Source organism: Sceloporus occidentalis, unplaced genomic scaffold, assembly GCF_023333645.1.
Source record: "Sceloporus occidentalis isolate IW3139 unplaced genomic scaffold, rSceOcc1.0.p SCAF_3, whole genome shotgun sequence".
NCBI lineage: Eukaryota > Metazoa > Chordata > Lepidosauria > Squamata > Phrynosomatidae > Sceloporus > Sceloporus occidentalis.
In genome coordinates, this window is record NW_028316983.1 from 1436975 (window position 1) to 1558870 (window position 121896).

At 45.9% G+C, this 121896-nt stretch overlaps 2 protein-coding genes across 5 annotated transcripts; both read left to right on the top strand.

Annotated features, from left to right (window-relative positions):
* Positions 1 to 34279: 34279 nt before the first annotated feature.
* LOC149315408 (protease inhibitor-like) lies at positions 34280 to 37932 on the top strand. The gene is made up of 3 exons (XM_089513415.1): positions 34280 to 34376; positions 35411 to 35578; positions 37476 to 37932. The coding sequence occupies exons 1-3, from the start codon at positions 34337 to 34339 to the stop codon at positions 37493 to 37495; spliced, it is 228 nt and encodes a 75-aa protein (XP_089369541.1). The 5' UTR covers positions 34280 to 34336; the 3' UTR covers positions 37496 to 37932.
* Positions 37933 to 53734: 15802 nt separating this feature from the next.
* Positions 53735 to 121393, top strand: LOC149315409 (papilin-like). Of its 4 annotated transcripts, XR_016280361.1 has the most exons (14): positions 53735 to 53813; positions 53974 to 54117; positions 58633 to 58800; positions 60218 to 60385; positions 61048 to 61215; positions 62191 to 62358; positions 63387 to 63554; positions 66803 to 66970; positions 68880 to 69047; positions 71525 to 71692; positions 72694 to 72825; positions 75713 to 76233; positions 97893 to 98068; positions 120973 to 121393. XR_016280361.1 is itself a non-coding variant. In XM_089513414.1 (12 exons), the coding sequence occupies exons 1-12, from the start codon at positions 53798 to 53800 to the stop codon at positions 75724 to 75726; spliced, it is 1650 nt and encodes a 549-aa protein (XP_089369540.1). In that variant the 5' UTR covers positions 53735 to 53797; the 3' UTR covers positions 75727 to 77132. The 4 variants fall into 4 exon arrangements, 1 of the variants encoding a protein (XP_089369540.1); XR_016280360.1 differs by lacking the exons at positions 97893 to 98068; positions 120973 to 121393 and adding an exon at positions 82217 to 82588; XR_016280362.1 differs by lacking the exons at positions 72694 to 72825; positions 97893 to 98068; positions 120973 to 121393 and adding an exon at positions 82217 to 82588.
* Positions 121394 to 121896: the final 503 nt, after the last annotated feature.

A 121896-nucleotide genomic window follows, 5' to 3' on the forward strand; every position in this document is an offset into this window, starting at 1 on the left:
AACTCCAGGAAGACATGGAGGGGGTCCAGGGCACGTTGGCCCAGATATTGGACATACTGAAGGGGGACACAGGTGCCAGAGGCGCAGGAGCCGGGGCTGGGACAGCTCCCCCCTGCAGCTCAAGCAGCCCCAGTGCCGGGGGCGGCAGGGCCCCCACAACCAGCTCCCCCACCGGCCAGGCCGGCACCGGATCGAGCACAAGAGCCACAGGCCAGGAAGCTGTGCGTCAAGTATGATGTGGACCCACAGACCCTGCCCTACTTCTTGTCGCAGGTAGCGGACCACATGGAGGAGTGGGGTCCCACGTTTCCCAATGAGACAGCCAAGGTCAAATGTGTAGCCAGACACCTCAAGGGAGAGGCGGCGAATTGGCTAGTGCAGCTGTACGATTGCCAGGCCGCTGAGCTGAGAAGTCTACCAGACTTTATGAGGGCTCTCAGAGCCAGATTTGAAGACCTTTTTAGAGCCAGCATAGCTCTAACCAGTTTGAAAGCACTGGATCAAGGATCCAGGTCCGTGTCGAAGTATGCTATGGAGTTCCGTCGATTGGTGGCACAGGTGCCAGATTGCACAGAGGGGATGAAGATCCAATATTTTAAAGAGGGGCTGCGCCCAGAAATAGTACGGTGGGCACTCACGAAAGGCAACCCCCCCACTGCCCTAGAGTGGATTCGTCTGGCTGGGGAGGCGGAGGCCATCCAGCACGAAGTCAAGATGCTGACTCAGAGAAGGCAAAAGGAGGCGAAAGGAAACAAGCCAGCCGGGCAAAAGGCCAGAGGGCAGCAGAGTGACACACCCGAGAGCGAGCGGGAACGCCGGCGAAGGCTGGGCTTATGCTTGGGATGCGGCTGCAAAGGACACCTAATTGCAGCCTGCCCAGAGCAGAGCCAAGAAAAGAAACCCAGCCCCTTCCAAGCTCCACCGGCGACGGCTTCCAAAGGAGGGAAGAGCAAAGCTGAGAAAAAACCCTCAGGAGAACGGAGCCTGCAAGCAGCGGGGGATTTTTAGATTGTAAGCCTGAGGGCAGGGAACCGTCTGACTAAAAAAAATTTATGTACAGCGCTGTGTAAATTTACAGCGCTTTATAAATAAAGGTTAATAATAATAAAGTGGAGGGGGAAGTTTGGACTGACAGCGACAGCTCGGGATCCAAAGAGCCGGCTTTAAACTACCTGAGCCTGCCTTAGAAAGCGGCAAAAGGCAGGCTGCGGGACCGGATGGCCGCAAACCTATGGTGAGTGGGGGTATCCCCCTGTTTGAATTAACTGTGACTTTAATGGTGGGCCCAGGCCGTAAGGCCATGGAACTGACCGCTGCCATAGACTCGAGGTGCACACAGTGCTTAATTAACCCTACAGTTGTACAGACTTTGGGCATAAAAACCCAGCCTTTGAGGGACCCTATACCTTTCTTTCAAATGGATGGGACTGTGATGGGAGGGCAAACGTCAGGAAAAAGGACTGTCCCAGTTTGGCTGGGAATAACTGACCATTGGGAAAAAATCCAACTAATAGTGGGGCCCACATACCGCTACCATGTGATGCTGGGAATTGATTGGCTGCACCATCATAACCCCACTACCAACTGGAGACTGAGACAACTCATATTTGATTATCCCATTTGCAGGGAACACGAGCTGGAGGCGTCTGTGGGGGTCCCTCCTTTACTCAAGCCCATGGTAATCCCAAAACCTCAGCCGGCAGATGCAGCAGTCCACTTAGAGCCTGGGCACGAGGGGCAGACCCCATGGGAGGTGGGGAACAGCAACCAGGATGAAACTGGTACTTTTCCCCCTTGTTACCAAGTCCTTAAAGAAGTGTTGAGTCCAAAGAGAGTGATGTCTTGCCACCACACAGGGAAATGGACTGTGCCATTGAGATAGAGCCAGGGGCGCCCCTCCCTAAACCGAAACTCTACTCGATGACCCCAAGGGAATTAACCACTCTGAAAGAGTTTGTTGAAAAGAACCTGGCTAGAGGGTTCATTAGACCGTCTACCTCCACTTTTGCCACACCTGTCTCTTTCTGAGAGAAGAAAGACGGCTCCCTTCGCCTGGTCACAGACTACAGGAACCTGAATGGGATTTGTAGTACCAACAAATACCCCTTGCCTTTAATGAAGGACATGCTGGGCTGGCTGGTCACCAGCAAGATATTCACCAAACTAGACAAGGGATGCCTATTACCGGGTGCGAATCAAGGAAGGGGACAAATATAAGACTGCATTTAATTGCCCTTTGGGGGCATTTGAATACTTAGTTCTCCCCTTTGGTTTAGCGGGAGCGCCTGGCATTTTCATGAGGCTTGTCCATGAGGTTTTACATGATCTATTGTTTGGTGGGGTCCTAGTCTATTTGGATGATGTACTGATATACTCCTCTGACTTGGATAGTCACGTTAAACTGGTGAGGGAAGTGCTGAAGCGGTTGTTAAAGAACCAGCTCTATGTGAAATTATCCAAATGCCACTTCCACACTGACCGGCTAGATTTTTGGGGATACAGAGTGTCTAATCAGGGAATTGAAATGGACCCCACCAAGGTACAGACTGTGTTGGATTGGGCGCCTCCCAAAACCAGAAAACAAGTACAAAAGTTTTTAGGATTTGCAAATTTTTACAGGCAATTTATCCCAGAGTTTGCTAGAATTGCCTTGCCAATAACGGACCTGCTTAAGACTAAAACACTGGAAACGAAAGGGATGGGGGCAGGTGCCAAAGAAAGAAAACAGCCTAAGCCTTCTACACCCATTCTCTGGTCAGACAAATGTCAGGAGGCTTTTGATCAACTGAAGTGCCTGTTCAGCACTGAACCCATTTTGTTGCATCCAGATCCTGATAAGCCATTTGTGGTTCAAGTTGATGCCAGTGACTATGCCATGGGGGCTGTTTTGTTGCAAAAAGACAACAATGGATTGCTAAGGCCCTGTGCTTACCTTTCCAGGAGATTCCAAAAGGGGGAGGTAGGGTGGCCCTGCTGGGAAAAAGAGGCCTATGCCATTAAGCATGCACTAGACAGCTAGAGACAATTTTTGGAAGGGGCATCCCACCAGTTTGAGGTGTGGACAGACCATCGTAATCTGGAGGCCCTACAAGCTCCTCGAAAACTCACCCCCAAGCAAAGGCGGTGGGCCAAAGACTTCTACAAATGCAAGTTTAAATTAAAGTTCTTTCCGGGCCGACAAAATATTTTGGCTGATGCTTTGTCTAGACTGCCCCAGCACATGGGGAAGGAGACTGTCCCCCTTGAGACTATGTTCACACCTGAACAGTTGGGCCTAGCTGTGGTGACACGCAGTCAGGCTAAGAAGGAGGGAGACAAGTCTCCTACAGAATTAGACATGGTGTTGTTGAGGATAAAGCAAGCTTCTGAAACTGATGAGTGGTTGATTAATGATAAAGGCCGATTGGCCCGGAATGCCCAAGGGCTTTGGGTAAAGGACTCTATGATCTATGTTCCAGCTTCAATGAGGGAAGAGATATTAAAACTGTGTCATGACTCCAGGGCTGCTGGGCATTGGGGATATTTAAAGACTTAATAATAATTAATAATAATTTGTTTTATTTATATACCGCTATTCCAAAGATCATAGCGGTGAACAGCAAGTAAGCTAATTAGCAAGTAAGCTAATTTGCCCCCAACAGTCTGGGTACTCATTTTAGCGACCTCGGAAGGATGCAAGCCTGAAGTCGAGCTTGGGCCCTTTTGCTGGTCTTGAACTCACAACCTTGTGGTTTTGAGTAAATGGCTGCAGTACAGGCATTTAACCACTGCGCCACCAGGGCTCCTTGGCATAAATTGCGTAAAGCCTACTGGTGGGATGGAGTGTGTGCAGATGTTGATGCTTATGTTAAGAGCTGTGCCACATGTGCTAGGGCTAAACCTGTAATGGGTAAGCCCAGAGGACTGCTTCCCCCTTTGCCCACGCCCGAGGCACCTTGGAAGCACATTGCCATGGATTTTATTACAGACTTGCCAGAAAGCAAAGGGAGAAACACCATTTGGGTAGTGGTCGATTTGTTTTCCAAGCAGGCCCACTACATAGCCTGCAAAGGGATGCCCACTGCTTCCAAATTGGCTGACCTTTTTATTATGCATATATACAAGTTCCACGGTCTCCCGGATAGAATTGTGACAGATAGAAGGACAACCTTCACTTCTAAGTTTTGGCGAGTGTTGCAGAAAAAATTGGGGGTGCAGTTGGCACTGAGCACGGCTTATCATCCTGAATCTGATGGTCAATGTGAAAAGACTAATAACATGGCTTTGGAAAGGTACCTCCGATGTTATACCAACTACCTTCAGGACGACTGGTATGACTTGCTTCCACATGCTGAGGTGGCTTTTAATAGTGCCATTCATCGCAGTACTGGACAGTCCCCTTTCCAGATTAACTATGGTTTTGAACCTGAGACTCTTCCAGTCCTGCCTGTGGACTCCTCTGACCCTGTTTCTGTGACCCAATGGGCTGACAAGATTAAAGGAGCTTGGCCTAAGATCACCAAAGCTCTGGAGGAGGCCAAGGGACAGTACAAGAAGTCTGCAGACTGGAAAAGGTCTGCTGGTTGAGACATTAAGCCTGGGGACATGGTTTATCTGTCTACAAAAAATTTAAAGACTAGACATCCGTCCAAGAAACTGGGACCTAAATTTATTGGCCCTTTTCCTGTCAAGAGGCTTGTCAATGATGTGACTGCTGAACTGTGCCTCCCCAAATCTTATAGACATCTACACCCCGTTTTTCATTTCAGGTTGCTGAAGCCGGACTGGAGCACGGGCCAATGGAGGAGAGCCGACTCCCCGCCACTTCCAATGATGATTGATGGACAACAGCATTTTGAAGTTTCGAAGATTTTGGACTCGAGGGTTCATAGGGACAAGCTTCAATACCTGATCCATTGGAAACACTTTCCTTTGGATCATGATGAGTGGGTGTCAGTGGCACATGTTAACGCGCCTGATTTGGTGGCTCGTTTTCATTCTCTGTACCCTGACAAACCTTCTGTTTCTTCTTTGGGATAATGCATTTCTTTTCTGTGGGTGTGAGATCCAGCAACTTCCACCAGAAATCCACAATGACAACTTGCTCCAAAGAAGTGAAGTTTATTGGAAATACAGGCAGATGTGACCAGACAGACGTTTAAGAAGAATCTAACAAGCCAAGCCTCAAGCACTTAGTTAAAACACACATTTCTCCCCACCTTTTTTCCTGTAGGCACTTGCACCCCCCTCTATGCCTGAGAAGCAGACTCCCTGGCCTTGAAGGCACTCACAGATGTCTATGCCTTATCACCGCATACCATTCCCAGGCAGCAATCTACAGCAACTACTAGTAACCAGCAAACCCTTCCCCCCAACTTCTAACAGCAGACAGAACTACAACTTAAAGCAATTATTAAAGCAAAATGAGCAGTGACAATAGGAACTGTGAATATTGATTAGTAATTGACTTTGGAGTTCTGACAGTGGGGGGGGGTCTTTTCTAGGGGGGCAGACTGTTAGAATCCTGAAGTATTCTGCCAGATGTATTCTAACTGTGGATGATGGGGGGATGGGTTGTGCTTTGCATAGCTTGTAGAGATGGTGATATGTAGTACTAGGTTGGACCAGGTGTGAGTTATCTAGTGTCCTTGAGAGGCTGGCCTGCAGAGACTTGGAATGCAGTTTCGTTTCTCAGGGGATAGGGATGGAGGACGGGAACTAGTGCTGGGAAGGAGGGGTCCTACTGCGTGGGCTTTTGCTGGGGCTGGAGTGCTTTGGCTTAGGGGGACTTATGCATTGCTTTTGCTGGGAAGGGTCAGTCTCAGCTTAGAAGCTGGGTGATGAGACATGGCTGATCTTGGAACCTTCAATAAAGTTCTGTTGTTTCATTAAACAAGCTGACTGGTTGATTGTCCAGGATTCCTGTCCCACACACTGACACCTTCACATGTATTTTGACATTCCTTTAAAGTCTTAAAATTGTTCTCATTTCCTTCACAGCCGTGGTAATAGAATTTCTCACACATCTTGGAAGCCGGGTTGTAGTAGAAACGGGTCAGGAGAGCAAAGCACGATCCAGGATCTAGAGGATACTGGCAAACATCTGTGGGGCAAAAAAAGAGTTGGCCTGATCAGACCCAGCATCTCTTTCATTAGAGAACTTTACAGAACATAGAATCATAGAGTTGGAAGGGACCCCAAGGGCCACCCAGTCCAACCCCATTCTGCCATGCAGGAACTCACCATCGAAGCATCCCTGACAGATGGCCATCCAGCCGTTGCTTAAAGACTAGAAGACAAAGCAATGGATGCAAGCTACAGGAAAAGAGATTCCACCTTAACATTAAGGGGAACTTCCTGAGAATAAAGGGCTCGGAATGTATAGAAGTCTCCTTCTTTGGAGGCCTTTAAGCAGAGGCTGGATGGCCATCTGTCAATGGGGATGCTTTGATTGAGAGTTCCTGCATGGCTGAAGGGGGTTGGACTGGATCAACGCCCTTTTTGGGGTCTCTTCCAACTCTAGGATTCTATGAACTTTCTATCATTATTTGTGGTTTTAATTAATATGTCCTCTCTTGGAAATGCTAGGTCTTCCAATGCAACTCTGCCAGAAGGTGGCCATAGATTCATGCTGGAGGACCTAGAGATTTCAAGACTTAACTGGTTCTGTAGGCATTTGTATGTCCTCAAGCATGATTATGTGGTCAACCTCTGCCAGATGTTGGCTGCAGCGTTGTGCTGGAAGTCCTAGCGATTACCAGAAAGGTGTTCTCTCAAGTAAAAAAAAAATAGTGTTTGTTAATTTGTGGTTCTTCCACTTTCATAGGGGTCCTGTGTCCCTAAGCCCAGTGAATGCAGAGGGCCCACTGTACCTACAAACATGTTTGCAAAGTTAACTGTAGCCATGGACAAAAGGACTTTGTAGCACAGAGCTGAGGGTCCCCAGCACAGTCCCTTCTATGTAACCCCCCCCCCTTGCAAGCAGGAGATCTGGGTTGGGGGCTGGCAAATGTAAGGGTCCAACTCATGTAAGTTGTTACAGGATGGAACTTCTGACTGCTGGTTTGCTGTCACCAAAGTCTTTGCAGGACCAGTCCTGAGATGCCAAAAGTCCTGGAAGGATCAAGATTAAGTCAACAGACATAGCTGTCTCTACTCATGAAGGGCAGCCGGAAGTACAGCCATTTAAGGGCTGCATTGGCCTCTCAACCCTTGCCAGAGCAACACAGGAGTTTATCGCATTGCTAAAAAACCTGACTTACCTTTGCTGTGTTGAAGTTTAATTCAGAATAAAGTCGAGAAATGTAAGGTGCTGCACTCAGGGCAGGAAAATGAAATGCATAGATATAGGATGGGGGACACCTGGCTTAAGAAGACTTAAATGTGCAAAAGGGATCTAGGAGTCCTAGTAGACCACAAGTTGAACATGAGTCAACAGCTAAAACAGCTAAAAAGGCCAATGTGATTCATCAATAGAAGTATAGTGTCTAGATCAAGGGAAGTAATAGTGCCATTCTATGTCAGGGATGATGGGAGTTGTAGCTCTTCACCTCTGGCTCGAACTCACCACCTTGTTACGCACCGGCGCTGACCAGTTTTGGCCAGTGGTTAAAGCTTTGCTCTAAAGCAGCAGAGTTACAGAGAATAGGCTGAAGACCCTGACAAACTCTCCAAGCCTTCTCACTCTTGCTTCCACAGAAGTCTTCCCACTTCTTCAGGATCCAGCTGGCTCTTGTATCTTCACCCAAGACACCAGACAACTCAGTAGTCTTATATCAAAGATCTACTTTATTCTCCTATATACAAATACTAATGCCCTCACAAATCACAATCTCCAAACTACTCACAAAACTCCACAACTACCCACAAAATACATTGGCAAACATAGCAATTATTATAGCCATTGTTAATCACCACCCACTAGTCAGTTTCCACCCAGTGGGCGTGTACACTCATTTTGATTGGCTCTCATAGTTCAACCCATACTTAAGGATTTCATCATTTCACCTTGTACAATTAATGATTCTCAGGTGTTTCCAATTATACATTCTACATTTCTGTCCTTGGCATTCAGGACTGCTAAATTACATTAGCTTTTACACCTGTGTGGCTTCTTAATTGCTTTTGCTTGGTCACTGTGACTCTCACATACATGTTTTATTTCTTCTACTGTATATCCCATGTTGCATTTTCCTTAACATTCTATTCTGGACACAATTCAAAAAGGATGTGGACAAATTAGAGCATGTTCAAAGGAGGGCAATTAAAATGGTGAAGGGTCTGGAGACCATGAAGCCCTATGAGGAATGACTTTGGGAGCTGGAGATGTTTAGCCTGGAGAAGAGAAGGTTAAGAGGTGATATGATAGCCCTGTTCAAATATTTAAAGGGATGTCATATTGAGGAGGGAGCAAGCTTGTTTTCTGCTGCTCCAGAGACTAGGACCCCGAGCAATGGATGCAAACTGCAGGAAAAAAGATTCCACCTCAACATTAGGAGGAACTTCCTGACAGCAAGGGCTGTCCGACAGTGGAACACACTCCTTCCTCGAAGTGTAGTGGACTCTCCTTCCTTGGAGGTCTTCAAGCAGAGGCTGGATGGCCATCTATCGGGGATGCTTTGATTGTGATTTCCTGCATGGCAGGGGGTTGGACTGGATGGCGCTTGGGGTCTCTTCCAACTCTACGATTCTATGATTCTGTCCAGAAAATCCCCTAGGTTAATGAAAGCATCTCACCGTAGACAGGAGTAAGGCAGCTTTTCCCACATCCCCAACTGCAACACTTCTTGGGCCAAAGGCATGCAGAATCCTCAGCACAGCTGGCAATGCAGGTTGTCACTTTATCTGGAGGAGGTGTTGGGCACATCCCTGGTCTCTCTGCAGCACAGAACAAACCCAAATGTTGTGAGACAGTGGTATCTGGGCACGATAGTGGGGCATGGGGCACTCACCTATCTATTGCCCTTCCTAGAAAACCTTTCATGTTGGGATGTCCCAAGCTTCCATCTGCTGCCATGCTGCACAACCCTTTGGCTTGATGCCAGGCTCTTGCTGGCTCTTGCATGTCCCCAGGTGCCTCCTTCCCATGAAAGTTACTCCTAGGGGCATCAGTAGGGTGCAGAAGGTTCAGACCTCATTGGACGACATAGGCTGTGCCTGCTTCAGCAGTTCTGTGGCCTCTCAGGAGGCTCAGCAGCCCATTCTCCAGGTGGCAGAGTCTTTGGACATGGAGGAAGATCAAGAGACAGTGGCTACCTTCAGTCAGCATCGATCTGAAAGGGAGTGCTTACAAAAGTCGTGGAGACTTTATCAGAAACACGCTGGCAATAAGACGCACACACCCCAAAACCTGCAGCACGCTCATATAAGCAGCTGCAGGATGCCTGCCTAGTTGCCAGTGATTATCTGACTTTCTTGGGGAAAGTACTCCGTCTCTGGCTCCCATTGCTCTTTGGACTGAAACCTTGCTTCTTGGACCACTGACCCGTCTTGATCATCTGGAACCCTTGACCTTTGGACGGCCTTATTGACCTGCCTATCTGATACCCTGGACCTCAGACTTCTTGACCAACCTTTTCGTAATACCTTTTGTGATTCTGGACTTAGAATCAGAGACATTGTCTATTGCTTTGCTTTGGCTCTGCCAGCCAGTAATTTGTTTGTTTGGGAACTGAGCTGGTCTTATCAGCCATTTGGCCACTTTCTTGGGCATGGAGCTACTGGCCAGCCAGGAAAGGGAGGTGCAGGCAGCAGCAGTGATGCCATGGACTCTTCCTCTCCCTGCTGTCATTATTCCCTTTCCCAGTCTGTTGTTTGCCAGACAGCATCAACAAGTCCTTGCAGCCATGGATGCTCACCCCTTCTTCTCCACTTCTGTGGCTCTTTCAGGTGAGGGAGGCAAGACAGAGAAGAAGAAGGTGCAGGTGCACAGCCTTCTGGCTTCTCCGCTGCCCTGGTTCTCTCTACTAAGGACCAAAGGCACTGGAGAGCCCTGCCCTCCCTTCCATCCCCTCCTGTTGCCCCGCTTGCCCCGTGGCAGCCCTTTTCAGGCACCCACACCGGGTGACACCGACCCTAGTAATGCCACTGCCTCCGGGTGCCATCTCTCATTGGGTTGCAGCAGAGACCGCTTGAGTTTCCTAGGAACTGGTCCGTCCCTCCTCTCTCCTCTTAACCACTATCCCACTTCTCCCACAGTGTCCCATCATTTTACAACCCTCTGGATTGTTTTGCATGCAGTAGGAGCTGCAGTTGCTCATAGCCAGAAGCAAACAGGCCTCCAACCCTAGACCTCTTCACTGCCTTTTCTAAGTAGTCTTGGGTCTGCCATCTGTCAAACCTCCATGGTCCAGTTATTACCACTGTATTTCCCCCCAAAGGGTTGAAAACTGAATTTTCTGCAATGTCGATAAACCCTGAGAAAAAAGATTTCTGGACCGAAGAGAATCCTTCCAACTGGGATCTATTCTGCACAATACAATAGCTGCCAAACTGTGAATAGTCTCCAAAAACTGCAGCTTTCCAAAACAGTTGCAACAAGAAGAGATTTGCCGTTGCTTCTTTGAGAAGGACATCGATGAAGAATTACTCTTCTATGAACACAACCTCAGGAGAGCAATGGAGAGTTGGAAGAAGGAAGGCTGACCAGGCTTCTCCATGAAGCACAGTCTTGTCCAGGGAACCTTGCCTTGGCAGGGATGGGAGATGGAGAAGCTCCCCAGCGGCATGGCAGGGGCATCACTTACCCTTGAAAGAAGCCATGGGCATGATGTCACAGAAAGCCAAGAGACCCACAAGGAGGCGGATGAGGATGCCAGAGGGTTTCATGGCAAGGCAGAGCTGAATGGTGCTCCAACACTATTGGACTCCTTTATAACCCATCCCAGGAAAGGTTAGACCCTTGCCTCCCACGGCAAAGTCTGAATAAGTAAACAATAATAGATGCAAAGACGCGCAAGTGGCCTTGTTGTTGGGTCTGGGCCTCTACGTAAATGCTTAATATTCCAACCCAGCAGCAAACAAGAAATAATGGAGCCACTTCCAGACTGAGCAGGAAAAGAATAGACAACTGGGAAGGGAGCCAACACTCCTGGCCTCTGACAAAAAGAGAAGCTGCACCAAGTGACGCCAGGTGAGACCATTTCGCAATATATTTGCCCACTGCCACATTGACACAAACAAGTGTGGAAGTGGGCACCCTGAGAGAAGGATGTCTTTGCAAAAGTAGAAACTGAGGCACTGCCCTTGGATGCCTCTGAATGGACAGAGTCCACTGTTGGGTTTTATGTCCTGCATTGTGATGGCCCTTCAGGTCTCTTCCAACCCTATGATCCTATGATTCTACAGACGGGCGACTGCCCCTAACCTCAATGGGGCATGCACCTTGAATATGTGCAAATTTTGGAACTCAACCGGGGGGGGGGGGGTCTGGAACTGATCCCTTGTGAATTCCAAGGGGTGGTTGTATATGACTGTAATTGGGTTTATTGGAACTGTCCTGTATTCCAGACACATGCCCAGAAGAGCTGGGATCCTGTTAGCAACTGGTGTGTGTGCAGCCAGATGGGTAACTTGGGCTGGAACCACACAACTCCCTTCTTGCAACAGCTCCTGTTTCCAGGCACCATTCAAAGTGCTGGATTTTACCTACAATGCCCTCCGCTGCTCAAGTCCAGGTTATCTCTCCTGTTTTGAGGTCTGCTAAGGAAGCCCTTCTCTCTGTCCCATTGGCATCAAAGCCTGGCAGAATGGGATTGGACTGGACTGGGAGCCTCTTCCAAGGATTCTACGATTCTGTGACTTCGAATACTGTGCAGAATTCAAAGATGTCCTCACAGGATGGAGGTTTGCTTGATGAATCCTGAATGGTTTTATACGCTGTTTACTGCTAAACACCTGGATCCCAACAGTGATGCATGATCTGGCTCTCAGCCTAGGGCTTACTATTGTTGCTTCCTATTTATGCAGAGAGCTCCAGATGTTCTTGAATGGAGGGTCAACTTTCCAAGGAAAACCTGTGCCCACAGACTCCCTGAATAATGCCAGTTCCTGGACAGTGAGATTAAATTTACACCTAAGAGAGAATTTCACCATTTCCAGTGAAATACATCCAGGATTTCAGGAGGCTTGGCTGGCTGTACTGTGTTAATGCTTCAGAAGCTGTGGCATTGCAGTCTTTGGTTTGTTTGCAAGTACATTGTAGGACCTCTCCATTGACGCCCCCTTGTCGTGGGGGAGAGGCTTGCACACCCTAATGATGTTGTGAGCTATGCTGGCGGTGGTATAATAGCCACCGGAAGAGCCTCCCATGCCAGACAGGTCACAACCAAAGGGTCTGACCAAGAGCGCCAAAGGGCAGGATGGGCTCTCTAGCCTTATGGCAACCATCCTAGGAGAAGGAAAACTCTAATCCCAAACCCGGGCAGATGGTGCTCATCTAACCCTGTAAGGCCAACCATCGAAGAGAAGGAAACTCTAATCAAACCTACGACCCGAGGACCTCGCTGCCACCGTCCATGCTTGTCAAGGCCTCAGCAGTCGAACCTCTGGTTTAAAGGGTGAGGCCAGTTCTGTGCACGCTGCGCTCCACCAGAAAAATCCATTGCACGGGCTCCAAGGATACATCCAACCTCCGAAAAAGCCCTGTAGCGATAGGCAAGGGATGAAACGGCAGGTGTAAAAATGCACTGGAAGCCGCAGACCCAACCCTGCATGCAGGTGCTTCAGGACTTTGGTCGCTTGAGACTGACTGGGGATGACAGTCTTGTTTGGCAGCATCCTGAATGACCAAGCAGCGTTTTTTAAGGAGAGCACTGCTTGCTCCATATGGAGAGGGGCCTAGAAAAGGTGGCCTAAAGAAAGCTCTGTCAGCGCAACTGCTGGGGTCCAACAACCACTGTCAGCAACTCAGTCCTGGGGTTAAATCAGACCTTTGTAACAGAGCTAGCAATTTTAGAAGCTGAAGCGTGGCTCCAAAGTCAATTGAGATAACAGCAACTGGATGTCTTCCAGGAACTGAAGCAATGCAGGAACCTCCGGGGACACTCAGCAAAGCGATGCAAGACTTCTTCTGATAAACCACCAGAGAAACAAAGTCCCTGAAGTGCTCTTTATTCACAGTGCTATAATACAAATACAGATCTCCAAAACTCCAAACCATACCAAACCAACTCCTATTACAAACCCACAAGCTATCCCTTGCAACCCCTGGGTTTATATAGTCTCCAGACCATGTGGTCTCCCAAACCCAGTGAGTTCAGGTGTGTAACCACGTCATGTGTCTCCTGTGCAATCCAGACACATGGTTTCATCATCCATGGCTACGTGCACCTAGACACTGAAGTGTCCTTGAGCCAATGAGCATCAGCTGTGTAAATTTACAGCGCTTTATAAATAAAAGTTAATAAATAATAAATAATAATAATCAACCTTGTCCTTCTTCTGAATGCTCATGGCCAAACACACACACATCAAGCGTTTCCCTGTGTGCTGTGTTTTAACCCTTCAAATCCCTGACAAACTCATCCCCAACAACCCGGTTGGCTAGCCGTGGCCAACGGGCATCTTCTGATGCGGTCAAACAAAGACAAAGAGACAAAGGCACACACCAGCATCCAAAGGTGCAAATAGACTAACACTTGCATGCTGGAACATCAGAACCATGCAAGATTCTGCAGACAGTGGACGTCCTGAGCGTCGTTCTGCTCTAATAGCCCATGAACTGTCACGACTTAACATCGACATCGCTGCTCTTAGTGAAGTTCGTCTCCACGAGAAAGGCAGCCTTAAAGAACACGGTGCTGGCTACACACTCTATTGGTCTGGCAAACCCAAAACTGAAAAACATCTTTCAGGTGTAGGCTTCATGATCAAAAACTCCATTGCCTCCAAACTCGAAACCTTGCCAACAGGACACTCTGATCGCATTATCTCCTTATGCCTCCCACATGTTGTTCTCTTCAGTATATATGCCCCAACTATGCAAGCCGACCCTGCGGAGAAAGACAAATTCTACTCAGACTTACGTCACCTTATACAGAAAGCCCCTGCAGAAGACAAAATCATTATCCTTGGTGACTTCAATGCTAGAGTAGGAAAGAACTTTGAAGCTTGGAAAGGTGTTTTAGGCAAGCATGGTGTTGGAAACTGTAATGATAACGGACATCTCCTGCTAGAATTTTGTGCAGAACAGCAGCTGACTATTACAAACACCATCTTTCAGCAGAAAGATAGCCTGAAGACAACCTGGATGCACCCCAGATCCAAACACTGGCACCTCATTGACTATATCCTAGTGCGCCATAGGAATATCCGCAATGTCCGTCATACGCGAGTGATGCCCAGTGCAGAATGTCAAACAGATCATCACCTCTTAAGATGTAAACTAAATCTTCATTTTAAGTTTAAACCTAAGAGGGGTGGCATCCTAAAGAGGAGACTCCAAGTCAACAGTCTTCAACAAGCTGCCACGAGAGACAACTTTCAGGCAAATTTGCAAACAAAACTTGAAGACCACCCTATAGACTCTTCTCCTACAGCGCTTTGGCAACATATCAAAAACAGCATCCTGCAATCTGCAGAAGCATCCTTAGGATTCTCCCTCAAGAAAAACCAAGACTGGTTTGATGAAAACAACCAAGAGATCCAAGAGCTGCTGGCAAAGAAGAGAACTGCTCACCAGGCACACCTCGCCCAGCCATCCTGCCATGCCAAAAAAGCAGCCTTTTGCCTCGCATGTAGTCAACTCCAACAAAAACTCAGAGACATTCAGAACAAGTGGTGGATCAACTTAGCAGAAAAGACACAACATTGTGCAGATCTGGGTGATTCCAGAGGATTTTATGAAGCTCTCAAAGCAGTGTTTGGATCTACATATCAGGTCCAAAGCTCCCTATACAGTACAGATGGTCAAACACTAATCACAGATAAAGCTTCCATTCTGAACCGATGGGCTGAACATTTCCAAAGCCTCTTCAGTGTCAACTGAGTAGTCTAAGACTCAGCTATTCGACATATGACATAACAACTGATGAAGAAGGAATTGGACACAGCTCCCACTTTGGAAGAAACTGTTAAGGCCATACAGCAGATGAAAAATGGCAAGGCTGCCGGGATTGATGGAATTCCACCTGAAGCTTGGAAACATGGAGGTCATGCACTCCATGCTAAACTCCACAAACTCCTTGTGAGTTGCTGGGAAAAAGGCGAACTCCCATCAGATCTCCAAGACACAGTCATCATCATCACCCTGTACAAGAAAAAAGGAACAAAATCAGATTGCTCAAACGATCAAGGTATAACACTGCTCTCCATTGCTGGAAAAATCCTTGCAAGGGTACTGCTGAACAGATTAGTTCCTGCTATTGCAGAAGAACTTCTCCCTGAAAGCCAATGTGGCTTTAGAGCTAATAGGAGCACTACAGGCATGGTATTTGCCCTTAAACAACTGCAAGAGAAATGTAGAGAGCAGAACAAAGGACTCTATGTAACATTTGTCGACCGCACCAAAGCCTTCGACACTGTGAGTAGAAAAGGTCTGTGGCAGATCCTGGAACGACTAGGATGCCCCCCCAAATTCCTCAAAATGATCATCCTGCTACATGAAGGCCAGCAAGGTCAAGTCAGATATGGCGATGCTCTCTCGGAGCCCTTTCTAATAATAAACAGTGTGAAACAAGGTTGTGTTCTCGCTCCAACCTTATTTACAATCTTCTTCAGCATGATGCTCCAAAGGGCTATGGCAGATCTCAAAGAAGAAGATGGCATTTATATACGCTACCGTACTGATGGTAGCCTTTTTAACTTAAGCCGCCTGAGGGCCCGCATTAAGACCCTAAACTATCTAGTCCAGGGGTAGGCAACCTTTTTGAGTCGGGGGCCGGGTTGCTGTCCCTCAGACAACTGGGGGGCCGAAGCCGGAGGGTGGAGCTTCCACCCTCTGGGGGCGTAGCCTCCATCCTCCAGGGGCGGAGCCACACATGGGGGTGGAGCTTCCACCCTCTGGGGCGGAGCCACATGCCAGGGCGGAGCTTCCACTATCCGGGGGCGGAGCCACATGTCAGGGGCGGAGTTTCCACCCTCCAGGGGCGGAGCCGCATAATATTTGCAAGAAGCTACTAGGGCCGGCAATGCCATAACACAGGAAAAACGCATGCACACTGTCTCAACCCACAAAAGAGCAAGCAAGTCCATGTGGGGGGATTTTACAAAGAGAATACCAAAGGATAACAACAACAATAATAAGAGCAATATTTGCAAGAATGGAAGTCCATCCAGCAGTTCACCTACCTGGGAAGCATCATCTCCTCAGACGCCAAGATTGATAAAGAGATCAATCACAGACTAGCAAAGGCATATAGTGCATTCGGAAAGCTTCACAAAAGAGTCTGGAGTAACAAACACTTGAGGTGAAGCACAAAAATCGGTGTGTATAGAGCCATTGTACTGTCTATGCTCCTCTATGGGTCTGAAACATGGGTCACCTATCGCCAACACCTCCGACTCCTTGAAAGCTTTCATCAGCGCTGTTTATGCACAATTCTAAACATACACTGGACTGACTATGTGACGAATGTTGCTGTCCTTGAGCAAGCAGGGATCACTAGCATTAAGGCCATGCTATTGAGGACGCAGCTGCGCTGGGCAGGACATGTTTCTAGGATGAAGGACCATCGCCTCCCCAAAATAGTATTCTACGGTGAACTCGCCACGGGTCAAGAGCGTAAGAGGGGCGCCCCAAAGAAGAGATACAAGGACTCCCTGAAACAACATCTCAGGCTTGGCCAGATAGATCACCAACAATGGTCCTCCCTGGCCTCGCATCGGGAGGCATGGAGACGCACTATCCATGACGCTGCAGCCTTCTTCGAAAGCTCACGCTGAACGAGCCTCGAAGAGAAACAACAACGCAGAAAGAACCACAACCCAGAAACATCACCCAAGGAGACCTTTCGCTGTGCTTTCTGCAACCGGACCTGTTTGTCCCGGATTGGCCTTTTTAGGCACCAACGCACTTGTACAAAGCACGGGATCATGAGTCCTTCCTGAATCATCGTTCACAAAGCAAAGCCAGAGAGAGAGAGAGAGACATTGTAGGAAAAATGTACCAACTTTGTTGTTTGTGTAAAATTTGAGTCCGTACTATTTGACCGTCCTCTTTCAGAAAATAAAAATCAGATTAGGTTAGTTATTACAATATTGTTTGCTTCTAACAATAGGTACAAAAATAGTCCCACTTTGGCTGAAGCCAAATTCTAATTTTCCACTTGACTTGGAAGGAAAAATAAGTCCGAAGTCTCTCTTGTGCCAATTTAATGCTATGGCACCGTCGCTTATCTAGGTCTTAACACCAATTCCGGAGTGATGGATCCACTAAACCTTTCATGTCAGAAGCGGAGAGGAGCCAAGGAGGATCAATAAAGTTCAGGAAGCTTGAAGAGTTAGAAAAAACAAGACATCCGTTAAATAATTGAGGTTGTCTTTCAATAAGTTAAACCACACATTCAGGCTTTGGGCAATTCCTTCACGGTGGTTTCAGCATCGTTCCTCTTTTTCCTCTCTAGGTTTAGATCCATCTTTTCATTTAATTTTATATTCATCCAACCCAGTCTTCTTCACCATTGCCTAGAATCGCATTGGCCTTTTTAGCTGCCGCATCACACTGTGGACTCATGTTCAACTTGTGGTCTACTTGGACTCATAGATCCCTTTCAGACGGATAAGTCTCCTTAAGCCAGGTGTCCCCCATTCTATATCTTGGCATTTTGTTTTTTCTACCTAAGTGCAGTATCTTACATTTCTCCCTACTGAAGCTCATTCTGTTAGTTTTGGCCCAGCTTTTTAATTCTATTAAGGTTTCTGATCTATTAAGGTTTAGTAATTGGCCACATATTGAGAAGCCCACTGGCAAAGCAAGAGAGCACCCTCACCCTCCATCTCATGTTCCTCAGCATCAGGTATCAAATTCATTGGGTATTCCTGCATGGCAGGGGGTTGGACTGGATGACCCTCATGGTCTCTTCCAGCTCTAGGATCCTATGGAAGTAGCCATCAAAACTAGAAGCCATTTATAGCCTCATTTAAGCCCCCCTTTAAAGCCATCATTACATGTAAACCATCATTACATCACCTGGCAGTGAGTTCCATACTTTAACTCTGTTGCTGTTGGCCTGTTACAGACTGCCAAAATAAAGCTGCTTCGGGTCTCTTTGGAGGTATGCTATTTAAATGATGCATGGGTCCTAAGAGTCCGGAGGTCGCGCCAAAGCTACACTCCATTCCTAAGCACTGAAGTGCAGCTTTAGTGCAGCTTCCGGATTCTTAGGGTGCATGCATCATTTAAATAGCATACCTCCAAAGAGACCCGAAGCAGCTTTATTTTGGCAGTCTGTAACAGGCCGTTATGTGCCTTCGACTTGTTTCCAACTTACGGAGACCCATGAGCAGAAGACCTTCAGGAACTGGAAGAGTTAATAAGGAAGGTCAGAGATGAAAGAGCAAAGGCAGATCTGATGTTGAATGTAAAGAAAACAAAAATAATGACCACAGAAGAAATACACAAATTCAATCTAGACAATGAGAAAATGGAAATAGTTAAAGTATTCCCATCTCTAGGATGAAACATTGACCAGAATGGAGACTGCAGTCAAGAAATAAGAAGAAGTCTAGGAATGGGAAGGGCAGCTATGAAAGAACTGGACAAGATGCTGAAGAGCAAAGAGCAGTAAAGTCAGAATGGTCCAGGGCATTGTATTCTCCATCATCCCCATGAACGGATGTGAGAGCTGGACAGTGAAGGAAGCAGACAGAAAGAAAACCAACTCATTGGAAATATGAGGCTGGAGAAGAGGATTTAGGATGATCCCATGGACAGCCAAGAAGACAAACCAATGGGTTCTTGAACCAATCAGACCAGGGCTCTCCTTGGAAGCAAAGATGGTCAAGTTGTACTTTGGCCTCATCATGAGAAGGCAGGGATCACTAGGAAAAACAATAAGGCTAGGAAAGGTGGAAGAGAGACCAGATGGAGAGACCCAAGCTGGGGGTCCTTATGGGCAAGGGCTTATTGCAGGATCTGGGCAAGAATGCAGCAGAGGAGAGGGAGCCTTGGAGATGTCTCAGCCACAGAGGAGCCATGAGTCGGAAGGGACTGTCTCCAGGACAGCTAACAACAACAAAGAGGTTTTGTTGCCAAGGTTTGTTCAGAGGAAGCTTACCATTGCCTTCTCCTGAGGTTAAGAGTGATTGTATCAGAGAAGCAGGATACAAATTATTATTATTATTATTATTATTATTATTATTATTACCATGTGGCTTGTCCAAGGTCAGCCAATGGGTTTCATGAGTCAGACGCTGGTCTCCAGAGTCCAACACTCAAAGCCCTCCGTCACGCTGGATAACTCTGTGCCATTTCCTTTCATGAGTCCAGAGTTTCCCATTTCTCAGCATCAGCGGATGTGAACCTTCTTCCTATGCTAAAATTATTAGAGAGAGAGAGAGAGAGAGAGAGAGAGAGAGAGATGAACTACTCTTTATCGGTTTCCTTCAGATGATGCATAATTGTATACATCTCTGCCATGTCTCCCCTTGTTGTTGTTGTTGTTGTTGGTGGTGGTGTGTGCCTTCGAATCATTTCCGACTGATGGTGATCCCAAGGTGACGCTATTCTCATGGGGTTTTCTTGTCAAGATTTGTTCAGAAGGGATTTGCCCTTGCCTTCCTCTGAGGCTGAGAGAGTGTGACTTGTCCAAAGGGTCTCCAGAGCTGAGCTGAGAATCAAACTCCAGCCTCCAGAGTCATAATCCAACATGGAAACCACTAGGCCACACTGCCTCCCCTAATTCAGCCTTATTCGAAGCTAAAACTTCTCAAACAAACTCCCTCCATTTCTGTTCTTTCCCTCTCTTTAGGCCCATAAAAAATAACCTCTCCTCAGTTAATGCTCTTTCATGAGTATCTTTTGAAATTCCAGGGTCAAAGCAGACATTAAGGCGAAATAATGTCTTCCATTTGAGTAATGTATGTCCCCCTCTCAGTGGGGTTTCCTCAGATTTGTGTTTCAGCAATCAGGTTTGAATATTAAAAATGCAATTACTTTCTAAGAACCAAGCACAGCAAAGCACGCTAAATGCATGTCACGTAAGTCAGGAAAAGCACATGCCATGACAAACAGATGCCTTTGACCACTGGGGGGAGCACTTCGTTTAATGACTTTCTGAATGCCTGATTTGTCTTGATCCCATAATCAGCTTCTCCCAGGTCACTCCTGTCCACAAATGTATTGACTCTTTCAAATAAGTGCAAGACTAGGACCTACCTTTCCAGATGCTTTGTCAGTTCCACCAATTTACCTAAAACAGGCATTATGTTAATTGGCATTTATTGCGAGGATCTCTCCCTCTGTTCTTTCAAAAACTGGGGTGATGTTGCCAACTTTCCACTCTTCTGGAACAGAGACCAGTTTTCTGCGGAGGATATGTTGCATACTTTTGCTGGAAGATCAAGACGTTCAAATATGAGTTTTGCAAGGAGTTTTGGATGGATTCCATCTGAACCAAGCAATTAATTGCGTATGAATTTATCCATTAGTTCTGGAACTTCATTTCTGAAAAATGACTGTTTCCCGAAAATAGCAAGCCATGCCAATTTAAAACATGAGTGTACAAAATGCTTTTGGTTATGACACCGATGGTTAACAAGTCCTCTTTCTTTGTCACGACAACGTGACAAACCTTTTTATAATACAAGGTATGCGTCTTAAGCTTAGGCATGCATTTTATTTAGTTAATTTTAATTATGATTTTGTAATCGTATGAAATCTTGGATATTTTGTTTGCAATGGTATTTGGCTCCAAGCAATAAACACCCTTCTTCTATAGAAAACAATTTTTGCCACTCTTCACTGAAACAATTCTAGGGTTGTGTATGAAAATTTGAACAGAAATATACATACAATGCCATTTTGGAGAACAAAAAACGACCCGCAGCCAATAGCCATGATAAAATACAACAACGAATGAGAAGCAGATGAAGTGGAAATGCACCTCTGCTTCCAGGTCTTTGTGACACAGACAAAGTGTTCTGTGCCTACAACCAGATTCCTATCGATCGCACAAAACATCCCAATGACTCTGTGATACTCGGCACAATGCAGATCCCAGAACAATGGGAGACACTTCAATGCTCCGGGGCAGTCTGTGGGACAAGGGTTTCGGAAGGAATAATTCTGGTTGCCCCTTTCTTTCCCCTTCTTCCCAGATCAGGAAGAATTGAGCTCTGGAACGTGCTACAAATCCCATCTTAAACATTAGAGGTACCCTCCATAGTCAGAATGAAGACTGAAGCCCTGAAATCAGAAGAGGATTAGGAATGGGAAGGGCAGCTAGGAAAGAAGTAGACAAGTTGCTGAACTGTAAAGATCATAGAATAATCCTAGAGTTGGAAGAGACCCCAAAAAGAGCCACCCAGTCCAGCCCCATTCTGCCATGCAGGAACTCTCAATCAAAGCATCCCCATTGACAGATGGCCATCCAGCCTCGGTTTAAAGGCCTCCATGGAAGGAAACTCCTCTATTCCCTGAAAGATTGTGCTCCACTATTGAACGGCTCTTACTGTCCCAAGGTTCCTCCTAATGTTACTATTATTATTATTATTATTATTATTAACCTTTATTTATAAAGCGCTGTAAATTTAGACAGCGCTGTACATACAATCTTTTAAATTGGACGGTTCCCTGCCCTCAGGCTTACAATCTAAAGAGACACGACATAAAAGGAGAAGGGAAAGGTGGTGGGGCTAGTAGGCTAATACATAAAAATACATAGCAGTACAGGAAATGGTTCGATAAAACAGGCACCAAAAGAACATCAAATAGCAAGCGACAATTACGCAATGCCTGGGAAGGCTTCTCTGAACAGGATGGTCTTCAGCTCCGTTTTGAAGCTGGTTAAAGAAGTGATAAGGGCTCTTGTGTCTCGCGGGGGAAGAAGGTTCCAGGAGTGAGGGGCAGCGAGTGAAAAGGGGCGAATCCGAAATGGGGCAGAGGAAATCTGTTATAATGTTGAGGTAGAATCCCTTTCCCTGCAGTTGCTCCATGTTCCAGTCTCTGGAGCAGCAGAAAACAAGCTTGCTCCATCCTCAAGATGACATCCCTCCAAATATTTAAGCAGGGCTTTCATATCGCCCCATAACCTTCTCTTCTCCAGGCTAAACATACCCAGCTCCCTAAGGCGTTCCTCATAAGGCATGATAGTTTCCAGACTCGTCGCCATTTTAGTTGCCCTCCTTTGGACACATGGCTCCAGCTTCTCAGCCTCCTTTTTGAATTTTGTTGCCCAGAACTGGACACAGGATTATTCCAAGTGAGGCCTGACCAAAGCAGAATAGAGTGGTGCTATGACTTACCTTGATCTATTTGATTGGGGAAGCTCTGAAAGGCACAAAATCATTTTTCAGGGAGGAATGATCTTCTGCCGTCATGCTTTGGACAAATCATGAGACAATGTAAGTCACTGGAAAAGATGATAATGCTTGGTAAAGTGAAAGGCGGGAGGGAAAGAGTGAGTTTGCACTAAGGTGGAGAAAGATCATCAAGGAAGCCATGGTTGCTGGCCTGAGTCTGAAGGATTTGGACAGTTGGTGACCAAGGATCTCAGTGGTCTCTCATTCAGTGGGCAGCCATAATATGCTAAAGCTGACTTGATAGCAATGAACACGAACAAGAAGAAGTGAACTAGAAAGCTGGGCTAAAGCTAACAAAATGAAATTCAACACAGAGAAATGTAAGGTACTGCACTTAGGGCAGAAATATGAAATGCACAGATATAGGATTATGGGGGACACATGGCTGAATGAAACTACGTGTGAAAGGGATCTGGGAGTCCAAGTAGACCACAAGTTGAACATGAATCAACAGTGCGATGCGGCAGCTAAAAAGGCCAATGCGATTTTAGGCTGCATCAACAAAAGTATAGTGTCTAGATCAAGGGAAGTAATAGTGCCACTGTATTCTGCTCTGGTCAGGTCCCACCTGGAATAATATTGTGTCCAGTTCTGGGCACCACAATTCAAAAAGGACATTGAGAAACTGGAGCCATGTGTCCAAAGGAGGGCAACTAAAATGGTGAAAGGTCTGGAAGCCTTGCTTTATGAGGAATGACTCAGGGAGCTGGGGATGTTTAGCCTGGAGAAGAGAAGGTTAAGAGGTGATATGATAGCCCTGTTTAAATATTTGAAAGGATGTCACATTGAGGAGGGAGCAAGCTTGTTCTCTGCTGCTCCAGAGAACAGGACCCGGAACAATGGATGCAAGCTACAGGAAAAGAGATTCCACCTCAACATTAGGAGGAACTTCCTGAGAGTAAGGGCTGTTCGACAGTGGAACACACTCCTTCCTCAGAGATTATAGTGGAGTCTCTTTCCTTGGAGGTCTTTAAGCAGAGGCTAGATGGCCATCTATTTGGGATGCTTTGATTGTGATTTCCTGCATGGCAGAAGGGGGTTGGACTGGATCAGGGCCCGTACGGTCTCTTCCAACTCTATGATTCTATGATTCTATGAATCCTGGATTCTTTTTAGAAGCCAAAATGCCCAAACTGAAGCTATTGTATAGTGGTCCCTTAGTGTCCATTGGGGTTTGGTTCCAGGACCCACCCCACACAGCCATGGATACCAAGTCTCACTATAATACAGTGGGGTGGTAAAATGGTATCCCTTTTATAAAATGGCAAAACCAAGGCTTGCTTTTGGGAAATACCTGGGTAATTTTCAAGCCATGGATGGTTGAATCCATGGATGCAGAATCCATTGATATTGAGGACTGACTGTACATATCACAAGATGACAAGACTCACTGGAAGAGATGATAATGTTTAGCCTGGAGAAGAGAAGGTTAAGAGTTGACAGATAGCCCTGTTTAAATATCTGAAGCAATGTCATATTGAGGATGGAGCAAACTTCTTCTCTGCAGCTCCAGAGAATAGGATCCGGAGCAATGGCTTCAAACTACAGGAAAAGAGATTCCACCTCAATGTTAGAAAGAACTTCTTGAGAGTAAGGGCTGTTTGACAGTGGAACACACTCCTTCCTTGGAGATTGTGGTGGAGTCTTCTTCCTTAGAGGTCTTTAAACAGAGGCTGGATGGCCATCTGTCAACGCAGATGCCTTGATTGAGATTTCCTAAATGGCAGAAGGGGGTTGGCCTGGCTGCCCTTTGGAGTCCCTTCCAACTCTATCATTCTGTAATTCATGAAGAGAAAGTTAAGGGGCTATACAGATGGGTGGCATGCAGCCACCCCTTTTTGCCCCGGACCGGTGCCATGGCAACTCCATGCAGTGGCACCAATCTGGTCCCTGAAGGGAGCAAAAAGAACCTGCGAAAAGCGGCTTCTTTTTAGCTCCCTGAATGAGGTGTCATAGGCAGTGCGCCGGAGACACTGCGCTGGAGGTGCATCATCATGGCGTGTGCCGTCTAGAACAGTATGCACCAAAATGGCGCCCAGGCAGTGTCATTAGGGCTTGGAGGGTGTGGACACTCAGCCCTCACCCCACCCACTGGCTGGCACAAAGTGCTGATCTGTATAGCCCCTATGAGATGACATGACAGCCATGTCTAAACATTTGAAAGGGTGTCATATTGAGGAGGGAGCAAGCTTGTTTTCTGTTGCTCCAGGGAATAGGACCCAAAACAATGGATGCAAGCTATAGGAAAAATAGATTCCACCCAAACATTAGGAGGCACTTCCTGACAGCAAGGGCTGTTTGACAGTGGAACACACTCCTTCCTTGGAGTTTGGTGGAGTCTCCTTCCTTGGAAGTCTTTAAACAGAGGCTGGATGGGCACCTATCAGCTGGGCTTTGATGGTGTCTTCATTCGTTGTAGAAGGGGGTTGGACTGGGTAGTCCTTGTGGTCTCTTCCAGCTCTAAGGTCCTATGAAAGTGTAAGGATCTTGTTAGGTCCCTCTATAACGGCTAGCTGTGTTTGGAGATCTTCTGGGGCAGCCCTGAAGGCTCTCCCTTCTGCCTGGGAGCTGAGTACACCCCAAGGAACACCTCCCCATTCATCTGCATGACTCTTGATGGCCGTCTGCTGCTTTGCATGGGACAGTTTGTCTCACAGCTGTGTACCTGTCCTCTCAGGAACACTGCAGTGCCTCTCCATGTTCTCCATTGTTTAGGGCTGGGTCAGGCTTCCTTCAGGAAAGTCACCTCCTGTCCTGGTGAGGTCCGGGTATAATAGGCTGCTTCTTCTGGCTGAAATGCAGACAGGGCTCCATCCTGGCTGCACCATGGGCCCTTCCATCTTTGTCCTCCTTCTTGGGGGGATTGCTGTGCTCTGTTCCCAAATGCTTTGGGCATCTGCCAACCTTGATACAGGTGAGTGACATCTCTCTTTCCTTGGACTTTCTTCTTCTCTTCAAAGCAGGCAGTCTCCCACAGAATCCAGGCATGCGTCTGGTACATGGCCTTCCTCCATTCCCATTAGCCATCCCTTTCACCCCTCTTTCTATCCTTTGCCACCTGTCCACCTTCTTCTACGTTGGTCAAGGATTGGAAAAGAACCTTCCCTATTGTTCCTTTTGGGCCAGACAAAGGGTTTTCCAACACTTTGGTGGGAAGGATAATGAAGAAGAGAAACGATTGAGCAGTTTACTCCTTATATTCATACGTTTTTTGGTTTTCTCTCTCTCTCTCTATTCTTTGTCCTTAGATATCTGCAGCCTTCTTCCAGTGAGCGGCCCTTGCCTGGCCTTGTTTATTCGCTGGTATTACAACCCCTGGGCCAGAAGATGCCTCACCTTCACCTATGGCGGCTGCGGAGGCAACGCAAACAACTTCAAGAGCCAGGCGGAGTGCGAACGCAGATGCATCTACCCACGTAAGACCCAGGCCTTCAGTTTCCATCCCTTTTCAGGGCAAGATTGGGTGAAACACCTTGGTCTTTGGTCTTGTTGTCTGCCTTCAAGTCAAAGCAACCCTAAGGCAAACCCATTGTGGGGCTTTCTGAGGCTGAGAGTTTGCGATTTGGCCAAGGTCACTCAGTGGGTTTCTGTGGAGAATCGACCCCTGGTCTCCAAAGTCATGGTCCAATGCTCAAACCACTACACCGCATGGGCTTAGTTTCCTTGGTGACATTTGTTCAGCCAGAGTTTGCCTTCCTCTGAGGCTGAGAGACTGTGACTTGTCCAAGATCACCCAGTGCAAAAGTCATTCATTCCCAATTAACTCTGCTTGGAATGGAATGGAAAGGGAAGGGAAGGGAAGGGAAGGGAAGGGAAGGGAAGGGAAGGGAAGGGAACCTTCCACTTCCCATTAGGCTCAGGCAAAGGCAAACTGCTGCATCCACTCCTGACTTGTGTGTTCTTCCTCATTAATAACTTTTGCTGTCTTGACCACACTGTAATATTGGTTGGTTACACGTGTCCAGGTTTTGATATGAGAACTCTTGGAGGGCAAGCTGTTCCAACCTCATTGAAGGGCTTGACCTGTAGTGTCTGGTCTTTGTGTTTCAGTCCTGGAGCCAGTGCCAGATCCAAGGCCAGGAGCAGTCAAGCCTGGCACATGTCCCATCCTGAGTCAGAGCAACAGCACAATGTGTGGCGAGTTCTGCTCCACCGACGCCAGCTGCCCCGGGAATGAGAGATGTTGTGAAACCAGCTGCGGGCATCAATGTCAACTCCCAATAGGAGGTAAGATGACCAATTGGAGCGTGTCCAAATAAAGGCTACCAAAATGGTGAAGGGCCTGGAAACTGTGCCCTATGAGGAAAGACTTAGGAAGCTGGGTATGTTTAGCTTGGCAAAGAGAAGATTAAGAGGTGATATGATAGGCCTGTTTAAATATTTGAAGGGACGTCTTTCTGCTGCTCCAGAGACTAGAACATGGAGCAATGGATTCAAACTACAGGAAAGGAGATTGCACCTCAACATTAGCAGGAACTCTCTGACAATAAGAGCTGTTTGAAAATGGAGGACACTTCCTTGGAGTGTATTGGAGTCTCCTTCTTTGGAGGTTTTTAAGCAGAGGCTGGGTGGCCATCTGTCAGGGATGCTTTGATTGAGAGTTCCTGCATGGCAGAATGGGGTTGGACTGGATCAGGGCCCTTCTTGGGGTCTCTTCCAACTCCATCATTCTAATTAAGGAGGCAGGGGCAGTTTCCTTTCTTGGCCTTGTTGGCTTGCTGGCATGACATGCTGAGATGCTAATATATCAAAGAAAAATGTAGATGCTTTGAGTTCATATTTTCAAAAGGAAGAAGTTCTCAGAATCCTAGAATCCTAGAGTTGGAAGAGACCCCAAAAAGGGCCATCCAGTCCAACTCCATTCTGCCATGCAGGAACTCTCCATCAAAGCATCTCCAACAGATGGCTGTCCAGCTTCCATTTAAAGACCTCTAAAGAAGGAGACTCCACTGCTCTCCAAGGGAGCAACTTCCACTGTTGAACTGCTCTTGCTGTTAGGAAGTTTTTTGTGGGTTTTTTGGACTCTGTGGCCATGTTCTAGAAGAGTTCGTTGCTGCCGTTTCACCAGCATCTGTGGCTGGCATCTTCAGAGACTGATGGCATGGAAGCGAGGAAGTGATTGACATGTTAATCTGCGTATTGTTCTGTTGTTGAATGGCAAGGCCTCAAGGGGTCTATTTACTTAATGATCCCTTGTCTGCTGGGAATCCTCCTTCACCTTGAGTGGTTTCCATTTGCATTTGCTAAGTCCTGATTTTGGTGTTTTTCAGGACTGGGAGCCAAGCTTTGTTCGCTTTCAGGGTTCCTTCTTTCCTGTCCAAGCTGTCCAAGTGTTTGTGGATTGCAATGGTTTCCCTGTGCATTCTGACATGATAGCTGTTGGCATGGTCCAGAATTTCAGTGTTTTTGAACAGCATTTTGCACCCAGCATTTTATGTTGTTGTTATTCATACTCAAGCACCTTGAAGACAAAGGAGGGGTGTGTAATGTCACTTCATACGTAGTGAAGAAAGGAGAATAGGATAATTTAATAAGAATACAACTAGAGAGTATGTGGGAAATTTTCTTTTTCTGTTTTCCCCATCTTTTTTCTTTTCTTTTCTTCTTTGCTTTGTGTCTTTTTCTCTTTTTTCTCTCTTAATTTTTCCTAGCCTTTTTCTCTTTTCTTAGTTTCCGATATGTATAACATTTATGTTTACATGTGCTTTAATCAAACATTGAATAAGACATTATATGATTGTAATGTTGCTTCATGCCAGAACCTGTGTCATTGCACAGATAAGGATAGCAACTGCATGCTGTGGCCCTGATCCGGCAGTTTGCCGCTCCAAAAAGAAGAAGCAAAATGCCATTTTTTTAGAACAGCAAAAAGCTGCCCTCACCGCCGCTTTTCGGCGTTTCTTAGGTGAGCGCATCTAAATGCCATACCAAAGAAATGTCGTGATGCCACCTGCCATACAGTCAGGCAGGAGGCGTGACGCCAGCATTGGGGTGAGATCGCCATGCCCAACTCCACCATGATGATGGCATTTTATGACATGCTATTTAGCCCTTGGTCTACTTTTTGGAAATTAAACTTTAAAAAAATTTTTCAAGCTGTGGGTGGTTGAATCCTTGCATAAAGAATCCGTGGATATGGAGGGACAACTGTATTTATATGGTAGAATTACTGACAGGGACCACAAGGGCCACCTAATCCAACCTTCTTCTGCCCGGCAGGAATGGACCACTTGGACTCCTGAAAGATGCCAATCCAGCCTCTGTTTCAAAGAAGGAGAGTCCACCAACTTCTGAGGTCTACTCTTTTGTACTCTGCCTTTACCCCAAAATGGGACTCAAGTTTAGAGTCAAATGAATCATAGAATCCTAGAGTTGGAAGAGACCCCAAGGGCCCTGATCCAGTCCAACCCCCTTCTGCCATGCAGGAACTCTCAGTGAAAGCATCCCTGACAGATGGCCATCCAGCCTCTGTTTAAAGACCTCCAAAGAGAGAGACTCAACCAAAATCTCTGAGGAAGTATGTTCCTATGTCAAAAAGCTCTCACTGTCAGGAAATTGGAGCTTGGATCCATTGTTCCTGGTCCTGTTCTCTGGAGCAGCAGAAAACAAGCTTGCTCTCTTCTCAACATGACATCCCTTCAGATATTTAAACAGTGGGTCTAGTCTAGGTGGGATTAACCCATAGGATCCAGGCCCCTGATATTTGGTGTGTCACATCATTTCCCAAAGATTAGATTAGAAAAAACATTAGGAAGAACTTCCTGATGGTAAGCGTTCTTTGACAGTGGAAGATGCTGCTTCCTTGGAGAGTGATGGAGTCTCCTCCTTTGGAGGTTTCCCAACAGAGGCTGGATGGATGGCCATCTCTGGAGGGTGCCTGGGTTGTGTCATGGCAGAAGCAGGTTGGACTGGATGCCCTTGAGGGCTCTCCAACTCTTGGAGGTTTATCAGACTCAAAGTTTTGGACCCTCAATTGCGCTAAGGAATTGTAAAGAACGTTGCGAAATGACTGTTTTGCGCGATGTCTTACCACATTGCTTGCTTTTCCGTCATTCCCCCGTAATGTTATGTTAGCACTACAATTGCGCAAAAGTTGCGATTTGCGTAATGCGAAACCATGCATAGCGGAACTTTTTACTACACCAGCGCCTTCCTTTTGTCTTTCACATTTCGCATCAACATATTTGTGCATGCTCCTTGGAGGTTTTGGTGGCATCTTGACCTTTGTGCTTCCAGGGGGGAGAGGGGAAAGGGGAGAAGCCCCTTCCAGTTTCCTGTTTCATGCAGGGCAGAAGAATGGGGCTGGAATGGATGACCCCTAGGGGCTCCTTCAATTCCTAGCATCCGCGGTGTTCATGCAGGGCAGAGGAATGGAGCTGGAATGGATGAGCCTCAGGGGCCCCTTACATTTGCAGCCTCCTCGGTGTTCATGCAGGGCAGAGGAATGGGGCTGGAATGGATGACCCTTAGGGGTCCCTTAAATTTGCAGCCTCCTCGGTGTTCATGCAGGGCAGAGGAATGGGGCTGGAATGGATGACCCTCAGGGGTCCCTTAAATTTGCAGCCTCCTAGGTGTTCTTGCAGGGCAGAGGAATGGGGCTGGAATGGATGACCCTTAGGGGTCCCTTAAATTTGCAGCCTCCTAGGTGTTCTTGCAGGGCAGAGGAATGGGGCTGGAATGGATGACCCTTAGGGGTCCCTTAAATTTGCAGCCTCCTAGGTGTTCTTGCAGGGCAGAGGAATGGGGCTGGAATGGATGACCCTTAGGGGTCCCTTAAATTTGCAGCCTCCTAGGTGTTCTTGCAGGGCAGAGGAATGGGGCTGGAATGGATGACCCTTAGGGGTCCCTTAAATTTGCAGCCTCCTAGGTGTTCTTGCAGGGCAGAGGAATGGGGCTGGAATGGATGACCCTTAGGGGTCCCTTAAATTTGCAGCCTCCTAGGTGTTCTTGCAGGGCAGAGGAATGGGGCTGGAATGGATGACCCTTAGGGGTCCCTTAAATTTGCAGCCTCCTAGGTGTTCTTGCAGGGCAGAGGAATGGGGCTGGAATGGATGACCCTTAGGGGTCCCTTAAATTTGCAGCCTCCTAGGTGTTCTTGCAGGGCAGAGGAATGGGGCTGGAATGGATGACCCTTAGGGGTCCCTTAAATTTGCAGCCTCCTAGGTGTTCTTGCAGGGCAGAGGAATGGGGCTGGAATGGATGACCCTTAGGGGTCCCTTAAATTTGCAGCCTCCTAGGTGTTCATGCAGGGCAGAGGAATGGGGCTGGAATGGATGACCCTTAGGGGTCCCTTAAATTTGCAGCCTCCTAGGTGTTCATGCAGGAAAGAGCGACACCCCCCCCCCCCGGGGTTGTCCTGAAAAAGGAAGGCCACCAGAAGGGAATCGGGTGAAAAAGCAGCCCAGCATCATGGGAACTTTGCAATCAGTAACATTTGCGTTGGGTTGTGTTGCTGACTACCACACCAAACCATTTTGCAATGCATTCGCAAGGGTAGCTGGAGACAAAGGCCTGACTTCCCTTTTTTCCCGTAATGTCCAAAAAGGGGAGGAATGACGCTAAAAGTACGGGAGCGTTGTGCAATGGGCTCCCATCGAAATGAATGGCGTCTGGAAGAACATCGCGCTTTCATGTTATTGCGCAACGTTCGTGACGCTAACATTGCGCGATAGGCAGGAAAAATCGCCAAAAACTCGCATCTGATAAACTCCTTTTGTGGTGGAAATTCCTTGTTGAAGTAGAAAGCTGTAGAAAGATGGAGTCACCTTCGTCAGCCAGAGAGATAGTTTTTAAAATGAGGCCTGAAAATTAGAGCAAAGGAGTCAAAAGAGCATCATGACCCGTAAGAAGCTGGCACCAACAGAATTAGACATAATAAACCCAATTTAAGGTAAGGATACATTGTTGACATTCAGAAGCAAGGTTAGAAGGAAGCTACTAAATTCCTAAAGGAAGGAGTAAGGCGTGATGATGCAGTTTTAATGTATGCATGTATTTCTGTTCTGACTGTAAGAATTCTGTATGTTTAAATTGTAATTAGCCAATCAGGTGTATGGAAGAAGCTTCTTTGTCTTCAATAATATCCAAAGAGCCATTTTGTCTTGTTCGGGGTCTCAGCTTTTTGGAACTTGAATCCCACTGAGTTCAATGTTTTCCTTTGTCGACAATTGGAAATAAACTTGTGGATTTTCAATCTATAGGTCCTCTTGTCAATCATTGCTATGCCAGGCCTAGATCTTTCCGTTTCCTGAAATTTCTGTTACGCTTGGATTCTAGGATTCCAGTTGGTCATTCATGTCATCAGCAGAATGGCCTTCAGCCTTCTTCCCACTCTTCTCCTTTTCTTCTCCTTCTTCTCCCTCCCCAGTGATCCCTGGATATTGCCCAAAGGAACGGAGGGGCCTCCACTTTGCCCGCCCCTGCTTGCCCACGTGTGCCACGGACTGGGACTGTGGATGGGGCAGCCGGATACCCAGGAAGAAGTGCTGCAGATACAGATGCCGGCAGACGTGCCGAGAGGCCGAGGAAGGTGGGACCCTCCAGAGACACAATGGTGCCCATGGGGAGAACGATGACTATCTTTATTTATGTCCCAACACGGTCAAGAAGTAAATATAAGCAATGTTATATTGCTAGTCTTATGTGTCTTCAAGTCGTTTCTGAGACTTATGGAGAGCCTAACATGAACCTATCATGGGGTTTTCTGGGCAATATTTGTTCATTTGCCTTTGCCTTCCTCTGAGGCTGAGAGAGTGTGACTTGGCCAAGGTCCCCCAATGGGTTTCCATGGCTGAGTGGGGATTCAAACTATGGTCCCCAGAATCCTAGTCCAGTGCTTCAAACCACTGCACTGCTTTGGGTCTTGAGAAGGTAGATAGAGATATATTATAAACAAATTATTATAAAATTATAAGAAGAAGAACAAATCTGCCTCCTGCCTTCGCCAGATTATTACATGAAGAGTCCTCCACCGCTTGGCTCTCAGGCTCAGTGCTATACAATTCGGAGATTTGTAGTTCTGTGAGATATTTAGCCTTCTCTGTCACAGAGCTCTGTTGCCACAACAAACTACAAATCCCAGGATTCCTTAGGATGAAGCCATGGCAGTTAAAGCAATGCGAAACTGCATTATTTATGCAGTGCAGATGCTTCCTAGGATCGGAAGAGCAGCTATGAAGGAACTAGACAACATCTTGAAGTGCAAAATTTTTTTTGCTGAATACTAAAGTTGGGATTGAGGACCTCCTCCATAGCCCTCAATATCCCTTTTTTTAACTGTCATGGCTCCATCCCATGGAGCATACGCTTTCGTAGACTTGGTCCACTTAGACATAGGCTACTGCCACGCTGCAGAACTAATGCAGTTTGACATTGCTTTAAGTGTCATGGCTCCATCTTGTGCAATCCTAGGATCTGTAGTTTGTTGTGACACTGGAGCTCTCTGACAGATAAAGCTAAGTATCTCACCCAAAATACAAATTCCAGATGTCCATAGCATGGGGCCATGGCTGCTAAAGCAGTGTCAAACTGCATTGTTTCTGCAGTGCAGCTGCAGCCCAAGAGGCAGAATTGGGCTCAGAACCACTGTGGTACCAGGCATGAAACAAACCCTTCCTCCTCCTTGTCTTCTCCCTTTCAGAGCACCCGGGTGTGTGCCCGCAAAGGCCAGTTGTGCAGACCTTTGCCCCTTGCAACGACAGCTGCAGCGACGACAGAGACTGTCCTCTCTCCCAGAAGTGCTGCTTCACCGGCTGCAGCTTAGGCTGCCTGGACTCAGGTACTGGCAGAGCATCCCTTCGCAGCACAGCTTCAACCCAGCGCCAACCCTGGAGGCTAACAATTTCGGGTCTAGAATCATGGGTCTGGAGTCTGGGTCTAATCTGCATCAATAGAAGTATGTATTTATTGGTGAAGTCAAAGGCTTTCATGGCCAGCATCCATAGTTTTTTGGGTTTTCAGGCTCTGTGGCCATGTTCTGGAAGAGTTTATTCCTGATGTTTCGCTGGCAACTTTAGAGAATGCTGGCATGGATTCAGAGAATGCTGGCTGGCGTGAGGGGTGTGTGTGTGTGTGTGTGTGTGTACCGTGTGACCCTGGGTTGGGAAGAATGATTTCCATACAGATCTGGATCATACGCAGATCTGGAACAAGGAGCTCACAATTATATATATACACCCACATTTCCAGGCAAGCATTCTCTGAAGATGCCAAAGCCACAGATGCTGGCGAAACGTCAGGAACAAACTTCTAGAACATGGCCACACTGCCTGAAAAACCCACCAAAAACCTATTTATTTATTTACTTATTTACTTAATTTCTGTGTCACCTTTCTCCCAGAAAGGGACCCAAGATAAAACATCTAAAAACAAAACTTCACAATAAAAATGTAAACAATTTAAATTCTCTATTTAAGAGATCATAACATTCACATTAAACATATCAAGTATACAGAGTTCATCTACTTCCTCTGATGCATGGAGGGAACTGAGCATAAGCTTTAGTAGAATCGGTCTCCTTCCTCAGATGCATGGACTGAACTGGTGCCCAGAAAGATCCTCTTGCATCTGAGGAAGCAGACCAAGTCTACGAAAGGTCATGCTACAATATTTTTCACACCGTTACTCTTGGAGGTTTTTAAGGAGATGCTCTTGCCCTGAGCTTCCTCTGCTTTCCCCGGAGGACTGGAGAGGCTGACCTCTTCCCAGCCGCAAGTGACCTGGCCACTCACGGGGGTCCCTTCTCCCTCCTTGACCAGTCCGCAGCCTCCAGTGCCAGCTGCCGCCGGAGAAGGGGCCGTGCCGAGGGAGGATCCGGCGCTACTTCTACAGCCCTTCGCACAAGAGGTGCCTGCGGTTCTTCTATGGCGGCTGCCGGGGAAACAGCAACAACTTCAAGTCCATGAAGGAATGTGAGAAGGTCTGCGGGGAAATCAGTCCAGGTAAGGAGCACCTTCCTTCTATTGGAGGCCTTTGAAAGAGAAAGAGGCAAATGCATCAAGTCCAGGCCTGGCAAGTCATTTCAAGTATGAATTAGAGACGCTTTTGTTTATGGAAGCCTTATCAGATTACATCCCGATATCTCTGACAGTTTGGATTAAGTCTCTATCACTTTGCCATCGTTTATCGTTTTAGATAAATTTGGATGAATTGTTCATTTTAAAAAATTTGTGCTTTGTGATTTTAGATTGTATGCCGCAGGCGGCAGCAAGAGTTACCTTGCTTTTGGTGATTATGCAAAGCACTGTGCCAAATTAATAGCATTAAATAAATACATAAATATGTATATATTTTCCTCTTTATTGTTTTAATAGTTTTAAAATATATCCAGACAATAAAAAAACATAAGACAACAACAGCGACAACAAAAATATCGGGAAAACAATCTTAGACGAACAGTTAAACTTAATGCATTCTACAGCTTTGGTTTTCTCTTACAACTATTCATTTATTTTATTGATAGACTTCCTGTATCTTCAGACACCCATAGCAATAATAATAATAATAATAATAATAATAATAATAAGGTATATCTACAGACACCAATAAGAATAAGAATAAGGTATATCCTGTATCTTCAGACACCAATAATAATAATAATAATAATAATAATAATAATAATAATAATACAGGTAAGGCTCCTGAAAACCAAGCAAGCTCAGAGATTTCCAGGATTAGTCCCACGAGGCAAAGATACAGGTAGAAAACATTACACTGGGATAATTAAAAACAACATCGACAACAAAAAAGAAAGCCCACATTTTTGGAGAGGATCTCAGAAACTGGCAAGGTGTTAAGTGTGTAGATTTTGATTGTGAGTGTGTAGATTTTTCACAAGAATCATTTTGAACAAACCGTTCTTACAACAAAAGCATTAAAATGTCTTCTGGCACCTTATAGATGAACCCTTTTATTCCTCCAGGGTCTTTTTCCCCCTTCCTTCCATCTCCTCACCGGTTTCTCTCTCTCCGCACAGAGATCTGCAAGCAGCCAAAGGAAACTGGCCAGTGCCTGCCTTACTCAGAGTTCTTCTACTACAACTCAACTACCGGTTCCTGCGACAAGTTTCTTCACTGCGGTTGCAAAAAGAACGACAACCGTTTTGTCACCCAACTGGAATGCCTGGTGGCCTGCGGAAACATAAGTAAGAGCTAAGAAAGTCTTTACTTTCAAGTACTGGCTTGCTTTGAGAAGGGAGAGTGCAAGGAGCAGAGTTACACAGCACTCTAGACAACTGCACTGTTGGCATCAAGTGCTCCTGGTTGCATGCCAGGTCATTTTGTGTCTGTGGGGGTTGTTACCCTAAAAAATTGGTCCCCAGGTTTTGGTCTTCCAGGTGTTTTGGACTTCAGCTTCCAGAATTCTTGATGGTTGGCCAAATTGGCTTGAGGTTTTGGGTGTCAAAGGCCTGGAGAATTAAATAGAATAGAACAGAATCATAGAGTTGGAAGAGACCGCAAGGGCCACACAGTCCACCCCCTTCTGCCATGCAGGAACTCTCAATCAAAGCATCCCCATTGACAGATGGCCATCCAGCCTCTGCTTAAAGACCTCCAAGGAAGGAGATCCACCAAAATCTCCAAGGAAGGAGTTTGTTCCAACGTCGAACAGCTTTTACTGTCAGGAAGTTCCTCCTAATATTTAGGTGGAACCTCTTTTCCTGGAGCTTGCATCCATTGCTCCGGGTCTTAGTCTCTGGAGCAGCAGAAAACAAGCTTGCTCCATCCTCAATGTGACGTTTGGGAACCATGGCCCTAAAAGTTGGGAGGCACTTGGGGGTCTCCACCAACAGCCTCAGCGTCCCTTTAGAAGTTGGCGAAATTATGAGCTCAAAAGAAGGCATTTGAGAGGAAGGTAACTCTGGGGATCTTCTCACCTGTGTATACCAGTATTAATAGTGGAGATGGTCCTGTTTCACTGAATAGGAAGGTTTTATTTAGAAATGTGATCAACGTCCGACAGACACTGACCATAGAACTGCACTGGAGGAGCTACAAAGGCTTAGTAGAATATTCTCTCTAGGAATCTCTAGGGCAACTATTAGTTAAAGTTGATCATAGAGTTGCACTGGCGGACCTAGATATTCCTAGAGAGAACATATTAATCAAATCCATGAATAATCAGATCCGCAAATATCAAAGCCGCAAATATGGAGGGACGAGTGTATTATTATTAAGATTTATTTATGAAGCGCTGTCGGTATACACAGCGCTGTACATACAATCAATTTAAATAAAATGAAATGAAATAATGACCTGCCAGTGGTGTACACTCTACAAAGAACAATGGAGATTAATACACATATTAAATTAGTTGTAAGAGTAGGAACCAAGAAAACATGATCAGATTGCACTTGTGGGCTGTGTAGTGAGACAGAGACCCTGGTCCATTGAACAGAGTCTTAATCGGAAACAATTGTATGTGGAAGGTGGCCATATGTGGGGTAGATGTTCACATCTTGTTTTGCGCCCTCGAAGGGCTACTTAGCATTCCCACATGATGTAACAAAGACTTTGATGGGTTTCCTGTGGAACTGACAAAAGAGCCAATATCAGTTGATAGTTTAAACTTTGGATTAATAAAGCAGTGATTGGATGTGAGACAACTTTGAGATAGTTGAACAGGAAAGGAGGGTAGGAACACGGCAAGGGTTAGGTAGGTGATGCGATCTTACTCGCCTTTGTGCAATGGGACTCCTTTTGTCTCCAGTGCAAGATGAGATGTGAAAAGCCTGGGGGAGGATGGAGTGATCAGCAAACCCATTCTGCATTTGTGGTTGTATTATCTAGGTCTTCCACATGTCCAAGTGCCAGTGCGCCTTTCCCATGTGAAATGTCTCAGTTTGCACAGCTCATTGTGACCTCTCCAAACTTGCTGACGCTAGACATCCAATATGGACCCCACATCCAGCTGAGGGGTGCTGGCTATGCTAACAGTGGCTGCATCTGCACTGCAGAAAAAATCCAGTTTGCAGTTCAGATAGGCCCAGTATATGGGTATGTTCTCTGACTGGGTTCTTTGCCCTTCTTTTCTTTCCACAGCAAAGTCCCACGATTACTGAGACACCCGCTAACACTGTTGTGAGACTGGAGAATCCTCCCACCCAACGCTATAACTCCTGGAGCGGACGGACACCAATGAAGCACCAAATCCCTTCTTGCTCTGTGGCCCCAAATTCCTTCAGACTTTGGGAGGGCTGCTGAGATGCTCTACTCCAGGAGTAGGCAACCCTTTTGAGCCGGGGGCCGGGTTGCTGTCCCTCAGACAACTGGGGGGCCGAAGCCAAAAAATAAATAATTAAATAATTTCTTTAAAATTAAATAAATAAATAAGCCGGGACAAATGTAGGACAAAATTTTCAAATGGAGGGCACTTTTTAAATAAAAAATGGAGGACATGCGAAAAAAATTGCCGATTTTATAAAAAATGTTAAGATAAATGCATGTTTCTGAGGCTTCTATAGACAATTGCCCCCCCATGCCCCTCACGCGAGATGCCAAAGGCCCCAGCGGCAATTGCCAGCAGGACCGGGCTGGGGCCAGTCCCAAGGCCTCGCCGGGCCGCATCCGGCCCTCGGGCCGCAGGTTGCCTATCCCTGCTCTACTCACTATGAAATAAAGATGTATGTTCACCAGCCCCTTCTTCCCCTGGTCCCTGAACCAAACATTTGCACACTTTGTCACAGGTTTCTCATAGAATCCTAGAGTTAGAAGAGACCCTAAGAGCCATCCAGTCCAACCCCCTTCTGCCATGCAGGAACTCTCAATCAAAACATTCCCATTGACAGATGGCCATCCAGCCTCTGTTTAAAGATCTCCAGAAGAAGGAGATTGAGGGCCTACAGTTACATTTGTGTAACGATTAGAATTGAATGGAACTGAGCTCACCTGAAGAATGTATGCACATTAAACAAGAGATTCGCACACACACATTTATTTATTTATTATATTTACTTCCAGGATTTATATCTCACCTTTCTCCCACATAAACTTTAGTTTTCTGGGCACTGCATGGCATACTTTTTGGTGCACAAAAGTGTGGCTACACATGTATAACAGCCAGGTCTGCGTGACAAGAGACGTGATGTTCTGTGACCACAAAAAGATCCTTATCAGCTGCACATACTATTCTAACACCGCTTGTGACGTTGTTGGTTGCACTGTTGTCAGATCAAAGCCACATACGAAACAATGAGGGGTTCTTTCAGAGTCTGGGCAAAATCAGGGTGGAAATTCCTGCAAGCCGAGACATTCTGGTCATCAGAGTTGGGGGAAAACAGTCCTCCTTATTTTTATTTCCCTGCATGGAAGTAGAAGCAGGTGTGTAACAGAGACCACAGTAAAGGATGCAAAACCCTGGAAGATATCACTTTCCAGGTTTTCCGCACATCTTTTTATACCCATGTTGAGTAAGATAACCTGCCCTTTGGCTAAACTAACCCACTTCCAACATTATTAAACCACAAAGTTGCAAATCTAGTCACCAACGCAATCCCACCTCAAAGCAAAAACATATTTGCTTGTATGTCTCACTGAACCAGGTGAAATACCAAATTAGGAGGAGAAGACCTGAGTAGATTAGAAAGCTGGGCCAAAGCTAACAAAATGATTTTCAGCATGGAGAAATGTAAACTACTGCACTTAGGTAGAAAAAATGAAATGCACAGATATAGGATTATGGGGGACACCTGGCTGAACAAGAGACTTTTCCATGTGAAAGGGATCTGGGAGTCCTAGTAGACCACAAGTTGAACATGAGTCAACAGTGTGATGCGACAGCTAACAAGGCCAATGCAATTTTAGCCTGCGTCAACAGAAGTATAGTGTCTAGATCAAGGGAAGTAATAGTGCCAATAGTGAGGCTTTGGTCAGGCCTCACCTGGAATAATCCTGTGTCCAGTTCTGGGCAGAACAATTCAAAAAGGATGTTCAGAAACTGGAGCCATGTGTCCAAAGGATGGTTGCCAAAATGGTGGAAGGCCTGGAAACCATAAGGCCCTATGAGGAGAAACTTAGGGCACTGGAGGTGTTTAGCCTGGAGAAGAGAAGGTTAAGAGGTGATATGATAGCCCTGTTTAAATATTTGAAGGGATGCCATACTGAGGAGGGAGCAAGCTTGTTTTCTGCTGCTCCCGAGAACAGGACCCAAAACAATGGATGCAAGCTCCAGGAAAAGAGATTCCAGCTCAACATTAGGAGGAACTGCCTGATAATAAGGGCTGTTTGACAGTGGAACACACTCCCTCAATTTAGAGTGATGGAGTCTCCTTTTCTGGAGGCTGTTTTTAAGCACAGGCTGGATGGCCATCTGTTAATGGGAATGCTTTGATTGAGAGTTCCTGCATGACAGAAGAAGGGGTTGGACTGGATGGCCCTTCTTGGGGTCTCTTCCAACTCTAGGATTCTATGATTCTAAGCTAAAAGTGCCGAAGAGTAGAAGAGAGATTCACTTGTAATCCAAGCCTTTTTGGAACTCATCTGGAATTGATTCTCTGATGGACCATTTTGTAGCCTTCAGCACACTTGAGCCTCCCTCCATGGCCAACTGTCACCGTCCAGCCTGGAGGGAGTGAGGGGCGAGAAGGGGCTAATGTTCCATTTTTATTTGATTCTATTTGTATTTGTGTCTTTATTGCTGTAACCCGCCCAGATTCCTTGTGATTGGGTGGGCTATGAATAAATAATTTTACTTTATTATTAAAGCACAGTCTCTCGAGATGCGGAAAGGCGAGCTGATCTCTGGAGAATTGGTGAATTTACTTTCTGAATGAAAAGCCAGCATGACACAGTGCTTTGAGGGCTGGACTATGGCTCTGGAGACCAGGGTTCAGTTCCCAACTCAGCCATGAAACCCACTGGGAGACCGTGGGCAAGGCACACTCTCTCAGCCTCGGGAGAAGGCACATGGCAAACCTCCTCTGGAGAAATCCTGCCAAGAAAACTCCATGAAAGGTTCACCTTGGGGTTGCCATAAATCAGAAATGAGTTGAAGGCACACAACAACAACTGTCTAAAAATGTGAGATCCTTCTCTCCTCTTGCATCAGATACAGATCTTAAACTTTGTTACAGCAAAAGTCACAAGGAAATATGGGGTGCTCTAAAGACTAATGATGAATGTTTTTACCAGTTTATCTTTAAGGATGATTCCAGTACTTTGGAACCGATCTACGGGATCAAATCAATTCCTCCTCTCTTACAAACCTGCCCTGTTGCATATGCAAGGGCATTAGAAGATCCCTGATGGATCATTTGAAACCCCAGAACCACCTGATTCAGTTTCAGGGCTTTTTCCAGCAAAGGTCACCATACAGACAGGCCAAAATAAAGCTGCTTTGGGTCTCTTTGGAGGTATGCTGTTTAAATGATGCATGTGTCCTAAGAGGCCAGAAGCCATGCCAAAGCCATGCTCCAGTCCTAAGGACTGGAATGCAGTTTTGGTGCAGCTTCTGGCCTCTTAGGACCATGCATCATTTAAGCAGCATTCCTCCAAAGTGACCCAAAGCAGCTTTATTTTGGCCTATTTGTACAGGCCCCTAGATGTTTCCAAGAAGCCACTTGCTGTTTTGTTTGTGCAGCAGAAGTACATCTGTGCTTTCGTAAGCTATTGTTTCTACTGTCAGAAGAATAGAGCTTGTGCCAGTATGAAGCGTATTCTTAAAAAGGAGGAGGCAAGGCAGCGTTTGCACCGAAAGGTTTTGGCAGTCAGAGTTATGACTTTTTCGTTGGAGGAAAGAGCTACTGATGGCGGTTAATTTGCTCAGAAGTAATCTTTCCATTTTTGACAGATGTCACTGAGTTTTCTTACATGCCTTCAATATAGATTGATATAGATTGGTAGCATCATCATTACTGCCTACATGATCCACTTTAGTGACCTAAGACAGGGCACATAATAGAGAATGGGGAGAGAAAGATTGGTTACAATAGCAAACATTGACATAAAAATGCCCCAAATCAAACTAAACAACATTTCTGCTCAGACTTTGTCCAGCTTGTTCTGTCCTCCTTTGAAATTTTGTTACATTTTCACACTTTATCCTCCAAGTGATGAGAAATATCCTGGATTTTGGGTTCCTTGGAATGAAGCACTGGAGACATTTTTGTGTTCAAACCATTGGTGTCCAGAGACAAATCTTGTGAGTCCCCCCAGCAAAGGGCCAAAGTTTATCTATTATATTTAACTGAAGTCATTCTGGGCTCATTCTCTGTTCAATCTGAAGAATGTCGGATATCTCTTCACGAATTGTTTTCCAGTGTTTCCTTGCTTTGGGGCAATTCCACCACATACAGAAGAGCGTTTCGTTTGGGTGTTCACATTTCCAGCAGTTCTTCTTGTTTGTTGTTATAGATCTCTGCTCATTTCAATGGCCTCATATGCCAGCTATAAAAGAGCTTGTAGTAGTTTTCTTTAAGATAACCACTTAATAACTTTTGCTGTCTTGATCACACTTTGATGCTGCTTTTGGCCAGATGCATCCAGCATTTCATCTGGGAAATGTTGGAAGGTATATCCATCTCCCCATGTCTACCTGAGGGATGGAGTGGGGTGTCTCATGACTTCTTGTGGGTCTCAGGTGCACTCCTGCCACATAGCCAAGCCACCTCCAATACATGATGTGAATCCATAGCCAGTGGGGCTGAGGTAGGGCTGGCCGGTTGCCCAGCATCTCTCCTCCCTTTCCCTCTTTCTGATGCCAGGTATAAAACAAACAGACTCTGACAACAGCTGCGTGCCAAAGGACCAAGGAGGAGATGAGGAAGGGAAGCATCCTTCTCCTGATGGGCCTCATGGTTTTCTGGGCCAGAAGACCCCCGGCATCTGCTCAGAGGAGGGGAGGTAAGTCCAAAACAAGAGATTTGGGTGTTTCCCCATGGACTGTTTCTGACGGGAAGGGATTGCCTATTTTTGGTGAGTTTTTCGGGCTCTGTGGCCATGTTCTAGAAGAGTTTATTCCTGACATTTCACCAGCATCTGTGGATGGCATCTTCAGCGAATGCTGGCATGGAAGAGACTGGGACACACACACACACACACACACACACACACACACACACTGTGTGACCCTGGGTAGGGAGGAGTGATTTCCATGTTAAACAGGGCAACACACAGATTAACATGGAAATCACTCTTCCCAACCCAGGGTCACACACTAAATATATACCCCACTGTCTTCCATGTCAGCGTTCTCTGAGGATGCCAGCCACAGATGCTGATGAAATGTCAGGAATAAACTCTTCTAGAAGCATTATCCCTTGTCTGCTGGGAAAACCCCTGATCCTGGGTGGTTTTAATTTGCATTTGCTGAGTCCTCATTTTGCTATTCTTCAGGACTGGGAGCCAAACTTTGTCCACTTTAAGAGTTCCTTCTTTTCTGTTGAAGTTCTCCAGGTGTTTGTGTATTTCCATGGCTTCCTTGTGCATCCTGACCTGAGAGTTGTTGGGACGGTCCAGAATTTCACTGTTTTCAAACAGCATTTTATGCCAGGATGGTTTATAATGTGTTCTTCTGTTGCTGACTTTTTTGGCTGACTCAGTCTGCAGTGTCTCTTGTGTTCCTTGATTCATGTTTGGATGCTGCATTTGAGGGTCTCTATGTAGCCTTGTCCACAGCTGCACCGCATGCGGTCAACTCCTCCTGCGGCTGCGAAAGGGTCCCTCCTGTCCTTTGTTGAGCGTAGCATTTGCTGGATTTTCTTGGTCAGTTTATAAACCATTTGGAGGTTATGTTTCCTCACCAGTTTCCCTATTCTGTCTGTGGCTCCTTTGATGTATGGTAAAAATACCTTCCCTTTGGGCAGTTGCTTGTCTTCCTTCCTCTGGGTTTTTCTGGATCTGGCAGACCTTCTGATGTCTGATCTGGAGTAATCATAATCCTGTAGAGCCCAGCCTTGGTGATTCCATTCATCTTCCAAGAAGTGCTTTGATGTTGTTTTCCTTAATGGTAGAAGGGAATTGGATTGGATGGCTCTTGGGGTCTCTTCCAGTCCTAGGAGTCTATGATAATAAGAGCAATTGGTCAATGGAACTGTTTGCCTAGAGAGAGGATGGTGTTTCTTTCTTTGGATGTTGTCTAAAAGCATCTGGACAGTTACCTGCTTCTGGGGATGCTCTTCTTGGAGAACCTGCATTGAATAGGAGTTGGTGGTCCGGGTGACCTCTGAAGGTCCCTTCCAGCTTTAGGATTCTGTGACCCTATGAGCTCATGCTTTTCAGTGGCAGCTCCCAGCTCCTGAAATCCCTTCCTAGGTTGCATCCACATGGGAGCGATAACCCAGTTTGGCACCGCTTTTCAGCATCCTGGCTCAAGGCTATTGGATTTCAGGGAGTGGGAGTTTGTTATAGGTCCAGAGCAGAGCAGAGCTTTGAGATGATATTTTAGTATGGGGGGAAAGCTTGGAACAGTTATTGAGAATGGTGGCATGAAAGCCTTGTTAGAATTTGAGATCCAAACTGATCAACAAGTAGAATTTAATATGCCAGACAGACTGAGGTTAGGAAAAAAGAAACCTTGGATTATAGATGAGGCCATCATAGGAGAAAGCAGAATTGGAAATAGCGAGGGAAAAGATCATGAAAGATCAGTTCCAACAAGCTGAGATCCATCCCATCTGGGAAAATCAAACATTCTCTGTTTGGGGGAAGACCGTAACAGGACGAAGGTTGCGGGTAAAAAGTCAAAGCTGAAAAGAACAGATTGTGATTTCAGTTTGTGTTGATTGTGATATTATCTTGTCCTTTCCTGCTTATGCAAATATAGTCCTTGCATAACTAGAGAGCAACATGAAAACAATATGTGAACAAGAACTTTGTCAGATATGTCAAAAGAAAATGTAAAAGGTCAGAATGTACGTCTGCGCTCACATGCTGTGTAAAGTTGGACCAGGAAATTGTGTAAAGTAATGGGCTGGGGCTAAGTGAATAACCCATTACAGAACAGGATGTCTAGGCTGAATGTTGAGGCCGAATGCTGTGTACCAATGATGTATAAAAGGCATGTTTCCTGGGCAATCGTGGCCCAGGCTTTGGAAAAGATCCCCTGCGACATAAAGTCTGTACTTTCCATCTTCTTTGGGTCTCGTCTCTGATGTCCTCCAGGATCTGCTACAATGGCCCTGATGGCACCACCCACAAGACTAGAGGGACGTTCACATGCTCACCTTCCAATGTGATCTAGGCCATACTATCTTGGCAATGCCCTCCTGCGCTCTCCATTGGGCAAACAGGCTGGTCCCTGCACCAGAGGATAAATGGGTACAAACTGGACATTGAGAATGGAAATACACAAAAGCCTGTTGCAGACCATGTCAGTCTTTCTGGGCATTTCATCTCAGACCTCAGAAATAGTGGTCCTTGAAGAATCATAGAATCATAGAAAAGAACTACAAAGGGAGGTTGGAAAGAGAAACAGCAGAATTAGAAGCTATCTATAGACTCCAGTCCATCAACAATGGATTGAACGGAGATCATGGTTTCCTGGCACACTATACACATTTCAGAGCTATCTAACCCCTATCTTTGTGAGGGCTCCTTTGGCCTCTTCATCATATCTCCTCTCTCGTTCTCACATTACATTCCTAAACTCATTTACATGGTTATCTATTCACCTTGGTGTTAGGCAACATCCTTGCCTTGTCCGCCGATGACCATTGGGAAAACTGAACTTGTCGCCTCATTTCCACACCCACAAAGTTTTGCGTTCCTATGGGCATTCTTATACACAGTCTGACCCTGGGCTTTCCATTGCACCAAATGCATCTGAGGAAGGAGGCTCAAGTCTGTGAAAGTTCACTCTACCAACTGTTCCCTTTCAGTTAAGCCTCAAAACTGCTCCCAGATCCTTCTGCATACTGATTTTCCAAGAACAATTGAAAGAAAGACATTGGTAGCAAGTAGACTTGAGCCTACGTCTTCAGATGCATATTTTGGAGATGCATGCCTCCAAAACAAAAATGCATCTGGAGAAGTAGGGTGAAGTCTACAAAAGCTCATGCTCCCAACTTCTCTCTTTCTGTTACCTCAAAGGTGCTGCAAGATCCCTTTGCATACTGTTTTCTCAGACACACACGGCTATGTCTTTGGATTCAACCACTTGTTAGACTTGAAAGTACAGCTTGAGTCTCCTTTATTTGGAGTTCTGAAATCTGAAATATTCGAAAAACCAAGCTTCTTTTCATGGGCGGCTGAGAGAGTGTCACCTTTGCTCTCTGGGGGTTCAATGGCAATTGCTTCACACACGCTATTATTAAAAAACGCCCAGGAGGCATTTTTCAGCCGATGGGAAAATAACAAAGATTGGTTAAGATACAGAGATTTATTAAAAATAAATGAAAAGGGCGAAATAGACATAAAAACTAAAGAGGAATTGGAGGAGGAAGGAAAAAGAATACAATGGTTTGGATACTTACAAATAAAATCCAGATTCAAACAGGATGCAATGAAGGGAGGATTTGAGATAAAAGAAACTCAAGTGGATAAAATAATTTGGGGAAAGGATAAAGGCAAAATTGCTAAGTTATATAAAGTTCTTATGGCATATGAACTGGAAAATGAAACTGTTACTGATAGGATGACCAAATGGGCAGAAGAGATATTGATGGGAAACTGGGCGAATTCCTGGGAAAGAACAGCTAAATTTACATTGGCACAAGACTTAAAAGAAAACTATCTGAAAGTATTGAACAGATGCTACTTTACCCCAATCAAGATTGCCAAAATGTATAATCTGAGCAAAGATAAAGGTTGGAAATGTCAAAACGAAAAAGGATCATGCTATCATATGTGGTGGAGTTGCCCAAAAATTAAATGCTTTGGGGGGAAAATCCACCAAACTATACAAATAATGTTCAACATAAAATACCCGATGATACCGGAAATTTACTTATGAAATATGACTTGTTTTTGGGAAAGGACATAGGAAAAAAGTATTGGAGAATTATGTGATAACAGCTGCCAGGATTTTATTGGCAAAAAATTGGAAAAGTAAGATGATATCTAGAGGAATGGTTACAAAAAACATTGGATTTAAAAGATACGGATAGATTGACTATGATATTAAAAAATAAAAATGAAGAGGTTGATAATTGGAAGATAACAGACGACTTTCTGAAGAAATATTGGAATTTAAACAATTGAATAATGATGTAATAACAACATAGTAATAGTGGGAATGTTAGGTATGAAGAGTAATAACATAAATGAAGAAGACAGATTTCGGTAGATTATATAAAGGAGTGAGCAGTACGCAAGGATGTCTTTCTTCTTTGTTATATATTGCATTGCATTGGAATTGCTTGGAACGTCAGAAAACAAGATGTAAATAGGTATGTTGGAACCTCATTGTCTCTACAAATGTAGGAATGTTGTTGTCTTTTAAGTAATAAATTTATTTTAAAAAAATGTTGTATAAAATTATATTCAGGCGAAGTGATTTTAAGGTCTCTAAGCAACAAATGAATTTTGTGTTTCGTCTTGGATCCTGTTTTCAAGCTATCTCATGAGGAGGTAAACTCACATCTAGGAAAACTCATGCTACTATCTTCTTTCTTTCACTTAGTCTTAAAAGTGCTACAAAACCCCTATGCAGACTCATTCCCAGACTGACATGGCCAGACAGACAGCCTCCCAGATCCACGGATTTTGTTATCCACAGACTGAAAATATTCCAAATAATAATATAAATTCCAAAAGGCAAGCCTTGATTTTGCCATTTTGTACAAGGGACAGCATTTCACTATGCCATGGTATTTAATGGGACTTGAGCATGGATTCTGGCATCTGTGGGGGTCCTGGAGCAAAATCCGAGCAGATATCAAGGGTCCACTATATCTTTGAATTCTGCAAATATATGTATTCCAAAATCCAATATTGCAAACACTTCTGGTCCCAAGCGTTTCCGATAAGGGAGACTCAGTCTGGAGTAGTAATCATTGTAATTATAATTATTATTCCCTGTCAAAATGGCCTCCCCAGATGGCTTCAACTTAGCAAAAGGGAAGCCAACTGGGGATCCTATTTTGATGGCAGAAGCATAGCTTGCCATGGTTGAGTTGCTGCATGCATGAAGTATCAGTCTGCGCACTCTCTGCTTTCCCTGCAGGTTCATCATCATCATCATCATCATCATCCGAGGAGCGTGTGTCCAGACCGACTGGTATGTCCTCTTGCTTTCTCCTCTGGGTCTGTGGACTGGCTCAGGACAGCCCTTTCCTCCCATTGTGTTTGCCCTACATGAGAGATATAGGACAAAATGTGGCACGTTCAATTGCATTTTAATGGTCCATCTGGAAACCAGGATTCGATCCCCAGTTCAGCAGTGCAACCCACTGGGAGATCTTGGTCAAGTCACACTCTCTCAGCCTCAGAGGAAGACAATGGCAAAGCCTCTGCTGAACAAAGCCTGCCAAGGAAACCCCATGATAGGGTTGACTTAGGGTCCCCATAAGAGGGAAACGACTTGAAGGCACCCAACAACAGCGGCAACAATTGTGACTCTTAATAGGGGAGACTCAATGGGATCCCTCTTTGCCAAAAATAGTGGGATGGTGTTACTGGTTGGTTTGGTTTTGCCAGAAAAATACTTGCATTTTCATGCAAAAAAATAAATGCCCTAAAAGATTGCCTGAAATGTAACGGACATCTGTACTTCTTGACAAGGTTTTCTGAGGGACCATTCAGACTACCTTTTGTACTGAGTTGTAACCCAGATTAAAAGTGGGAAATTCCTATTGGCACCAGTTTAAACACACCAGAATTAGGGGTTTACACACCCGAATGAGGGCAAATCCCCCTTGGAGCGGTTTTTCCAAAAGTGGATGTCTTTTAGGAAAACCCGTTTCTTCCCTGCTGCTGGTAAATGTGAACTTGGCCCCAGTCATGATCGGGTCAAGTCCAGCGGAGGGATTTAGGGCAGCGGGAGGGCGGAGGGCGAACATGCCTCCCCTTCATTGGGGTGAAGGAGGAGGAGGAAGGAGCCAAAGGAAGAGTGCTATGAAGGGCAGAATCGGGGCCGAGGAGGAGGAAGGAGCCGGAGGAAGGGTCAAGTCCAGGGGAGGGATTTAGGGCAGCAGGAGGTCAGAGGGCGAACATGCCTCCCCTTCATTGGTCTGAAGGAGAAGGAGGAGGAGGAGGAAGGAGCCAAAGGAAGAGTGCTATGAAGGGCAGAATCGGGGCCGAGGAGGAGGAAGGAGCCGGAGGAAGGGTCAAGTCCAGCGGAGGGATTTAGGGCAGCGGGAGGGCAGAAGGCAGAACATGCCTCCCTCTCGCAGGCAGCTTCTTCTCTCTCTCTCTTTTGTAATGTTGTTTTTGACAGTATGCGCATGCTTGTTCTCCAGGTTTGCTACGTATTGATAGAACGTGTGTCTGCTTGTGCCACATTTCCCTTTCCTTTGCCTTCTGCCGGAACGACAACTCACTTTGCAAGAGGCTTTTTTAAAAATTGTTGTTTTGTGTGTAATATGCGAATGCTACAATGCGAATGTTACAAAGGTTTCCCTTTCCATTTGGCAATTGATACATGTGTGAACGCTTGTGATACAAGTGTGTGTGTGTGTGTAAGGAGAGGTGGCATTCTAGGGGGCAATCGGAGGAAAAGCAAAGAAAGAGGATGCAGAGATGGCATTCTGAGGTGGCCTCCCCTGCAAGTGACATTTGTTGTTGTTGTTGTTGTTATTATTATTATTGTGACAGATTATGCAAATGCTTTGGGCTGGAAGGGAAGGGAAGATGCTGGTGTCCGGCGGGGGGGGGGGGGGGGCGGGGAGGCAAGGGCTTCGGAGGTGGCATTGGGCTTGAAGGGAAGGGAAGAGGTTCCAAAGAGGAGGAAATGCTGGGCTGGAAGCAAAGGGAAAGCTAGAGGCTGGAAGGCTGTGGAAACCCACGACTTTGGGGGAGTCACACTCTCTCAGCCTCAGGGGAAAGGCAATGGCAAATCTCCTCGGAACCAATTTTGCCAAGAAAACCCAAGATGGGGTCATTTTAGGGTTGCCATAATCTGCAATGACCCAAATACACACAATACACACACAGCTGGAGGTTTTTAAGTTTGACAAGTTGACAGAATATGCGCAGACTGGCGCCTGTTTTTTTTAAAAGGAGGGGGGAAGGACCCATTCGCTTGGCCAATGGCTCTAGGATACGTCACCTTTGAGGAAAGTGGGAGTGGATTTGACTGACAACAAAGGAGGCTCCATTTTAAAGCGGTACTGCAAATGTGAACTTCCGAGGGGCCAATTGCCCCGATCGAGGCAAAGGGTAGTCAGAACTTCTACCTGGGAAGATTCGGTATGGGGCAACCAGATCTGCCCAGTTCTATGCAGAGTGAGAACAGGGCCTGAGAAACCCTTCTTTTTTCCATCTGGAAGACAAATGTAAATGATTGCTCTTTCTATCTCCAAATTGCATGGACCCTTCTCCAGGGGCCATAGGTCCTTCAAATCATGTGATAGATTATCTAGTTTATTACAACAGATTATTTCCCAGTTGCCCAATTGCTCAAGTCAAGGAAGGGATTAAGAAATCGCTATATACAGTATGGTCCAAAACACACTGCAGAAATAATCCAGTTTGAGACCACTTTAAATGCCTTGGCTCAGTGCTAGGGAATCCTGGGGATTTTAATTTATTGTGGCACAAGGTTCTCTGACTAAATGTCCCACAAAACTACAATTCCCAGAATTCCCTACTATTGAGCCAGGGCAGTTAAAGCGGTCTCAAACGGGATTATTTCTGTGGTGTGTTTTGGACCATAGTAACCTATAAAAGAATGAGAGTCAGGATGGAGTTGTGGTTTGAGTGCTGAACTAAGACTCTGGGAGACCTGGGTTCAAATCCCCACTCAGCCATGGAGACCCACCGGGTGACCTTAAGCAAGTACCACTCTCTCAGCCTCAGAGGAACCCAAGAAAAACCATATATTTAGAAAGCCAGTGTGGTGCAATAGTCAGAGTTTTGCACGAGGACTTTGAGAGACCAAGATTCGAATCTCCACTCTGCCATGGAAAGCTATTGGCTGACTTTGGGCAATCCACACTCTCTCAGCCTCAGAGGAAGGGCTTGGCACATCCACTCTGAACAAATCTGGCCAAGAAAGTCTTTTGATGGGTTAGTCTTTGGGTCGCCATTAAGCCAGAAATGACTTGGAGACACAACAACAATAGAAAAAAGAAACCACTTCAGATTAAAAACAAAAGGCAGGCAGAGAGCCCTCCTTGGAAGGAAGCTAGCAGAGCTTCCAGCGGAATGGCTGGGTTTTCTTTTCTGCACCGTCTGTCTCTCCCAATTCAACCCTTTATGCACATTGCCACCCGGTATTTTAACGTGTCTATCTTCCCCGTCCCAAATCCTGTCATCATTCCCTCCCCATCTCATTTTTGTGCAAGATGCCTGCACATGCCTCAAAGAGCCTGGCTCCTGCACAATGAACATGAACAAACTGAATATGAGTCAAGAGTGTGATGCAGCAGCTAAAAAGGCCAATGCAATTTTAGGCTGTGGCAAATGAAAATATCGTCTCTCTAGATCGAGGGAAGCAATAGTCCCACTCTGTTCTGCTCTGGTCAGGCCCCACCTGGAATATTGTGTCCAGTTCTGGGCACCACAATTCAAAAAGGATGTGGAGAAACTGGAGCCATGTGTCTGAAGGAGGGCCACCAAAATGGTGGATTTGAGTAATTGAGGCTCTCATTCCAGAACCAGAGCAGCCAGACAGATGTTCCAATATTGTACGGAGGTAGGCAGCTGTCTATGGATTCTTCAAAATATGTTGTTGTTGTTGTTTTCTTATATCCCACCTTTCTCCCAATACAGGGACTCAAGGCAATGAGAAAATGAAACCTGAATGTATTGATTAAAATATATATGGAACTAAAGCAGGTCTGCAAGGTGGTCAACCGACGGGTTGACAGGGCACTGTTCTATTGTTTTAATGTATTTTAAGCATTTTAATATTTTAAATTGGATTTTAGTATTAAATTTGTTTAAATTATTTTCTTTTTTTAAATTTTTTTTAAAATTATTGTAGTAATTTAATTCTAATATACTGTTTTTCGTATCTTTTCAACTGTATTGTGTTTTTCAATCATAGAATCATAGAATCATAGAGTTGGAAGAGACCGCAAGGGCCCTTATCCAGTCCAACCCCATTCTGCCATGCAGGAAATCCAAATCAAAGCATCCCCGAAGGATGGCCATCCAGCCTCTGTTTAAAGACCTCCAAGGAAGGAGACTCCACTACTCTCCGAGGAAGGAGTTTGTTCCTCTGTCGAACAGCCCTTACTGTCAGGAAGTTCCTCCTAATGTTGAGCTGGAATCTCTTTTCCTGTAGCTTGCATCCATTGCTCTGGGTCCTGTTCTCTGGAGCAGCAGAAAACAAGCTTGCTCCCTCCTCAATATGACATCCTTTCAAATATTTAAACAGGGCTATCATATCACCTCTTAACCTTCTTTTCTCCAGTCTAAACATCCCCAGCTCCCTGAGTCGTTCTTCATAGGGCTTCATGGTTTCCAGACCTTTCATCATTTTAGTTGACCTCCTTTGGAGCCCTGTGTCTAAAGGAGGTCAACTAAAATGATGAAAGGTTTCTTAACATCCTTTTTGAATTGTGGTGCCCAGAACTGGACACAATATTATTCCAGGTGGGACCTGACCAGAGCAGAATACAGTGGCACTATTACTTCTCTTGATCTAGACACTATACTTCTATTGATGCAGCCTAAAATAGCATTGGCCTTTTTAGCTGCCGCATCACACTGTTCACTCATGTTCAACTTGTGGTCTACTTGGACTCCTAGATCCCTTTCACACGTAGTTTCATTCAGCCAGGTGTCACCCATCCTATATCTGTGCATTTTATTTTTCTGCCCTAAGTGCAATACCTTACATTTCTCTGTGTTGAATTTCATTTTGTTAGCTTTGGCCCAGCTTTCTAGTCTGTTCAGGTCATTTTGAATCTTGATCCTGTCCTCTGGAGTATTAGCTATTCCTCCTAATTTGGTGTCATCTGCAAATTTGATAAGTATTCCCCCAATTTTTTCCTCCAAGTCATTGATAAAGATGTTGAACAGTTATAAGCCATCCTGAGACCCAGCCTTGGGAGAAGGGCAGGATGATGATGATGATAATAATAATAATAACAATAATAATAATAATAATCCCTCATGAAAGTCAACCATGCAGCTTAATCCTTGCAGCAATCATCAAGAACGCTTCCCTTTTAGTTTAGAGCATCTATTCATATTGGTATTCCATAGTGAGAAATGCTGCCCTCTGCTGCCAAGCAGACGTCTCTGCAGTGCAAGTCTTCAAAAGCTTATGCTACAACTTCTTTCTCAAAGGCAGCATCCACACTGCAGAAATAATCCAGTTTGAGACTGCTTAACCACCCTGAATCAATGATAGGGGATTCTGGGAACTGCAGTTTTGTCAGACATATAACCTACTCTGACAGATAGAGCTCTGGTGCCACAATAAACTACAGTGGACCCTTGTTATACACTGGGGTTTGGTTGCAAGATCCCCCGTGGATAACAAAATCCGTGGATGCTCAAGTCCCATCAAATATAATGACATGGCAAAATGGTGTCCCTTATAAAAAAAAATGGAAAATCAAGGTTTCATATTTGAAATTTATATTTTTTGGAACATTTTGAAACCGTGGATACTTGAATCCGTGTATAAAAAATCTGTGTATAAGAAGGGCTGACTGTAAAGGGCAGTGAAAGCACTCTCAAACTGGATGATTTCTACAGTGTGTTTTGGACCACAGTTGTAAGTCTCAAAGATGCTATAAGATCCCATTGCATACTGATATTCCACACTAACATTACTGTTCTTCTGAATTCTATATATCTCCCAGCTTCCCCGGTCCTTGCTTTACCCATTACATCTCCTTTCAAAGGGGGGCTGCAGACAGAGCTAGTGACTTGTGGGGCTTTCAACATACACTGTGTAACTCTTAATCTCTTTTCCAGAGAAGGATGGGACATGTCCCGAATGCTCAGAGGCCTCCGGGGAGCCCAACGTCTTCTGCTCTAAAGACACCGACTGCCCAGGCGACTTGCGCTGCTGCAGCTGTGGCTGTGGCCAAAAGTGCATGCTCCCAGTTGAAGGTAGGGGGGGGTGGCCATCAGAGGAAGAGAAGGGCTGGATCAGCCCAAGTAGTTGTCAGGGCTATCATTCCAGAACCCAGAGTAGAATCAAAGAATCATAGAGCTGCTTTGCTGCCATCTCCTCTCTAACAGCAAACCCCGGCTACTGCCCAAAGTTCAACTCCTCTGAGATCACCATCTGCCTGGCCAACTGCACCACGGATGAAGAATGTGGGAGCGGAGAGAAGTGTTGCTCCAGGGGCTGCCTTTTGACCTGCATGCCTGCTCAGCCAGGTAAGGTTGTCTATTACAACAGCCTGACATGGTAGGCCATGCTGCATTCCCATCTCAATAGTCCAGGTGGAGGAACTAAAGCTCTTTGGACTTGTCACATACCAAGTAGTGCATGAACCTTCTTGGTGGATCTTGAAGCCGATCTTCCTCTTGGTCTCAGCTCACCCAGGCATGTGCCCTCGGAAAGAAGCCCTGCCATCCAGGGCCCGTTGTAGGAACTCTTGCAGCGATGACCGGGAGTGCGACTCCAGCCAGAAATGCTGCTTCTCCGGTTGTGGACTCAAGTGCATGGACCCAGAAACAGGTACCTTGGGACCCCAAATCCACAGGACCCTTCTCTTCACACGCAATGTCAAGACTTCAAGATAGCCCCTAGATTTCCTTCCTGGACTTAGAACCATAGAATCCTAGAGACTGAAGGGTCCCTCTTGTCCATGGCTACCATGTCCCACTCTAAACCCTCTATTCCCCAGCTGCTTAATTCATTCCTCATAGTAGCCATGTTCCACTGTCAAACAGCTTTTACTCTCACAAAATTCTTCCAAACGTTGAGGTGGAATCTCTTTTCCTTGGTTTGCATCCACTGCTCCGGGTCCTATTCTCTGGAGCAGCAGAAAACAAGCTTGCTCCCTCCTCAAGGTCTCCAGAGCTTCCGTGGACTTTGTTAGACTGGATCATTTTGAGTCTGTGAGTACTGAGGAAGTGGACAAGATTCTTCGAAGTGTTAGGAAGACGACCTGCTCTCTCAATCCCTGTACCTCATGGCTGGCAGCTCAGGGGGGGACGACCATAATTCCTATGTTGTGCTGCATAATCAATTCATCTTTTGGGGAAGGGCAGTTTCCATCTAGCTTAAAATTGGCCGTTGTAAAACCACTGCTAAAAAAGCCCTCCCTAGAACCCCTGATTCGCAATAACTATTGGCCTGTTTTGCTGCTGCCGTTTTTAGGGAAGGTGATCGAGAGAGCGGTTGCCTTCCAGCTTCAAGCGATCTTGGATGAAACGGATTTTCTAGACCCATTTCAAACCAGCTTCCAGGTGGGCTATGGAGTTGAGACTGCCATGGTCGCCCTGGTTGATGATCTCTGTCTGGGCATGGACAGGGGTAGCGTGTCCCTGTTAGTGCTTTTGGACATCTGAGTGGCTTTCGATACCATTGACCATGGTATCCTTCTGGAACGCCTGAGGGAGCTGGCTTTCGGGGGCACTGCGCTCCAGTGGTTCCGTTCCTACCTTTCGGGTAGATTCCAGATGGTGCAGCTGGGGGACTGTCGCTCCGATAAGAGGGTGCTTACATCTGGTGTCCCTCAAGGAGCCATTCTGTCCCCCATGCTATTCAACATTTACATGAAACCGCTGGGAGAGATCGTCTGGAGACACGGGGCGCGGTGTTATGAATGAATGAATGAATGAATCTTTATTTGTATACCGCTATTCCAATGATCACAGCGGTTTACAATCAGTTAAAATATGATACAACAAATCCATTAAAAGAAATCCCCCCACATTAAGCAATAAAATACAACAATAAAAATATCCATCATTCAATCACCTTTTAAAACCATTAAAACTAATAACAACAATAACCCCAAAGACATCCATTACATTACAATTACAACAGCATAAAGGAGAAGAGTGGAATTAAGGGACATGGGGGAAAGCAAGGCGGAAAAAATGAGTCTTTAGGTTTTTTCTAAAAGACTCTAGGGAGGGGGCTGAGCGGAGCTTAACAGGGAGAGAGTTCCAAGCCTGCGGGGCCGAAGCAGAAAAAGCCCTATGTGCAGACATCACATATCTCGTGTCAGGAACTCTCAAAAGCTGTTTCCCACCCGACCGGAGAGTGCGGGGCGGATTGTATGGGGAGAGGCGGTCCTCCAAGTACCCTGGGCCCAAGCCATTTAGGGCTTTATAGGTTATAACCAACACCTTGTATTGCGCCCGGAAGCCAATTGGCAGCCAGTGTAGGTCCTCCAGTACCGGTGTTATATGACTGGCTCTGGAGGTACCCGTAACCAGTCTAGCCGCCATGTTCTGAACCAATTGAAGCTTCCGAGTTTGGTACAAGGGTTGCCCCATGTAGAGCGCATTACAGAAATCCAATCGAGAGGTTACCAGTGCATGTACCATTGTTTCAAGGTCCCCCCGGCCCAGGTAGGGTCGCAGCTGGCATATCAACCGAAGCTGATAACAGGCGCCTCTGACTGTCGCATCCACCTGAGAAGTTAGGTGGAGCGACGAGTCCAGAAGCACCCCCAGACTACGAACAGTGTCCTTTACAGGGAGCGTGACCCCGTTCAGGACGGGTGGAAAAATTTCCATCCCTGGACCAGGGGAGCCTATCACCAGTACTTCTGTTTTCTCTGGATTCAGGCTGAGTCTGTTTTCCCTCATCCAGCCCATTACTGAGTCCAAGCAGGCGTTGAGCGGAGAGATGCCATCCCTAGTCACTGCATCAGTCGGAGACACAGAGAAGACTATTTGGGTGTCATCAGCGTACTGATAACACCGCGCCCCGTGTCTCCGGATGATCTCTCCCAGCGGCTTCATGTAAATGTTAAATAGCATAGGGGACAAGATCGCTCCCTGAGGGACCCCAGATGTGAGGGCCCTCTTATCGGAGCGACAGTCCCCCAGCTCCACCATCTGGAATCTACCCGAGAGGTAGGAACGGAACCACTGCAAAGCAGTGCCCCCGATACCCAACTCCCCCAGGCGCTCCAGAAGGATACCATGGTCGATGGTATCGAAGGCCGCAGAGATGTCCAAGAGCACTAACAGGGACACGCTACTCCTGTCCATGCCCAGTACGCTGATGACACCCAAATATGTTTCTCTGTGTCTCCGACTGATGCAGTGACTAGGGGTGGCATCTCTCCTCTAAATGCCTGCTTGGAGTCGGTAATGGGCTGGATGAGGGAAAACAGACTCAGTCTGAATCCAGAGAAAACGGAAGTACTAGTGATAGGCTCTCCTGGCCCGGGAAAGGAGATTTATCCACCTGTCCTGAATGGGGTCACGCTCCCCTTGAAGGACTCAGTGCACAGTCTGGAGGTGCTTCTGGATTTGTTGCTCCACCTTACATCTCAGGTGGATGCGACAGACAGGAGCACCTGTTATCAGCTTCGGCTGATAAGCCAGCTGAGACCCTACCTGGGCCGGGGGGACCTTGAAACGGTGGTACATGCTCTGGTAACCTCTCGGTTGGATTTTTGTAATGCGCTCTACATGGGGCAACACTTGTACCATGCCCGGAAGCTTCAATTAGTACAGAATATGGCAGCAAAGCTGGTCACTGGATGCTCCAGGACCAGCCATTTAACACCTATCCTGCAAGATCTACATTGGCTGCCTATTCGCTTCCAGGCGCAATACAAGGTGTTGGTTATGACCTATAAAGCCCTAAATGGCTTGGGCCCAGGGTACTTGGAGGACCGCCTCTCCCCATACAATCCGCCCCGCACTCTGAGATCGGCCAGGAAGCACTTGTTAAGGGTTCCTAAGTCAAAATACACCTTGACTGCACAAAGGGCGTTTTCCATCTCGGCCCCGCAGCTTTGGAACTCCCTTCCCGATGAGCTCCGCTCCGTCACCTCTCTTGATCTCTATAGGAAGGAACTAAAGACCTTTATCTTCCAACAAGCTTTCCCCCATGTGTCCTGACTTCATGCTGTTCTCTCCTGTTAGACAATGGTCTCATACAGCTAGTTTGTTCTTTTGTCTGGCTTTTTATGCTGTTCATATTTTTATAGTGTTTTAACGTAATGAGCTGTTTTTATGATGTTTATATTGTATGTTTTATATTCTGTTTTGTATTCCCTTTTGCTTTGTTGTAACCCGCTTTGATCTACCCTGGAAAAGCGGGCTATAAAAAAATATATAACTCCCCTTCAAATATCTCCTTGGAGGTCTTTAAACAGAGGCTAGATGGCCATCTGTTGGGGATGCTTTGATTTGGATTTCCTGCATGGCAGAACGGGGTTGGACTGGATGGCCCTTGTGGTCTCTTCCAACTCTATGATTCTATGATTCTATGATTTAAACAGGGCAATCATGTCCCCCTTAACCTTCTCTTCTCCAGGATACACATACCCAGCTCCCTAAGTCTTTCCTCATAGGGATTCATGGTTTCCAGACCTTCCACCATTTTGGTCACCTTTATCTAGTTATGCTCCAGCTTCTCAATCTCCCTCTTGAACTGTGACGCCCAGAACCTCTTTTCTGACGTCTGAAAAGTCTGGTAGCATTTCAGTTCTACAAGATTGGGGGGGGGGGGGGAGGAGTTAGGTATTTTGTAAAAAGTAATACAAACTATGACAAGGATAGTTTTTTGTGGGTTTTTGGGCTCTGTGGCCATGTTCTAGAAGAGTTTCTTCCTGACGTTTCGCCAGCCACAGATGATGGCAAAATGTCAGGAAGAAACTCTTCTAGAACATGGCCACATAGCCCAAAAAACTCAGGAAAAAACTATGGATGCTGGCCATGAAAGCCTTCGACTATGACAAGGATGTCAAAAATGTATTATATCTAGTGTTCACATTGCAATAAAACAATCAGATACCATGAACACTAAACTTTCCATAGAAACATAAAATGCATGCAATAGAAATCAAAGTCCAATACTCATTGGAAATAATAACTATCAGTGTCTGCAACTGTGCAAGTCCTGAAAGGATCAAGCATGTACATTTCTGTCCTGAACCACTCCAACCCTTGGGCCTCAACCCTCCAGAGTCATGAGAGGCCTTCTTCAAAACCATTCTCCTCCCCCAGAAAGCCATTAAATCCCTTTTCTCCTTTCCCCCTCCATATCTGTGTACAGATATCTGCAAATTCCCTGTGGAGAAAGGTCCATGCAAAGCCTACATGCCCATGTTTTACTACTCATCTAAGACCAAAACGTGTGAGATGTTCATATATGGAGGCTGCGGAGGAAATGAAAACAGGTTCCCTACTTTGGAGATGTGCCTCTCGACCTGCAAGTACCGAGGTGAGGGAAAGCGGGACGGAAACTGAACCCACAACATTATGCACAATCTCTCCCTCCGCTTTGTTCACATTAGTACAAAAAGGATTCTGTATGGGCTGTATGAGAGGGAGTCCATGTGGAGATGGCACCATGAATTGCTGCACTGGGTGACACCAACGCCAGTGAGGCCACTGGTTCCTAGGACCCTCTGGAGTCACCCAAAGGGTAAAAAACAACAGCCCCAGACAGCCTTCTCCCTCCAAATGCCCAAATTCCACTTCTTGCTGAGAAGATTGGTATTTGGAGTGTTGAATGATGTAAAGTGCCAGTAGAGGCTATTTACAAGATGATTAGGTGCTCCTGAATTCATTTTTATATGGCCAGTTAAAAGATGGTCCAGGGGATATGGATGGGTTGGGGATCATGCAACCATAGAGTTGGAAGAGACCCCATGATCCGTCCAGTCCAACCATATTCTGCCAGGCAGGAATCAAACCACCTCCGAGAGATGGCCATCCAGCCTCTGTTTAAAGACCTCCAAGGAGGGAGACGCCACTACACTCCGAGGAAGGAGTGTGTTCCACTGTCAAACAGCCCTTACTGTCAGGAAGTTCCTCCTAATGTTGAGCTGGAATCTCTTTTCCTGGAGCTTGCATCCATTGCTCCATTGGATCCTGTTCTCTGGAGCAGCAGAAAACAAGCTTGCTCCCTCCTCAATATGACATCCCTTCAAATATTTAAACAGGGCTATCATCATATCACCTCTTCACCTTCTCTTCTCCAGCTAAACATCCCCAGCTTCCTGAGTCTCTCCTCATAGGGATTTATGGTTTCCAGACCCTTCAAGATTTTAGTTGTCCTCCTTTGGACACATGGCTCCAGTTTCTCAATGTCCTTTTTGAATTGTGGTGCCCAGAACTGGACACAATGGCCCATTACAGACGGGCACTTTAGTACGCGCTCCGCGCATGCTAGGGTTAAAAAGGGGCGTCCTTTCCGGACGCCCCCAACCCTAGGACGCGCGGAGTGCACACAAAATGGTGGCGGCCGTTCCAAACGGGTGCTCTGTAACCCGCCAATATTCCAGGTGGGGCCTGACCAAAGCAGAATACAGTGGCACTATTACTTCTCTTGATCGAGACACTATACTTTTATTGATGCAGCCTAAAATTGCATTGGCCTTGTTAGCTGCCGCATCACACTGTTGACTCATGTTCAACTTGCCATCTACTAGGACTCCCAGATCGCTTTCATATGTAGAAGTCTCTCCTTAAGCCAGGTGTCCCCCATCCTTGAAGAGGGATGGCAAAAGCAGCTTTGGAGGGCCACATCTATAAAGAGATTAAGTAATCTACATCTGGCCTCAGGACCACACTCTGCCCACACTACACTACAAGCTCTCCGACAATCTCCTCCTTCCTGTTCTCTTGTTTTCCAGATGTCTGCAAGCTGCCCATGGATCCAGGTGGCTGCGACAGCCACAAGATCACATACTACTACAACTACACTAGCAAAACCTGCAAAAGTTTCACCTACAAGGGCTGCAAAGGCAACGAGAACCGATTCCGGACCATAGAGCAATGCCGAAGCACCTGCTTCTACCCTGGTTAGACCATGGCAAGGGATGATGGGAGTTGCAGTTCTACCTACAGGGAGGGCATAGTCTTGGGGAAGGCTACTCCAAGGAGGCAATGGCCTGGTTTTAATTATTAGCTTTCCACTAGAGTAGGCCTATTGAATCAGTGGGGTTTTATCTATGGGTTGATTTAATGGGGATGCTCTAGTTGGAGGTCCATCAAAGCTCTAGGTCTCTCTCTCTCTCTCTCTCTCTCTCTCTCTCTCTCTGCCCTCAAATAGCCTTTTGACTTGTGGCAGCCCCATCAATTGCAAAAGGTTTTCAGAGGCAAGGAATCCTCAGAAGCAGTTTTGTTGCTTCCTTCCTCCGGAAGAAAGATTACAGCACTTAGAATTCACTGGCAGTTTTCCATCCAAGGACTAACCAGGGGTGGCCCTTCTTATCGTCCAAGATCAGATGGAATCTGGTGCCGTGTAGGTGTGCACATGTGTCTCTTAATGCCACCCATTGACTTACAGCAACCTAATGGATTTCAGAGGATTTTCTTAGGCCAGGAATCCTCAGAGGTTGTTGGTCTCCCCTCCAAGGATTAACCAGGGCTGACCCTTCTTAGCTTCCCTGGTGCCTTTTAGGGTATTTACACCTTTTAAGATCTAAGACTCAGGGTTTTGTTTCTCCTTCCGCAATTGCAGAAATCTGCAAGCTGCCTGCGGATCCTGGGCCTTGCAGGGCCTACATGCCCATGTACTACTACAACCACCACAACAAGTCCTGCACGCTCTTCGTTTATGGGGGCTGTGAGGGCAACGCCAACCGGTTTCCCACTCTGCAGCAGTGCGAACAACATTGCTGGCACCCAGGTAGGCAAGACGGTGGCGGTCGTTCCTATGGGGCAGGGCTGAAGAGGGGCACCATGACAGTCCCATGAATAGCAGCAAGGAGTACAATAAGCAAGCAGGCTTGAGATGATGGGAGAAAGTGGATGGGGAATTTAATTCCTTCTGGATGCTCAAAAAGGCTGTGGCAGCTTCCAGAAGCAGCTCCATGTTTGTGTGGATTTGTGGGTGCACCATTGAGTTTAATGGCAGCTCCTCATCTCTAACTGCAACGCCGGCAGAGCAACTCCTGGTTCTGCGGGAGCCATCCAGTTGCTGAACTTCCTATTCAGCAGATTAATTTAAAAAACGAGACTTATAACCGGATTTCTAGGAGCCGACTGGGAAGGAAAACATAGTTTATTATTGCTGCAGCGTTCCCAGAAGAAAGCATCCAAATTCTGGGGCCCCTATGGTACTTTGAATACAGAAAACTACAAATCACATTTCATTGGTTGCAGATAAATTAAATGTATACACCCCTTTACATTTCATTGGATGCTCTAACATATGTCTCTATCCCTTATGGGGTATCTATCAGTCAAACTATTATCTTGCAATACATACTTTATTTGGGCCAGAAACTTGAATTAGGAGCCATTTCCAAATTGTTTTACATTTCAAAGCAGAGGATCTGACCTGACCTGAATTCCATCAGTCCTAACAACCTTTGCTCTCAATACATTTCAGTACTATACTTTTCAACTCCTGAGCATAAGTAAAATTGCAGTTCAGATCTACCCTCTACAAGGTTAAGCACCCGGATGGCTCCTGTACAGACTGGAAGCAGCTGCAGCCCAGCTGCCATTAAAACCAAAGCACCGCCATTGAAACCGAGGGTGGATTCACCTTCCCACCATCCACTTCCCTTGAAACACACATTCCAGCTTCCAAGTAGCAAGGACTGAAGACCTGGGTTCCACTAGACTCCTGAATCCTGTCTTGTTCCTTGCCTCCCAGATATCTGCGTGCTGCCTCCAGAAACTGGACCCTGCCACGATTACTCTGGCCAGTATTACTATTCCCCAGCAGAGAAGAAATGCCTGCCTTTCCCTTATGGGGGCTGTGATGGCAATGCCAACCGCTTCCCCACCATCGAGGAATGCATGGAGACCTGCAGCAGGAAAGGTGGGCAAACCCCTCGGGGACTAGCCCCTTCCCTCCAAGTTCTATGTCTTTCTGTAGGACTTCTTTGGCTTTACTGCATGGATATTTACTGATGCATGCAAGGGGCTGCTGAAAAGTTCTCAGCTCAACCAAATCGGGAAGCGCCTAGAGCCACAAAATGTACATGCTATTCCATATATTCCCTCCAGAGTTCAACACACTTGGCATGCCGTTTCTCGAGTTCCTCTAACCCTTCCCTCTCCAAAAATTCTGATGTCTGCTCACTGAAATACTGCTGCTATCACCTCTGGATCATGTGAAAATTTCCTTCCTTTCAAATGCTTTTTAAAGTTAGGGAACAGGAAATAGTCAGATGGAGCAATTAAGTAAGTAAGGGGCTGTAGAGACCGGCACTTTGTGCCTGTACACACACTAGGGCTGAGATAGGGTTACGTGTGCACATGCTCCAAGCCCTTGTTCCACTGCCCTTGATCCATTATGGTGCACACCTGTCCATACAGCGCGTGCCATGATGACATCCATGTGGCGCAGCACCCAAACGGCGCTGTGCGCAAGGGGTGTCATCATGGCATGGAAGTTCATCTATGGTGCCCCTACTGGGATGCAAAAAGAACCTGCCCAGAAGCGGGTTCTTTTTGGTCCTTCCAGAGGCCTCAGCATCTGGTTGCAGCATCCTCCTTCTGGGGCAAAAACAGGCAGCATGGAGCAGCCTATCTGTAAAGCCCCTGAGGAAGCAAATACATAAGTTAATATATAAGCCAATGTAGTGGTTTAAGTGGACTAGGACTCTGGAGACCAGGGCTTCAATCTCCACCTGGCCATGGTAATCCACTGGGTGACGTTGAGCAAGTCACACTCTCTCAGCCTCAGAAGAAGGCAAAACAAACCCCCTCAGAACACAATGGCAGCTCCAGAGCATGGCATGTGCCATGTGGGCACTCACTGTTATGACATAAATTTGCTTCTAACCCAAACGTCCTTTATGCAGAGAGTCCCTCACTTGCCTCCTGTCTGTTCTGGTCCCACAGATGTCTGCACACTCCCTCCTGAGTCCGGTCCCTGCTTGGGATACTTCCCACACTACTATTACAACCCAGCCAACAAGAGTTGCGAGAGGTTTATTTACGGCGGCTGCGGGGGAAACGGCAACCGCTTTGAAACCCAGAAAAAGTGCATCTGGCAATGCAGGAATCCAGGTAAGTCTTCAGATCTGGGACAAGAAAAGTACCCCAGGTGTGGTTTCCAAAACATGATACAAGTGATGCAAGGGAGGCAATTATATAGCCAGCCTACTACAACAGTGGCAGGAAAAAATGAACTCCTTGCAAAGAACACACATTCTGACATACTCCTCCACAATGGCTATCCATTGGCTTATCAGTGTTCCATTACCTAGCAATGGCACAAGAAAGTGGATTTGTGGCCCGAGTTGGAAGGATCCTTCCTACCTAAGGAGTTTATCACACAAAGGAGATTGAAAGTTTATCCCATGAGTATCCCGTAAAAATTGCATAATTACATGAAACGGTTGCACACAACATCACACAAAACCCACCATTAAAGTGGTCACAATGAAGCATTACCGCAAATCTTTTTACTTTCAGGATTTCAGTGATAATGCATTTCCGATATCACTTTATTTGTGCAATTGTCTGTGATAATCATCCACACAATTACTCACCCTTTTCGCTTTATTTGGGGGATGCTTTAAATGCACTTTAATCTCTCTTTAATGCTGAAATTAGCCCCAGTGTGATAAACTCCTAAGACTAGTCAGCATTATTAAACGACTTCTCATTACAGTATGAAATCCAGTCACATGCAATTCACAGGAGTTCAGGCTTTTTGTGCGCATGCGCGCACACACAAACACACACACACACACACACAATTCCTTAAACTCAGCAGAAAGGGACTTCATGGTTTTTAAATCACACTTTAATCTTCTTTAACTTCTGTCACTGTACATTATTGCACATTATTCCATATTTCCACTTTCTGCTACTGCATTGAAACCTTGGCCATCTGGAGTCAAACCCATGCAAGAGAATGGAAATGCAATTAAGGAATTAATGAGTTAACAGGCCAATGGTCATTCACTTATAATCCCTTAATGGGTCGGTGGCTCTGATCATCAGAGCAATGGTGCAAAATTTCTCTTAAAGGTGAGGCTTAAACGTTCGGACCCCAAATCCTGGCCCTTTTCTCCTTCCAGATGTGATGCCAAAAGGCAATCATAAACAACCAGGCAGTGTTTTCCTTTCAAAGTCCAGTCTGTTCCGAATGGGGCTGAGTCCTAGTCTTAGTTCCAGGTAGAGCAAAGGCAGTAAAACATGGTTTTAACTCCTTAAATGGTTTGATTGTTTTTTTAATTTTATATTTCTATATTTTAATGTTCTTATACTGTTCTTAATTGTATTGTTTTATGCACGTTGTTCGGCGCCTTGAGTCCCTACGTTGGGAGAAAGGCGGGCCATAAGAAAATAATAAATGATTATTAAGTCAAGGAGATGACCTTTGAGTGGATTTATCAACCATTGACTCAGTGGCTCTAATCTAGTTGCAGTTAACTCAGACAATTTGGTCCCCTTTCTGCCAAAGGTTTGGGTGCTGTCTGCACTGCAGAAATAATGCAGTTTAACACCACATTAACTGCCCTGGCTCAAATCCCAGCATGGAGCCATGGCAGTTTGAATGGCATCAAACTAGATTAATTCTGCAGTGCAGACGCAGCCTTGGATTCAACCTCCTTCTTAAAATACATTGTGTGTGTGTGTGTGTGTGTGTGTGTGTGTATAGACTCACAGGGCACTGTACAAACAAAATCAATTAAGATAGTATCAAACAATGCAGATTTTTAAGCAGTCAAAATAATTTAAAGAGACACTGAAGCAATTTTAACATGTTCAGAGGCTGAAATAGACATCTTGCCCACCCAACCGACCTCCATGACTTCAACAAGGATCTAACAAGTAGTCAAAAATGTTGAAAAACTGGTCAAAAATGTGTTTCTGAAGTGTGTAAAAACCCTGATAAGGAGACTCTGGGACTGTTGAGGATATCTGCAGTTTGTGACATATTCTGCACAAAATTCACACGTGATTCTTGTGCACATGAAACAGCATTTTTTGTAGAAGAAACATCACTTTCTGTGCAAAGAAGTAAAACTTTGAGATATGTACATTTAAATGTTATTTTTGCAGAATATGCTGTCTCCTGTGCAACCTTTACCCCCCCCCCCAAGAAAAAGCTTTTCTCATGCAAAGAGTAACGTTTAGAGATAGATATATTTAATATTAGTTCTATTTTTGCAGGAAATGTTGTTTCCTGTGCAATCTCCTCCCCCCCAACAAAAAAACCCCAATGGGAACATTTTGCACAGAATAAGTCTAGAGTTGCAGAAAACCCTGCAGTTATCCAAGACTTTCTTGCTGCGGAGAAAGGATGGCTAAAATTACTCATTGCTTCCTTCAAAAGAGAAGTTAAAGGTTTATCACGCTGGGGCTGATTTCGACATTAAAGAGAGATTAAAGGGCATTTAAAGCATCCCACAAATGAAGCAAAAATGGCAAGTAATAGCGCAAATGATTATCACACGCAATTGCGCAAATAAAGTGATATCAGAAATGCATTGTCGCTGAAGTCCCGAAAGTAAAAAGATGCGCATTAATGCTTCTTTGTGAGCACTTTAATAACAGGTTTTGTGCAATGTCCTGTGGAATTGTTATGCGTAATGACACGATTTTTCTGGGATATTCACCGGATAAATTCCCGATCTCTGTCTCTTTCTCTCTCTTTGCCTCCGCTGAATTTGTCTTTTCAGAGAGATATATATATATATATATATATATATATATATATAATTGATTTTGTCTAGAACATATTCTAATACATTTCTTTATTTGACGTATTGTTTACTTCACCATAATTTCAACTTCTTCCTCCTCTTGAACTTCTTCAAGTTCTACATTTAGACATCCTTAGAAAATATACATTTATATATATATTGTTCAGAAAAATATACATTTTATTGAATATTGAATATTGTATTTCATAGCTGTTTTGTTCTGTAACCCGCCTCGATTCTTTTGGGAAAAGGCGGGATATAAATAAATTATATGATCATGATTATGATTATTACTTTATAACGTTGCAACTTTCCAACACGTCGGTTTGTATATATCTCATCCATTTATCTTAAGACACACTCTTCATTATTTGGTATCATATATATCTAAACATTTTGGCCTGATTTTTTAAAACAATAGTTTTCATTATATCAAACCTTTCCTAAATCAGAAATATTGATTATTTCCTATTGACTATCACCAGTCATTTTCTTTTCTCTTCTTCTTAAACTTTGGACCATCTTTTCTTTACAGTAGTTCATTATTGTATCCCAGACTTCGTTCTTTTTGTTTATTGCTTTATCCTTTAATAATAGATATTTGCAAGCTCCCTCCAGAGACTGGTCCATGCGCGGCCGCCATGCTCAGGTACTACTATAACTCTGCTACCAAGACATGTGAGACCTTCTCCTACGGCGGCTGCGAGGGGAATGACAACCGCTTTGAAACGCAGAAAGAGTGTGAACATGCCTGCAAGAAACCCGGTAAATGAAAGTATAAGAGGACCTTCATACTTCTCATATATATATATATATATATATATATATATATATATATACACACACACACACACACACACACACACACACATATATCCCTAAGTAGCCCTGTCCCAAGACTGAGGTCTGCTGGAGGGGCATTCCTCCTTTTTCAGCACAGGGACAGACATTCATTTTCTTTCTTTCTTTCTTTCTTTCTTTCTTTCTTTCTTTCTTTCTTTCTCTGAATTTTTTAAAAATTGAATATAAACACAGGAATGCAATGGTCGCTCCGCATGCGCTGGGTTTGGGGTAAAGGACCCCCATGAATGTGGGAAAACCACAAATTAAAAAAACAACACAACACTATTATTTTCAACTAAGAGAACACCTCTCTAGGGATCTTCAGGTCCTCCAGTGCAACTTTATGGTCAACATCCGTCAGAAGTTGACCACAGAATCACTCTGGAGGACCTCCAAATGCCTAGAGAAGTGTTTTCTTTAGGAATCTCTAGGTTCTCCAGCACAACTCTATGGTCAACCTCTGGTAGAGTTGCGCTGGAGGACCTAGAGATCCCTAGAGAGGACATATTAATCGAAACTGCAAATAATCAAATCCGCAAAAGTCAAATCCACAAATGTGGAAGGCCAGTTGTACAATACTTGCATAACATATATACAGTCGCCCTTCCCTACTTGCAGGGATCTGTTCCAGCCCCCCCCCCCCAGTGAAAATGGCGACTGGCCCATGTGCGAGTCCCATAGAGAATAATGGCGCACGTGGGCGCATGCACCCATTTAAAAGATAGCAGCTCGTCCCTCCCACGAAAAGCAAGACTGCAGACTCCATGTTTGCACATAGGGAGGGACGGATGCATACACATACATATGCAACCATATATATCGATGCCTGTACCTACATACATTATACCCACTATACCATCATACTCAGGCTCATTATTTCTATCTCTTTCTTAATTTCTTTCTTCTTCCACCTTAAAACCTACATACATTCATCTCCATCATTCGTTCTTCCCATCTTCATCCTTCTTTATCAGTATATTTCTCACTTCCTTTTCCATCCTCCATGTCTTCATAATAATAATAACAATAATTTTATTTCTTATCCACTTCTCCTTATGGCTCAAGGCGGGTTACAACATTATCTTACTCAAACTCTCCCAACACTTACTCATACCTTCTTACACCTACACGTACCTTCTCCGTCATTCGTTCTTACTTCCTCCCTGTCAATACGAGCCTGATTCCTGTCTTCTGTATGACTTTCTTTAAGAGTAACATAATTTCATTTCACCCAATTGACCTTCTTTCGTACATATTCCTCAGTAAATCATCTCTTGTAACTTAAACCTACAGACATTACTCCTGCAAATGTCATATATTTACAACTGAGGCCTCACTTTGGAACTTGAGGTCTTGAATCATTCCACAAACTCAATACTGCTGTATCTCCCCATTTTCCTTTTAAGAGATTTATTATTATAGACCATTCCTTGTTAAATTGTTCTATGATTTATATATTAATAATTGTGTTAACTTATCAATATCTATCTTGTTGTAAAGTTCAAACAACTATTCTTCCTGTTTAGGGATATCTTTGTTTTTCCATTTTGGGGCAAATATAATCCTTGCTGCGGTTCCTGTGTAAAATACAATTTTGCCGCATTCCTTCTCCAATGAGGAAAGGCTCTCATTTTCAACCAAGAGCTGAAGAATTCAATGACAGCCAAGGAAAAGCTCTTATCTCTGATCAGCTGCGGAATGGAGATGAGAGCCTTTCCCAGCCTGGAGCACAGAGATGGGGAATAGCTATGGCAGGGGAGGAGATGGGAAGGTCTTTGAGGGTGCAGGCCCATGAGATTCCTTCACCTCTCTCAATCCATCTGCTCTACAGCTATCTGCAGGCTCCCCATGAATCCTGGAGAAGGGGACCATGCGATACCCATGTACTATTATGACCCAGTGGGAACTGTCTGTGAGGAGTTCACATACAAAGGCCACAAGGGCAACCCAAACAGATTTGCAACACTGGTTGAATGCCAGGAAAGCTGCCGAGATCCAGGTAAGAATGGTCACTTTGTCTGGGAAAGGAAGAACACATAGAACCATAGATCCTAGAGTTGGAAGAGACCCCAAGAAGAGCCCTGATCCAGTTCAACCCCGTTCTTCCATGCAGGAAGCCGACACATGGCCATCTAGCCTCTTCTTAAAGGAGACTCCATTACTCTCTGAGGAAGGAGTGTGTTCCTCTGTCAGACAGCCCTTACTGTCAGGATGTTCCTCCTAATGTTGAGCTGGAATCTCTTTTCCTGGAGCTTGCATCCATTGTTTTGTGTCATGTTCTCTGGAGCAGCAGAAAACAAGCTTGCTCCCTCCTCACTATGACATTCCTTCAAGTATTTAAACAGGGCTATCATATCACCCCTTAACCTTCTCTTCTCCAGACTAAACATCCCCAGCTCCCTAAGTCTTGTCAGGCATTTGAAGGGTTAAAACACAGCACACAGGGAAATGCTTGATGTGTGTGTGTTTGGCCATGAGCATTCAGCAGAGTGGTAAGGCTGATCAGCACAGCTGAAGCTCATTGTCTCAAGGACACTTCAGTGTCTAGGTGCACGTAGCCATGGATGATGAAACCATGTGTCTGGATTGCACAGGAGACACATGACATGGTTACACACCTGAACTCACTGGGTTTGGGAGACCACATGGTCTGGAGTCTATATAAACCCAGGGGTTGCAAAGGTGTGGTGTGGGTTTGAAGTAGGAGTTGGATTGGTATGTTGTGGAGTTTGAGAGATCTAGTTTTGTATTATAGCACTGTGAATAAAGAGCACTTTGGGGACTTTTGTTTCTCTGGTGGTTTATCAGAAGAAGCTACAGCATCGGTTTGCTGTGTGTCCCTGGAGGTTCCTGCATTGCTGCAGTTCCTGGAAGACATCCAGTTGCTGTCATCCCAATTGGACTTTGGAGCCACGCTTCAGCTTCTGGAAATTGCCAGATCTGCTACAAGGGTCTGGTTTAACCCCAGGACTCGTTTGAGTTGCTGATAGTGGTTGTTGGCCCCAGCAGTTGCGCTGACAAGTCTTTCCTCATAGGGCTTCATGATTTCAGACCCTTCACCATTTTAGTCACCCTCTTTTGGACACATGGCTCCAAGTTTTCAACATCCTTTCTGAATTGTGGGGCCCAGAACTGGACACAGGATTATTCCAGGTGAGACCCCAGAGCCAGGATCCCAGAGAAACATGTAGGGTTGTAGGGTTAGGCACAGACTAGAAAAATGGGGAGCAGTCACTGAGCCATAGGTGCCCATGTACTCTTTTCTAGTCAGCTAGGATACTTGACACTTTCTTTGTATTGCACCTTTAGTTGCATGACCACAACAAGTCCAATATTTTAGGGTTCAGATGTAAAGCCCACCTTGCATAAGGCCCAGGTAAGTCTGGGATGATGATGATGATGATGATGATGATGATGATGATAATTTATATATCCCGCCTCTCCCTACGGATCGATGGCATCCATCCAGCAAAACAATGGATGCAGTCCCTTTATCATGACTCTTTGTTGTTGTCATGTGCCTTCAGGTCAACTCCGACTTACAATGACCCTTTCCTAAAGTCTTCTTGGCAAGATTTATTATTCAGAAGAAGCTTGGCACGGCCTTCCTCTGAGGCTTGGCAAGGTCTCCCAATGGGTTTCCACAGCCAAGCAGGCATTTGAACCCTGATCTCCTACAGTCCTAGCCCAACACAAACCACAACACCATTCTGGTGAAGGCATATCTTCACATTCAATGAAAGAAACACCTTCATTTGGGTATATCAAGGGTATGCTATCTGTGACCCTCCAAATATTGTCAGGCTCCAGTTGCCAGCAGCTGCAAACAACAGGAGAAATGAGAGTTGTGGTCCTTCTGTTTCTGGAGAGCTGCAGCTCTTTACCTCAACAGAAAAATTGATTCTTGGAGTTCCCAAAGTCCAAGCCCCCTCTGTCCTTAGAAACAGGGAATCCTAGACTAGGAAGAGATCCCAAAAAGGGCCATCCAGTTGAACCCCATCCTGCCATGCAGGAACTCTCAATCAAAGCATCCCCATTGACAGATGGCCGTCCAACCTCCGCTTAAAAAACCCCAAAGAAGGAGAATTCTCGCCAAAGAAGCATCTTCCATTGTCAAACAGCTCTTAAATCAGGAGGTTCTTAGGTGGGATCTCTTTTCTTGTAGCTTGAATCCATTGTTCCATGTCCCATCCTCTGGAGCAGCAGAAAACAAGCTTGCTCCCTCCTCAATGTGTCCCCCTTCAAATACTTAAACAGGGCTATCATTTCACCTCTTAACCTTCTCTTTTCCAGGCTAAACATATCCAGCTCCCTCAGTCGTTCTTCATAGGGCTTAGTTTCCAGACCTTTCACCATTTTGTCCCCTGATCTCAGTTGCAGCTTCTCAACATCCTTCTTGGATTGTGGTGCCCAGATTGGGATGCCTTTGTGGCCATTGCGATGCACAGTCTAATCTCTGTCTCTCTGTGGCTACAGATATCTGCAACCTCCCCAGCAAGCCTGGCCCATGCAAAGCCCACATCCCAAGGTTTTACTATAATTCCACCACCGGCGAGTGTGCAAATTTCCACTACGGAGGCTGTCGCCCGAACCCAAATAACTTTCTGACCGAACAGGACTGCCAGCTGACCTGCAAAGGCCCAGGTAGGAGAAAATCCCTGGTCATCCCAAGCAGGTAGCCCCGGGTGAAGGCATTTGGGTGAAGGGAGAGGAAAATATTTGGCATCTATGAGCAAAATAATTATGTTTGATTGATGATAATCTAAAGAATTACAATCCAATTTGGTGGAAATCTATTCTGAAACTGAAGGGGAAATCCTAACATGGCATACGGAAACCTTTAAAGCAGGTTTTTCTCAAGCTGTGCGCAATAGCTGTTCTCAGGACATGCCATATGTAGAACCCAATGGTTTCAATATCCGTGGGGCTCTGAATCTACTCTGGGATTTAATCCAAACTTTAAAGAAGTTATCCCAGGTGGGTAACTTGGTTGTTGTTGTTGTTGCTGTTGGTGTGTGCTTTCACGTCATTTCTGACTTACGGCGACCCTAAAGTGAAACTCTCATAGGGTCTTCTTGGTGAGATGTTTCTTTGAAGAAACCTTGATGGGGAGAATTTTAGACCGATGCGAATCTTCACAGTTTGGGATTTATACTATTAAAATATTGCATGGGTTATTTTGTGCAGAAAACAGCATTTTCTGAGCAGAAATATTGTTTGCAGGAGATGCTGTTTCTTACACAGATAATGCTGCTTTAAGCTTTGGACTGCAAATTGTCTTCGGCAGCTGTAGTTTTGGAAGGCTTTCTTGCAATGGGAAGACGATTGCTAACATTATTAATTGCAAGCTCTGAGAACAAAACCAGTGAATAATTGCAGCTCTGCTGTTTAGGAGAGGATTCTCTATCAAGGGCTGCACTCACATTGGAGAGATAACCCGATTTGGCACCACTTTAACTGCTCTGGCTCAAGGCTATGGAATTCTGGGAGTTGGAGTTTGTTCTGGGGTCCAGAGCAGACCGGAGTTAAAGTGGTGCCAAACCAGGTTATCTTCCCAGTGTGGGTGCATCCTAGGTTCCCAATATTGAGCATTTGGTCTGATCCATCCGCTCCATGAACCTCCTTCCCTGCTGGGTCTCTTGCAGAGAAACCGGGTTCCTGTCCCCCGGGAGACCCTTCAAACTGCCTTGTGACTTGCCAGAAGGACTGCAACTGCCCCAGGGACCAAAAGTGTTGCAGCGATGACTGTGGCCAAGTGTGCAAGGACCCAGTTAAAGGTGAGAGGGTGGTACTGGGATCCCACTTCTGAGGGACCTTTGAGGAAAAAGCTGGGCATGTTCAGCCATGTGAATAGCAAACTGAAGGATAGCATGGTCATCTTCTTTAAATACTTCCAAGACTGCTTCCGGAGCAAGTTTGATCTCTGCTGCCCCAGAGGGCAGGACCAGGTCTAATGGTCTGAGGTTACGAGAGTAGATTTTGATGGACCTTTACAAGGAAGATCTTGACAGTGACGGTGGGTTGGGCAACAGAACAGATTGCCTAGAGAGGCTATGGGACCCTGCTGAGAACCCAAAGGGTGCTCAACAATGGCTCCTCTTCTTCTTCATCCTGGAGAGAAGTGGGGTGTCCAGTGGGGCTCTGTCCTGGGCTCAGTTTGCTATTCAGCATCTTTATCAGTGATTTGAGTTATGGAATAAAGAACATGCTTATCAGATTTGCAGATGACACCAAATTAGGAGGAACAGCTAATACTCCAGAAGACAAGATCAAAATTCAAAATTACCTGAATAGACTAGAAAGCTTGGCCAAAGCTAACAAAATGAATTGCAGCACAGAGAAATGTAAGATACTGCACTTAGGTAGAAAAAGTAAAATGCATAGATATAGAATGGGGGCCACCTGGCTTAAGGAGACTTCTATGTGTGAAAGGGATCTAGGAGTCCAAAAAGACCACAAGTTGATCAACAGTCAACAGTGTGATGCGGCAACTAAAAAGGCCAATGCGATTCTAGGCTGCATCAATAGAAGTATAGTGTCCTCTTGGGTAGTAGCTACTCCTCATAACTTGGTGTCATTTGCAAATTTGTAAAGCATGCCTTCTAGTCTGTCATCCAAGTCATTGATAAAGATGCTGAATAGCACTGGGCCCAGGACAGAGCCTCACTAGACACCCCTCTGATCACTTCTCTCCGGGGTGAAGAAGAGGAGCCAAGGCTGAGCATCTTTGGGTTCTCAGCAGGTTCGCTTGTAGTCAGACGAAGGCCTATTTCTTTCAAGGGACCTTTGAGGGCTGACTGCTTGTGGATGGATGGGAAGATCTTTCAATCACGGTGCTGTTTATGGTTCTTCTTCTTTTCCATTGCTAATTTTTCACTGCTTTCAGTTTTAGCGCTATTTTATTTGATTATCTTTTTTCCTTTTCTATTTCCCTGCTTGTCCCATGGCTTTTCAAGGATGGAATTTTCCCATCCTTGGACAGTCATAGAATAAAGCCCAGGTTGCATATGCATACATCCGGTGATGGGAGAATGCAATGAGATCTGTCATTGACCATTAAACAAGTCTGTATAGGGTTGCCATAAGGCAGGACCTCCAAACCAGGACAAATGTAGGGCCACATTTTCAAATGTAGGACACGTTTTTTAAAAAATGGAGGACACATGAAAAAATTGATAATTTTTTTAAAATGTTAATATAAATGCATGTTTCTTAGGCATGCTCAAAATGGAGGACATTTTGGCATTATTCCTAGACAGAAGGCTGAAATGTACTTCTCTTTCTGGCCAAACACCCCCCCCCCCCCAATTCTACAAGAACATTTCCCACTCCCAAACAGGCATAGCATTTGCAAGATCACAGGCAGTCCCTTGTGCCATTGCAAACTACATTTCCCACTCCCAAGCAGGCATAGCATTTGCAAGATCACAGGCAGTCCCTTGTGCCACTGCAAACTACATTTCCCACTCCCAAGCAGGCATAGCATTTGCAAGATCACAGGCAGTCCCTTGTGCCACTGCAAACTACATTTCCCACTCCCAAGCAGGCATAGCATTTGCAAGATCACAGGCAGTCCCTTGTGCCATTGCAAACTACATTTCCCACTCCCAAGCAGGCATAGCATTTGCAAGATCACAGGCAGTCCCTTGTGCCACTGCAAACTACATTTCCCACTTCCAAACAGGCATAGCATTTGCAAGATCACAGGCAGTCCCTTGTGCCATTGCAAACTACATTTCCCACTTCCAAGCAGGCATAGCATTTGCAAGATCACAGGCAGTCCCTTGTGCCACTGCAAACTACATTTCTCACTCCCAAGCCTTCTTAGGAATTCCCCCCTTCCTCCTTTTCCTTGCCCCCTCCAAACCCCCCAAACCCCTCACCCCCTCTTTTTCCCAGGCATGTCTCAACTTAGGAGGGATTTATGGGACAGATCCAAAGCCTTTTTTCTTTTCTAATGGGGGCAAAGCCTTGAGAAGCCCTGGACCCCTGAGAAGAAGAGGAGGGGGGCTTAGAGAGAGGAAGAAAGAGAAAAAGAAGATGAGGAGGGGGAAGAAAGGAAGAAAAAGGAGAGGAGGAAGAGAAGGGGAAGAGGAGGAGGAGAAAAAAACGGAATAACAAGAAGAAGAGAAGGAGGGGAAAGAGAAAGAGAAAGAGAAAGAGAGAAAGAGAAAGAGGGGAAGAACAAAAAGCATCTTGCCTGCAAAGCCCTCTCCGCTTGGAATTTGGAGCATCATGCCCAAATAAGGAAGCAGAGGGCTGGCCAATAGAGGCAGGGCAGTGCAGCAGACCCCGCCCCTGCTGGTTTCAGTCCTCCTGCTGCTGCTCCAGGCATGTTTCATAGGCAGCACTCTATAGAAGGCAGGCAGCAGCCCTGGGAGCTCAGAGTTGGGCAGCCACCCGGGAATGGGAGCGGGGGCGGGACGGGACCGGGCACGTCCCCCAGGGGGCGGGAAAGTCCCGCCCACCACCGTGAAATGGCAACCCTAAGTCTGTATCCACCTGGCAAAAGATGGAATAAGTCTTGTTTGATCATCACCAGAGTCTGTATCATTGTGATATTTAACTTATTCATTTATAAAGCTGCAACTGATAGTATAGGCCTGCCCTGCTGCAGTGTGTGTTGTGTGTGAACCTGAGCAATCTTCTCTACTTCCTCCTCAGTGTTTCCTCTATGAAGTGATGGAACGGTCTCTCTCCATATCATCCATGTTCCGCTTCTGGTGTTTTCCTGCCATTGGTTTCCTGGTGCCACTGATGAATCTGACCATTGGTCCTTCCAGCTCAGGATGGTCCAATCTGAGTGCCTTCAACAAGGCAGGGAGCGCTGTTATTTCCAGCCATTCTCCAGAACTGTTGCTTGAAGACCTTCTAACCTGGAGAAGACTGCAACTGAACTGACAAGCTTCTCAAGCTTTTGATATGATAGCCTTGTTTAAGTATTTGAAGGGCTGTCATATTGAGGAGGGGGCAATCTTGTTTTCTGCTGCTCCAGAAAACAGGACCCAGAACAATGGATTCAAACTAGAGGAAAAGAGATTCCAGCTCAACATTAGGAGGAACTTCCTGACAGTAAGGGCTGTTCGACAGAGGAACACACTTCTTCTTCGGAGAGTGATGGAGTCTCCTTCCTTAGAGGTCTTTAAGCAGAGGCTGGATGGCCATCTGTCAGGGATGCTTTGATTGTGAGTTCCTGCATGGCAGAATGGGGTTGGGCTGGAGGGCCCTTGGAGTCTCTTCCAACTCTAGGATTCTATTCTATTCTATTCTGTTCTATACTGTTCTATGATTCTGTGGTCTCAATTCAAAGCAGCATTGGCATTTTGACAAAATGCAGGTCTGTGGCTAACACTGTCATATTTTTATGTCTTCTTTTAATTCACCTTTGTCTGATGAAGAAGCTCATGGAGCTTCGAAAGCTTATGAGGTGTATTTTGTGCACTTTGTTTGGTCCAAGAAAGGTATTGCTGTTTGGTGGCTCTCATAAACACGGAGGAAAACTCAGCAGCCATGGTGATGTGCCCCCTTCAGCCAGTAGGTGGCAGTGTTGAGCTGCATCTGTATTAATGGAAATGGCCTTAAGGGAAGCAGAGCACTGCAGCTGCGTGACACACTGGCAAACATGGCTGAGACTGGCCTCATCCTGAGTATATTTGGGGATGGATAAAGTTAGGCTTCCACCTGAGCTTCATGCTTTTGGCTGACTGCAGAAAGAGAAGCAAGGGATGCTTAGAGTTGTTTTTTGCCAGTTCTCTCCTATGAAATAGAGCCTCCAGCTGCACCAGGGATTTATTGGCAGTCTCCCATCCAAGGTCTAACCAAGGCTGACCCTGTTTAGTCTCCAAAGTCAGGTGGGATCTGTTGCCTTCGGGGTATTCAGGTCCCATGTTGCATTGCACTTGTTTGTGCTTTCAAGTTGCTTCTTGAGTTATGGAGGCCCTGTGAATTTCATAGGGTTTTCTTAGGCAAGGAACCCTCAGAGGTGGTTTTGCTTGTTCTTTCCTCTGTTACACATCCTATTTAGGGTTGCCATAATCCGGCTGCAACCGGGAATTTCCTGTTTTTGGTGGCCCTGGGCCCCTCCCTTCACGGGTGCAGCCAAAAACTGCCCCCCCACCGGTTGCAGCAGGGTTGCTGAGGCCTGCAAGGCCTCGCTGCCCTCCTTCTCCTCCTCGGGGAGGTGGGGAGGAAGAGGAGGGCAGCGCCAGCGAGGCCTGCCTGGGGCGCAGGAGGCGAAGCTGGAGGCGGCGCCTCCCTGTGCGCCCGTGCCACCCTCCTCCTCCGCCCCCTCTCCCCCAGGCCGTGCGGCCGCGTGGACAAGGCAGTGCCTCCTGCACGCGGGTGTGCGGAGAGGGGCAGAGGAGGTGGGGAGGGTGGCGCGCCTGCGCGCAGGAGGCGCTGCCTCCGTCCACCTTCGCCTCCCCGTGTTGGCGCGCCACTCACCTCCTCCTCTCCCCAGGCCGCGCGGACGTGTGGAGGAGGCGAAGGTGAGCGGAGCCAGCGTCTCCTGCGTGTGCCTGCGCCACCTTCCCCCGCCTCCCTGCATGCCCTGCCACCCACCTCCTCCGCGCGGTGAATGGAGGAGGGGGAGAAGGAGGAGGGGGAGGAGAAGGAGGAGGAGGTGGAGGAGGAGGAGGAGGAAAAGGAGGAGGGGGAGGTGTTGAGTGAGTGGCCAGAGGCCTCAAGGTGGGTTTTTTTTTTGGGGGGGGGCACTTTTAATGCTAACAAGTCTCCCTTGTTTTGACAGTGATAGTGTGGTGATGATGATGATGATGATGATGATATGACTCAGTTTGAGAGGCATGCAGGCACTGTTTCAGAAGCCGAGAGAGTGTGACTTTCCAAAGTCTGTGTGTTTTTGGTTCTTTAATGGTGATACTGATATCAGAAAGCCTCTGAGGCAAGGCCAATGTAAATTGCTGTGATTTTTACAAACTCGTGCGCAGTGAAGAAAAACCACAGTCCCTTGACCAAGTGCACACTTCTGAGAAGTAGACTTGGTGCAAGAACGGTGAAACCACCTTGACATGTTCAATATGCATAGCCATGTTAAACCATGCTAAGTGTTAAACCCAAGGGGTTTGGCTATGGAATAGCCTCTGAAATATCCAAGAGGCCATGTTAAGTAAAGCCATGTTCAATGCCCAAATGTGCTGTTGTGTGTGTTTTGGAATGGAGGTTGGGGGTGTTTGGCCAGAAAGGGAAGTCCATTTCTGCCATCTGTCTAGGAATAATGCCCAAATGTCCTCCATTTTGATCATGCCTAAGAAACAGGCATTTATATTAACATTTTTTTAAAAAGCATCCAATTTTTTCACGTGTCCTCCTTTTTAAAAAATGTGTCCTACATTTGAAAAATTTGTCCTACATTTGTCCCGGTTTGGAGGTCCTGACTTATGGCAACCCTAATCCTATTACATTGCCTGGTATTCCTTGCCAGTCTCCCCTCCAAGTACTAACCATGATTGACCCTGCTTGGCTTCCAACATTCAGGGCTCATGTTATATTCTCTCTCTGTATGTATTCAATTTGTTTCTCAACCTATGGCAAGCCTCTGAATTTGATAGGGTTTTCTTATGCAAAGAATACTTAGAGGTGGTGTTTGCAAATGTGATCAGATCTGCAATGGAAGGGAAAGGTTCTCTTTATCTGTCGGGGACGCTTTGATTGAGAGTTCCTGCATGGCAGAATGGGGTTGGATTGGGTGGCCTTGGCTCCCACTTAATCTGAATTGCTGAAGGGATTCCAGGGGGGGGTCATGCTCCAGACCCATTTAACTTGCGTCTTTTTGACACTGATTTTCCCCCCGCTTCTTTTTCGATAAATCGATTCTGCGCAAGTGTGAACCACAAGCAGATCGGAATCGATTCAAATTTCCCCCTCGGCCGGCTGGAACCAAATCATTTTGAATGGATTCATTCATGAATGGGAAACACAAGTGGGTTATTTTGATGCCAGAAAATGACAGAAAATGCGATTGGGGCAAGTGTAGTGTAAACTACGCTCCGATGTCGAATCGATCAATCGATTCAGATCACATGCTGCTTTATCTGTAAGTGGGAATGAGGCCCGTTTACCCAGTGTAACTCGGATACAAATGAACTGGGAGAGATGCCTAGGCTGGGCTTGTCTCTCTGGTGTCCCACCTTTAATGACAATGCTTTGTGACAATTATGCCACTTTGGGTGGAAATCACACTGGTCTGGCACCAATTTGGGCATCCCTTCTGTGGCCATTCCTGTTTCGGTCCACTAGAGGGCAGCAGTGCTGCACACAGCAGACGTCTGGCTTTTGCAGAGACTGAGGACAAGGGGACCCTGCTTGCCTTTACATTTGTTGTGTGTCTGTTTTGTGTGTGTCTGTGTGCAGAATAACCCTATATGCAAGCAGACCACCACCCCCCCACACACAGAGGGACACTCTTCCCATGGACCAAGTCTGCTTCATGGGCAGAGACACTATCTTTGTGAATAATTGTGAATAGGAAACGACAATTCACAACAATTCACGTGGGTCATGGACTTTGCACATCACGATTTGTTGCTGCTGTGTGCCTTCATGTCATTTTCGACTTATGGCAACTCTAAGGTGGGCCTATCACGAGGTTTTCTTGGTCCACAGAGGGTTTGCAATTGCCATCCTCTGAGGCTGAGAGAGAGTGACTTGCCCAAGGTCACCCAGTAGGTTTGCATGGCTGAACTGGGATACGAACCAGAGTCTTAGTCCAATGCTCGAACCACTACACCACACTAGTATGATACCTCTATCTGAATATTTGAAAGTGTGTCATATTGAGGATGCAGCAAGCTTATTTTCTGCACTTCCAGAGACTAGGAAATGAATCCCCTCTAGAAGGGGCATGTTCACCAGGTTTGGGGATGGCTGGAGAGGCCTGGTGGTCACTTATTGGGGTTCCCAGAATGAAATGGGGAGAGAGCCCTATAATGTCAATGGCTGTGCAGCAGAGGGAAGGTCTGCAGGTGATGCTTTTTACTTGGTTGCCTGACGAACAACACCTGCTGAAATTCCCTCTTTAAAAGTCCATGAGCCCCTGATAATTTTCATTCTGGCAACTTTATGTCTTGCTGAATTTTTAAAAAGGCTTTCTTGGGCCTAAAATGAGTTGTGGAGGGGGAAAGTAGAAAAATTACCCCATATTCCTCCCAAAGGGCATATGGCCACCCCCCCTTAAAAAAAATCAACTCTTGCAGAGGCCTGGAGGACATAATTGGGAGACACCTGGCTTTACAAGACTCCATGTGAAAGGGATGTAGGAGTCCTAGTAGACCAGAAGTTGAACATAAGTCAGCAGTGCGATGCGGCAGCTAAAAAGGCCAATGCAATTCTAGGCTGCATCAATAGAAGTATAGTCTCTAGATCAAGGAAAGCAATAGTGCCATTATATTTTGCTTTGGTCAGGCCCCACCTGGAATAATCCTGTGTCCAGTTCTGGGTTCCACAGTTCAAAAAGGACATTTAGAAACTGGAGCCATGTGTCCAAAGGAGGGCAATCAAAATGGTGAAGGGTCTGGAAACCATGAAGCCCTATGAGGAGAGACTTAGGGAGTTAGGGATGTTTAGCCTGGAGAAGAAACGGTTAAGAGGTGATATGATAGCCCTGTTTAAATACTTCAAGGGATGTCAGGTTGAGGAGGGATCAAGCTTGTTTTCTGCTGCTCCAGAGAATAGAAACAATGGACAAATGGATGGAAGCTCCAGGAAAAGATTCCAGCTCCACTACATCAGGAGGAACTCCCTGACAGTAAGGGCTGTTTGACAGTGAAAAACACTCCTTCCTCAGAGATTTTGGTGGAGTCTCCTTCCTTGGAGGTCTTTAAACAGAGACTGGATGGCCATCTGTCAAAGGGGATGCTTTGACTGAGATTTCCTGCATGGCAAAAGGGAGTTGGATGGCCCTTAGGGTCTATTCCAACTATGGTTCTATGATACAAACAGCCCCACAGGGCCACATGTGTTTGTAGGTTGAACTTTGGCCATCTCTGGTGTACAGAGGTAGACGTCTCAGGTTGGTCTTCCAAGGAAGGTGGCCCAGCTGGTCTTTGAAGACTCCCCATTCATTGGAGGCATAGAATTGCACCCAGTACAGCCCCATTCTGCCATGCAGGAAGACACTGCCATGCAGGGAGCCCTGGTGGTGCAATGGCAAAATGCTTGCTTATCGAAGCCACAAGGCTGTGAGTTTGGTCCCAGGGCATCAGTCAGTAAAGAGTCCTCATCTTGTTGGGGGCAATGGCCTTACAGATTGCAAACCACTTAGAGAGTGCAGAATTAACTGCTAAGTAGTATAGAAATGTATAATTTTTAGCTATTGCTAAGACACCATTAAAACCCTCCCTGTGACAAACGGCCACCCAGCCTCTGCTGAAAAAGAGCCTCCAAAGAAGGGGACTCCAGCCCCTCACCAGAAGTTGGAAGGACGACAAATGATATGTCCTCATCTGTTTGCCAATGGACTAGGCAGCCTCCGAGAGAGAGGTGGACTGCTTTCTATTTTGAAATAGAAGCAAATGAGTATCTTTCAGGAATCTTTCCATGATGTCAAACTGGATTATTTCTGCAGTGTGGAAGCAGCCTTAGGGGCTATGAAGACCACCCCAAAGGGGCGGCCTGCAGGTGCCTCCTTTTCACCAGATTGTGGCTGCGGCAATCACATGCCGCGGCTCCAATCTGACCTTTCCAGGGTGCCAAAAGGGGGGCACAAAAAGTGGTTCCTTTTTGTGGCCTAGAAAGGGTGCCATAGCCATGGTGCCAGTTATATGCTGCCCCTTTGGTGATGCGTCGTATGGATGCAATGGCAAAGGAGCACCATGATGTTGTGTGCCATGTGGAGTGGCGTGCGGCATCATGGTGCTCTGGGGGTACAGTGTGCGTCATGTCAGGGTGTGATGCCCCAACTCTGCCCCCCAGCTGGCCTTTCAGGGTGGCCTGTACAGGGCCTTAGTTGTGTTTAGTGAGTTTGTGGTTATTCTGTAATTTGTTATACTTTTGTATATGGGGAGGGGTGGGGAATTTGGGGGCAGGGGTAGTATGAATTTAGGTGTGGTTTTAATTTTGGGTGGAATTAGGTTGTGTTTGTCATTGTGTAGTTGTTAGGTATGTATGTTTCATGCTTTAGCATTCAATAAAAATTATATTTTGAAAATGCAGAAACCTGGCTGAAGAGCAGCTTCAAATGAACCCCAGAACTGATGGGATGCCACTTCTGCTTCTTTGCCCAAAAGCCCTGGTGTGGCCCAGAAGGGGGTCACCAACAAGGGAATGCTACATTATGCACATTGTTCTTTTCGGTAGCAATGAAGGAAGGGTGTTTTCAGAGGACAGATGAAAAGTCAGAATGGACAGCAGGCCAAGCAGAGGGGGATCTGTTGGGATATAGCAACTTCGCATGTTAAGACCTTTCTAGTAATGCATGTCTATGGTAGTTCATTGATTACTTATAACCCCCCCTCCTCACTCCCCCTCCTCATTTCCTGTTTACCATGAGGACACCTAATTTCCTTTGTCTTGAGTGAAGAAGAAGCCGAGTCGCCATTAGGACTAACTTGCTTGCAGACTCATCAGCATGTCTGTCTCTGGAGCGGAAGCATGCTGAGGGAACATCTTTCCTGATATGTATAGATACTACTTTGCTACCTCATTTTTCTTGCAACATGAAGCTAGACCTGTGTATCTCTTCATACACATGATTTTGTAAGTAAACTTATTTTCTTTTTCACTTTTAACCAAGTGAGTGTGTGTTTTTATTGGGGGCACGTGGCTGGGAGAGGAGTGAGCTAGATCAAGTTTTTATTCCTGCTTGCCCCATCATCATTTTCATGGCTTCTCTCCAGCCATTGCTCGCAGCTCAGAGTGCAAAGAGTCCAGGGATCCTAGAGTTGGGAGAGACCCCAAGAAGGGCCATCCAGTATGACCCCCTTCTGCCATGCAGAAAGACACCATCCAAGACCTCTCTGTGACAGACAGCCATCCAACCTCTGCTTTAAAACAGCCTCCATGGAAGGAGACTCTACCACTTTCCCAGGCAAGCAACGTCTTCCACTGTTCGACTCCATGATAGGTTCATCTTAGGGTCACTGTAAGTCAGAAATGATTTAAGGCACACAACAACAACAACAACAACAAGGGAAGGAAATCCTTCCACCACTGAGGTGGTCCATTCTACTGCTGAGCAGCTCCTGAGCATCACGAAATATTCTGGATGCTTTGATTTGGATTTCCTGCATGGCAGGGGGTTGGACTGGATGGCCAATGCGGTCTCTTCCAACTCTATGATTCTATGATTCTCCCTAAATCAACATTAGCATCCTGGGCATCCTAAACATCATGAAATATTCTCTCTAACTCATAATCTCATGGAATCATTACTCTATCACACGAGGGACTTACCCCATGAAATCGTAACCCAAATGTTGCCCAAATGCTCCAGAAGCGCAGAGGTGGGATCATACATCACATTTCTGAAACATAATTGAGGCATTCCGCTGATCCCGTTATTACAAAAATGGCGTCTCTGTCAATGATTGGTCAATGGAAGAACAACGAGAGTGCTTCAGTGATGTGCCAGAAGTGCGATGGACAATCCCATCTCCATGCTTCTGGAACGTTTGGGCAACGCTTGGGCTTCAATTACCGCGCGGTAAGTCCCTCGTGTGATAAGGGCCATGGAATTGCAAGAGCCCTCAAGGGCCACCCAGTCCAATCTGCTTCAGTCACCCAGGAAGATACAATCTGAGCAGCCCCGCGAGACATGGCCATCCAGCCATTATATAAAAAGGAGACTCCAAGAGAGCGTCTTCCATGGCTGAACAGCTCTTACTCTCAGGGAGTTCTTCCTAATGTTGAGGTGTAGCTTGCATCCATTGTTCTGTGTTCTATTCTCTGGAGCAGCAGAAAACAAGCTTACTCACTCCTCAATATGACATCCCTTCAAATACCTAAACAGGGCTATCATATCACCTCTTAACTGTCTCTTTTCCAGGCTAAACATCCCCAGCTCCCTATGATTCTATGGATTCCAGTTCAGCAAAGGCAAACCAAAGGAGCTCCATTCCTTGAATTGCTTTCTGCTGGTGCTTAGGGAGCAGGAAAGGGAAGGAGAGGCGTCATGTTCGATCCTTTTCCAACATGGAGCTGCCTGAATAGCAAGAAGTCTGAATTTCTATCTGTTCTATGAAATGATGTCCCTCTGGCAGGGAAGCATCCGACACACTTTTGCTGCTGCTAAACATTGTTTTGCTGCAGGGTTGGGAAGATAAACATTCATCGCTCAGTGTTTTAACTGCACACGAGGCCAGCTTCAAGGAAATACAGTCAGTCCTCTGTTTCCACCAATTCCTTATCCATCGATTCAAACATCAGATTCCACTTTTCCCAGGGTTATCATCATTCTCCAAAGTACAAAAGCATCAAAAATCCACAAAGCAGAGATACCTCTATTGGCCAAGCAAAATGCAGAAAGTACGTGATGTATTTGGGTTGGCTAATACAGGAATTGCTTTGTGGATTTTGGAAGTTATTGGCCAACACAGCTACCCCCCAGAGATCTTTTTCCAGTGAGTCATGTCTTCTCATGATATTGATTTCTCTACTTGTATTTGAAATAATATCAGACAGTAAACAAAGGTATCAGTCTACAAAAGCTCCTGCTGCCAACTCTGTTCTTTCAGTGAGTCTCAAAGGTGCATCTCTCTGCATACTGATTCTTCAGACTAACATGGCTATATCTTTGAATTCTATCACTAAAGGTATTGCTGTTTTATAATTCCCTTTCTCCTGTATGATTTCTTAATACCTTGGCATGATGAAGAAGCCATTGGAGGTTTGAAAGATTCATGGATTTTGGGCATTTAAGTTGGCCGATGAAGTTATCACTGTTCTGAGGACATTGAATGTTATTTTACTTTGTTGTATGCCCATCAAGGCTACCCCTGGATATGTTTTCGATGATGATGATGATGATGGTATAGTATTATACTGCAGGCTGGCCTGGGGAATCTCTGTTTTCCTAGCAGCCAAAGCCAGAGATGGCTGGTGATTCCCACATCAGGAGGTCACTGAGACCCTTCTAGGCTTCATCCCAGACTCTAAAGATACTTTTGAATGTGCCAAACCCTATCCCCAAACATCACCTATCATCTGGAGACCAGGGTTCGAATCCCTGCTGAGCCAAGGAAACTCATTGGGTGACCTTGGGCAAGAGGATGGCCATGGCAAACCCCCTCTGAAGAAACGTTCCAAGAAAACCCCATGACAGGTTTGCCTTAGGGTCACCGTAAGGCACACAACAACAACATCCCCATATAGGTTTGGGATCTTCTTGGATAGCTCTGTCAAAGTTGGATTCCTTGCCTCATTGGCCTCATAGCCACCAGAAGAGTCTAGCAGGCCCTGGTTAGCTGGGGGAAACCTACCCTTGGAAAGAGATTGGAACTCTGGCCCCCAAACCTCAGACTCTGTGGGTTTATGCTCCGTCGCTTATGACTATGAGCAATTGGTTTTGGCTTTGCTGGTCTCAGAGAGTGACATAGAACTGGTGCCCGCCCCTCTGCCCCCTCCTTCTCTAGAGATCTAATTTAGCTGTTCCACTGACCCCTGAAATTGCTTTGTCCATTGCCCCGGCCACCATCACAGGAACAGAGAGAGCGACAGGTGTGTGTGTGTGGGGGGAGCGTGCGTGTGTGTGTCTGCCTTCAAGTAATACATGCGATTCTAGGCTGCATCAACAGAAGTCTAGTGTCTAGACTGAGGGAAGTGCCACTGTATTCTGCTTTGGTCAGGCCTCACCTGGAATAATATTGTGTCCAGTTCCAGGCAAAACAATTCAAAAAGGATGTTGAGAAAGTGAAGCATGTCCAAAGGAGGGTCACCAAAATGGTGAAGGACCTGGAAAGCATGAAGCCCTATGAAGAGAGATTTAGGGAGCTGGGTTTGTTTAGGTTGGATAAGAGAAGGTTAAGAGGTGATAAGATAGCCCTGTTTAAGTATTTGAAGGGATGTCACATTGAGGATGGAGCAAGTTGTTTTCTGCTGTTCCAGAAAATAGGACCCGGAACAGCTTTGAACGAACTATGGCTGCATCCACACTGGAGAAATAACCTGGTTTGGCACTGCTTTAATTGCTTGGCTCTGGGCCCCACAACAAACTCCAACTCCCAGAACTCCATAGCCTAGATCCAGGGCAGTTAAAGCAGTGCCAAACTGGGTTATTTCTTTAGTGTGGATGCAGCCTATCAAAGCTTCTGAACTACAGCTTCAATATGGCTTCAGCACCATAGACATCATGAACCTTTAATGGAGCTGTCCATGGTCCTGGCCACTGTCCTCTGAGACAGGTTCTACCTCTTGGGTCTTTCCCCTAAAATTCAGACTTAAACCCAGAGCAGGTTCACCTGTCTGTTCACATGGAAGCCCCCAACAAATGATGCCCAAAAGGAGACACAGAGCTGCACAGCCATTGCCTTCCATTGAGGCTGAGAGAGTGTGACTTGCCCCACGTCACCCAGTGGCTTTCCATGGCCAAGCTGGGAATGAAACCCTGGTCTCCAGAGTTGTAGTCCAACATCAAAACCACGGTGGCTCTGCCTTTAGGGTATGCTTGCATAAATATATTCTTGGCCACAAGGACTAGGAACCTCATCTGAAAGATGAGAGGCTGAAAACCCTTAGGATGTGGTGCCCAGTGCAGCATTGCTGCCTGCCCTTCTGCAGAAAACACAACCATAAACACACACAGAGTGACCCTTCCTTTTTTATTTCCCCACCTTACCACCCCAAAGGCACTGGCATTGCCCAGGCCTGCCTGGCAGGGTTGATTGGCAGCAGGTGCCTCACTGCTCAGCATCTCAGCCCAGGCAAGCAGGCAGGCAAGGAGATGAAAATGGGCTTTTTATTACAGCCATACATCAAAGTGGCTGCCCTGATTCAGGCGGACGCCAGCGATTTTTCTTTATGGTTTACAGACAAATGAGGGGAAGGAAAATGGATGTGAACTTTGCTCCAGTGTGAGGTCAGTGAGCATGGGCAGGGAACGCGGTTATGGATTATCAGCACATTAACGAGGCACTGCCGCCACTGCGAGAGGATCACAGCTGCAGCAAGCGGGCATCGGGTGGCCTGGTTTGGGCGGGTGGTGGATCATTGGCAAGACGCATGGTGCAGGCATGCATACCTGCAACTCCATCTGCATACTGTATGTATGCATATTAGCAGCTCTGTATGCACCACGCACCCATGTGTACTCACAGCTTCATGTGCATGGTGCATGCACTCAAATTTGCAGCTGCATGTGCATGACGTGTACATTTGCATTTGCAGCTTATGTGTATGGTGCCTGGCTGTGTGTGTTCGCAGCTCCATGTACATGGTACATGCCTGCGTATTCAGAGCTCCATCTGCATGCTGTGTGAATGCATATTCAGAGCTCCATGTGCATGGTGCATGCATGCGTATCTGGAGCTCTATTTGCATAGTGTGTACATGCTATTTGGAGCTCAATGTTCATGGTGCATGCATGCATATTTGCAGCTATATGTACATGGCAGGTACATTTGCATTTGCAGCTCCATGGACATGGTGCATGTGTGTACATTGCAGCTCATGTGCATGGTGCATGCATATTTATTTGCAGCTCTGTGTGCATAGTGGCTGAATGCATATTTCCAGCCCCATGTGCATGGTGGTTGCCTGATTGCAGCCCCATTTGCATGATGTGTGCATGCATATTCTGAGCTCCATGTGCATGGTATGTACATGTGTATTTGGAGCTCCATGTGTATGGTGTATGTATGTATATTTGCAGCTCCATGTGCAGGATAGCACACAGTAGGAATGGATAGGCCATTCAGTGCGATTTGTTTCTCTGCAAATAATGGGTTTCCTGGCAGAGCAACACAAATAGAGGAGCAGCAAAGATTCTTTGCAGTTGGTGAAATCTTTGGGGAAAAGATTCAATGCAAAAAAACATCTGTAGGTTTTTTTGTATTCTGTACAAACGCAATGCTTCGTGCATGACATACATGTTTTATACACCAAAAATGTTTTTGCTGCACTGTTTCCTGTTCAAAAGACATCACAACAACAACGTCGGCAACACACCTCTCTATGAAACAATATGAAACCATTCTTTAAAAAAAACAAAACCACTCATAATACATACGTTAAAACAATCCAACAACATGAAGAACAGGGTGGAAACCATCAGTTGGGGAAGGTCTTCTTCAAGATCTGTTTTCAAGGGGTGTTTTCATATGAATACAGCCAGGATGAGGATGATGATGATGATACAGTCACCATCTCTCAAAGCACATGATAAATCCAATTTCTTCAACATTTCACAGATGATAACCAAGACCCATGTGGCCAAGCAATGTCCAAGTGTGGTCAAGATGGCAAAGGCTATATATGAGAAAGAACAGATAAGCCAGAAGAAGCTGCAGCAGTGTGCTTTTGCCTGAACCTCCTGGGAATGGGTTAATTCTGCAGCAGAATGTGCATGAATGCGCAGAGCAAGAAGTTGCACGGAGATGTGCTTTGCAGATGCATCTAGATTATGCTCCATGCTCTTCTCTTTCCTCGCCACCCATTTGAGTGCAAATTAAATTGCACCTTTTGCACTTGGAACTAAGTTTGGAGCAATGGAAATAAGCTGGGGATGGAGGGAGAAAGTGGGAAGAGGAGAGAGAAACCAGGACATTTTAATAAACGCAGCTGGAAAATGGGATGGCAGAGCATTAAGCAGGTCTGTCCATACAAAATGAGGACCTTTGGCGGGTATGCAAGGCCCACATTTATTATACCATATAATGAAGTTCTGTTGGTTGCGGACATTTTGAATTTTGAATTCTGAATGTTGGGCACCTTATTGTTCCATTTGGAGTGCTGCCTTGTTGCATTTGCATTGGTTTTGTCTCTATTTCTGCCTTTTGTTGCCATACGCCACTTTGGAGTGTTTGGCTATTGCATCAATGCTTGTATCTATGGAATTATAGATATAATGGAGAAAGCAGGGGTTGACTTCCTTATAGCTGCATTGATTATTTCTATGGCCATCTGGTCAGTGTGATGGTAAAGAGGTCACTTCCTATCTCCTCCCCTTCTATAGGAAAGAGTTTTATGACTCTTTGCTTTTTAATCCTTCTCTTTCTGCCTTGGTCCAAGATGGATGCAGCCCCAAGGATGTTTTTCTTCTTACTTTCATGCATAGCAGTCAGCTATAGGGACTCTTCTGCTAAGGATAGTTTTTCCTACTGTTTCTATGATACTTACTTTCCTGGATCCTGGATGAATTATTTGTGGCAGTAAAGTCTTATTTTTATCTTACCAGTGTATCCTATTTCTTTATCAGAAGCTCAGATATATATTGTTGGATTGCCCACTGCCACTGCACTTAATACTGTATATATCCATGCAGAAGTCTAGACATTTTAGTCAAAAGGTTGATTCAAAAAACCTGGGTGGACTTATCCATGAGTCAATGTAAATACTGTACTTTAATCCATCCCCTTTCTCTGAATCGAGTGCTAAAAGGCGAGAGCTTAGTCCATCCTGGGAGCACCAAGAAGAAGCAGGGATCCCCTCTTCTCTCTCATCCATCCAGCCTTTAGGATGAATACAAACAGTTACGCCTGCCAGCATTTTCTAAGTTCTTTAGCATCGTTTTCCTTGGCATCGTCCTTTATATCCTTTGTTACATGCTGCTACGTTTTACCCTCGACTTACCCACATGTCAAAATCCATAATTTTGGCCCCCAAACCAACCCTCTGCTCATACATGAGGCCAACTTATACTCAAGTATATATGATATATAAAAGATCAGTTTTTATTTCTACATTCCAACATGGAGAACCTTTATTTTTTTTGGGGGGGGGGTTACTGAGAAGTATGAGAAACAAATGAATACAGAAACCAAGAAAGCCTAAAGGGCCATTCTCATGTGATGTTCAGAGAATCTGGGAAGACAGACCCATCCTCTTTGATTAATCCCCCAATTTCCCCAACGCACCTTGAGGAAAGCCCTCTCCACCGTCTCCTTTGCACCGGAAGGATCTCTTGCAGGCTTTGGGTGCTTTTTGGCCTCCTAATCCCCAATCCAGCAATTAAATTTGCTTTTTCATTTCTCACCGCCAACACATACACATGTGCACACGCACACACACACAAAGTCCTGTCCAATGAGATAAGGCTTAATACCTTCCAATAGTGACTATCAGCAAGCGCATAAGGCCCATAAATATTAATAGCATTCTAATTAGCCCCTTTCAAATGCATCATCCAAACGAAGCCTCTCTGCCAACATAAATCAGCCAGTTCAATTTGCATTCGCTTCGCAGCCCCAAGGGACGAGGCGGCTCTTCTCTCCGTCCGCATCCCCAACCCCACATCTTTCCATGAGTTCACATCCATTTCTGTGGCCCAGACATCATGCCAGACTAATCTGATCTCCTTTTTGGATAAAATTACCAGCTTGGTAGACAAAGGGAATGCTGTAGATATAGCATATCTGGATTTCACTGAGGCCTTTGAGAAGGTCCCCCATGACATTCTTGCAAACAAGCTTGTAAAAGGTGGGTTAGACAAAGTAACTGTTACATGGATTTGTAATTAGCAGACCATTTCAACCCAAAGGGTGCTCAGCAATGGCACCTTTTCATCCTGGAGAGAAGTGACCAGTGGGGTGTCCAGTGGGGCTCTGTCCTTGGCCCAGTGCTATTCAATATCTTTATCAATGACTTAGATGACAGAATTGGGGACATACTTATCAAATTTGCAGATGACACCAAATTAGGAAGAGTAGATAATACTCCAGAGGACAGGATCAAAATTCAAAATGACCTGAATAGACTAGAAAGCTGAGCCAAAGCTAACAAAATGAACTTCAACACGGAGAAATGTAAGGTATTGCACTTAGGGCAGAAAAATGAAATGCACAGATATAGAATTATGGGGGACACCTGACTGAACAAGAGACTTATCCGTGTGGAAGGGATCTGGGAGTCCAAGTAGACCACAAATTGAACATGAGACAACAGTGTGATGCAGCAGCAAAAAAGGCCAATGCAATTTTAGGCTGCATCAATAAAAGTATAGTGTCTAGATCAAGGGAAGTCATAGTGCCACTGTATTCTGCTTTGGTCAGGCCCCACCTGGAATATTGTGTCCAGTTCTGGGCAAAACAATTCAGAACAAGGTTGTTGAGAAGCTGGAGCGTCTCCGGAGGAGGGCAACCAAAAGGGTGAAAGGTCTGGAAACCATGCAACCCTAAAAGAGAGACTGAGGGAGCTGGGTGTGTTTAGCTTGGAGGAGAGATAGGTAAGAGGTGATATCTGTCTTGAAAAAATAATACACAAGGCAGCTTCAAACATTGCTTTAACAAAAAGAGCTAAACGTTGCCAAAAAGAAAACAATTTCAAAGCAGGTGAACAGCAAAGTAAAAAAAAGAGAGAGAGAAGAGAAGAGCAGCTTCAAAAGCCTTTGTGTCAAAGAAGGAATTAAAGACATTGCTAATGAATCCAGGAAGCTAATGTCAGTCCATTCTTGGCCCTGAAGGTCTGGCCTTAAAGTGGAACGGAGCAATGGCTCTCCAGAGTCTCAGGTAGAGAGAAAGAGGGAAAGGGACGGAAGGGGCGAAAGAGAGAGCGGGGCCCAAATCTCTTCCAAGACCTGATACTTTATTTTTCTTTGCAAAAAATAAAAAGAAAATGGAGATGCCACCAGAGATTGGATCTAAGTCCTGTTATACAGACTGAGCCAAGAGCTTTGCTTTTAAAGATTGCTAGCGGAGAAAAACTCAGAGAAAATGTTGTGCAGCAGAAGAGGCGCATTAGAGGCTGAAGGACGACTGGAGGAATTCAGAATCCAATCTAGTTCTCTTTCTTTCTCCATCTCTCTCTCTCTCCCTCTCTCTGCTTTATCTTGCAGAATTCAATCTAGTTCTCTATCTCTGCTCTTTGCTTTACCTTGTCTCTTTGTTTTCTCTCCTACGTTGTTGTTGTTTGTTGATCTGGACCCATGGCGACCCTATGGATGAGACATCTCCAAAAGACCCCTCTGTCCTGCACTGTCCTCTGCTTCATTCCTGGAACCCCGTAAAACCCAGGAGTTTATCACACGTGAGGCCAGAACGCATTCACCTGAATTTGCTAGTTCTGTGAATTTATGTGAATTCGAATTGCGTTCGAACCGACTTCCCATTGGCCAAAAACAGCATGCCATTGCCCAAAACTGCGTGTGGTAGTCTACCATGCAATAATGTGAAACAGCAGGATTGGGTTCGGACTGACTTCCCATTGGCCAAAATTGTGTGTGGTAGTCTATCACACAATAATGTTAAAGCCCATGATTGCTTTCAGATTGCCACTGGATTATACTTCCAATTTCCCTTGTCTGATAAACTCCCCATAGTGACCTCCTTCATGGAGTCCATCCTCCATCTGGCCTGTGGCCTTCCTCTCTTCCTACTTCGCCTTTCCCATTTTAGGGTTGGGAACGAGGTCCAAAACAATATGTTTTCTATGTGCTACAGAGCCGGCATTAAAATCTTTGTGGATCTGAATTACCTAAATCCTGTTATTACTCCTGAGTCAAGGGGATTTACCTACAGAGGTCCCTCCACATTCACTGGGGTTAGGGGCAAAGGACCCTGTGAATGTGGGAAAAGCACAAATAAAAACCCTATTCTTTGGGGGAGGTTTGTGGGTTTTTTCGGGCTCTGTGGCCATGTTCTAGTAAAATTTTCTTCCTGACGTTTCACCAGCATCTGTGGCTGGCATCTTCTTTTTATCTGAAAGGGCACTTCTCTAGGAATCTTTAGGTCCTCCAGTACAACTCTATGGGAAACATCAGCCAGAGGTTGACCATAGAATCACTCTGGAGGACCCCCAAATGCCTAGAGAAGTGTTTTCTCCAGGAACGTCTACGTTCTCCAACACAACTCTATGGTCAACATCTGGCAGAGTTGCGCCGGAGGACCTAGAGATTCCTAGAGAGAACATATTAATCAAAACTAATAATAATAATAATAATACAACTACAAATAGTCAAACCCGCAAAAGTCAAAGGCGCAAATATGGAGGGCCAACTGTAGATGTTGATTGACTCACTGTTGTGCACCTGAATGAATGGGTCTACTTTAGTTGGGAGCAACCTACAAAGTACCAGTCTTCTGCATTTTGCAGTAGCTGTAGCTTCTGAGTCTCCTTCAAGGGAAGTCCTACATAGAACATATTACAGTCGTCTAGTCAGGAGGTAATCAGTGCATGGATCATTCATTCATTCATTCATTCATTCATTCATTCATTCATTCATATTATCCTGTCTTTCTCACAAAATGGGATTCTAATGCCATTACTGTGTCTAGGCTGTCTCCGAATAACACCTGTTAACCTCCCATAGGAAGAGCCAGAGTGGCATAGTGGTTTGAGCATTGAACTACAACTCTGGAGACCAGGGTTTGATTCCCAACTCAGCCATGAAACCGACTAGGTGCCCTTGGGCGAGTCTCACTCTCTCAGCCTCAAGGGAAGGCCATGGCAAACCTCCTCCGAACAAATCTTGCCAAAGAAACCCTATGGTAGGTCTGCCTTAGGGTCACTGTAAGTCAGAAACAACTAGAAGGCACACAACAACAATTCTAAAGTGGATAAGGGTCAGTCTTCCTGAAGAAACTATCTCCACATTTGGCAAATGAGAGGCAAAGGGCACAATGTTGGCACAGAGGAGTGGGCTCGGCACCAGGGATTGCCTTGGATTTCTGCCGGAAGGAGATCAATGCTTGTTTTACTCCTTTCAGCTCATTTAACTCCCTCTTCACATACGCACACACACACATTACACACATACACACTCCTTCCCTGTGACTGGCACAGTAATTGCTGTTTGTCTTCAAAAGGGCTAATTGGGATCAGCCCTGGTTGCAGCGTTTGCGCACACTTCCCTCGCTCGCCAGGCCATGGATGCCAGTGCCTCTGGCTTGGCGCTCCTTGTTGTATTCTTGTTCTTTGGCTGATCTCTCAGCTTCCTCTCTTGTACCCACCACAGTCCTGATGGCATTGCTGGGCATTCCTGCTCCCAAACCCACCTAATACAGCATCTGTGGTTGTTATGGCGTTCTAGCTTGGATAAAATTTTCTCTCTCTCTCTCTCTCTCTTTGTGCAATCCCAAAAGAGAAGCAACATCTCATAGAATAGTAGAATCCTAGAGTTGGAAAAGACCCCAAGAAGGGCCATCCAGTCCAACCCTCTTTTGCCATGCAGGAACTCCCAATCAAAGCATCCCTGAGAGATGGCCATCCAGCCTCCGTTTAAAAACCTCCAAAGGGAGACCACTGCACCTTATTAGGGAGCATCTTCCACTGTCTAAGAGCTCTTACTGTCAGGAACTTCCTCCTAATATTTGGGTGGAATCTCTTTTCCTGTAGTTTGAACCACTTACTCTGGGTCCTATTCTCAGGAGCAGCAGGAAACAAGTTTGCTCTATCCTCAACATGCCCTTCCTTCAAATACTTATTATACACAGCTATCATATCACTTCTTAACCATCTCTTCCCCAGGCTAAACATTCCCAGCTCCCTAAGCCACTCTTCACTGTCAGGAAGTTCCTCCTAATGTCGAGACAGAATCTCTTTTCCTGGAGCTTGCATCCATTGCTCTGGGTCCTATTCTCTGCAGCAGCAGAAAACAAGCTTGCTCCCTCCTCAATATGACATCCCTTCAAATATTTAAACAGGGCTATCATATCGCCTCTTAACCTTCTCTTCTTCTGGCTAAACATCCCCAGCTCCCTGAGCCATTCCTCATAGGGCTTCATGGTTTCCAGGCCCTTCTCCATTTTGGTTGCTCTCCTTTGGACATGCTCCAGTTTGTCTATATCCTTTTTGAATTGTGGTGCTGGATGGCCATCTGTCACAGGGAATTCCTGGGTGGTGTCTTCCTGCAGGGCAGAAGGGGGCTGGACTGGACGGCCTTTGAGGGTATCTTCCAACTGTATGCATCTATGAGAGTTAAGATTCAGGGAGAATATTTCCTGATGCCCAGGAGCTGCAGCTCCGTCATAGAATGGACTGCCTCAGGTGGTGGTGGGCTTCCCTTCCCTTGTTGGTGGTGCTGTGTGCCTTCAAATTGTTTCCAACTTATGTCAACCCTAATGCAAACCTTGCCACAGCATTGTGAGTTCGGTCCCAGGGCTGCAGGATTGACTCAGCTTTGCATCCTTTCGTAGGTCAGTAAAATGAGTCCCCAGATTGTTGGGGGCAATTAGCTTACACTTTGGAAGATATCACACAGAACGGGAGGCTCTCAATTTCGAAAGAGAAGATAGCGAGGTCAATTAGAACATTCACACAATTACATGATTCTTTATCACACCTTAAATTCGCTGTAATGGCCTCCCCGAACTCGACCCAGATTCTGTGCGAAGTAAGCCATCACATCAGTGGTTTCTTAATTGTGCATGGGCACCCTTGCGCATGCTCAGTGATGCTCCAGAGGACTGGAGCATAGCATCTTTAGGTGAGTGAGAGAGAGGAACCAGGGAACCCCACAATTTACAAAAGAGGTTGGAGGGGGGGCAGGAAGAAGGGTTGAAAGAACATGTTAAAACAAGCATCTATTCACTCTTGTCACGTTAAACCATGAATATCATGGTTATCCAATACCTCCGGGTCCATGCCTCTTCATTTCAGTAAGGCCTTTGACAAGGTTTCCCATGACATCCTTGCAAAGAAGCCTGTAAAATGTGGGCTAGATAAGGTAACTGTCACATGGATTTGTAATTGGTTGACCGGCCGAACCCAAAGGGTGCTCAACAATGGCTCCTCTTCATCCTGGAGAGAAGTGACCAGTGGGGTCCCACAGGGCTCTGTCCTGGGCCCAGGGCTATTCAACATCTTTATCAATGACCTGGATGACAGAATTGGGAGCATACTTATCAAATTTGCAGATGACACCAAATTAGGAGGAATAGCTAATACTCCAGAGGACAGGATCAAGATTCAAAATGACCTGAATAGACTAGAAAGCTGGGCCAAAGCTAACAAAATGAAATTCAAGACAGAGAAATGTAAGGTATTGCACTTAGGGCGGAAAAATAAAATGCACAGATATAGGATTATGGGGGACACCTGGCTGAATGAAACTACGTGTGAAAGGGATCTAGGAGTCCAAGTAGACCACAAGTTGAACATGAGTCAACACTGCGATGTGGAGCTAAAAAGGCCAATGAAATTTTAGGCTGCATCAATAAAAGTATAGTGTCTAGATCAAGAGAAGTAATAGTACCACTATATTCTGCTCTGGTCAGGCCCCACCTAGAATATTGTGTCCAGTTCTGGGCACCACAATTCAAAAAGGACATTGAGAAACTGGAGCCATATGTCCAAAGGAGGGCGACTAAAATGGTGAAAGGTCTGGAAACCTTGCCCTATGAGGAACGACTCAGGGAGCTGGGGATGTTTAGCCTGGAGAAGAGAAGGTTAAGAGGTGATATGATAGCCCTGTTTAGATACTTGAAAAGATGTCATATTGAGGAAGGAGCAAGCTTGTTTTCTGCTACTCCAGAGAACAGGACCCGGAGCAATGGATGCAAGCTACAGGAAAAGAGATTCCACTTCAACATTAGGAGGAACTTCCTGAGAGTAAGGGCTGTTCGGCAGAGGAACAAACTCCTTCCTCGGAGGGTGATAGAGTCTCCTTCCTTGGAGGTCTTTAAACAGAGGCTGGATGGCCATCTGTCAGGGATGCTTTGATTTGGGTTTCCTGCATGGCAGAATGGGGTTGGACTGGATAAGGGCCCTTGCGGTCTCTTCCAACTCTATGATTCTATGATTAGCAGCCCCCCTCAGCAATGCTGAAAGACAAGCGGAAGCAAAATTGAAGTGGAATTGCAGTGTGGCTTCATGGGAATCCCCCCTTCCAGATTGGGGGGGGGGGACCAGGATCAAAGGAGACATGCACCTCACACCAAACAACAGCACACTGAGTGCAAAGTTGCCTAGGAACAGGGTTTGTGACTTCGCTAGTTCACCAAATTTACTTAACTGTGGACTGACGCGTGATTGCGTTCGGAGTGCGTTCGGAGTGCCAGCGATCGCGTGTGGTAACCTTTCACGCAATAACGTGAATACGCATGATTGCGTTCAGGATGACACTGGATTATACTTCCAATTTCAGTCGTGTGATATCCTGCCTTGTAAACCACTGAGAGAGTGCTGCATTCACTATTCAAGAGGTATAGAAATGTCAAGTGCTAAGTACTATTGCCATCATGGAGTTTTCTTGGGGCTCATTCCCACTTGCATTTGAATTGGTTCGCAAATGGCATTGACATTGGATTGATGAATCGATTCAACGGGATGCATAGTTCCCACTAGGCAAGCAAATTATTTCCATGTCCGCTGCATTCATATTTTATTTAACATGACTGCCGTTCCGACTGACAGAAAGTTTTTTTCAGAGAGGATTTGCACAGCCTTCCTCTGAGGCTGAGAGAGTGTGAGTTGCCCAAGGTCACCCAGTGAGTTTTCATGGTCGAGCCATGATTTGAACCCTGGTCTCCAGAATCCTAGCCCAAATCTGAAACCACTGTGCCACACTGTCTCTCCTTCCCTGGGTGTTACTAAATCAAGATTGGATGGGCAGCTGTGACCTTCCTGCTCTGGAAGGATGCTGGGCTTGATGGTCCTTGAGGTCGCTTCTCTTTCTGTGAGTCTGCACGTCCATATTTATTTCTGAGACTCCAGTGCTCAAATCTGCTTGAAATCTGGCTCTCCAACGCAGCCAACAACCATCTGGGGCCTTTTATTACAAAGCTGTGGTGGTTTGTACCTGCAGATCCTGCTCCTGCGACTGAAGGAGCATTGAAGAAGGAGGCCCTTGAAAAGGCAGATGGTAAAGAAAGGAAAGGAAAGAGAAGCAGCGCTGGCGCTTAATCCCAGAACAGGAGACCGTCTTGTTCCATTTTGGCACGTGCGGCAGAGCAAGGGAACAGGCCCACGACCCCAATCAAGGTAAACTGATTAACACCGCTTCCCTTCGGAGATTTGCATTCACAGCAATTCCAGCCACAATGAGCCGTCTTGACCGTGCTTCACCTCGCTCCCAATTGTCTCCATCAAATCAGCCATAATGAGCAAGAAAGAATGCGGTACCCTTGCTGCGCCAACAGTGGCTCCGGCATAAGCGCATGTGGTGGGGTCCAGTGCCTTGCTTGCTTCATCCCATCTTCAGCCCCCTTGGATGGATGACATCCTAGCAGTGATGCTGAAGGTTGGCGCTGGGTCTTGGGACAAGATAAGACAAGATTTAGAATCCTAGACTTGGAAGAGACCTCAAGGGCCATCCAGTCCAGCCCCATCCTGCCATGCAGGAACTCTCAATCAAAGCATCCCCGACAGATGGCCATCCAGCCTCTGTTTAAAGACCTCCATCAGCCTCCAAGGGAGTATCTTCCACTGTCAAACAGCTGTTATTGTCAGGAAGTTCCTCCTAATGTTTAGGTGGGATTTCTTTTCCTGGAGCTTGCATCCATTGTTCTAGGTCCAGTTCTCTGGAGCAGCAGAAAACAAGCTTGCTCCATCCTAAATATGACATCCCTTCAAATATTTAAGGGATGTCATATTGAGGAGGGAGACTTAGGGAGCTGGGGATGTTTAGCCTGGAGAAGAGAAAGTTAAGAGGTGACATGATCGTCCTTTTTAAGTATTTGAAGGGATATCATCATATTGAGGATGGAGCAAGCTTGTTTTCTGCTGCTCCAGAGAACAGGACCCAGAGCAATGGATGCAAGCTGCAGGAAAAGAGATTCCACCTCAACATTAGGAGGAACTTCCTGACAGTAAGAGCTGTTTGACAGTGGAACACCATCCCTCAATGGAGGATGATGGAGTCTCCTTCCTTAGAGGTCTTTAAACAGAGGCTGGATGGCCATCTGTCAATGGGGATCCTTTGATTGAGATTTCCTGCATGGAAGATTGGGGTTGGACTGGATAGCCCTTGAGGTGTCTTCCAATGCTAGGATTCTATGATTCTATCTGTCAGAGATCCTTTGATTGTGAGTTCCTGCATGGCAAAAGGGGAGTTGGACTGGATCAGGGCCCTTGGGGTCTCTTCCAACTCTAGGATTCTATGATTCTAAGTGCTTGGGGCCCTTTTGTAATTTAGCAACAGACTATTGCCTCTGTCTGGCATGTTGAGATATCCAGATTTATTTTGAAATTTCTTGTATAGTTTTTGCAAAGACCAGACCCTCCTTGGCTCAATGCTATGGAATTCTGGGCTTTGTGGTTTTGTGAGGCATTTAGCCATCTCTTTCATAGAGCTCTGGTGCCACAACAAACTACAAATCCCAAGGGAAATTGGAAGTATAATCCAATGGCAATCTGAATGCAATCATGTAGATTCACATTATTGCATGATAGACTATCACATGCAAATTCGGGCAATGGCATGCTATTTTTGGGCAATGGGGAGCCAGTTCGAATGCAATGCACATTCATGTAATTGCGCAAAACTAGTGACTTTAAGTGAATGCGTTCTGGCTCCACTTTCTTTTCATTCGAATTTAAGAGAAATTCCTCCCGTGTGATAAACTCCCCAGGATTCCACAGCACTGAGCCACAGCAGTTGAAGCGGGTCCCAAACTGCATTAATTCTGCAGTGTGGTTGCAGCATCAGTGGCAACTTACTTCTGAATAAACATGCCTAGAGTGAGTCATATTATCAGAGTAAGAGTCTCCTATTTTAGAGTCCCAACACATGGGGAGAATGGGAGAATTTGATGGCTATTGAGTCTTCTCCTGGGAGCCAAAGGAGTAGGCTTCCCATATCCCGGCTGGGGGCGGGACTTTCCTGATTTGGGGTGGGTCCGCACGGTCCCGCCCCGGTTTGGCCCTGCCCCCGGGACTCCCCCCCCCCCAGCGAGTCCTGCAGGCTTGGCTGGGGCTTGGAGGACGGCTGCCTTCCAAGCCCCAGCCATGCCCTGGGGGCTCCTCCGCGATCGCGGAGTCCTCCAGGCTTGGCTGCGGCTTGGAGGACGGCTGAAGCCAAGCCCCAAACCTCTGCCTGGCTGCCTCCGTCTCTGGGGGGGGGGGGAAATCCCGGGGGTGGGGGCAAAACGGCGACGGAGGCAGCCAGGCAGGGGTTTGGGGCTTGGCTTCAGCGAGGCCCCATTCCCTTGCCTGGCTTCCTCCGTTGGCGACAGAGGCAGCCAGGCAGGGGAAAGAGCCTTTCCTCTTTCTCCTCCTCCTCTTCTTCTGCCTCCTTTTCTTCCTCCCCTTCTTCCTCCTCCTCTTCTTCTTCTTTCTCCTCCTCTTCCTCCCCTTCTTCTTCATCTTTTTCCTCCTCTTCTTCTTCCTCCTCTCCTCCTTCTCCTCCTCCTCTTCTTCCTCCCCTTCTTCCTCTTCCTTCTTCCTCCTTTTCCTTCTCTTCTTCATCTTCTTCCTCCTCCTCTTCTTCTCCTCCTCCTCTTCCTCCCCTTCTTCCTCCCCTTCTTCCTTCTTCCTCCCTTTCCTCCTCTTCTTCATCTTCTTTCTCCTCCTCTTCTTCTCCATCTCTTCTTCTCCTCCTCCCCTTCTTCCTCCCCTTCTTCCTCTTCCTTCTTCCTCCTTTTCCTCCTCTTCTTCATCTTCTTCCTCCTCCTCTTCTTCTCCATCTCTTCTTCTCCTCCTCCTCTTCCTCCCCTTCTTCCTCCCCTTCTTCTTCTTCCTTCTTCCTCCTTTTCCTCCTCTTCTTCATCTTCTTTCTCCTCTTCTTCTCCATCTGTTCTTCTCCTCCTCCTCTTCCTCCCCTTCTTCCTCCTCCTCCTCTTCTTCTCCTCTTCCTCCTCCTCTGCCTTTTCCACTCTTCCTCCTCTTCAATACCCAAATATGCTGTTTGGAATGGGGGGGGGGAGGTTAGCCAGAAAGGGAAGTACATTTCTGCCATCTGTCTAGGAACAATGCCAAAATGCCCTCCATTTTGATCATGCCTAAGAAACATGCATTTATATTAACATTTTTTTTAAAATCATCATTTTTTGCGTGTCCTCCATTTTAAAAAAAACGTGTCCTACATTTGAAAATTTTGTCCTACTTTTGTCCTACATTTGTCCCAGTTTGGAGGTCCAGAATTATGGCAACCCTACAAAGGAGGCAAGTTGGGCTCTGGAGACCTGACCCTGCATTTGCAGCAAAATAAACGATCAACGTATCAACAGACATTTTGGCCACTTTCTGGGGAGAAGACAGGGATGTTTCAGCCAGCGGAGGACTTGCAGGAAAACTGCCATGAGGTTAATCCTTGCTTGCCTCACTCCTCTCATCCACATTGGCTCCCGGTGGGTAGCTTTTCAAAATAAATAAATCTAGAGGCAAAATGATATCGAGTCATTTAACGCATATTTAAAGTACAGAGAACCTGCAACTTATCTTTCAAAACATCCTTGCCCCTGGCTATTCAATCAGAGGGCTTTCTTCATAGGGATATGAAATTCCTGATAGAACCAGTGGCAGCTGGCGGCTTGCTTGCCAAAGGGGCATCAAATCTGTCGTAGGTTTTGGATTTAAAACAGTTGGTCATTCTAAAGGTACTGAACTATCCAGAACGGAAAAGATTCAGCAGCTGGGAGAACTCCTTTAAAATTCAGACTAAAAGCCAGAGCAGATTTGTCACCCCAACAACACAGAAGACATCATTGGCGAGCCATATTACGTGGGTTGTGTTTATAGCCATCCCTGTATGCACTTTATTGTTGTTGTGTGCCATCAGGTCCTTTCCAACGCATGGCGACCTATTACAGAATGTTCTTGGCAAGATTTCTTCGGAGGGGCTTTGCCTTTGCCTTCCTCTGAGGCTGAGAGATGTGACTTGCCCAAGCTCACCCAGTGGCTTTCCATATCTGAGTGGCAATTTGAACCCTGGTCTCTAAAGTCCTGGTCCAGCACTCAAGCCATTAGACCACGCGGACTCCATTCATGTAATAGAATCCTCTGTATTTTTCTCCAGTCCTTCCTCCTTGCAGATGGGGCTGAGGTCCCACACTGAGGAGAGAGGATGCAGTTTTACGCATCCTCATGGAGTTACACACTGGTTATGCAAAACTGCCATACTCCAGTATATGCAGGTGAGATGTTGTAGCCAAATGTTTGTGTACATTTCACAGAATCCTAGAATTGGAAGAGACCCCCAGGGGCTATCCATTCCAGTCCTCTTCTGCCATGCAGGAAGACACCATCAAAGGTCTCCCTGTGACAGATGGCCACCCAGCCTCGGCTTAAAAACCTCCGAAGAAGGAGACTCCATCACTCTCCAAGGCAGCGTCTTCCATTGTTGAACAGCCCTTACACTAAGGAAGTTTTTCCTAATGCTTAGGTGTCATCTCCTTTCCTATAGTTTGAATCCATTGCTCTGTGTCCTATTCTCTGGAGCAGCAGAAAACAAGTTTGCTCCATCCTCATAGAATCATAGAGTTGGAAGACACCCCAAGAGCAATCCAATATACCCCATTCTGCCATGCAGGAACTCACAATCAAAACATTCCCAACAGATGGCCATCCAGCCTCTGTTTAAAGACCTCCAAAGAAGGAGACTCCACCAAAATCTCTGAGGAAGGAGTGTGTTCCACTGTTGAACAGTCAGGAAGTTCCTCCCAATGATGAGCTGGAATCTCTTTTCCTGGAGCTTGCATCCATTGTTCTGTGTTGTAGTCTCTGGAGCAGCAGAAAACAAGCTTGCTCCATCCTCAATATGACAACCCTTCAGATATTTAAACAGGGCTATCATATCACCTCTGAACCTTCTCTTCTCCAGGCTAAACATCCCCAGTTCCCCAAGTCATTCCTCATAGGACATGGTTTTCAGACCCTTCACCATTTCAGTCTCCCTCCTTTGGACACAGGGCACCAGTTTCTCAACATCCTTCTTGAATTGTGGGGCCCAGAACTGGACACAGGATTCAATATGGCAACCGCTGCACAGGCAATGAACCGTGTGCATGCAGAGCCATGAACAATAATGCCACATGCACAGCTCTGCTTCCACAGCCTTGAACTCAATACAGCAATTTTGCTGAGGATAAAAATGCCCAACCAATTCCACACAGAATTTTTGTTTTCGTTATGAGCCTTCAAGTTGCTTCTGACTTATGTTGATCCTAAAGTGACCCTATCATGAGGTTTTCTTGGCAAGATTTGTTCAGAGGAGGTTTGCCATTGCTTTCCCCTGAGGCTGAGAGAGTGTGACTTGCCCAAGGTTACCCAGAAAACGTGAAGCCAGGCATCATTTGGCAAATCGGTCATTTGGCAATTCAAACAAAAATCCACCAAACAGTGATACCTTTAATTTTATTGTGGGTTTTTTGGGCTCCGTGGCCAGTTCTAGAAGAGTTTATTCCTGACGTTTTGCCAGCATCTGTGGCTGGCATCTTCAGAGAATGCTGCCATGGAAAGAGTGGGGTATTTATGTACTGTATGACCCTTGATAGGGTATATATATATATATATATATATACACCCCACCCTGTGTGTGTGTGTGTGTGTGTGTGTACACATATATACATACACACATACACCCCACTGTCTTCCATTCCAGCATTCTCTGAAGATGCCAGCCACAGATGGAGATGAAATGTCAGGGACAAACTCTTTGTGAACATGGCTACATAACCCAAACCCGCAAAAAACTATGGATGCTGGCCATGAAAACCTTCGACTTTACAACATATAAACGTTCATGGCCTCACAAGATGCTCATTGGTGCTGCAGTTATTTGGGACTTTTTTGGATTTTTTGGACTTCAACTCCCAGAAGCCCCAGCCACCTTGGCCAACATTCAGGAACTCTGGGACCTGAAGTCCAAAACTCTTGGAGGAACAAAGTTTGGAAACCCTTGCACTATGCTACGCTGGCTCTTATGGGGGAACTTCCCTGGGCATAAAACAGGATCCCAGCCTCCTGTATTTTCTCCCCAGCTGTGCATCTCACATTGGTATCAAGTGGGCCCAGAAACCTCACCATGCTGCAGCTCCTGGCTCCGACAAGAGAGGGGGGGAAAGATGCCCAGGGCTGGGCATCCATCACAGTGCCCTGGTGCATTTCAGCTCTTCTGGCAAAGTTCAAGAAGAGCTCACCTGGGCTGGTTGCCTGGCAACGGGAGACGGTGAATGATATATTCCTCCTCGACAGGAGAGATGCAAACCCACTTGCAGGCCTGGGAGGTAAGGGAGGCAGAGCAGCTGCATGGCTTCCCTGTCGTTGCCTCCCTGCCAGAGGGGTGATTCTTCTTTGAGTCCTGGCAGGCTCTGGGGGGGTTCCTGTTTGCTGGCCGGCCAAGGTCCCCACCCCATAACAGGTCCCTCCATGCCCATGACGTCTGCAGGGCAGGCAGCACATGCCATGAGCCCATGCACAGAGAGGCTGATGCTCCTGGCCTTGCACCTGCCACACCTGGGTGCCAGGAACAGCTGGCAGGATTGATGCCACATCTGGCAACTTGCCTGGGTTTCAAGGCCTGTTGGATTAGAGTTTCCCAGTGTTAGCTCTTTTTGGGAATCATATGAAAACTAAAATTGTTAGGCAGCAGCCTTATTTTAGCAGCACGACAGCATAGAACCATAGAACCATAGAGTTGGAAGGGACCCCAAGGGCCATCCAGTCCAACCCCTTTTGGCCATATAATTAAAGCATCCTCGACAGATGGAATCACTAAGATTTTGAATGACCTTTTACAGGCCAAGGCTAATGGCATTTACTCTGTTCTCATCCTTCTCGATTTGTCTGCAGCCTTTGATACCGTTGATCACTGTCTTCTAGCGGATATACTCTCTGACCTTGGGTTCTCAGACTCTGTTCTCGACTGGTTTAGATCTTACTTGTCTGGCAGATCTTTTGCAGTAGTTGCAGGTGGTCCGACTTCTTCTCCTGTTCCCTTATCTGTTTGAGTTCCCCAGGGCTCTGTTCTGGGTCCCCTTCTGTTTTCTCTCTACACACTGTCCTTAGGAAAACTCATTCGCTCTTTTGGTTTTTCCTACCATCTGTATGCCGATGACACCCAGTTGTATCTTTCCGCCCCTGACCTTTCTCCAAGGCTCGAACAGCAAGTCTAGTCTTGCCTCGCAGCTGTCTTGCAGTGGATGCGCTATCGGCGTTTGAAGCTCAACATGTCCAAGACAGAGCTTCTTGTCTTTCCTCCTAAGCCCACCCTCCAACACTCCTTTTCTGTCTCTGTGGACAACATTTCTTCTATTCAACCAGTCCAGCAAGCCCGCAGTCTTGGTTTTATCTTTGACTCTTCTCTGTCGTGTATCCCTCAGATCCAGACCACAGCCAAGGCTTGTAGATTCTTTTTATACAATATTGCCAAAATCCATCCATATCTCTCCACCTCTACTGCCAAGATCCTGGTCCATGCCCTAGTGATCTCACGACTGGATTCCTGTAACGTCCTCCTGGCTGGGCTTCCTCTTTCTCACCTCTGTCCTTTAATCTCTGTCCAGCATTCAGCTGCACGCATTATCACTTCCACCCACCGCTCTGACCACATCTCTCCTGTCTTGGCATCCCTTCACTGGCTCCCCCTCCCTTTCCGCATTCAGTATAAGCTCCTGCTGTCGACGTTTAAAGCCCTCCATGGACTGGCCCCTCCTTACTTATCAGACCTTCTTTCTCCTCTCCTTCCCACTCCGTTGTTCCCTCCGTTCTGGTAGTCAAGGTCTGCTGTCTCAGCCCAGGATTTCCTCTGCCCCATCCCGGATTCTCCCCTTTTCACTTGCTGCCCCTCACTCCTGGAAACTTCTTCCCCCACAAGCAAGAGCCATCACTTCTTTAACCAGCTTCAAAACGGAGTTGAAAACCATCCTGTTCAGAGAAGCCTTCCCAGGCATTGCATAATTGTTGCTTACTATCTGATGTTCTTTTGTTGCCTGTTTATACATATTGCTATGTATTGTATATGCATTATCCTACTTGAGAGTATGTATTTTCCCTGGAAAATGATTAACCATCCATTATGAAGCCAAGCCCTATTCCTCCAGTCCATCTGCCTTGGTCCAGGCCTTGGAGGTAGAGAGGAACTGCTGGACCTCTTACCCTTTCCCTCCACCACTCCCTTCTCCTTCTGTGTCATGTCTTTTTAGATTGTAAGCCCGAGGGCAGGGAACCGTCTAACTAAAAGATTGTATGTACAGCGCTGTGTAAATTTACAGCGCTTCATAAATAAAGGTTAATAATAATAATAAATGGCCATCCAGCCTCTGTTTAAAGACCTCCACCATTCCCCGACGTAATGTCTTCCACAGCTCTTACTATCTATGCATTTCATTTTTCTGCCTAAGTGCAGTACCTTACTTTTTTTCCTCTTTGAAATTTGTTTTGTTAGTTTTGGCCCAGCTTTCTACCACTTCATTGCCTTCTGAAGTAGTATCACCTGCCTGAATGAGACTTATATATGTGAAAGGGATCTAGGAGTCAAAGAAAGGGATCTATACCACAAGTGGAACATGAGTCAACAGTACAATGCAGCAGCTAATAAGGCCAATGCAATTCTAGGTTGCATCAATAGAAGTATAGTCTTTAGATCAAGAGAAGTAATAGTCCCACTCTATTCTGCTTTGGTCAGGCCCCACCTGGAATAATCCTGTGTCCAGTTCTGGGCATCAAATTTCAAAAAGGACGTTGAGAAACTGGAGCCATGTGTCCAAAGGAGGAAGACTAAAATGGTGAAGGGCCTGGAAACCATGAAGCCCTATGAGGAGAGACTTAGGGAGCTGGGGATGTTTAGTCTGGAGAAGAGAAGGTTAAGGGATGATATAATAGCCCTGTTTAAATATTTGAAGGGATGTCATGTTGAGGAGGGAGCAAGCTTGTTTTCTGCTGCTCCAGAGAATAGGACCTGGAGCAACGGATTCAAAGTAGGGGAAAAGAAATTCCACCTAAATGTTAGGAGGAACTTCTTGAATAAGAGCTGTTTGACAGTGGAACATACTCCTTCCTCAGAGATTTTGCTGGAGTCTCCTTCTTTGGAGGTCTTTAAGCAGAGGCTGGATGGCCATCTTCTGTTGAGGATGCTTTGATGGAGAGTTCCTGCATGGCAGAATAGGGTTGGACTGGATGGGCCTTGGGGTCTCTTCCAACTCTAGGATTCTATCATTCTATGCATGGGATCCTTTCCTAAATCACAAAACCTACAAAATTCTATGGACCCCAGGGGATATCTGGTTTTGGTTCCAAGCAGAGACTTAGATCTGGAGATCTCTGCAAACTGAATCTGTATTACACAGAGGAAGAACTTCAGGCATCAAAGATGGAGTGGGTCTCCCGTGCAAAGTTCTGCCCTGAAAGCTAGCTCTGACCCAGAGAGCATCCCAGCCGAGAGAGGAGAGCAGGGCCGTCCCAGAGGCATCTTTGGGCAATGGCTCTGTCTGCACCCACCGGAGGCATGGAGGAAAGGAAAATGTGCTCTAAACGGCAAGTGGTTCACTAGTCTGAGATGTTTAATCTTTCATTTGACCTTATCAAAAGATTATTTGCACTGGGATTTGAAATTAAGTTTTCTTAAATCATGTGCTGCTGATTTCACACCATATTAATTTCTTTCCCAGTAAAAGGACCTTAAGGCAGCTACCTGCAATTTGCGCAGGCGGGGGGCTTAGGGTTTTCACCTTCCCCAGCCCAGTCTTCCCTTCAGTTCTCGGCTGAGTCTCAGAAGCTGCCTTAGGTGCATGATCTTCTTGGAAATGTGGTATAGAAATAAAATAATAATAATAATAATAATAATAATAATAATAATAATAATTTATGATGGACACTTCTCTGACCCACCAGATTCACTTGTTGAGCAACTCTGACTGTCAGGAATTTCTTCCTAATGTTTTGGTGGGATCTCCTCTACAAACTACAGGAAAAGATATTCCACTGCAATGTTAGGAAGAAGTTCCTGACAGTCACAATCATAGAATCCTAGAGTTGGAAGAGACCCCAAAAAGGGCCCTGATCCAGTCCAACCTCCCTTCTGCCATGCAGTAACTCGCAATCAAAGCATCCCCATTGACAGATGGCCATCCAGCCTCTGTTCAACAATGGAACATGCTCCCTTGAAGTGTTATGGAGTCTCCATCTTTGGAGGTCTTTAAGCAGAGGCTGGATTTCCATCTGTCGCAGGGAGGGCTTGAACTGGGTCTTCCTGCATGGCAGAAGGAGGTTGAAATGGATAGCCCTTGGGGTCCCTTCCAACTCTAGGATCCTGTGATTTTAACTGCCATGGCTCAAGGCTATGGAATTCTAGGATTTGTAGTCTGGTGTGGCACCAGAGCTCTCTGACAGAGAAGGCTAAATATCTCACAATACTACAAATCCAGGAATCCCCCCCCCCCCAGCCATTGGGAACTCCCAGATTCTGGAAAGGGTAGTCTGAAAGCAGGGGGTGGTGGTTGAATGGTTGGGGAGGATTATACCACCTCAGAGGCAGTGGAGTCCTAGAAAGCTGGGCCAAAACTAACAAAATGATTTTCAACAGGGAAAAATGTAAGGTACCACACTTAAGCAGAAATAATGAAATGCATAGCTCTAGGATGGGGGATACCTGGCTTAAGGAAACTTATCTGTGTGAAAGGGATCTAGGAGTCCCAAGGAGACCACAAGGTGAACATGAGTCCACAGCTAGACAAGGTAACTGTTACATGGATTTGTAATTGGTTGACTGGCCCAAAGGGTGCTCAACCTGTAGCTTGTATCCATTGTTCTGTGTTCTTATTCTCTGGAGCAGCAGAAAACAAGCTTGCTCCATCCTCAGTGTGACGCCCCTTCAAATACTAATGGCATAAGCTATCATTTTTCTCTGTGTGACTCTCTTTCACACACGCACAAGCACACAGACACAGCTCTCTTGTCCTCCAAAAGCTGGCGACAGATGGGAGGTGAGAGCTTCTCCTGTGAAGTGTTGCTGGATGGCTGCAGAGAGAACAAGTCCTTCATCTCTCCCTTTTCCTCCTCCTCCTCCTCCTCCTCCTCCTCCTCCTCCTCTCTTGCTTTCATCTCTTCTTCTCCTCCTGAGCCACCCAGAGACCAGAATAGATGGCCGTGGAGCTGAAAGATTCCAACTGTGGAGGTTATATCCCAGCGACAGCCACATCCATCACCAAATTTCCCATTATTAAGAAACATTCTGTGCAAGGGGACAGATTTCGCACCTTATCTGAACCCAGCAGCTGTGCCCTAAATTCAGAGCATGGCGCTTGTCGGGAGGAACTCAGGTGCCTGTGTTTAAAATTAGCGGAAGCATCTATCATTTCCGGGTGCCAAATGGGTTCGTGTCAGCGGCTGGCAGCTCTCATCCGTCACCAGGATGCTCTGGTGCCCACCGCCGGGCCTAATCCATCACTGCCAGCTCCTGGGACCCTGAGGTGGGCAGCTGTTACCCAAAGGCCAAGCGCTGAATTAGAGGGTCTCTCCCCACAACCCTCTGCATCATAGAATCATAGAATGATAAGAGTTGGAAGAGACCCCAAGAAGGGCCATCCAGTCCAACCCCTTCTGCCATGCAGGAACTCTCAATCAAAGCATCCCCGACAGATGGCCATTCAGCTTCTCTTTAAAGGCCTCCAAAGGAGATTCCACCAAAATCTCCAAAGAAGTGTGTTCCACTGCCAAAAAGGAAGTTCCTCCTAATGTTCAGGTGGAAACTCTTTTCCTGCAGCTTGCATCCATTGTTCTAGGTCCTGTTCTCTGGAGCAGCAGAAAACAAGCTTGCTCCCTCCTCAATATGACACCCCTCCAAATACAGCCTAAGAAGGAGACTCCAACACTCTCCAAGGGAGCATCTTCCAATGTTAAACATCTCTTACCATCATGAAGTGCTTCCCAATGTTCAGAATCTCTTTCCCTAGCTTCCATCCATTGCTCTGTGTCCTATTCTCTGGAGCAGCAGAAAACAAGCTTGCTCCATCCTTAATGTGACACCCTTTCAAATATTTAAACAGGGCTGTCATATCACCTCTTAACTGTCTCTGAAGTTGGGGAGGGTGCATCAAAATCCAGGGGAGTCTTGGTGAGCTAGATGGAAATCCCCGGACTAAACCTCTTCCCTCTTCACCATCAGTGGCCTTCCCAGTTTAAGCGTAGTCCAAAGGAAGACGATCCTGGAATCATAAATGTAGATTTGGGTGCAAAGGGGTCTTGTAGCACCTTTGACAACAACTGAGTGACTTATCAATGACTTGCATGAAGGAACAGAGGCTATCCTTATCAAATGTGCAGATGACACCAAATTGGGAGGAGTAGCTAATACCCTAGAGAACAGGATCAAAAGTCAAATTGACCTTCATAGATCAGAAAGCTGGGCCAAAGCTAACAAAATGAATTTTCATCAGGAAGAAACATAAGGTACTAAACTTAGGTAAGAAAAATGAAATGCATAGATATAGGATGGGGGACCCCTGGCTGAATGAAACTGCATGTGAAAGGGATCTACGAATCCAAGCAGACTACAAGTTGAACATGAGTCAACAGTGCGATGCGGCAGCTAACAAGGCCAATGCGATTCTAGGCTGCATCAAGAGAAATATAGTGTCTAGATCAAGGGACGTAATAGTGCCACTCTATTCTGCTCTGGTCAGGCCTCACCTGGAATAGTCCTGTGTCCACTTCTGGGCAAAACAATTCAAGAAGGATGTTGAGGAGGTGAAGCATGTACAAGTAGGGCCACCAAAATGGTGAAGGGTCTGGAAAGCATGCAGGCTGTGTGAGAGAACAGCAATAGAAATGCAAAGCGTCTGGTTATGGAGATGACGTAGCATGAGCTTTCGTAGAGTGAAACAAACAAACAAACAAGCTTCATTTATATACTGCTTCATACTGCCTAAGCAGTGTCTAAGCGGTTTACAACTGTAAGCTAATTTGCCCCCAACAATCTGGGGACTCATTTTAGCAACCTCCTCGGAAGGATGCAAGCCTGAGTCAAGCTTGAGCCCTTTTGCTGGTCTTGAACTTGCAACCCTGTGGTTTTGAGTGAGTGGCTGCAGTACAGGCATTTAATCTCTGCGCTACCAAGAAGAGACTAAAAAGGACAATCCGGGACACCAATGCGCTTGTACAAAGCGCAGGATGAGTCCTTCTTGAATCTTCGTTTGCGAAGCAAAGCCAGAGAGAGAGAGAGAGAGAGAGAGACCAAGGAAAGACTAGTATAGCAGTCTCTGCATGAAAATGTCCATAGGAATGGAAAACTATGGCACCAGCCAGCTGCCATTCAGGGATCTACTACTAAACCAGCCTTGAAAAGTCGCAGTCGAATCTCCATTCAAGAACTCCAAGAAAGGAGAGTCCACTTCTTTCCAAAGGAGTCCTTTCTGCGGCTGAATAACTCTTACACTCAGGAATTTTTTCATATTGTTAAGTCAGCATCTCTTTTTCTTTTGTCATTTGGATTCATGTTTCAGGTCTTATCCTCTGGAGCAATCAGAAAACAAGCTCCCTCCATTATCTACATGCTTTGTATGCAAAGGGATCTTGTTGCACCTTCGAGACTAACTGAACCAAAGACATTGTTAGCATAAGCTTTTGTAGACTTGGGCTGAGTCTACATGGCAGAACTAATGCAATTTTGATATTGCTTTAACTGCCATGGTTCCATGCTATGGATTCCTGGGGTTTGTAGTTTTGAGAAATATTTAGCCTTCTATGTCAGAGAGAGCTCTGGTGCCACAGCAAACTACAAATCCCAGGGTTGCAGAGGATGGAGTCATGGCATTTAAAGCGGTGTCAAAGTGCATTAATTCTGCAGCATGCCAGTAGCCTCTGTCTAAGTACACCAAGTCTATGAAAGCGTATGCTACAGCGTCTTTCGCTTGCATTGAGGATTTTTGGGCTATGCTTTGGACTCATGTTTACCTGCTAAGACCCCCTTGATCCTTCTCGCCTGGGCTGCTTTCAGGCCAGATGTCACCCATCCTATATTTGTGCATTTCACTTTTCCTGCCTAAATGTAGTCCCCGTTGAAATTCATTTTGTTCCTTTTCCCCTCCTCTTCAATCTGTTAAGATCATTTTGAATCCCGTTGCTGTTCTCTGCAGTATTGCCTTCTCCCAGGCGCAATTCGGTGCCATCTGCAAGTTTGATCAGCATCACTTCTCTCCCATCGTCCAAGTCACTTACAAACATGTTGACCAATACTGGGCCCAAGACAGATCTCTGAGGAATCCCAGTGTTTGGCATGACTTTGCATCAGGGATGGAAAGGATAAAACCACAGAATTGCCGACACAGAATCATCTACATGTACAAATAATGAAGATGATGGCGGGAGCTTGTTTTCTGATTGCTCCAGAGGATAAGACCTGAAACATGAATTCAAATGACAAAAGAAAAAGAGAGATTCCAATTTAGCAGTTTATCCCATGAATATCTGGGGAAAATCGTGTACTTACACAAAACGATTTCACACAACATCGCACAAAACCCACCATTAAAGTGGTCACAAAGAAGCATTAACACACATCTTTTTACTTTCGGGATTTCAGCAGCAATGCATTTCCAATATCACTTTATTTCTGCAATTGCGTGTGATAATCATTTGTACTGGCCATTTTTGCTTTATTTGCAGAAGGCTTTATATGCGCTTTAATCTCTCTTTAATGCCACAATTAGCCCCAGTGTGATAAACTCCTATGTGTTGTATTCACTTCATATTTTTTTAACTAGATGATTTTAATGGTTTAAAAAAATATTATGACATTTAAATCATGTTTTTATCTTGTGAACCACCTTGGGTCTCTTTTTGGGGAAAAGGCAGCATAGAAGTGAAATAAATAAATCGGTTTTTGTGGGTTTTCCGGGCAATGGGGCCATGTTCTAGAAGGGTTTGTTTTTGACGTTTCGCCTGCAGCTGTGGCTGGCATCTCCAAAGATCTGGAGATGCCAGCCACAGATGCTGCCTTGGAGAATGGTGTAGCCTCCTTCCTTAAAGAAAGGATGGATGGCCATCTGTCAGGGATGCTTTGATAGAGCAGAAGAAGGGGGTCGGACTGGATCAGGGCCTTTCTTGGGGTCTCTTCGAACTCCATGATTCTATGATTCTAGGAGCTACCACATGCAATATAGCCCTTGCTATGGCATTCATCAGCTGCTAATATTGGACCATATGATGCTGACAAGGACTCTAGAACCCATTGACCTGGCACCCAAGGGCCATGCTGACTACTACACTCCTTCCCAATGACTTCAGCACATTCATCGGGCTCCTGCCCTGCTCTCTTCTGCATCCGTTCCTGCGTGGCTCCCAGAAGCGAAGGCTGTAAATAACCTCCCATTACAGGATGGCGATGCTTCGCTGAGTGACTTGTTTGGCCGGCCACATTATGGGCTCCATAAACAGTCTCATTTATTTTCCATTGCTTTCTCCCTGTGCCTGCAGGCATGCAAACCGATCTCTTTCAAGGCTGAACGTGACAAATGTCGCTTCCTCACTGTGTGCTGTGATGAGGAGGCTCAGAAGGATGTATGCGTGTATGTGACTTTCATAGAATCATAGAATCATAGAGCTAGAAGAGACCCCAAGAAGGGCCCTGATCCAGTCCGACCTCCTTCTTCTGCCACGCAGGAACTCTCAATCAAAGCATCCCCAACAGATGCCCATCCATCCTCTGCTTAAAGACCTCCAAAGAAGGACTCCATTACTCTCTGAGGGAGTGCGTTCCACCGTTGAACAGCTCTTACTGTCAAGAGGTTCCTCCTAATGTTCACGTGGAACCACTTTTCCTGTCGCTTGCATCCATTGTTCTGTGTTCTAGTTTCTGCAGCAGCAGAAAACAAGCTTGCTCCATCCTCAGTAGGACATTCCCTCAAATACTTAAACAGGACTATTATATAACCTCTTAACCATCTTTTATCTGTACATTTCATTTTTTTTTCTCCCTAAGTGCCGAACCTGACATTTCTCTGTGTTGAATTTCATTTTGTTAGCTTTGGCCCAGCTTTTTAGTCTATTCAGGTCATTTTGAATTTTGATCCTGTCCTCTGGAATATTAGCTATTCCTCCTAATTTGGTGTCATCTGCAAATTTGATAAGAAATCCTGTGAATGATTTGTTGGTGGAGCCTTCCTGGTTCTTCTGGGAGAAGTCCTTCCTGGTTGCGCCAAAATCCCGGAAAATGCCTTTTTAACCCCCCAATTTCCCCCTGTATCATAAAGTCCTAGGTTCTTGGGACCAATATTTATAGCTTGAAACTAGTCTCTGGGGATGGGGTTTCTGGCCAGCTAATAAAGGCTAGGAGAGCCAGCATGGCATTGTGGTTTGAGTGTTGGACTATGTCTACAGACCAGGGTTTGATGCTCAGCTCGGCCATAAAACTCACTGGGTCACCTTGGGCAAGTCACATTCTCTCAGCCTCAAGGGAAGGCCATGGCAAACCTCTTCTGAACAAACCCTGCCAAGAAAACCCCATGACAGAGTTGCCTTAGGGTCACCATAAGTCAGAAATGACTTGGAGGTACCCAACAATAAACAACAAAAAGCTTGATGCTTCTCCCAGGAATCCACAATGGGATTCTGGACTGGTTGAGGGCTTTAATTTTAGTGTGACACAAACAGTGTTGGGATATAGCAACTTCGCATGCTGAGACCTTCTAGCAATGCATGTCTATGGTAGTTTATTGCTTACTAACAGCCCCTCCTCATTTCCTGTTTACTCAAAAGAGCACCGCTCACCTTTTGTCCCTGAAGAAGAATCATCGCCATTGCTTACTTGCTAATCTCCTTGCCTTTGTCCAGAGCTGATGGATGCATGCTCAGGGAGCATCTTTCCTAAGATGCATGCAGACTACCTTTTCTACCTCCTATTTCTTGCAACATGAAGCTAGACCTGTGTAGCTCTTCATACACATGACTTTGTAAGTCAACTTGTTTCTTTTCACTTTAACCAATGACTGAGTTTTCATTGGGGACACGTGGGCTGGGACTGGGAGAGGAGTGGAGCTGGTGAGTTTTCCTGCTCACCTATATTCCGCTGTGTTTACTCTGCTAGGGAGATTAAATAATCCTACCTGCTTTCCTGAGTTTCTAATGGACCTCAAGAATGAACTACATTTCCCAACAAACAGTGCTTGGATCATGAAAACCCCAAGATGGATGGACAGAAAGAGAAAGACATCCATGAGATCTCCTTTGTCTCCTGGTGCAAGAGGAAATGCAGAGGATGGAAGAAGTCATTAGTACATCCATCCAGATTTGAATGTAGTATTACCTGGATGGTCTTTTCTCCTTTTCTCCTGGGAACCTGACCTTCTAGTGTTTCTAAAGATCATTGTGGCTCCAGATATGAAATATGAAAATATGGGAATCCCAAATCCAGCAGTGAGTACGCAGAATGTGCCAACACCATTTGTTTGTTTTTTTGGCCCATGATCCAGGGCATCCTCAGCTCTCTTTTTACAGCGCCACATCCCAATGGAGTTGATTTTCTTTCTGGCACCTTTCTTCACTGTCTTGGATCCATCCATGGTGATGGGGAATACAACGGTGTGGATGATCCTCACTTTAGTGTTTAAACACCATTAATTGTAAAACAATATTTGTTGTTGTTAACTGTCCTTGAGGTGATCTTGACCCAAGGCGGTCCTGTGGATGAGACATCTCCAAGAACCTCAGTCCTCCCCTGCTCTGCTTAATTCCTGAAACTCATAAAACCCATAGAGTCCATTTTCTATCTGGTCTGTGGCCTTCCTCCTTTCCTCTACCTTCCCCAGCATTATGGTCTTTTCCAATGCATCCTTCCTTCTCATGATGAGGCCAAAGCAGGACAGCCTTACTTTAGTCCTCTTGGCTTCTTCCAGGGAGATTTCTGGCTTGATCTGCTCCAGGACCCATTGGTTTGTCCTTTTAGCTGCTGTCCATGGGATCCTCTGCCCTCTTCTCCAGCCCCACATCATCTCAAATGCATTGATTTTCTTCCTATCTTCTTTCTTAACTGTCCAGCTCTCACATCCATCCATGGCAATAGGGAAAATGATGGCTTGAATGATTCTAATTTTTGTGCTCAGTTGTATATCCTTGCATTTTAGGATCTTTTCTAGTTCTTTGATAGTTGCTCGTCTCATTCTTAATCTTCTGATTTCCTGGCTGCAGTCCCCATTTCTATCAATGTTTGACCCCAGGTATGGGTATTTCCCCCCCTATTTCCATTTCTATCCGTTGTCTCGGTCGAACTTGTGAAGGTGGTCATTAGTTTTGTTTCCTTTCTGTTCAACAGTGAGCTGCCTTTGCACTTTCCTCCTTGACCTTCCTTGGGAGGTGTTCCAAGTCTGTGAGGTTTTCTGCTAGTATTCTGGCATCATCTGCATATATCTCAGATTGTTGATATTCCTTCCTCCTGTTTTCACTCCTCCTTCTTCTGTGTCCAAGCCTGCTGTTCTTACAGTATGTTCAACATATATGTTAAATAGACAGGGTGGTAAGATGTAGCCTTGTACCTTATCGGACACATGTTTTTAAACGTTCTGGGCATGGGTAGGGGACACTCAGGGCTGAGAAAAAACAGATTTTACCGCACACCAAAGTGTCCTCAAAATGGCCCCATTCCATTGCCCAGCAGAAGCAAAGGATGCGCCTCAGCATTGAGTGGGAATGGCTTGGTGCCAGGTGATGGAATGGGGCTGTTTTGGGGACACTTCGGTGTGCGGTAAAGGTCCCTTGTCTGACTCCTTTGCCAATTAGGAACCATTCTGTTTCTCCGTTTTCTGTTCTGAGAGCGGCCTCTTGTCCTGAGTGCAGATTCCTCATCAAGACGATCAGATGTGTTGGCACTAACAATAGAAAATCATTTTAAATGAAAGAATAACAGTAACGAAGCACATCCCATCGAATAAAGCAGGCTAGTTGCAAAATGTCTGCTGCTGTTGTTTTAAAGTCTTTTCTGTTTGGCCAAATAAGAGCTCCGCTCTCTAATGAGTTACTTTTGCATTCATAGCAAGGGCACAAGGAAGTTACATTTTGGAAGTCCCAGCTGGAGGAGACTTGTTGAATTGAGTGCTGAGTAGGGAGTAAATACTTAGCTGCCACCTGGGGCACAGAATGAGAAAAAAGTTACTTTCTTGGTGTGACATGCAACCTTTTCTAGTTGCTTTCAGAAGTTTTACTTTGATAGAGCATTTTATGCATTTTGAGAGGGAGTGTGACTGCATTTTTCCACCGGTTCCCCACCCATTTACCAACGCTAACATTTTATTCTGAAAGAAACATTAAGGAAAAGTAATGAAAAACGACTGAGCAATGTGCAGTGCGACAAATTGCTTAGGCTCAGAGACGCATTGGGCTGGAAGGGAGCCCAAGGGGCATCTAGCAGTTCTTTTGGAGGAAAGCAGGTACTTTGGAAATGTGATGATGCGGAAAGTGCTTCAGAGCCATTAACATACTCATGGTTAAACTAGACAATATGCTTAGCGTGTTCTTTATTTGTTTTTCCCAGGTGCTTCTTTGTGAAAGACATCTGTTTGCCATAGCACCTGGCTCTCCTCACTTGTGTGTCTTGCATTTAGTGTCCTTTACCTTTGTGGTTGGTCACTGGGAGGCAAAAACATGCATAACTTTGAAAGTCTGATCATACAACCACAGTATCTTTCAGGAAATCCTGCTGTGAAAGGGGAAATGGTTCCTCCTCTTCATCCTGGAGAGAAGTGACCAGTGGGGTCCCACAGGTTCAGTCCTGAACCAGTGCAAGTCAACATCTTTATCAATGACTTGGCTGAAAGTATCAGGGAGATACTTATCAAATTTGCAGATGACACAAAATTAGGAGGAGTAGCTAATACTTCAGAGGACAGGATCAAAATTCAAAACGACCTGAATAGATTAGAAAGCTGGGCCAAAGCTAACAGAATGAACTTCAACAGGGAGAAATGTAAGATACCGCACTTTGGGTGGAAAAATAAAATGCACAGATATAGGTTTATGGGGGACACCAGGCTTAAGGAGACTTATATGTGTGAGGTAAGGGCTGTTCGACAATGGAACATACTCTTCCTCGGAGATTTTGGTGGAGCCTCCCTCCTTGGAGGTGTTTAGACAGAGGCTGGATGGCCATTGTCTGGGATGCTTTGATTGAGAGTTCCTGCATGGCAAGGCTTGGACTGGATGGTCCTTGGGGTCTCTTCCAACTCTATGAGTCTATGAGTCTATGATTCCATGAAACCTGTTAACCACAAGGTACAGGCATATCCCCTAATACCCTTTGTGCTGTTCATTTATTCTAGGAAAACTGGATCATAGAATCATAGTATCATAGAGTTGGAAGAGACCCCAAGGGGCCATCCATCCAGTCCAATCCCCTGCCATGCAGGAACTCACAATCTATTCCAACTCTGTACCAAACAGGAATACGCAACTACAGCAGCACTCTTGGAAGAAGTGAATGGGTCCCTTGAGCTCTGTGCTGCCCGGGGAGAAGCTCTGTCTCAGCAGCTGTGTTGCCGTTCTCCTTCCCTCTCTTTGGCATGATGGAAAGCCTCCTGAGAGCAGGCAGATAAGGTACAAGCCCAGGTCAGCCGAGGCCCGTGTAAGCCATCCATCAGCCCCGGTGGCGGCTCTCCATGAAGTCTTTCCTTTTGCCACCATCAGATGCTTTTTTATCTGGCACAAATGTGTGTCTTCCTGAAAGGTTAAATGGATGAGTGAGGTTTAGGTGATGACAGCTCTGATTCCCTGCTGGAACAATAAATGAACTCAGGAGGCTCTGTAGAGAGAAAGATTGCTCCAGGGAGGGGAGGGAAGTGTCCCTTGGCAGCTCTCCATGGCTGGGCCAATGGTCAGTGCTTTTTCGTGTCACCAGGAGGGTCAGTCCACTCTGGGTCTGGGTCTGGGTCAGGTTGTCAGGAGCCCTCTGAAGTTCTGAACCCTGACTCCCAAATGGGTTCAACACCCCAGACAGCTCTTTCAACACCCAGGCTAAGACCTGGCACACTTTCTACCACCATGGAAGACACAAGGGCCACTATTGAGCAGGAAAAGAGATGGTTAAGAGGTGATATCATAGCACTGTTTAAGTATTTGAAGGGATGCCACATTCAGGAGGTAGCAAGCTTGTTTTCTGTTGCTCCAGAGAATAGGACCCAATGGAGCAATGGATGCAAGCTCCAGGAAAAGAGATTCCAGCTCAACTGTTGTACACGCTCTGGTAACTTCGAGATTGGACTTCTGCAACGCACTCTACATGGGGCAACCCTTATACCAAACTCGGAAACTGCAGATGGTGCAGAACATGGCAGCCCGGCTGGTCACTGGTGCTCCCAGGACCAGCCATATAACACCGGTCTTAAAGGACCTCCATTGGCTGCCCATCTGTTTCCGAGCTCAATATAAGGCGTTGGTAATTACCTATAAAGCCCTAAATGGCTTGGGCCCAGGATACCTAAAGGACCGCCTCTCCCCGTATATTCCGCCTCGCACCCTCAGATCGACTGGGCAGCAGCTATTGAAGGTGCCTGGGGCTAGGTTAGCCTCCACTTCGCGGAGGACGTTCTCCACAGCTGCCCCAGCCCTTTGGAATGCGCTGCCCATTGAGCTCCGCTCGTCTACCACCCTGGCCCAATTTAGGAAGGACTTAAAAACCTTCCTTTTTCAACAGGCATTCCCCAAATAGATATCCTGTGGGCCTCCCTCCTCTTTTCGTGGCCAAGAGGTTGGGTCATGGGGCTTTTTTAATTTCTTAATTTTTTTCCTCTACTGTAGGATTGTGTATTGGATGTTTTTATTGTATTCTTATTGTAATTTTTATTGAAATTGTTTGCTTTTACTGTTGTGAGCCGCCCTGATCGAAGGAAGGGCGGCATACAAATAAAATTTATTATTATTATTAACATTCGGAGGAACTTGCTGGCAGTAAGGGATGTTCAACAGTGGAACACACTTCCTCAATGGAGATTTTGGTGGAGTCTCTCTCTTTGGAGGTCTTTAAGCAGAGGCTGGATGGCCATCTGTCAATAGGGATGCTTTGAGTGAGAGTTCCTGCATGGCAGAAGAAGGTTGGACTGGATCAGGGCCCTTGTGGTCTCTTCCAACTCTAGGATTCTATGATTAGAGTTAGGTTTTCTGGGTTGCTATTTTTTTAATTAAAAAATAGCAATTTAAAAATTATACCCTTTTAGTGATGATAAAATCATAGAGTTGGGGGAGAGTCCAAGGGCCATCCAGTCAACCCCTTTCTGACATGCAGGAATACACAGTCAGAGCACTCTCAATAGACAGCCATCCAGACTCTAGTTTTTTGTGGGTTTTTCAAGCTATGTGGCGCACAAAAAACTATGGATGCCGGCCATGAAAGCCTTCGACTTCACATCCAGCCTCTGTTTGAAAACCTCCAAAGAAGGAGACTCCACCTTACTCCAAGGCATCATATTATCAAACAGTTCTTACTATCAGGAAGTTCTCCCTCTTGTTAAGGTGGAATCTCTTTTCCTGTAGTTTGAATCCATTGCTTCAGATCCTATTCTCTGGAGTAGCAGAAAACAAGCTTGCTCCCTCCTCAACATGACATCCCTTCAAATACTTAAACAGGGCTTTCATATCACCTCTTGACCTTCTCTTCTCCAGGCTAAACATCCCCAGCTCCCTGAGTCTTTCCTCATAGGGCTTGGGGGTTTCCAGGCCCTTCTCCATTTTGGCCATCCTCCTCTGGAGACTCCCGCTTGTCCCTATCTTTCTTGAGTTGCAGTGATGAGAAATGGACACAACATTCCAGGTGAGATCTGACCAAAGCAGAATAGTGTGTTTTTATTACTTCTCTTGATCTAGACATTGTACCTCTATAGATTTGTCTATATTATCATACAGTATATTTGCCTTCCCAAACTTTCTCCATCACACCCAATAGACATGCTTTTGTATTTTTCTTGATATTTATTTTTAACAATTTCTTAAATTTCCTGATGAATTTTGCCCACTATTTCCTTGCCTCCTCACAGGTCCACCTTGCTCCGTTTGTTGACTACCTTTTTGGATCTCCCTTTTGGACTGTTGTTTGGATTTATCACCGGATTCTGTATGACTTGGACCAAACTGACTTTGCTCCTTTGGCCTCCTTGCTGCTTGGCCATGCTCCCCCCTGTTTTTGGCTCAACCCTGTATTTCCCTGCATGCCATTTCTGAAAATCCAGTCATTTGCTGAGACCAAAACAGGACAGTTGGCCCTTGGGAATCCCACCCAAGACTGCGATTCTATGATCCTCTGACATGGCAGCCATTGCTGGATATGGCACTGCTACCTTGGCACACTCAAATCTGGAACTTGGGAAGGAGAAAGCCCACCTCTTGCCTTCAGTATAGAGCATGGGAAAGGAACTTTTGGGGACTAGAACTCCCAGAATGCCCCAGCCTGCATGGTATTTTAAGCCCCCCCCCCCAAAAAAAAAATATCAACTTTTCCAAGCTCTGCTTTGTGGATACCATTCCCAATGTGCCCATGCAGCATATAAAATCCTCCATGGCTAGACAATGTTATGATGGAGCTGAGCATACACACAAACACAGACTAAATAGTAAAATGGGTGGGAGTGTTGTTTCCTTTTATCTTGAATTATAAATGTAAGTAGGTTTGCACAGTGTCTGCCTTTGGCAGAGGTGTCTGGGTTCATTAGAAGAATAGCTTCTTTAGGTGTAAGTCTGAATGGATCTGAATAGCCATCACAACGCCGTGGATTAATTAAAGACAAGAGGAAGATCTGTTGTTTGTGTTCAAAGAGTACAGTTTGCTGTGATCTTTTAGATATTGCAAAATGCTTTTAATGTAGTTTTAAGGTTTTTTAGGGGGAGGGAATTAACTTTGTCACATCTTTCCTTGTGTTTTTAGAAGCCCCGGGAGACAGCCACAAACCTCTGAAATGCACTGG

What these genes read in the sequence shown, in the direction of transcription:
- LOC149315408 (XM_089513415.1), top strand. Translation starts at nt 34,337, where the DNA reads ATGAAGGAATGTGAGAAGGTCTGCGGGGAAATCAGTCCAG. An exon ending in CTGCGGGGAAATCAGTCCAG is followed by an intron (nt 34,377 to 35,410) that starts GTAAGGAGCACC and finishes CTCTCCGCACAG; the next exon opens with AGATCTGCAAGCAGCCAAAG. An exon ending in GGTGGCCTGCGGAAACATAA is followed by an intron (nt 35,579 to 37,475) that starts GTAAGAGCTAAG and finishes TTCTTTCCACAG; the next exon opens with CAAAGTCCCACGATTACTGA.
- LOC149315409 (XM_089513414.1), top strand. An exon ending in GTGCATGGACCCAGAAACAG is followed by an intron (nt 54,118 to 58,632) that starts GTACCTTGGGAC and finishes ATCTGTGTACAG; the next exon opens with ATATCTGCAAATTCCCTGTG. An exon ending in GCTGACCTGCAAAGGCCCAG is followed by an intron (nt 71,693 to 72,693) that starts GTAGGAGAAAAT and finishes GGTCTCTTGCAG; the next exon opens with AGAAACCGGGTTCCTGTCCC.